This window comes from Scyliorhinus torazame, chromosome 2 (assembly GCF_047496885.1).
Source record: "Scyliorhinus torazame isolate Kashiwa2021f chromosome 2, sScyTor2.1, whole genome shotgun sequence".
NCBI classification, from domain to species: domain Eukaryota; kingdom Metazoa; phylum Chordata; class Chondrichthyes; order Carcharhiniformes; family Scyliorhinidae; genus Scyliorhinus; species Scyliorhinus torazame.
The window spans coordinates 191,561,811-191,705,989 of record NC_092708.1 but is presented as its reverse complement, the minus strand read 5'-3'; the positions used below and the strand labels follow the sequence as shown (position 1 = coordinate 191,705,989).

The following is a 144,179-nucleotide window of genomic DNA, read 5'->3' as shown; positions in this document are numbered from 1 at the left end:
ATTCAGTAAGTTTTAAAGTGCTGGTGGACAAGGATAAGAGTGGTCCGAGGATGAATGTGCTAAATTGGGGGAAGGCTAATTATAACAATATTAGGTGGGAACTGAAGAACATAGATTGGCTGCGGATGTTTGAGGGCAAATCAACATCTGACATGAGGGAGGCTTTCAAGTGTCAGTTGAAAGGAATTCAGGACCGGCATGTTCCTGTGAGGAAGAAGGATAAATACGGCAATTTTCGGGAACCTTGGATAACGAGAGATATTGTAGGCCTCGTCAAAAAGAAAAAGAAGGCATTTGTCAGGGCTAAAAGGCTGGGAACAGACGAAGCCTGTGTGGAATATAAGGAAAGTAGGAAGGAACTTAAGCAAGGAGTCAGGAGGGCTAGAAGGGGTCACGAAAAGTCATTGGCAAATAGGGTTAAGGAAAATCCCAAGGCTTTTTACACGTACATAAAAAGCAAGAGGGTAGCCAGGGAAAGGGTTGGCCCACTGAAGGATGGGCAAGGGAATCTATGTGTGGAGCCAGAGGAAATGGGCGAGGTACTAAATGAATACTTTGCATCAGTATTCGCCAAAGAGAAGGAATTGGTAGATGTTGAGTCTGGAGAAGGGTGTGTAGATAGCCTGGGTCACATTGAGATCCAAAAAGACGATGTGTTGGGTGTCTTAAAAAATATTAAGGTAGATAAGTCCCCAGGGCCTGATGGGATGTACCCCAGAATACTGAAGGAGGCTGGAGAGGAAATTGCTGAGGCCTTGACAGAGATCTTTGGATCCTCACTGTCTTCAGGTGATGTCCCGGAGGACTGGAGAATAGCCAATGTTGTTCCTCTGTTTAAGAAGGGTAGCAAGGATAATCCAGGGAACTACAGGCCAGTGAGCCTTACTTCGGTGGTAGGGAAATTACTGGAGAGAATTCTTCGAGACAGGATCTACTCCCATTTGGAAGCAAATGGACGTATTAGTGAGAGGCAGCATGGTTTTGTGAAGGGGAGGTCGTGTCTCACTAACTTGATAGAGTTTTTCGAGGAGGTCACTAAGATGATTGATTCAGGTAGGGCAGTGGATGTTGTCTATATGGACTTCAGTAAGGCCTTTGACAAGGTCCCTCATGGTAGACTAGTACAAAAGGTGAAGTCACACGGGATCAGGGGTGAGCTGGCAAGGTGGATACAGAACTGGCTAGGTCATAGAAGGCAGAGAGTAGCAATGGAAGGATGCTTTTCTAATTGGAGGGCTGTGACCAGTGGTGTTCCACAGGGATCAGTGCTGGGACCTTTGCTGTTTGTAGTATATATAAATGATTTGGAGGAAAATGTAATTGGTCTGATTAGTAAGTTTGCAGACGACACAAAGGTTGGTGGAATTGTGGATAGCGATGAGGACTGTCAGAGGATACAGCAGGATTTAGATTCTTTGGAGACTTGGGCGGAGAGATGGCAGATGGAGTTTAATCCGGACAAATGTGAGGTAATGCATTTTGGAAGGTCTAATGCAGGTAGGGAATATACAGTGAATGGTAGAACCCTCAAGAGTATTGAAAGTCAGAGAGATCTAGGAGTACAGGTCCACAGGTCACTGAAAGGGGCAACACAGGTGGAGAAGGTAGTCAAGAAGGCATACGGCATGCTTGCCTTCATTGGCCGGGGCCATATAAGAATTGAGTATAAGAATTGGCAAGTCATGTTGCAGCTGTATAGAACCTTAGTTAGGCCACACTTGGAGTGTAGTGTTCAATTCTGGTCGCCACACTACCAGAAGGATGTGGAAGCTTTAGAAAGGGTGCAAAAGAGATTTACCAGAATGTTGCCTGGTATGGAGGGCATTTGCTATGAGGAGCGGTTGAATAAACTCAGTTTGTTCTCACTGGAACGAAGGAGGTTGAGGGGCGACCTGATAGAGGTCTACAAAATTATGAGGGGCATAGACAGAGTGGATAGTCAGAGGCTTTTCCCCAGGGTAGAGGGGTCAATTACTAGGGGGGCATAGGTTTAAGGTGAGAGGGGCAAGGTTTAGAGTAGATGTACAAGGCAAGTTTTTTACACAGCGGGTAGTGGGTGCCTGGAACTCGCTGCCGGAGCGGGTGGTGGAAGCAGGGACAATAGTGACATTTAAGGGGCATCTTGACAAATACATGAATAGGATGGGAATAGAGGGATACGGACCCAGGAAGTGTAGAAGATTGTAGTTTAGTCGGGCAGCATGGTCGGCACGGGCTTGGAGGGCCGAAGGGCCTGTTCCTGTGCTGTACATTTCTTTGTTCTTTGTTCTTGTTCTATCATCCATGTTCACGAGAAAGGCTGAATGGGTGAACGCAGTTGCAAGAAATGGATCAAAGAAGTGTAAAGAAGTGTGGAATTTGAGAACAGGATGACTACGCAAAGAAGAAAGTTCCGGCAAGCGGGGTTCATCAGTGCTGCCTCAGCCACCCGTTTCCCACTGAAGCCCCGTATCTAACCAGAGTCGCGTTAGGTAGCGTTGTGTGCCTCGGTGCTGCGACCGCCGGGAATCACATGGCTAAACGCACTCGTTATGGGACATAGTCCCATTTGGTTAAATCGTGCCTATTATTTCTAAGATGCGAATATCGAATGCGCTTGATGGCACCTAGGCTTGCCAACCCTCCAGGGTTGGCCTGAAGCTCCGGGAAGTGAAGATTAATCTCAAGGACGCTGCTGTTTGCGGCCATAGGGGAAAATCATCGGGATGGGGGTTCTTCTCTGTCATTTTCTTTTAACTTTTTGCCAGATACAAAAATATTGAAAATAAGGAAAACAAAAAGATGCCATCCAATTGGATAAGGAGTCTTTTTGCTTTTCTTTGGCATAGGAAGGCCATATGTCACAAGAATGGATGTGTTGAGTGATTAGTGGCTGGAGCGTGGGAGGCGGGTCATGTGATGAAACCCCTAGGAATACAGTTAATCACAGTTAGTACAGTTATGGGGAGATGGGAAATGTATAAAATCTCATTGAAACCTGCAAGATTCTGATAGAGACGGACAGACTGGATGCAAGGATATTGTTTCCTCTGGCTGGGGGGGGTGGGGTCTAGATTGAGGGGGTCACCGTCTCAGGATACAGGGTAGGCCAATAAGGACTAGATGAGTGATTTAACGTAAAACAGAGTCCTGTTTTGGTTGTGTTTAGCGGGGCGTTTCACAGCACCAAGAGCCACCTCCACCAATCAAACGGCACTCTGTTTTCCTTTGGCCTCAAGCTCAGCTTGGCTGTACAGGAAGAGATCAGGGCGCCATTTTAAAATGATTCCCCAATCTCGGGACCCCCTACCGCAGCCTCCCGACTCCCCCAACGCCCCAACTTACCAGTTAGAGGGTCCTTGAGCCCACCCCCTCACTCCACCTTATAAGGGCAGGGCAACGCTGGGTCCAATCCATGGCAGTGCCAACATGGCACCCAGGCACCTTGGTACTATCAGCCTGGCAACCGGTCAGTGCCCCTCCCAGCCTGGAAGTGCCACCTGGGTACACTGCCAGGGTGCCAGGCTGGCAGTGCCAAGGTGCCCAGGTGGCAGAGGGTGCGCCAGGGTACAACCTTGCCCAAAGCCTGACCACCCTGGGGCTTCCAATGGCCTTTTAGACCCCCCCCCCAAGTGCCAATACGCCTTGTCCACGTTCGTGTTGACCATTGCTAAACAACACCATGGCGAGGTCTCCCAGGCATGGGAGTTCAACCTCGGGCCTTGGGAGAATCTGTCGACAACATATTTAACTGCTAACTTAAATATGCAAATCTGGATTCCGCAAAGCGAGATCCAGATCACGATGTCTCGCAAGATCCCGAGCATACACGTGAAACTGGACCCGGGCCCTCAGGGGGCCATATTCGGGGTGTCGGACCAGCCGGGGTTGGGAACGGGCGGGGAGGCAGATGTTGTAGCCTTTGCTTCGTTGATCGCCCGAAGGCAGATCCTGTTAGGGTGGAGATCAACCTCTCCACCCTGTGCCCTGGCGTGGCGGGGGGACCTGCAGGAATTCTTGACGCTGAACTGAGGGGAACGATGGAGGGGTTCTACAATTCATGGGCGTTATTCATTATGCACTTTCAAGAATTGGATTACATCGAACATTAGTGGTGGGGGTGGAGGGGTGGGGGGGTGTGCGTTGGAAGAGTTGGGGGGAGGAGGGACTGTCTGTGTTAATGGTGACTATGGGTGATTCTTGATTCCTTTTTGCCATTTGTTTATGTTAACATGCGGGCTAATGTTTGGGGTTTGGTGGGAGGATGGGATCGTTGTTATCGATATGGGGATTGACATTATATTCGTTACTGATTATTGTTCATTGTTGGGTGTAAATTTGGGAGAAAATGTGAAAAAGGAGAATAAAAAATATATTTTTTAAAAAGATCCCGAGCGTAGCAATTCCCACCCGAGGCCTCGTGAAAGATTTTTTTTTTTAAATTTAGAGTACCAATTTCATTTTTTCCAATTACGAGGCAATTTAGCGTGGCCAATTGACCTACCCTGCATATCTTTGGGTTGTGGAGGCGAAACCCACGCAAACACGGGGAGAATGCGCAAACTCCACACGGACAGAGACCCAGAGCCGGGATCGAACCTGGGACCTCGGCGCTGTGAGGCAGCAGTGCTAACCACTGTGCCACTGTGCTGTCCCACTCTTGAAAGATTTAACAGCCTCGCCGTGAGGCTGTTCGATCGTGCCGGGTATGGGGAGAGTACTGGAGCATGGTATTAAGTTAGAGGATCGGCCATGATCAAATTGAATGGTGGAGCAGGCTCAATGGGCTGCTCCTATCTTCTATGTTTCTATAGTTGTGTAATGGTCATGGCTTTGGACTAGTCATCCCAGGGCCAGGCTAAATCTTTGGGATTAATCCCCACGGCAGCTGGTGAAATTTTAATTCAATTAATAAACCTGGAATTGGAAAGCGAGTCTCAGTAATGATGACCATGACAACTAACATTGATTGTTGAACAAAGCCCATCTGGTTCACCAATGTCCTTTAGGGAAGGAAATCTGCTGTCCTTACCCGGTCTGGCCTACATGTGACTTCAGACCCACAGCAATGTGGTTGACTCTTAACTGCCCCACTGAAAGACACTCAGTTCAAAGGCAATTAGGGTTGGGCAGCAAATGCTGGGTTCGCCAGGGACACCTATGTCCTATAGAACGGAAACTATCAATCTCTCCTAGGGTTGCCAACTGTAATTAAATGTATTCCTGGAGGTTTCATCACATGATAGAGCAGAGGAGACTTAGGGAGGGACATGATCGAGATGTATAAAATTATGAGGGGCATAGTTAGACATTGGAGTAGAATTAGGCCACTCGACCCATCGAGTCTGCTCCACCATTCAATCATGGCTGATTCTCCTGCCTTCCCCCCATAACGCCTGATCCCCTTATTAATCAAGTGTGGTAAACCGCTGTTGTACTTATATTAGAGGATATACGGTAGAACCTGCACTACAGGTCCACCTGTGGCCCTTGCCTGCTGGCTCCGCCCAGGAGGCAGGGTGTAAATATGCATCTCCTCCAGCTTGCAGCCATTTTGCTAGCTGCTGTGGGAGGCCACACATCTGATACCAATAAAGCCTCAGTTTGGATTCAACTTTCGTCTTTAGTCAAATTGATCGTGCCTCAGTTTACTGGTATCAGATTGGAAGGATGGATCTCCGTATTAAACCATATCGCCTGCAGCTGGATGCACACTCAAGCGACGCCAGAAAGGACTTCCAGCACTGGCTAGCTTGCTTTGAAGCGAATATCAACACGGCGCCAACCCCTGTTCCGGAGGCTCAGAAGATCCAGATCTTATATTCCAGGCTCAGATCCAAATCTTCCCGCTGATCCAGGATGCGCCAAACTACGCCGAAGCCATGACTCGACTCAAGGACAATTACGAGCAAAAGACAAACATGCTCTTCGCCAGGCACGTGCTCGCAACTCGTTCTCAACTACCGGGTGAGTCCATAGAAGGCCTCTGGAGAGCCCTAATCCCACTAGTCCGGGACTGTGACTGCCAGGACGTTACAGCTAAGGAACACTCAAACCTCCTTATGAGGGACGCCTTTGTGACTGGAATTGGGTCAGATATCATATGTCAGCGGCTCCTAGAAGGGGCCACACGTGACCTCGCAGAGACTAAAACGCTAGCGCTCTCCATGACGGTCGCCCTGTGCAACGTCCAGTCCTACGCCCCCAACTGCGCGGCCCGCCCCTCCTACGCTTCATGGACCTCACAGACAGCCGCCCCAGCGGGGGCACTGCCCACCCAATACGCCTGCGCTACACGCCAGCCAGAAAACCCCGGGGGGCCCCGATGCTACTGTTGCGGCCAGCAAAAGCACCCCCGCCAACACTGCCCGGCCCGTGCTGCCCTTTGTAAAGCCTGCGGGAAGAAGGGCCACTTCGCTGCTGTGTTCCAGGCCCGCTCAGTGACCGCGAACGCTCCCACCCCCCCCAGTCATGGACAATGGACACCGCCATCTTCTCCCCCCCCCCCCCCGCCCCCCCCAGACCATGTGCGATCAGTGGGCGGCCCCATTTTCCCCTCAGTGATCTTCAGGCGCCACCATCTTGTCTACCCCTCAGCACATGGACACCACCACGTTCCAGGATCGGAACTTAACGGCCGCCACATTACCCGACGACCATCCAAGGCTCGCTTCCATGTCACTCGACCAGTCTCGCCCGCATAACCTGACCAATGCATTAACCTGCGTAAAAGTCGACGACCATGTGACCTCTTGCCTGCTGGACTCCGGGAGCACCGAGAGCTTTATACACCCGGATACAGTAAGGCGCTGCTCCCTCACGATACAATCCGCCAATCAAAAAATCTCCCTGGCCTCCGGATCTCATTGCGTAGCGATCCGGGGGTACTGTACGGTCACGCTCACAGTCCAGGGCGTAGAATTCCACAACGTCTGCCTCTACGTTTTCCCTAACCTCTGCGCTGCACTTATCCTCGGCCTGGATTTCCGGTGCAAACTCCAGAGCCTAACCCTTAAATTCGGCGGACCCTTACCACCCCTTACTGTGTGCGGTCTCGCGACCCTAAAGGTCGTCCCACCTTCCCTCTTTGCTAATCTAACTCCAGATTGCAATCCCGTCGCCACCAGGAGCAGACGGTACAGCACCCAGGATAAGACCTTCATCAGGTCCGAAGTCCAGTGGTTGCTTCGGGAAGGCATCGTCAAGGCCAGCAACAGCCCTTGGAGAGCTCAAGTGGCAGTAGTTAAATCTGGGGAGAAACACCGAATGGTGGTGGGCTACAGCCAGACCATCAACAGGTACACGCAGCTCGACGCGTATTCCCTCCCACGCATATCTGACATGGTTAACCAGATTGCGCAGTACCGGGTCTTCTCAACGGTGGACCTGAAATCCGCCTACCACCAGCTCCCCATCAGTAAATCGGACCGTCCATATACCGCCTTCGAAGCAGACGGCCGTCTATATCTCTTCCTTAGGGTCCCCTTCGGCGTCATCAATGGGGTCTCGGCCTTCCAAAGGGAGATGGACCGAATGGTTGACCGGTACGGTTTGCGGGCCACGTTTCCGTACCTAGACAATGTCACCATCTGCGGCCATGATCAGCAGGACCACGACGCCAACCTTGCTAAATTTCTCCACACCGCTACTCTCCTCAACCTCACTTACAACAAGGAGAAGTGTGTGTTCTTCACGAACCGCTTAGCCATCCTCGGCTATGTGGTCCAGAACGGAGTTCTGGGGCCCGATCCCGACTGCATGCGCCCCGCCATGGAGCTCCCCCTCCCCCACTGCCCCAATGCCCTCAAACGCTGCCTGGGGTTCTTCTTGTATTACGCTCAGTGGGTCCCAAACTATGCGGACAAGACCCGCCCACTCATTCAGTCCACCCAATTTCCCCTGGCGGCCGAGGCCCAACAGGCCTTCGCCCGGATCAGAGCTGATATTGCCAAGGCCACAATGCACGCTGTAGATGAAACGCTGCCCTTCCAAGTAGAAAGCGACGCATCAGACGTCGCCCTTGCCGCCACCCTCAATCCGGCAGGCAGGCCCGTGGCATTCTTTTCCCGCACCCTTCATGCCTCTGAAATTCGGCACTCATCCGTCAAAAAAGAGGCCCAAGCTATCGTTGAAGCTGTGCGACATTGGAGGCATTACCTGGCCGGCAAGAGATTCACTCTCCTCACAGACCAACGGTCCGTAGCCTTTATGTTCAACAACACACAGCGGGCCAAGATCAAAAATGATCAAATCTTGCGGTGGAGAATCGAGCTCTCCACCTATAATTACGAAATTAGGTATCGCCCTGGCAAACTCAACGAGCCCCCATACGCCCTATCCCGAGGTACATGTGCCAGCGCACAGGAAGACCGACTCTGGACCCTGCACGACAGCCTTTGTCACCCAGGGGTCACTCGGTTGTACCACTTCATTAAGGCACAAAATTTGCCCTACTCCGTCGAGGAAGTAAGGACAATCACCAGGGACTGCCAGGTCTGTGCCGAGTGCAAACCGCACTTCTACCGGCCGGACCGCGCACACCTGGTGAAGGCCTCCCGCCCCTTTGAACGCCTCAGCGTGGATTTCAAAGGCCCCCTCCCCTCCACCGATCGCCACACATATTTCCTCAGTGTGATTGACGAATACTCCCGGTTCCCTTTCGCCATCCCTTGTCCCGACATGACATCTGCCACCTTCATTAAAGCCCTCAATTCGATCTTCACTCTGTTCGGTTTCCCCGCCTACATCCACAGTGACAGGGGATCCTCATTCATGAGTGATGAGCTGCGTCAGTTCCTGCTCAGCAGGGGTATCACCTCCAGCAGAACGACAAGCTACAACCTCCGGGGAAACGGACAGGTAGAAAGGGAGAATGGGACGGTATGGAGGGCCGTCCAACTGGACCTATGGTCCAGAAATCTCCCGGCCTCCCGCTGGCAAGAGGTCCTCCCTGATGCACTACATTGCATTCGCTTGTTACTCTGCACTGCCACTAACAATACACCGCATGAACGTCTTTTAGCCTTCCCCAAGAAGTCCACATCCGGGGTGTCGCTCCCGACTTAGCTCACAGCTCCAGGAACCGTGCTTCTCCGTAAACATGTGCGACTCCACAAGGCGGACCCGTTGGTGGAGAGGGTACACTTGCTCCACGTAAACCCCCAGTACGCCTACGTGGCGTTCCCCGACGGCCGCCAGGATTCTGAGTCCCTCAGGGACCTGGCACCAGCAGGTTCCGCCCCAACACCACCCCTCCCCCCCAGGACCCAGCCCCCTGATTGCCGTCACCACTTTGTCGCTCTCAAAGGACCATCAAGGCCCCGGACCGGCTGAACCTCTGACCGGTCCACTGAACGTCAAGAGACATTGGTTTTGCTCTGTAAATATTAAATTCATTAAAAAAAATATATATATTTTTATTAAAGGTTTTTAACAACACAATTTTTTCCCCTTAAAAACAATAACTCCCCCCCCCCCCGCCGTAACAAAATAACGCAAAATCACCCTGAGCAAGATATATACATGGCAAGATGGTATATTTACATAGCTTTATACACTGGCTCCTGGCCGCATGTGCCACTTCTCCCCACCCTCCATGCCATCACCCGCTCGTCCATCCCCTCAAACAATCTCTCGTTCCCCCCTCCCTCCTCCCGCCCCCCCAGGGTTGCTGCTGCTGCTGATCGACCTTCCTCTAACGCTCCGTGAGATATTCTAGGAACGGTTGCCACCGCCTGTAAAACCCCTGCGCAGCCCCTCTCAAAGCAAACTGAATCCTCTCCAATTTTATGAACCCGCCATGTCATTAATCCAGGCCTCCAGGCTAGGGGGCTTCGCCTCCTTCCACAATAGCAAGACCCTTCGCCGGGCTACTAGGGATGCAAAGGCCAGAATGCCGGCCTCTTTCGCCTCCTGTACTCCTGGCTCATCCACTACTCCAAATATTGCTAGCCCCCAGCTTGGCTTGACCCGGACTTTCACCATCTGAGATATTGCTCCCGCCACTCCTCTCCAGTACCCCTCCAATGTCGGGCATGACCAAAACATATGGACATGGTTCGCCGGGCTCCCTGAACATCTTTCGCATCTATCCTCTACCCCAAAGAACCTACTCAGCCTCGCCCTCGTCAAATGCGCTCTGTGAACCACCTTAAATTGTATCAGACTGAGCCTGGCACACGCGGAAGAGGTATTAACCCTACCCAGGGCGTCGGCCCATAGCCCTTCCTCAATCTCCTCCCCCAGCTCCTCCTCCCATTTACCTTTCAGTTCTTCTACTAGCGCTTCCCCCTCTTCTTTCATCTCTTGGTATATTTCCGACACCTTGCCCTCCCCGACCCATACCCCCGAGATCACCCTATCTTGAACTTCTTGTGCCGGGAGTAACGGAAATTCCCTCACCTGTCGCCTCACAAAAGCCCTCACCTGCATATATCTGAATGCATTTCCCGGGGGTAACTCAAACTTCTCCTCCAGTGCCCCTAGGCTCTCAAATGTCCCGTCAATGAACAGGTCCCCCATTCTTCTAATCCCCGCCCGATGCCAGCCTTGGAACCCCCCATCCATCTTCCCCGGGACAAACCGGTGGTTACCCCTGATCGGGGACCACACCGATGCTCCCATTGCACCCCTGTGCCTTCTCCACTGGCCCCAGATCCTTAGTGTTGCCGCCACCACCGGGCTTGTGGTGTATTTTGTCGGCGAGAGCGGCAGCGGTGCCGTTACCAACGCCCCCAGACTCGTTCCTTTACAGGACGCCATCTCCATCCTCTTCCATGCCGCCCCCTCTCCCTCCATGACCCACTTGCGGATCATCGCCACGTTTGCTGCCCAGTAGTAGCTCCCTAGGTTTGGCAAAGCCAACCCTCCTCGGTCCCTATTGTGTTCCAGGAACCCTCTCCTAACCCTCGGGGTCTTATTTCCCCACACAAACCCCATAATACTCCTACCTACTCTCTTGAAAAAGCCCTTGGTGATCACGATGGGGAGGCACTGAAACACAAACAAAAACCTGGGAAGGACCACCATTTTGACCGACTGCACCCTACCCGCCAGCGAGAGCGGGAGCATGTCCCATCTTTTAAAATCCTCCTCTATTTGCTCCACCAACCTCGTCAAATTCAGTTTATGTAGGGCCCCCCAACTCCTGGCTATCTGGATCCCCAGTTACCGAAAACCCCTCTCCGCCCTCCTCAGCGGTAGGTCCCCTATCTCTCTTTCTTGGTCCCCTGCCTGTAATACAAAAAGCTCACTCTTCCCTACATTAAGCTTGTAGCCCGAGAACTCCCCAAACTCCTTCAGAGTCTGCATGACCTCCACCACCCCCTCCATTGGGTCCGCCACGTATAGCAGCAGGTCATCCGCGTAGAGCGATACCCGATGCTCTTCTCCCCCGCGGACTATCCCCCTCCATTTATTAGACTCCCTAAGTGATATGGCCAAGGGTTCGATCGCCAATGCAAATCCCACCTGCCTCGTCCCTCGGTACAGCCGAAAGTACTCCGACCTCCGCCGGTTCGTCACTACACTCGCCACCGGGGGTGCTGTAAAGGAGCTTAACCCATCTGATAAACCCTCCCCCGAACCCAAACCTGCGCAATACCTCCCAGAGGTACTCCCACTCCACTCGGTCAAAGGCTTTTTCCGCGTCCATAGCTGCCACTATCTCCGCCTCTCCCGCCTCCGATGTCATCATTATCACGTTTAAGAGCTGCCGCACATTGGTATTTAACTGCCTGCCCTTTACGAATCCCGTTTGGTCCTCATGAATCACCCCCGGGACACAGTCCTCAATCCTGGTGGCCAATACTTTTGCCAATAGCTTAGCATCCACATTGAAGAGCGAAATCGGCCTGTACGATCCACATTGCAATGGATCCTTGTCTCGCTTTAGAATCAAGGAGATTGTCGCCTCCGACATTGTCTGGGGCAGGGTTCCCTCCTCTCTTGCCTCGTTAAAGGTCCTCACTAGTAGCGGGTCCACATATTTTCTATAGAACTCCACCGGGAACCCGTCCGGCCCCGGGGCCTTCCCCGCCTGCATGCTCCCCAAACCCTTACTCAACTCCTCCAACCCAATTGGTGCCCCCAAACCAAACGCCTCTTGCTCCTCCACCCTCGGGAACCTCAGTTGGTCCAGGAATCGTCTCATCCCCCCTTCCCCCCCTGGGGGCTGGGATCTATACAGCTCTTCATAGAAGGCCTTAAATACTTTATTTATTTTCGTTGCACTTCGAACCGTGGCTCCCCTTCCATCTTTGATTCCCCCTATTTCCCTCGCTGCCGCCCTCTTACGGAGCTGGTGCGCCAGCATCCGACTAGCCTTTTCCCCGTACTCGTACGTCGCCCCCTGCGCCTTCCTCCACTGTGCCTCCGCCTTGCCCGTGGTCAGCAGGTCAAACTCCGTCTGGAGCCGTCACCTTTCCCCAAGTAATCTTTCCTCCGGAGCCTCTGCGTATCTCCTGTCCAGTCGCAAGATCTCCCCCACTAACCTCTCCCTTTCCATGCCCTCTGTATTCTCCCTATGAGCCCTGATGGAGATCAGCTCTCCCCTGATCACCGCCTTCAACGCCTCCCATACCACCCCCACTCGCACCTCCCCGTTGTCGTTGACCTCCAAGTACCTTTCAACACACCCCCTCACCTTCCCACACACCACCTCATCAGCCAGCAGTCCCACATCCAGCCGCCACAGCGGGCGTTGGTCCCTCTCCTCTCCCAGCTCCAGTTCCACCCAGTGCGGGGCATGGTCCGAAACAGCTATAGCCGAATACTCCGTCCCCTCTATCCTCGGGATGAGCACCCTACCCAGAACAAAGAAATCTATCCGGGAGTAGGCTTTGTGTACATGGGAAAAGAAAGAAAATTCCCTGGCCTGCGGCCTTGCAAACCTCCATGGGTCCACTCCCCCCATCTGGTCCATAAACCCCCTGAGCACCTTGGCCGCCGCCGGCCTCTTTCCAGTCCTTGATCTAGAGCGGTCCAGTGCTGGATCCAACACTGTATTAAAGTCCCCTCCCATTATCAGTCCTCCTACCTCCAGGTCCGGAATGCGCCCCAAAATGCACTTCATAAATCCAGCATCATCCCAGTTCGGGGCGTATACATTTACCAACACCACCCACGTCCCTTGCAACCTCCCACTCACCATCACATATCTCCCTCCATTATCCGCTACGATAATCTTGGCCTCAAATGACACACGCTTTCCCACCAGAATTGCCACCCCTCTATTTTTCGCGCCCAATCCCGAGTGAAATACCTGTCCTACCCATCCCTTTCTTAACCTGACCTGGTCCGCCACCCTGCCTTCAGTCCCTTCAGGTGCGCGAACACTTGAGCCCTCTTCACCGGCCCATTCAGGCCCCTCACGCTCCACGTTATCAGCCGGATTGGAGGGACTCTCCTCCCCCCCCCCCCCCGCCGACTAGCCATCTCCTTTTGGGCCAGTCCCTTGTCCGCGTCTCCCTCACTCTCCAGTCCCCCAACCGGGGGACCCCCGTCCCGACCACCTCTTCTGTGTCCCATTCTCTTTCAGCCAGTGCAGCAGCAACCCTTTTTCCCCCCCCCTTCCCTCCTCCCTCCTCTCCCCCCCCTTCCCCCCTCCCCTCCCCCCCCACTAGATCCCCGTCTAGCTTTTTTGCTCCCCCCATATCCCTCCCGTAAGTCAGCTGACACCTGCTGACCCCGGCTTCCCCCGCCATCCCTTTGACCCCCCTCCCATGTGGGAGTCTCCCAATCAATGTACATTCCTTCGTTCCCCTTCCCGCCTTTCTTGCCGCGCGCGGGAAAAAAAAAACGCGCTTTCCAGAGCCTGCCCCGCCCCCCCATGGTGCCTCCTGTCGTGGCCTTGTCTCCCTCCCCCAGCCCATATAGCATTTCCTACGTGTGGTTGACCCCCTATATACAACAACCATCATACTTCAACCCTCAAACACCCCCCACCCTCACAAAGCCTCAAATAGAGTCCAACGTTTCAGTTTGTATAAAGGTCCACGCCTCTTCGGGCGTTTCGAAGTAGTGGTGTTGGCCATTATGTGTAACCCACAGTCGCACTGGCTGCAACATTCCAAATTTCACTCCTTTCCGATGCAGCACCGCTTTGGCCCGGTTGAAACCCGCTCTCCGCTTAGCGACCTCTGTGCTCCAGTCCGGATATATTCTGATCTCTGCATTGTCCCACTTGCTGCTCCGCTCCTTCTTGGCCCATTTCAGGACCCTCTCTCTGTCCGTAAACCGGTGAAATCTCACCACCATCGCCCTTGGCGGCTCATTTGCCTTGGGCTTCCTCGCCAGCACTCGGTGCGCCCCATCCAGCTCCAGCAATCTCGGAGGGGCCTCCGCACCCATCAGCGTCCCGATCATTGTGCCCGCATATGCCGCGGCGTCGGCCCCCTCCACTCCTTCTGGGAGACCCAGGATCCTCAAATTGTTTCTCCTCGACCTGTTCTCCAGGTCTTCGTGTCTTCCCGCCCACGTCTTGTGTAGCGCCTCGTGCCGCTCCACTCTCTCCGCCAGGCCCACAAGCTCGTCGTCGTTCTCTCACTTTTTCCTGGATCTCCTGGATCTTCACCTCTTGGGCTTTCTGGGTTGCCCCAAGTCCTTCAATTATTGCCAGCATAGGCGCCACCATCTCCTTGCGCAGCTCCTCGAAGCAGCGCTTGATGAACTCCTGCATCTCCTCTTTGTCCGTGGGCACCGCCATTTTGCTTTTTATTTCTTTCTTCTCCCGCTGCTCCAGGGCCGCTTTTTTCACCGTTTCACTGCGGATCCGGTCCATGCAGGTTAGTAGGGGACCTCTCTCCTTCCTTCGCCATGGGTTGTCTATATCAAAGGTTCCGTTGGGGCTCCGTTAGCGAGCCCAAAAGTCCGTCTTCGCGGGAGCTGCCGAATCGTGCGGCTTAGCTCCGCATCGCCGCAACCGGAAGTCCTAAATATTAAATTCATGATTGTATATAATTATCCACCACCCCCGCCGGACTCAATTTTAACAGGGGGTGAATGTGGTAAACAACTGTTGTACTTATATTAGAGGTTGTACGGTAGAACCTGCACTACAGGTCCACCTGTGGCCCCTGCCTGCTGACTCCGCCCAGGAGGCGGGGTATAAATATGCCTGTCCTCCAGCTCGCAGCCATTTCGCCAGCTGCTGTGGGAGGCCACACATCTGATACTAATAAAGCCTCAGTTTGGATTCAACTTTCGCCTCCAGTCAAATTGATCGTGCCTCATCAAGAACCTATTTCTCTCTGTGTTAAAGACACCTGGAGGGTGGCCGAACCCAAATCACTCCTCACAGGACATAACTCCGGGAATTAGTCCAAGGAACAGTTTTTTTTTTTCTTTTTTAAAATAAATTTAGAGTACCCAATTATTTCTTTTTTCCAATTAAGGGGCAATTTAGCGTGGCCAATCCACCTACCCTGCACATCTTTTGGGTTGTGGGGGTGAAACCCACGCAAACACGGGGATAATGTGCAAACTCCACATGGACAGTGACCCAGGGCCGGGATTCGAACCCGGGTCCTCAGCGCCATAGGCAGCAATGCTAACCACTGTGCCACCGTGCTGCCCGTAAGGAACTGTTATAACCCGCATGGGCCTTACAGAGTAGATGAGGGGCAGTAGGTTTAGATCTGTAGTACCCTCAATAACGACACTTAGAGTGTGAACAGTAAAGAAGGCTTTAATAAACAAAGAACTAGACTAGTGCCGAGACGTGTGCTAACTGCTGCACTGCCCACAAGGCGGCCCCTTATATATGGCTCCCAGATGGGCGGAGCCGGAGGCGGAGTTCTCCAGGGTTCCAAGCCCGGTCTTAAAGGGGACATCACTTTACATGATGATGTTGCTCGTTTTAGCCTTAGTTTAATTGCTCTTGTTCTGTCACCTTTGCTCTTGAGTCACCAGGTATCTTTCTGATACCGCCACATGGTACAAGTCCGAGTAATGATTAATAATCCAACACACCGCTTAGTGAGAGTTAAATCAACGCTCATTTATTATATACAGCAACTAATACTTATACATTAATTCTACTTTTAAGCTACTTCCTACAACTAACAGGCCAATACTTAACTTTGGAAATGGCCCACCAGGTCAGGGAAACGAATGGCCTTTCGAATGGGTTCTGAGCCTGCGGGATTCAAAGCTGGTACAGGTCGATAGTCAGGAGTGTCTATCTGGTAGCGATCGTTGGAGTAAAACTTACGTTCTCTTGCAGAAGGGTCTCTAAGGGTGCGGAGAGGAGAAGAAGGGAAGAAGGGTCGATTTGAACTTGGACTCTATTCTTATAGTCCCCAGGGGCTTCCCGCCTCTCGGGGTGGACCTCGTACCTGGTTCCAAGTGATTGGACTTGGTCCCAATCACTTGGTTCGATATTCACCATGCTGGAGCGATTCCTTGATCGAGGGGTGGTCGTTTACCTCTCTTTGTGTAAGATCCTGCTGGCGCCGAATAGTCTGGGTCGTCTTTGTGTTACTAATTTGTAGCATATTGTTCCCGGTATTGCTACTTTATATGCAGATGGCTGGGGTGTTGTTATGTTGATGGCTGCAGGTATCGATTCGGTCTGGTTTCCCAAGAGGCGAATACACTGTTTTACCTGCAGCTGTCTGTTTGAGTCCTGTTGGCTGATTTTCCCATCAGCCTCTTCCATTCGCCATTTTAAATCGGGGTTTGGCCATTCTAATCGGGAGTTAGCCATTTTAAGCGGCTTCATCCCTCCTTGTGATCCTAACGCGAAGCGTGAAGGATCACATCATTTTTGTTACTTTCCATTCCCTGACCGGGGCGGACACCTCCTACATGGCCTCTGCACTGACCATAGCTATGCACAAAAATTTTTAACTAACAATTCTAAGGGCGCTATGTCAGACAAGGACATGCATTACAAAACAACAAACTTGGAACCTCTAATTTATCCTTAATATACTACCCTCGCTAAACATTCCATTATCCTACCTTCCTCAATCATACAACAAAAATCACAGCATTTCATACAGTCTTTCCTGGTTTGGCAGTCAAGCTCAGGATCATACAATTTTTATTTTTTTTCATGAAAAAGTTTTTAACATCTCTTTATTTACAACAACAACAATAAACGCAGGTGAATGCACTTTATTATTTTATTATAGATCGCGGGGGTCGGGGGTCTGGTCGTAACCAAATATAGGGGATCTGATCCTATATACCGGGGTTCGAGCGCGGTAGGCTCTCCTTCTCCATTTACGTAGGCGCATAGTCTGCACTACACAGCAGAGTATCGCCAATGCTAACAGTGTTTCAATCACATAGGACAGGGAGTACCAGGTTATGAACCTGGCACACCAGGAAGATGCAGTGTCACTGGTGACTGGGCTCTGGGTACTGCGGGGCAGTGAAACATTGACGGCTAGGGGGTTTGAAGTCATGGGGTTCGCAGTCACGCGCAACCAAATGTCCAAAAATAGTTTGTTGATCACGATGAAGGAAGTCCTCATAGCTGTCCTCTTTCCTTCCCTTTCTTCTCTTCTCTTTATTTTCTCCGATCCTGGAGCTTCTGGAGTTCTGTAGAAACAAACATAGTGTCTGTAACTATCTTTCCTTAATATCTGGAATGCTAGTGTGTCTGTCCTTTACTCCCGTTATAATTGGTCACTATGTTTGACTCCCTTATTTTTTTTTTCCAAAAACAAATTTTAGGACACGGCACACTTCCCAATCATGAACCAGTGCTGAGTTACCATCCAAATGTTCCAGGATGTAAATAGCAGATGGCGGGCAACCTAAAGGTTCCCTAAACAAACAAAACTTTTTGAAATGAAAAATGCCAAATGAGGTGCGTATGGGCTGCGACGGGTAAGATTTGGATGGAGTCCCCGGGTAGGACGGCTACCAATGCCGTATCTCCCCTACCCGAGCGTGATTGACCAATGGGGGGGTCCCCAGGCAGGGCGGGTCTCACGCCGTTTCTCCACTGCCTGAGCAACCGACAAGAACGGGCAAAAATGTAGTCATCGTGGTGGGGCTGCCGTAGTGGTTCTATCCCTCGAACCAGAAGGGCAGTTACGATCGGGCATCTGATACCCGAACAAGTATCAGCTGAAAAGCTAGTTCCTCTGAACAAGCGTGTGGTCTCGTCGGACATACAACATGTAACAAACGTACAAACAACATAAACATTCTGCAGGTTCCATCAGGAAGGACAACACTTTTCCCAAGCGGTTCCTTTCAAAACATCATCTGGAGGTAAGTCAACCTTTAAAAGCACTTCTCTTTGCAGGGGCAGGCCAGTCGATTTCGGTGGCGTGAGAGCAGCTGGTTAGTCAGTTTCAGCGGGAGCATTGCGGAAGGAGGTTGCTGGGAGGTAAGTCAACCTTTAAAAGCACTTCTCTTTGCAGGGGCAGGCCAGTCGATTTCGGCGGCGTGAGAGCAGCTGGTTAGTCAGTTTCAGCGGGAGCATTGCGGAAGGAGGTTGCTGGGAGGTAAGTCAACCTTTAAAAGCACTTCTCTTTGCAGGGGCAGGCCAGTCGATTTCGGCGGCGTGAGAGCAGCTGGTTAGTCAGTTTCAGCGGGAGCATTGCGGAAGGAGGTTGCTGGGAGGTAAGTCAACCTTTAAAAGCACTTCTCTTTGCAGGGGCAGGCCAGTCGATTTCGGCGGCGTGAGAGCAGCTGGTTAGTCAGTTTCAGCGGGAGCATTGCGGAAGGAGGTTGCTGGGAGGTAAGTCAACCTTTAAAAGCACTTCTCTTTGCAGGGGCAGGCCAGTCGATTTCGGCGGCGTGAGAGCAGCTGGTTAGTCAGTTTCAGCGGGAGCATTGCGGAAGGAGGTTGCTGGGAGGTAAGTCAACCTTTAAAAGCACTTCTCTTTGCAGGGGCAGGCCAGTCGATTTCGGCGGCGTGAGAGCAGCTGGTTAGTCAGTTTCAGCGGGAGCATTGCGGAAGGAGGTTGCTGGGAGGTAAGTCAACCTTTAAAAGCACTTCTCTTTGCAGGGGCAGGCCAGTCGATTTCGGCGGCGTGAGAGCAGCTGGTTAGTCAGTTTCAGCGGGAGCATTGCGGAAGGAGGTTGCTGGGAGGTAAGTCAACCTTTAAAAGCACTTCTCTTTGCAGGGGCAGGCCAGTCGATTTCGGCGGCGTGAGAGCAGCTGGTTAGTCAGTTTCAGCGGGAGCATTGCGGAAGGAGGTTGCTGGGAGGTAAGTCAACCTTTAAAAGCACTTCTCTTTGCAGGGGCAGGCCAGTCGATTTCGGCGGCGTGAGAGCAGCTGGTTAGTCAGTTTCAGCGGGAGCATTGCGGAAGGAGGTTGCTGGGAGGTAAGTCAACCTTTAAAAGCACTTCTCTTTGCAGGGGCAGGCCAGTCGATTTCGGCGGCGTGAGAGCAGCTGGTTAGTCAGTTTCAGCGGGAGCATTGCGGAAGGAGGTTGCTGGGAGGTAAGTCAACCTTTAAAAGCACTTCTCTTTGCAGGGGCAGGCCAGTCGATTTCGGCGGCGTGAGAGCAGCTGGTTAGTCAGTTTCAGCGGGAGCATTGCGGAAGGAGGTTGCTGGGAGGTAAGTCAACCTTTAAAAGCACTTCTCTTTGCAGGGGCAGGCCAGTCGATTTCGGCGGCGTGAGAGCAGCTGGTTAGTCAGTTTCAGCGGGAGCATTGCGGAAGGAGGTTGCTGGGAGGTAAGTCAACCTTTAAAAGCACTTCTCTTTGCAGGGGCAGGCCAGTCGATTTCGGCGGCGTGAGAGCAGCTGGTTAGTCAGTTTCAGCGGGAGCATTGCGGAAGGAGGTTGCTGGGAGGTAAGTCAACCTTTAAAAGCACTTCTCTTTGCAGGGGCAGGCCAGTCGATTTCGGCGGCGTGAGAGCAGCTGGTTAGTCAGTTTCAGCGGGAGCATTGTGGAAGGAGGTTGCTGGGAGGTAAGTCAACCTTTAAAAGCACTTCTCTTTGCAGGGGCAGGCCAGTCGATTTCGGCGGCGTGAGAGCAGCTGGTTAGTCAGTTTCAGCGGGAGCATTGCGGAAGGAGGTTGCTGGGAGGTAAGTCAACCTTTAAAAGCACTTCTCTTTGCAGGGGCAGGCCAGTCAATTTCGGCGGCGTGAGAGCAGCTGGTTAGTCAGTTTCAGCGGGAGCATTGCGGAAGGAGGTTGCTGGGAGGTAAGTCAACCTTTAAAAGCACTTCTCTTTGCAGGGGCAGGCCAGTCGATTTTGGCGGGAGCGGAGCTGGCTGGTTAGTCAGTTTCAGCAGGAGCTGAGAATTTTTCTTTTTTTTTTAAAATTAGTTTTTTAGGCGGGAACAGGAAATCGACCCGCGGACGTCTGGGAAGACCCTCACCAATAAATTCTGGTGGAGAGGAAACCCGAGACACTACACTTGTAGTGTCTCCCACCCGCCCTCCTCCTCTAACCTAATAATAAAACCCTTTGGTCTGAGGTAAGTACCATATTTTTATTATATTATTATTATTTTTTATAAAAATTTAATTTAGTTGTTAGCCAGATCTTGGTAGAAAGTTAGAGGAATGGCAGGGAAGGGAGTGCAATGTTCCTCCTGCAGGATGTTTGAGGTGAGGGATGCAGTTAGTGTCCCTGCTGATTTTACCTGCAGGAAGTGCTGCCATCTCCAGCTCCTCCAAGACCGAGTTAGGGAACTGGAGCTGGAGTTGGAAGAACTTCGGATCATTCGGGAGGCAGAAGGGGTCATAGATAGCAGCTTCAGGGAATTAGTTACACCAAAGATTGGAGATAGGTGGGTAACTGTAAGAGGGACTGGGAAAAAACAGTCAGTGCAGGGATCCCCTGCGGTCGTTCCCCTGAGAAACAAGTATACCGCTTTGGATACTTGTGGGGGGGACGACTTACCAGGGGTAAGCCATGGGGTACGGGCCTCTGGCACGGAGTCTGTCCCTGTTGCTCAGAAGGGAAGGGGGGAGAGGAGCAGAGCATTAGTAATTGGGGACTCTATAGTCAGGGGCACAGATAGGAGATTTTGTGGGAGCGTGAGAGACTCACGTTTGGTATGTTGCCTCCCAGGTGCAAGGGTACGTGATGTCTCGGATCGTGTTTTCCGGGTCCTTATGGGGGAGGGGGAGCAGCCCCAAGTCATGGTCCACATTGGCACCAACGACATAGGTAGGAAAGGGGACAAGGATGTCAGGCAGGCTTTCAGGGAGCTAGGATGGAAGCTCAGAACTAGTACAAACAGAGTTGTTATCTCTGGGTTGTTGCCCGTGCCACGTGATAGTGAGATGAGGAATAGGGAGAGAGAGCATTTAAACACGTGGCTACAGGGATGGTGCAGGCAGGAGGGTTTCAGATTTTTGGATAACTGGGGCTCTTTCTGGGGAAGGTGGGACCTCTACAGACAGGATGGTCTACATCTGAACCTGAGGGGCACAAATATCCTGGGGGGGAGATTTGTTAGTGCTCTTTGGGGGGGTTTAAACTAATGCAGCACGGGCATGGGAACCTGGATTGTAGTTTTAGGGTAAGGGAGAATGAGAGTATAGAGGTCAGGAGCACAGATTTGACGTCGCAGGAGGGGGCCAGCGTTCAGGTAGGTGGTTTGAAGTGTGTCTACTTCAATGCCAGGAGTATACGAAACAAGGTAGGGGAACTGGCAGCGTGGGTTGGTACCTGGGACTTCGATGTTGTGGCCATTTCGGAGACATGGATAGAGCAGGGACAGGAATGGATGTTGCAGGTTCCGGGGTTTAGGTGTTTTAGTAAGCTCAGAGAAGGAGGCAAAAGAGGGGGAGGTGTGGCGCTGCTAGTCAAGAGCAGTATTACGGTGGCGGAGAGGATGCTAGATGGGGACTCTTCCGAGGTAGTATTGGCTGAAGTTAGAAACAGGAAAGGAGAGGTCACCCTGTTGGGAGTTTTTTATAGGCCTCCTAATAGTTCTAGGGATGTAGAGGAAAGGATGGCGAAGATGATTCTGGATATGAGCGAAAGTAACAGGGTAGTTATTATGGGAGACTTTAACTTTCCAAATATTGACTGGAAAATATATAGTTTGAGTACAATAGATGGGTCGTTTTTTGTACAGTGTGTGCAGGAGGGTTTCCTGAAACAATATGTTGACAGGCCAACAAGAGGCGAGGCCACGTTGGATTTGGTTTTAGGTAATGAACCAGGCCAGGTGTTGGATTTGGAGGTAGGAGAGCACTTTGGGGACAGTGACCACAATTCGGTGACGTTTACGTTAATGATGGAAAGGGATAAGTATACACCGCAGGGCAAGAGTTATAGCTGGGGGAAGGGCAATTATGATGCCATTAGACGTGACTTGGGGGGGATAAGGTGGAGAAGTAGGCTGCAAGTGTTGGGCACACTGGATAAGTGGGGCTTGTTCAAGGATCAGCTACTGCGTGTTCTTGATAAGTATGTACCGGTCAGACAGGGAGGAAGGCGTCGAGCGAGGGAACCGTGGTTTACCAAGGAAGTGGAATCTCTTGTTAAGAGGAAGAAGGAGGCCTATGTGAAGATGAAGTGTGAAGTTTCGGTTGGGGCGATGGATAGTTACAAGGTAGCGAGGAAGGATCTAAAGAGAGAGCTAAGACGAGCAAGGAGGGGACATGAGAAGTATTTGGCAGGAAGGATCAAGGAAAACCCAAAAGCTTTCTATAGGTATGTCAGGAATAAGCGAATGACTAGGGAAAGAGTAGGACCAGTCAAGGACAGGGATGGGAAATTGTGTGTGGAGTCTGAAGAGATAGGCGAGATACTAAATGAATATTTTTCGTCAGTATTTACTCAGGAAAAAGATAATGTTGTGGAGGAGAATGCTGAGCCCCAGGCTAATAGAATAGATGGCATTGAGGTACGTAGGGAAGAGGTGTTGGCAATTCTGGACAGGCTGAAAATAGATAAGTCCCCGGGACCTGATGGGATTTATCCTAGGATTCTATGGGAGGCCAGGGAAGAGATTGCTGGACCTTTGGCTTTGATTTTTATGTCATCTTTGGCTACAGGAATAGTGCCAGAGGACTGGAGGACAGTAAATGTGGTCCCTTTGTTCAAAAAGGGGAGCAGAGACAACCCCGGCAACTATAGACCGGTGAGCCTCACGTCTGTAGTGGGTAAAGTCTTGGAGGGGATTATAAGGGACAAGATTTATAATCATCTAGATAGGAATAATATGATCAGGGATAGTCAGCATGGCTTTGTGAAGGGTAGGTCATGCCTCACAAACCTTATTGAGTTCTTTGAGAAGGTGACTGAACAGGTAGACGAGGGTAGAGCAGTTGATGTGGTGTATATGGATTTCAGCAAAGCGTTTGATAAGGTTCCCCACGGTAGGCTATTGCAAAAAATACGGAGGCTGGGGATTGAGGGTGATTTAGAGATGTGGATCAGAAATTGGCTAGCTGAAAGAAGACAGAGGGTGGTGGTTGATGGGAAATGTTCAGAATGGAGTACAGTCACAAGTGGAGTACCACAAGGATCTGTTCTGGGGCCGTTGCTGTTTGTCATTTTTATCAATGACCTAGAGGAAGGCGCAGAAGGGTGGGTGAGTAAATTTGCAGACGATACTAAAGTCGGTGGTGTTGTCGATAGTGTGGAAGGATGTAGCAGGTTACAGAGGGATATAGATAAGCTGCAGAGCTGGGCTGAGAGGTGGCAAATGGTGTTTAATGTAGAGAAGTGTGAGGTGATTCACTTTGGAAGGAATAACAGGAATGCGGAATATTTGGCTAATGGTAAAGTTCTTGAAAGTGTGGATGAGCAGAGGGATCTAGGTGTCCATGTACATAGATCCCTGAAAGTTGCCACCCAGGTTGATAGGGTTGTGAAGAAGGCCTATGGAGTGTTGGCCTTTATTGGTAGAGGGATTGAGTTCCGGAGTCGGGAGGTCATGTTGCAGCTGTACAGAACTCTGGTACGGCCGCATTTGGAGTATTGCGTACAGTTCTGGTCACCGCATTATAGGAAGGACGTGGAGGCTTTGGAGCGGGTGCAGAGGAGATTTACCAGGATGTTGCCTGGTATGGAGGGAAAATCTTATGAGGAAAGGCTGACGGACTTGAGGTTGTTTTCGTTGGAGAGAAGAAGGTTAAGAGGAGACTTAATAGAGGCATACAAAATGATCAGGGGGTTGGATAGGGTGGACAGTGAGAGCCTTCTCCCGCGGATGGATATGGCTGGCACGAGGGGACATAACTTTAAACTGAGGGGTAATAGATATCGGACAGAGGTCAGAGGTAGGTTCTTTACGCAAAGAGTAGTGAGGCCGTGGAATGCCCTACCTGCTACAGTAGTGAACTCGCCAACATTGAGGGCATTTAAAAGTTTATTGGATAAACATATGGATGATAATGGCATAGTGTAGGTTAGATGGCTTTTGTTTCGGTGCAACATCGTGGGCCGAAGGGCCTGTACTGCGCTGTATTGTTCTATGTTCTATGTTCTATGGACACCTCAGTTCTTAGTTGCGAACAGGGTCGCAAAGGGGTTGGCGGTTTGGGAGTCAGACCCAAGGTCGTCACCTTCTCCCGGGTGCCAAACTCTAGAGTGGATTAGGGCTGAAAGGGCTGCGTGGTGTGAGTTGGGGTTGTTCTCGTCGTTGCGGACGAGTCTGAACGAGTTATCTCGGTGCAAGTAATTGGTGTCTAGTTGTGTGGGGACAAAATCGGGGTCGTCAGTGTGGTTCGGTGGTCGGTGGTGGGGTTTGTTCAGAAAAGTGATCAGGAAGGGATCACTTGGATCGTAGTCGGAGTCGCTGGGTGTGGGTCCGGTTGCATGGGGATAGTAGGGAGGGGTGCTGTGGCTATCATCCGAGTCACAGTCGCTGTTTCTGCTGCGGCAGTCTGTGGGCGTTCCGGGGCGGAGTGTATATTTTGGTGGTGGAGTCGAGATCGAGTCCGTGACTGGGCTGGACGTGGTGGGGGTTCGTAGGGTTATGTTGGCTGTGGGCGGGGTGTGGGGTGCTGCGTCGAGCATGACGTGGTGTGTGTGGTTCGACTGTGTTCCATAAACTTTCAGCTGGTTTATATGAAACCACGCAGTCTTACCATTGGGGTACTTGATTTTGTAAATGGATGGGCTTACTTTGTCCGCAATGGAATACGGACCCGAGTATTTAGGTGACAGGAATGTGCTGGGGTTATATACGGAAAGCATCACTTGCTGGCCGATATCGTACTCAGTCGCATGCACTGTCTTGTCGAAACAAGCCTTGCTCTGTTTCTTTCTGGTGCCCAATTTTACTGTTGTAGTTAACTGAGCCGTTTTAACATTTGCAACTAATTGCTCCACGGCTTTCTCGTGTGTGAGGGCCGTCACTTTGGGGCTGGTCAGGTCTAAACCTAACAAGTATTCTGTCCCTTTCATGGGGCGTCCGGTCATGAGAGTGCGTGGGGTGTAACCTGTGGATGTAGAAATAGTGTTACTCAAAAACATCAGCGCAAAAGGGAGGACTGAGTCCCAAGTGGTGTTGTTCTGCTGGACCATTTTTCTGAGGGTGGTTTTTAGGGTCCGATTCGTGCACTCCACGATACCACTGGACTGTGGGTGGTATGCAATGTGGAATTTTTGGGTGATGCCAAATATCGTGAGGACGTTCTGCATGACACGTCCCGTAAAATGGGAACCTTGGTCCGATTCAATGCTGCGGGGGAGTCCCCATCTTGTAAAGATGTGGTGGGTTAGAATCTTGGCTGTGGTTTTTGCAGTGTTTGTGCGGGCTGGAAATGCTTCCAACCATTTTGTAAATGTGTCTCTGACCACAAGTACATATTTATAGGGGGCAATGGACCTATAAAATCAATCTGGAGGTTAGTCCAGGGGCCATTAACTGGTCGGGTGTGGCTGAGTTGGGCCTTTTTGGCATATCTGTCGGGGTTATTCTGCGCACAGATAAGACAATTTTCTATGTAATGGCTTACATCTTCCTTTAAATTTGGCCACCAACAAAGCTGTTTGAGATGGGCTGTAGTGGGATCGATTCCCTGATGTCCATGACCGTCATGGAACAAACAAATTAATTGGTTCCTGTCCTTTAACACCACACCGTCATGTGTGGTCAATGTGTTTCTGAACCTCTCGTAGGAGGTGGGATACTTTCCTTTTACAATCTCCGAGAGATTGCTGTCCTGCTTCAGGGCCTCTACTAGATCCTCGATTCTAGTCTGTGTGACCTGAACTGCACTCACTGGCGTGCTTTCGGGGGGGTTCCAAAAATACCCATGTCTGGAACCTGCCTTAGCCAGTGCGTCGGCTTTTACATTTCCAGGGGGGGAGGAACGATGGTGGCTGCAGACTTTTATGATCCCAAAAGTCCTGTTCTGGGCTTTTTCTAAAATATGGCAGAGTAATGGGGCTGAGGGGAGAGGTTCCCCATCTGCGGAAACAAATCCTCTTGCTTCCCACAGGGGCAGAAATTCCGTGAGGCTGTTACAGACATAGAGGCTGTCCGAGTATATGTCTGCTGGGCTGGGGAAGGAATCTTGGTGCTCAACTATGTATGCAATGGCCGCAAGCTCTGCTGCCTGCACGCCTAAGTGTCTGGGTAGTTTCAACGATATTTCCTCGAGGGCGCGTCCCTGCGCGTCCTCGACATAGAGCCCGCAACCTGTTATGCGCTTCCCATCTAAGACTGTGGAAGATCCATCCACATTAATCTTAATGGGCTCACACGTGTCCGTGTGCGGGGGGCTCTGAGATGAATTTCCTATCTTTCTGGGGGGTGTTTTAGCGATAAAGGGGCCTGTGTTGTGGTGTGGAGAGATAATCTCACATTCATGGGGGGTTCCGGGGTACTGTAAATTGTCGGCTAAGTAGGTGTGTGTCTTTGTCCTTTTTACTGTGATGTCCCGTCCCTGCAAGAGAAGGGTCCATCTGGCTGCTCTTATTTGGCTTACTGTACCGTCCTTGAGTCGTCCGTCCAGTAAAGGTTGGGTGGGGGTGTGTTCGGTCAGAATTGTGATGGGGTTCAGTCCGGTAATATATGAAAAGTACTGGACTGCCCAGAAAACTGCGAGCAGGTGCCTCTCACAGGCTGAAAATCCCTGCTCCACAGCATCTAAAAGTCGAGAGGCGTAAGCTACGGGTCTTAACTGGTCGTGCCGTCCCTGGAGGAGCACGGCTGAAAGGGTGCAGTCTGTGTCGCTACCTCTATGCCGTAAGGGGAAAGTGGGTCTGGAACTTGTAGTGCGGGGGCGGCTATGAGCGCCTGTTTTATTGATTCCACAGCATCCGTATGCTGCGGAAGCCATTCCCAGGGGGCTCCTTTCTTTAGGAGGTCTGAGAGGGGCGCTGCCTTGCTGGCGAAACCGTCAATGTGGTTTCGGCAGTAGCCAACCAGTCCTAAAAACGACCGGAGGGCTGAAACGTTCTGGGGAAGGGGCAATTTAGCGATCGAGTCAATCCTTTTATGCTTAATCTCGCGTTTACTGTGCGTGATAATTGTTCCCAAATATATCACTTTTTCTTCCAAATTCTGTGCCTTTTTGGGATTGACTTTACAACCAATTGAGTGTAAGAGTTCCAGGAGTTCGGACAGAAGCTCAATGTGCTCTTCCTTAGTGTCTGTCTGCAGTAGTAGGTCGTCTACATACTGTACCAGACATTCAGGGCGAGAAGATTTTGCTCATCCATTTGCCAGCTGTCGGTGGAAAATGGAGGGGGAGTTGTGGAATCCTTGTGGCAGGCATGTCCACGTGTACTGCTGTGCTTTAAAGGTGAAGGCAAATTTGTACTGGCACGCCTTTGCCAATGGAATGGACCAGAATCCATTACTGACGTCCAAAACCGTGAAGTAGCGGGAATTGAGTCCCTGCTTGAGCATGGTCTCAGGACTTGTTGCTACGGTGGGGGCTGCTGCGGGGGTGACTTTGTTGAGCTCCCGATAATCAATGGTCAGTTGCCATGATCCATCGGGCTTCCTCACTGGCCAAATCGGGGCATTATTAGTGGAGGCTACTGATCTAAGTACGCCCTGCTCTAATAAGCTCTCTATTACTTTTGAGATTTCTCCCTCTACTTCTTGGGGAAATCCGTACTGTTTCTGGGGTCTAAGGTCAGGTCCTGTTACTTGTACGGAGCCAGTCATCCGTCCACAGTCGTGCTTGTGGGTCGCGAATGCTGCCCTGTACTTTTGCAGGACTGCCCTAACCTGCTTGTCCGTGCTAAGGGTGGTCGGGTTGAACCAAAATTCGCCTACGGCGCTGATCTTGTTCACATATTCACCTATGTTGAGCGTTGCGGGGGCTCTAGCGGATTTTGCCATCTTCCAGACACACTGGTTGACTGGATCGAATGAAAGTGGTCAGAATTCATGAACATAAGAACATAAGAACATAAGAACTAGGAGCAGGAGTAGGCCATCTGGCCCCTCGGGCCTGCTCCACCATTCAATGAGATCATGGCTGATCTTTTGTGGACTCAGCTCCACTTTCCGGCCCGAACACCATAACCCTTAATCCCTTTATTCTTCAAAAAACTATCTATCTTTATCTTAAAAACATTTAATGAAGGAGCCTCTACTGCTTCACTGGGCAAGGAATTCCATAGATTCACAACCCTTTGGGTGAAGAAGTTCCTCCTAAACTCAGTCCTAAATCTATTTCCCCTTATTTTGAGGCTATGCCCCCTAGTTCTGCTTTCACCCGCCAGTGGAAACAACCTGCCCGCATCTATCTTATCTATTCCCTTCATAATCTTATATGTTTCTATAAGATCCCCCCTCATCCTTCTAAATTCCAACGAGTACAGTCCCAGTCTACTCAACCTCTCCTCGTAATCCAACCCCTTCAGCTCTGGGATTAACCTAGTGAATCTCCTCTGCACACCCTCCAGTGCCAGTACGTCCTTTCTCAAGTAAGGAGACCAAAACTGAACACAATACTCCAGGTGTGGCCTCACTAACACCTTATACAATTGCAGCATAACCTCCCTAGTCTTAAACTCCATCCCTCTAGCAATGAAGGACAAAATTCCATTTGCCTTCTTAATCACCTGTTGCACCTGAAAACCAACTTTCTGCGACTCATGCACTAGCACACCCAGGTCTCTCTGCACAGCAGCATGTTTTAATATTTTATCATTTAAATAATAATCCCTTTTGCTGTTATTCCTACCAAAATGGATAACCTCACATTTGTCAACATTGTATTCCATCTGCCAGACCCTAGCCCATTCACTTAGCCTATCCAAATCCCTCTGCAGACTTCCAGTATCCTCTGCACCTTTTGCTTTACCACTTATCTTAGTGTCGTCTGCAAACTTGGACACATTGCCCTTGGTCCCCAACTCCAAATCATCTATGTAAATTGTGAACAGTTGTGGGCCCAACACTGATCCCTGAGGGACACCACTAGCTACTGATTGCCAACCAGAGAAACACCCATTAATCCCCACTCTTTGCTTTCTATTAATTAACCAATCCTCTATCCATGCTACTACTTTCCCCTTAATGCCATGCATCTTTATCTTATGCAACAACCTTTTGTGTGGCACCTTGTCAAAGGCTGTCTGGAAATCCAGATATACCACATCCATTGGCTCCCCGTTATCTACCGCACTGTTAATGTGTGGTAGTATGCATTAGGGGTCATGTGGGACTGTGAAGCCGTGATGTCATTGGCTGACAGATCCCGGGTCCTGGTTGGCTGTTGACCTCTAGCTCCGCCCTGAAGGCGGAGTATAAGAACCAGGAGTTCTCCCCCGCAGGCCAGTCTGTTACTGAACTGCGGGGAACAAGTCACGCTTAATAAAGCCTCATCGACTTCATCTCTATTCGTCTCTCGTGAGTCTTTGTGCGCTACATAATGTCCTCAAAAAATTCCACTAAATTAGTTCGGCACGACCTGCCCTTTATGAACCCATGCTGCGTCTGTCCAATGGGACAATTTCCATCCAGATGCCTCGCTATTTCTTCCTTGATGACAGATTCCAGCATCTTCCCTACTACCGAAGTTAAGCTCACTGGCCTATAATTACCCACTTTCTGCCTACCTCCTTTTTTAAACAGTGGTGTCACGTTTGCTAATTTCCAATCCGCCGGGACCACCCCAGAGTCTAGTGAATTTTGGTAAATTATCACTAGTGCATTTGCAATTTCCCTAGCCATCTCTTTTAGCACTCTGGGATGCATTCCATCAGGGCCAGGAGACTTGTCTACCTTTAGCCCCATTAGCTTGCCCATCACTACCTCCTTGGTGATATCAATCCTCTCAAGGTCCTCACCTGTCATAGCCTCATTTCCATCAGTCACTAGCATGTTATTTGTGTCTTCCACTGTGAAGACCGACCCAAAAAACCTGTTCAGTTCCTCAGCCATTTCCTCATCTCCCATTATTAAATCTCCCTTCTCATCCTCTAAAGGACCAATATTTACCTTAGCCACTCTTTTTTGTTTTATGTATTTGTAGAAACTTTTACTATCTGTTTTTATATTCTGAGCAAGTTTACTCTCATAATCTATCTTACTCTTCTTTATAGCTTTTTTAGTAGCTTTCTGTTGCCCCCTAAAGATTTCCCAGTCCTCTAGTCTCCCACTGATCTTTGCTACTTTGTATGTTTTTTCCTTCAATTTGATACTCTCCCTTATTTCCTTAGATAGCCACGGTCGATTTTCCCTCTTTTTACCGTCCTTCCTTTTTGTTGGTATAAACCTTTGCTGGGCACTGTGAAAAATCACTTGGAAGGTTCTCCACTGTAGTCAATTCCCAGAATGTGTTCTGCTGCTTGGGGCAGGTCTACTAAAACTACGGGGTGTTTGGTGGTGATGGTTCCGATTTGAATGGGTACAGGGGCTGTGATGTGTCCCTGCTGTGAGTGGCCTGTAAAGATGCTGAGGGTGATAGTGGCTGTAGTGGGCCACGTGTCTTTTTGAAATAGGGTGGAGGAATTTATGGAGGTGCGGGACCCTCCTGTATCCCAAAGAAATTCAATAGGCTGTCCCCGAATTTTCGCTGTGACTACCGGTCGTCCTGACCTATCCCAAAGGGTGTCGCAGACCCAACTGGGGGAGCCTGTACACCGTCAGTCTGTTCCGGTCAAGTCCGTCTGATCCGAACGGGCGCTAACGCTATGAATGGGCTCTGTCTTTTTCTTACTCAGAGTGCCCGTCTGTTGCGCTCTCTGTGGCTTTTTAGGGGCATTGCACTCTTTTGTGAAATGTCCCAACTGTCCGCAGTTGTAACACTCTAGTGACTTGGGTGGGGGGCTGTTCTTTCTCTCATTTACCCAGGTGGGGTTGTGATGTGTTGCTTTTACTGCCTGCATGTCTGCGGCGGCTTGCTTTTTTTCGGTGTTTTTAGCTGTGGGTTTGCTCTGAACAGATTGCTCCCAAACGCGGGACAATCTTTTAACTACCCACTTCTCATTATGGGCCTCCTCTGAGGGATCATAACTCGTACAGGCTTTCTGTCCTGCATCTGTGGCATGGGAGATAAGGGTGCAGGTCCATTTGGCCATATTGTCTGGGGACAAATGGGCACGGTCTACGTCTCCAAAGACTGCTGCGAAGTGAATCCACAGGCGTCCAGCGAACGCTGTGGGGTGCTCGGATTTCTTCTGCCTACATTTATTGAGGCCATCTACGGGGTCACCCCGGTTATACCCGATCGCATCCAGGATCGCGGTATGCATTTCTGCAAGGGTGCCTCCTCCTACATTCTGTGGGTCGGGAAGGGCTGCTGCTACCGATGGGTCTAAACTTAAAACCATGAGCTTTACATGCTCTCGCTCATCCAGGCCGTACATGTTCGCCTGATGTCTAACTGTGGCAAAGAACTGGTGGGGGTCTGAGGTGGGGAGGAACGGTGTGATCTTCTCGCACACGTCCCGTAATTGGGTCACTGTTAAGGGGGTGGAATATAGATATTCTGCATCGTCCGGTGTGGCTGTGCGGTGGGTGGTTACAGGGTTCATTGGAGCCTGAACTATCTGCTGTGTGGGGGGTTGGGGTGCTGTTCTCTTTTGGGGCTTTCCCTGCGCACATGTTCCCTGAACATATCTCTGCGCTGTTTCTTGTAACTCTTCCCAATCAGGGCCGGCTTCCTGGTCTAACTTTTCCCCAAAGGTTTCCTGGAATCCTTTTTGAACAGAAAGCAGTGATTGCAGCTCTGCAATCTGCTTCCGGCACTTTGCATGATCTATGGTGCTCTGTCTTTGTTCTGTGGTGGCAGCATGGAGTGCTCTTAAGGCTGCCTTGAGATCACTACACTGTTTCTGTAGCGTCTCTGCCTGTTTCTCTGTCTCTTTTCTTACCAGGACTGCACGTTGCGTGTCCTGATGAGCCTTTTCATACTGCGACTGGAAACTGTTTAAATGCGCCAGACAAGACTGGTGACCCCGTTTGGCGTCAGCCACCTCTTCATCCTTTGCTGCCAATTTCCTCCTTAGTTCTAAATTCTCTTTCTCAACTTCGCTTACATCGACTTTACTCATCCGATGTATGCCGTCAACTTCTTTGCCGAGCGTCTTGACGATCTCCTCTGTGCCTCGCAATTGTGCCAAACAGGACACGATTGCCATCGGCTTGCGAGCTTTCCCTAAGCTCTTTTTGTGTATCTCGCTCAGGTTCTCCCACAAAGTATGCCCTATAGTTCCGGGAGCTGATTCTTCGTTATTACAGAATTCATTCCACAGGGGCCATCCTTTGCCCTTGAGGTATTTCCGGATTTCCTCCTCCCAAATGGGACACTGTCCCACTCTACTGCTGCTGGTCGCTGCGACCGCAAATTCCTCAGGGTTCATGAGGCGCTGCATTGCCTGCATGGCCATCTTTCCTATCCGACTGCTTCGTTTAAATTTGGAACAGGGGGCTAAGGCGGTGTTGTAGATGCGGGTATGGCTTTCGCTAATTTCCGAAAATACAGACTTCCGACAGTTTTGACGCAACAAAAATCAGTTTGACTTTATAGCCCTGTTAGTTACGCATGCATACACACACTTCCGAATTATGACTATTAATCAGAACCGCTTGAACACTTGTGGTTTTGTTTCCAATTGGGTTTCTAATTCAAATTTCTTGGGTTCTCCCGGAGTGGTTTTCCACTTCTAGATCGGGTCCCACCAGAGTCGCCAAAATGTTGCTCGTTTTAGCCTTAGTTTAATTGCTCTTGTTCTGTCACCTTTGCTCTTGAGTCGGCAGGTATCTTTATGATACCGCCACGTGGTTCAAGTCCGAGTAATGATTAATAATCCAACACACCCCTTAGTAAGAGTTAAATCAACGCTCATTTATTATATACAGCAATTAATACTTATACATTAATTCTACTTCTAAGCTACTTCCTACAACTAACAGGCCAATACTTAACTTTGGAAATGGCCCACCAGGTCAGGGAAACAAATGGCCTTTCGAATGGGTTCTGAGCCTGCGGGATTCAAAAGCTGGTACAGGTCGATAGTCAGGAGTGTCTATCTGGTAGCGATCGTTGGAGTAAAACTTACGTTCTCTTGCAGAAGGGTCTCTAAGGGTGCGGAGAGGAGAAGAAGGGAAGAAGGGTCGATTTGAATTTGGCCCCTATTCTTATAGTCCCCAGGGGCTTCCCGCCTCTCGGGGCGGACCTTGTACCTGGTTCCAAGTGATTGGAATTGGTCCCAATCACTTGGTTCGATATTCACCATGCTGGAGCGATTCCTTGATCGAGGGGTGGTCGTTTACCTCTCTTTGTGTAAGATCCTGCTGGCGCCGAAAGGTCTGGGTTGGCTTTGTGTTACTAATTTGTAGCATATTGTTCCTGGGATTGCTACTTTATGTGCAGATGGCTGGGGTGTTGTGATGTTGATGGCTGCAGGTATCAATTCGGTCTGGCTTCCCCAGAGGCGAATACACTGTTTTACCTGCAGCTGTCTGTTTGAGTCCTGTTGCTGATTTTCCCATCAGCCTCTTCCGTTCGCCATTTTAAATCGGGGTTTGGCCATTCTAATTGGGAGTTAGCCATTTTAAGCGGCTACAATGACAAGGGTACAGTGTTACAGTAACCGTTCATCACATTCAACCCTGTTTAAAAAGAGTCCGGCGGGGGTGAAGTGCCATCATAGGTCCATCCGTCTCAGTGGCCGGATCGTCCTCATCGACCTCCTCAGTTCGGGCGGTGGTGCGGCGGCCGGTGGTGCGGCGGACACGGACGTCCTGGTTGAGGGTACGTCCAGGAGCACGGCGGTCGGAGCTTCGGGTCGGGGAACAGGGCACAGGGAGAATAGGCGGGGCCGGGGGTAGCGGTGCCGGCACCGGCGGGGTGTGTAAAGGGGGGGGCGCGCGGTAGGTGCTCACCAACAGGGGGTGGGGCCGGGAGGGGGGGGTGTTGTAGGGGGTGCCGGGTCCTGCAGGGGAGCGGCACGGGAAGGGGCGTCTGTAGTGGGGTATCCAGCAGGTGCCAGATCCCGGAAGGAAACCGTATCTTGTCTGCCATCGGGGTACTCAACGTAGGCGTAACTGGGGTTGGCGTGGCGTAATCGGACCTTTTCGACCAGGGGGTTCGTTTTATGGCTCCTCGTGTGCCTCCGGAGAAGAACAGGTCCCGGAGCCATCAGCCAAGGTGGAAGCGAGACCCCGGAGGTAGACTTCCTGAGGAAGACAAACAATCGGTCTTGAGGGGTCTCATTAGTGGCCGTGCAGAGGAGTGACCTAATGGATTGTAGGGCGTCGGGCAGGACCTCCTGCCAGCGGGTAGTTGGGAGACTTCTCGACCGTAGGGCCAGAAGGACAGCCTTCCATACTGTTGCGTTCTCCCTCTCCACTTGCCCGTTTCCCCGCGGGTTATAACTGGTCGTTCTACTCGAGGCGATGCCTTTGCTGAGCAGATACTGACGCAGCTCATCGCTCATGAACTATGTGGTCGCTGTGGATATAAGCGGGGAAACCAAACAGAGTGAAGATGCTGGCAGTGCCTTAATCACGGTGGCTGACGTCATGTCGGGGCAGGGAATGGCGAACAGGAAACGGGAGAACTCATCGATAACGGTGAGGAAATAGGCATTACGATTGGTGGATGGGAGGGGCCCCTTGAAGTCCACGCTCAGTCGCTCAAAGGGTCCCGAGGTCTTCACGAGCCGAACCTTGTCTGGCCGATAGAAGTGCGGTTTGCACTCCGCACAGACCTGGCAGGCCCTGACCATGGCCTTGACCTCCTTGGTTGAGTAAGGTAGGTTGTGGGACTTGATAAAATGGACGAGCCGGGTAACCCCCGGGTGGCAGAGGTCATTGTGGATGGCTTGCAGGCGGTCGTCCTGCGCGTTGGCGCTTGTGCCGCGGGACAGGGCACCTGGGGGCTCGTTGAGCTCCCCTGGACGATACTTGATATCGTACGTGTAGGTGGAGAGTTCGATCCTCCACCTCAAAATTTTATCGTTTTTTATTTTGCCCCGTTGCGTGTTATCGAACATATAGCGACTGACCATTGGTCGGTGACGAGGGTGAACCTCCTACCGGCTAGGTAGTGCCTCCAGCGCCGCACAGCCTCCACAATGGCTTGTGCCTCCTTCTCGACTGCAGAGTGTCGAACCTCGGAGGCGGTGAGGGTCCGGGAGAAGAACGCTACTGGTCTGTCTGCCTGATTGAGGGTAGCAGCCAGGGCGATGTCTGATGCATCGCTCTCTACCTGGAAAAGGATAGTTTCGTCCACCGCGCGCATAGCGGCCTTGACGATATCGGCCTTGATGCGGTTGAAGGCCAATTGAGCCTCAGCCGAGAGGGGAAAAGTGGTGGTCTTTATGAGTGGGTGGGCTTTGTCCGCATACTTGGGGACCCACTGGGCGTAGTAGGAGAAGAGCCCCAAGCACCGTTTGAGGGCCTTGAGGCTGCGGGGGAGGGGGAGTTCCTTAAGGGGGCGCATGTGATCAGGGTCAGGACCTAGGACCCCGTCTTCCACGACATAGCTGAGGATGGCTAGCCGGGTTGTGTGGAAATCGCATTTTTCCTCATTATAGGTCAGGTTAAGGGCTCGGGCGGTCTGGAGGAACTTTGAGGTTAGCATCATGGCCGCAGATGGTGACATTGTCCAAGTACGGGTATGTAGCCCTCAAACCGTACTGGTCAACCATTTGGTCCATCGCCCTTTGAAAGACGGAGACCCCATTTGTGACGCCGAAGGGGACCCTGAGGAAGTGGAATTGCCGGCCGGCTGCTTCGAAGGCAGTATAGAGGCGGTCTTTTGGTCGGATGGGGAGCTGGTGGTAGGCAGATTTGAGGCCGACCGTGGAAAATACTCGGCATTGGGCGATTCGATTTACCATTTCCGCGATGCGAGGAAGGGGGTACGCATCAAGCTTCGTGAATAGGTTTATTGTCTGGCTATAATCCACGACAATCCGTTTCTTATCCCCGGACCGGACTACCACCACTTGTGCTCTCCAAGGGCTGTTGCTAGCCTCGATGATCCCCTCTCCCAGTAAATGCTGGACCTCTGACTTGATAAAAGTCATATCTTGGGCACTGTAGCGGCGGCTCCTGGTGGCGACGGGCTTACAGTCGGGAGTGAGGTTAGCGAATAGCGAGGGGGGTGCGACTTTCAGTGTCGCAAGGCAGCACACCGTGAGGGGGGGCAAGGGTCCGCCGAACTTCAGTGTCAGGCTTCGGTGGCTGCACTGGAAATCCAGTCCGAGCAGCAGGGGGGCACAGTGGTGGGGAAGGATATAAAATTTGGACCAGGTGTACTTGGCGCCCTGGATCGAGAGATCCGCGATACAGTACCCCTTTATTTGTACCGAGTGGGACCCGGATGCGAGGGCTATGGTTTAGGACGCGGGATGGGTGCGCAGGGAGCAGCGCCTTACCGTTTCAGGATGGATAAAGCTCTCCGTACTCCCGGAGTTCTGCAGGTGTTTTGGCCGAGTTTCGTCGAGGGTGAACGCTCCCACTCGCGGGTAGTCGGAGTCCTCAGCAGAGTCGGACTCGTAAAATGGCCACCGCCGGCTGCGTCTGTCGGGTCGAGAAGATGGTCGCCGACAAGATGGCCGCTCCCATGATTCGCACGAGGCTGATGATGCATCAGAAGGGGGTGTGTCGGGTCGGTGCGCAGCCGCATTGCGAGGCCTGCGGGCCTGAGAGCCTGATTTTTGGGCCGGCTGTTCTTTGTTCTTCTGGCCCCTGGGTCTGGCCAGGCAGGCCCTCGCAAAATGCCCCTTCTTCCCGCAGTCGCTGCAGATCGCGGAGCGGGCTGAGCAGCGTGGGCGTGGGTGCTGGCCCTGCCCGCAGAAGTAGCACGGTGTGCCCCCATGATGAGCGTGGCGCAGGCCTGTAATATGGCTGAGTCTGAGGAAGTCCGGGGGGGCTCGCAAAGTCCGCAGGGTACGTACCAAAGTTATGTCGGGCCACCTCCAGCGAGGAGGCGAGTGTTAGCGTGTCCTGGAGGTCTTTTGCCCCATTTTCGAGCAACCGCTGCCGGATGTAGGTCGAGCGGATGCCGGACACGAAAGCGTCTCTGATGTGCAGGTTCATATGGACTTCCCCTGTCACATCCTGGTGGTCACAGTCCCTGGCAAGCGCGGTGAGTTACTCGACAAATTCGTCTAGCGATTCTCCTGAGCGTTGCCGGCAGGTAGAGAGCAGATGCCTGGCGTGCACCTCGTTGATAGGCTTGACGAACTGCTTGCGGAGTAGCTCGACCGCCTCTTCATAAGTCGTCGCCTTTTCGAGCGTGGCGGAGATTCTGTGACTCACCCGGGCGTGGAGCTTGCTTGCGTGGCCCCAGGATTGGAGTCTCTGAGGAGTCCAGGTAGGCCTTGAAGCATCGGAGCCAGTATTTAAAAATTTCTTTTGCCTCTGGTGTCTGTGTGTAACGCAACAATTACTCACTCAAGTCGAGAAGAGATTAAATCAATCGAGGCTTTATTAAGCAAGACTTGTTCCCCAGCAGCTCAGTTACAGAATGCGGCTGCTGGGAGAACTCGAGCTCTTATACTCTGTCTTCAGGGCGGAGCCAGCAGGCAGCAGATCCAACCAGGACCTGGGACCTGTCAGCCAATAGCCTCTCGGCTTCACAGGTACCATACTACCCCTAATACATACCACCACATTCACCCCCTGTTAAAAAAGAACCCGGCGGGGTGGTGGTTCGCATTGTGGTAGGGGTTTACAAGGCTGGTCCTGGAATTGATTTCGCACAGTGGCTATACATTTAGCCCAACAGTTAATTATGTACAGGTTGTCCGAATTATTTACAAGTTTGTTTTCCTTTTCTTGTGGTGTCATGCGGATTCCACGAGTCGAGCAGGTGCCCTGGTCGTTCTTGTCGATCGCCTCAGCCCCGGTGGTGGTGCAGGTGCTGGCGCGGGCACTGTCGTCTCTGGGAGCGGTGCGCTGTTCGTCCCTGTTTCTTTACTCCTGGGCGGGCACGGGAGGAGGACCGATCCACCCGGGAAGGGAGCGCTCGCGGGGTGCGACGGTGGCAGGGAGGGGGTGCTCAGTATTGAGGGTGTGTGTGTGTTTCCGGCGGGCGCCAGTTCCCGCAGGGAGACCGTGTCTTGTCGGCCGTCGGGGTACGCCACGTAGGCGTACTGGGGGTTTGCGTGGAGAAGGTGAACCCTCTCGACCAACGGGTTCGATTTGTGCGCCCGCACATGTTTTCGGAGCAAGATGGGTCCTGGGGCTGCCAGCCAGGTCGGCAGCGACGTTCCGGAGGAGGACTTCCTGGGGAAGACAAGGAGGTGCTCGTGAGGCGTTTGGTTAGTGGTGGTACACAGCAGTGACCGGATGGAGTGGAGGGCGTCCGGGAGGACTTCCTGCCACCGGGAAACTGGGAGATCTCTGGACCGTAGGGCCAGTAGGACGGTCTTCCAGAACGTACCGTTCTCCCTCTCTACCTGCCCGTACCCCCGGGGGTTGTAGCTGGTCGTCCTGCTCGAGGCAATGCCCTTGCTGACCAGGAACTGACGCAGCTCGTCACTCATGAAGGAGGACCCCCTATCGCTATGGATGTACGTGGGGAAACCGAACAGTGTAAAGGTGGTGCTGAGGGCTTTAATGACTGTGGCCGCTGTCATGTTGGAGCAGGGGATGGCGAAGGGGAAACAGGAGTACTCATCCACCATGTTCAGGAAGTATACGTTGCGGTCAGTGGAGGGGAGGGGGCCTTTGAAATCCAAACTGAGGCGTCAAAGGGACGGGAAGCCTTTATCAGGTGCGCTCTATTTGGCCTGAAAAAGTGAGGCTTGCACTCTGCGCAGATTTGGCAGTTCCTGGTGGCTGTATGGACCTCCTCGACCAAGTAGGGGAGGTTGCGGGACTTCACGAAATGGTAGAATTGAGTGACCCCCGGGTGGCAGAGGTCCTCGTGGAGGGCTTGGAGGTGGTCTATTTGTGCGTTGGCATATGTGCCGCGGGATAGGGCATCGGACGGATCGTTCAGCTTTCCGGGACGGTACAAGATCTCATAGTTATAGGTGGAGAGCTCAATCCTCCACCTCAAGATCTTGTCATTCTTGATTTTGCCCTGCTGTGCATTATCGATCATAAAGGCTACTGACCATTGGTCAGTGAGGAGAGTGTATCTCCTGCCGGCCAGGTAATGCCTCCAATGTCGCACAGCTTCCACTATGGCTTGGGCTTCCTTTTCCACTGTGGAGTGGCGGATTTCTGAGGCGTGGAGGGTCCGGGAGAAAAAGGCCCCGGGTCTGCCCGCTTGATTGAGACTGGCCGCCAGAGCTACATCGGATGCGTCGCTCTCGACCCGGAAGGGGAGGGACTCGTCGATGGCGCGCATCGTGGCCTTTGCGATATCCGCTTTGATGCGGCTGAAGTCGTGGCGGGCCTCTGTCGACAGGGGGAAGGTAGTGGACTGAATTAACGGGCGGGCCTTGCCTGCGTACTGGGGAACCCACTGGGCGTAATACGCAAAGAAGCCCAGGCAGCGTTTCAGGGCTTTGGAGCAGTGGGAGAGGGGAAATTCCATGAGGGGGCGCATGCGCTCGGGGTCGGGGCCTATAACTCCATTGCACACTACGTATCCCACGATGGCCAAACGGTTGGTGCTAAAAATGCATTTTTCCTCATTATCGGTGAGGTTCAGGGCGTTAGCGGTCTGGAGGAATTTGCGTAGGTTGGCGTCGTGGTCCTGCTGGTCATGGCCGCAGATGGTTACATTGTTGAGGTATGGGAACGTGGCCTGCAACCTGTGCTGATCAACCATTCGGTCCATCTCCCGTTGGAAGATCGAGGCCCCGTTCGTGACGCCGAATGGGTCCCTTAAGAAGTGGTAGAGCCGCCCGTCTGCCTCGAAGGCCGTGTACTTGCGGTCACTCGGGCGGATGGGGCGCTGGTGGTATGCGGACTTGAGGTCCACGGTGGAAAAGACCTTGTACTGTGCAATCCGATTGACCATGTCGGATATGCGGGGGAGAGGGTACGCATCGAGCTGCGTGTACCTATTGATGGTCTGACTATAGCCTACGACCATCCTCTGCTTCTCCCCGGTCTTCACAACTACCACCTGGGCTCTCCAGGGACTATGCTGGCCTGGATTATGCCCTCCTTCAGCAGCCGCTGGACTTCAGACCGGATAAACGTTCGGTCCTGGGCGCTGTACCGTCTGCTCCTAGTGGCGACGGGTTTGCAATCCGGGGCGAGGTTCGCAAACAAGGAAGGCGGTTCAACCTTGAGGGTCGCGAGACTGCAGATAGTGAGTGGGGGTATTGGGCCGCCGAATTGGAACGTAAGGCTCTGGAGGTTACACTGGAAATCTAAACCCAAGAGAGTGGGAGCGCAGAGTTGGGGACGGGCATACAGCCTATAATTCTTAAACTCCCTCCCTTGCACCGTTAGGTTCACGATGCAGAAACCTTTGATCTCTACTGAATGGGACCCCGCAGCCAGGAAAATCTTTTGGGTACTCGGACGAATAGAGAGAAAATAGCGGCTTACCGTGTCCGGGTGGATAAAACTTTCCATGCTCCCAGAGTCGATTATGCATGGCGTCTCGTATCCGTTGACCAGCACCGTTGTCATTGCCGTTTGGAGCGTCCGGGGCCGCGATTTGTCCAGGGTCATCGAAGCCAGTCTAGGTTGCTGCACCGTGGTGTTTTCTTCCGGCCCCTTGGAGCCGTCTATGCTGGGGTCCTTGGCTATCAGCCAAGATGGCGGCGTCCATGGATTGCACCCGGTCGGTGGTGGACAAAATGGCCGCCCCCATGGATCGCACGTGCCCGGGGGGGTCACAAGATGGCGGCGTCCATCCTTCCTTCGTGGTGTCCGGGGCCCAAAATGGCGGCGCCCGCGGGCCGCACATGGAGCGCTGGGGGGGTTGAGTCTGCTGTCCCCGTTCTCCCCCGGAGATTGCGGCGACCCCCCGGGACTGGTACACCGCTGTGTAATGCCCCTTTTTGCCGCAGCTTTTACAAATAGCTGCACGGGCCGGGCAGCGCTGCCGGGGGTGTTTCGCCTGCCCGCAAAAATAGCAGGGGGCCCACCGGGATGGTCTGGTGCTCTAGCCGCGCAGGCTTGCGGGGGGGTGGGGGGTGCCGGGGAATCGGTCGCAATGGGTGTCCACGGATCCCAAGGGGCTGCCACGCGGTCGAGGCTGTGGGCACGGGCATTTTGTGAGGCCACGTCGAGGGAGGCCGCAAGGGCCCGTGCCTCTGTGAGTCCTAATGATTCTCTTTCCAAAAGTCTTTGGCGAATTTGAGAAGAAGTCATACCTGCCACAAAAGCATCCCTGATTAGGAGCTCCGTGTGCTCGTTTGCGCTCACCGACGGGCAGTTGCAGTTCCTTCCCAGAATCAAGAGCGCGCTGTAGAACTCGTCGAGCGATTCTCCGGGGATTTGCCGTCTCGTCGCGAGTTGGTGGCGTGCGTAGACCTGGTTTATGGGCCGAATGTAGACAGCTTTCAGCATGGCGAGCGCCGTCAGGAAATCCTCCGTGTCTTCGATGAGCATGTAGATCTCCGGGCTCACCCTGGAATGCAGGACCTGCATTTTCTGATCTTCCGTGATCTGGCCGGGGACCGTTCGAAGGTAACCTTCGAAGCATGCTAGCCAGTGTTTAAACACGGCTGCCGAGTCTGCTGCATGGGGGCTGATTCGCAGACACTCCGGGGCGATCCGGAGCTCCATAGTCTTTTAAGCTTGCTTAATAAATTGTAGCGCAACAATTACTCACTCAAGTCGAGAAGAGATTAAATCAATCAAGGCTTTATTAAGCAAGACTTGTTCCCCAGCAGCTCAGTTACAGAATGCGGCTGCTGGGAGAACTCGAGGTCTTATACTCCGCCTTCAGGGGGGAGCCAGCAGGCGGCAGATCCAACCAGGACCCGGGACCTGTCAGCCAATAGCCTCTCGGCTTCACAGGTACCATACTACCCCTAATACATACCACCACACTGTGCTTCCAGGTTGAGCTTCTCTGGTTTTAGGCCTGCGTCCATCCTGATGTAGTTTAGTTTATTAAATTGTGGTACCCTCAATAACGACGCTTGGAGGGTAAATGGTAAAGAAGGCTTTAATAAACAAAGAACTAGACTAGTGCCGAGACGTGTGCTAACTGCTGCACTGCCCACAAGGCGGCCCCTTATATACGGCTCCCAGATGGGCAGAGCCGGAGGCGGAGTTCCCCAGGGTTCCAAGCCCGGTCTTAAAGGGGACATCACCTTACATGATGACAAGGGTACAGTGTTACAGTAACCGTTCATCACAAGATCGTCATGGATCTTGAAGAATACGAGCTCCCCTGATAACGGGGTGGGGGACCCTTTAACAATACTTAGCTTTGTAGAAAAGGAGTCGGCCAGTAAGGCACCGACTAGTGAACTACTGGAGCTGTATATATTATTGTTAAATAAAGTAAGATTTTGTTTCCACCTACTTGGTGTGGACTCTTCATTGCCCTTTCAAAAGGAAGCCCTACCTTTTGTGTGTGAGATTTCCTCTCACTGGATGAGTCACTATTGGTGTACAAGTTCCTCTGTGAAGGATTATTTTGTGTGTGGCGAGGTCTGTGTGTGTGTGTCTGAATCGACTGTGTGTGTAGCACAAAGTGCCCTCCTATTTAAGTCTGTGTGTGTAAAAGAAGCTGCTCTCTTCAGTGTCCCTCTCATGTTAGTTTTCCCTCTATCCGCCGCCCGCCCCCTCTTGTTTTATTCATGTTCTGGCCTTTACAGGAAGAGAGAGAGCAGCCAATCAGTGAAAGGTTAAGGCTGGACGTTGAAGTTTTAGTTTCAGTTTCAATTTCCTGAATTGAGAAGAGAGAGAAAACATATTTTCCAGGTTGTATCAGACAAGGGCGATGGCTCTGGACAGGATCAGAGATGTTATCCTGAAGGAGCTGTGCTCCCATGGGGGATCCCTGGAGTACAGCTCTTTAAGGAGACAGATCTGCCAGTACTTCCCGATCTCCGACAGGGAGCTGGCTCGGCTGCTCTGCGGCAAAGGCGATTGTGTGGCGATTGTGCCGGGCAAGGGCTGGAAGCGGCCGGGCTCGGAGCTCACCGAGGACAGCCTGCTCATAGCCACCAGCTCGCTCAGACTCTGCAAGGACTTCCTGAAGAAGAATTGCAGCCAGGGCTGTGGCCAGCTCCACCTGTGCAAATTCTTCCTCCTGGGAAAGTGCAAATTCTCCAAGGGAAGGTGAGGAGCAAAAAAACTTCCCTCTATGGTGGCATATTATACCATTGAGGATGCACAAGAGACGGCGATTGGAGGAGCACAGCGATCTCAAGAGGGTTGTGTGTGTGTGTGTGGGGGGGGGGGGGACCAAGATCCTGGAGGGGATTTGAAAACTAGAATGGAAATTCTAAGATCATGGGGTTGCTGGACTGAGGCAATTCAGGTCAGCAGGAGCAAGGGCTGCGGGTGAATGGATCTTGGTGTGATTTACGATGCACTGTCTGAGAGATATTGGATCATCCCACCCGCACTATCCTCCACTCTCCATCAACTGGAACCCATTGAAAACTTTTCCACCACATCCGAAACCCCCCAGTCCCACCAATGCCAAAATGGATACCCCCCTCTTAACAAGCTCTGATTTCTCACCTCCCTAAATCTCACATGACCCCCAAACCTTCTTTTATTTATCCCCTTTGTGTCTGGTCATCTGACCCAATGGTGCAAGAGTGCAGAAACTCTGTCAGTTATAAAAACAATGCACAAGTGGACAGGAAATAGGAGCAGGAGTAGACCATTCGGCCCATCAAGCCTGTTCCACCATTCAGCACCATGATGGCTGATTTGGGCTTCAACTCCATTTTTTGCCCACTCCACATATCCCTTGATTCCCTGAAACATCTGTCTATCCCAGCCTTAAATGTATTCAATGATGGGGCATCCACAACCCACTGGGGTAGAGAATTCCAAAGATTCACAACCCTTTTGAGTGAAGACGTTTCTCACAACAAATCACGCGCAAATGTGGCTGAGAGAAGTTGGAGAGATACTGGGAGGGGGTGTTCGGGATGCTAGCAAAGATTGTGGGGGTCAGGGGCCAGGCCGGGTCTGATGGAGGGGAGGAGTGGTCGATGTTGTGGCCTTCGCCTCTGGTTGCCCGACAAAGGATTCTGTTGGAATGGCGGTCGGCAACGCTACTGGGGGTCAGGCTGAGGAACCTGTATGAATTTCTCCGGCTGGAAAAGATCAAGTTCGAATTGAGGGGATCAGTGGAGGACTTTGAGACACGGTGGGGATTGTTCATAGAATTTACAGTGCAGCCAGCCCATCAAGTCTGCACCGGCCCTTGGAAAGAGCACCCTACTTAAGCCCACCCCTCCACTCTATCCCTGTAACCCAGGAAGGCCACCTAACCTTTTGGGCATTAAGGGGAAATTTAGCATGGCCAATCTACCTAACCCGCACATCTTTGGACTGTGGGAGGAAACCGGAGCACCCGGAGGAAACCCACACAGACACGGGGAGAAAGTGCAAACTCCACACAGATAGTGACCCGAGGCCCGAATTGAACCCGGGTCCCTGGAGCTGTGAGGCAGCAGTGCTAACCACTATGCCACCCTTCCTCGTGACCATGTTTACGGAATTGTTCATCCCGGGGTGGAGGCGGGGCGGGGGGGGGGGGGGGGGGGTTGAAAAGGGGAAATACTTGCACAAATTGCGAAATGTGGGGTGTGTAGAATTTTGATTTATGTCTTTCTACTTTTGAATATGTTTGGAATAAAATACATTTATAAAAATAAAGAAGGAAGACAGACAGCAGCATCGATAGCAGCACTCCCTCCGTGCTGCACTGGAATATTACCTCTGTTTCTTTTTCAGAAAAAACTGCAACTTCTCACACTCGACCCATTCTCCCTACAACACCACTGTTCTGGTTGCTAACAAGCTTGACAAGCTGAACGAGGAGGAACTGCGTCAGCTACTGCTCCAGAATGATCCATCCCTGCTGCCTGAGGTAGGAGAGTTGAACCCTGAAACCACATGTCACTCCGGTTCTGTTCATTCTTGGCTGTTGCTTAATACACTCTCGCCTCAACTGAGAGCCGAGGAGAGGTAGGGGGACATGAGTTGTAATGAACATAGTGTGGTGTCTTAGCCCCTTTAAGGGGTGCCCTGAAAAGGTCATGTGACCAGCTGGTCCAATGGGGAGCGGAGTTGGAGACTTGCCTGGACACAATAATAATCTTTCTAATAATCTTTATTGTCACAAGTAGGCTTACATTAACACTGCAATGAAGTTACTGTGAAAAGTCCCTCGTCGCCACATTCTGGCGCCTGTTGGGGTACACTGAGGGAGAATTCAGAAATTACCAAACATGTTCAAGTAGTTGAAGTTTCGGGTCTGGGTGTTATGGCTTTTGTTTCCTCACTCTGTAACGTGCATAGTTGTTCTGTTAATAACTTTGTTAGATCACCAACCCGAGTTTGAGCCTTATCTCGTTACACTACACATAGACTGTCCTTGGGTTGGTCTTAGCTTAGTCCCCATTCCCTTGTCTGTCAATTCTCATCCTCACGTTCAAATTTCTCCCTGTCTTGGCCTCTGCCTATCTCTGTAACTTCCTCTGGCCGCACAACCCTCTAGGATCTTTACCTTTCTTCAGTTCTGGCCTTTTGTGCATTCCCATTCTCCTGGGCACCAAACATGGACGGCAATGCCGTCAGCTGCCAAGGCCCCAAGCTCTGGAATTTCCTCCCTCCCGAAATGGCTCCACCTCTCTTCCTTTCAGACGCATCTTGGAAATGACCTCGTTGGGAAAACTTTCCATCACTTATCCTCATTTCTCCTTGAGTAATTCGGCATCACATTCTGTCCGGTAACATTCCTGTGGAGATCCTTGAGTAATTAATCTACGTTAAAAGTGCTATATAAATATAAGTTGTTGTTGCAATTGATCTGTGCGAACGAGGCCTCCTCCTTCAGGCTTCACCCTCGCCTTTAAGTAGTGCCCGTGCGATTTACCACTGACGAAGGGAAGAGGTGATATCTAATCGGGGAGTGTTAATGTAGAAGTCAGATTTTCCCACAGGCCAGTCCTACTCAAGCTTGTGTTTGCTCAGCTGTGTGCATTGTTTTCAGTTGCTGTGGAGCTACCACTGAGTGCCACTTCTGATTGCTTGTTAACTTCTTTTTGCAAAATGGATCTGGATGAAAATTCCCAAAGTTTGTTGCATAAATCTTTGTGGTGGGATGCTCATCTAGAACATTCCCAGATCTAGTCCCAGTTATGACTCCGTGATAGCGGTCTCGTGCCTGAGTCAGGAGAACACAGGTTTAATTGTCACTCTAGGCTGACACTTCGTTGCAGCACTGAGGGAGTGCTACACTCCCAGAGGTACATAATCTTTGATGTGAGTGGGTTGTCCTGCGCCTGACCATCGTCCAGTGATAAGCCATGGTAATGTTGCCTATACTCTGCTCAAACAGAATCTTATTGCTGCTACATTGATTAAGTGAGGTAATTTTTATGAATTTAAAGTACCCAATTCATTTTTTTCCCAATTAAGGGGCAATTTAGCATGACCAATCCATCTACCCTACAGTTTGGGTTGTGGGGGTGAGACCTACACAGACACGGGGAGAATGTGCAAACTCCACATGGACAGTGACCTGGGGCCGAGACCGATCCCAGGTCCTCGGCGCCTTGAGGCAGCAGTGCTAACCACAGTGCCACAGTGCCGCCCATTAAGTGAGGTAACTGATTGGTTTGTGTTCTTCCTCACTGAAAGCAGGGCCTGAGAATGGTTCATTTGATAGTGCCCTTGGCTTTGAACCACAAGTTTGTGAGTTCAAGTCTCACTCCAGGACTTGAGTGCAAACATCAAAGCTGGTTCGCCAGTGTAGTGATCTATTTCAGATGAGATGTCTGGCTGCCCATTCAGGTGTGTGTACATAGATCCCTCTGAAAGCAGTTTGTTTGTAAGACAGAAAAACGTGCACCTTTCCTGACCTCAGGATATCCTTACTTTGTGGTCGATCAAATATTATGGAGGCTTAGCTGCTGTTATAATGTACGAATTTGTGCACAGCAAGCTCCTACAAACAGCATGTGGCAACAACCAGTCAGTATGTTTTGGCGATGTTGGTTGAGGGGTGAATGTTGGCCAGGACACCGGGGAGAACTCCCCTGCCCATCTGCAAATGGTGCTGTGGGAACAGTCACGTTCGCCCAAGAGCTTTCACGTCTCATCCAAAAGACAGCAGTGCAGCACTCCCTTGGCAGTATCCTGAGCCACTAAACATGCTGAAGGCCCGATGAATCTAGCTATCTTTTCAGTCTTCCAGGGAGGGAGTTGCTGCTGCTTTTCTGTCTTCCAGTTGAATGTTTTTGTGTGCCTTTCAGACTCAACTTGTGAATTTGTGCCACTGCAGATTTGCACGTTTTACAACAAGGGCCCCGGTCACTATGGTAGCTGCACCTACGAGAAGGCCTGCACCAAACTTCACATTTGCCTCCACTTTGCCCAGGGGACCTGCAAGTTTGGATCGAGCTGTAAGCGCTGCCATAATTTCCCTGACAACAACAGCTCTGTGGCCCTGGACAATATGGGCCCAGAGGTGTTCCAGTGCCTGCAGCAAATATACCAGAACATCTACAACATCAAAAACTACAAATCAGGCGATGACAAAGGTATACGGGGAAATTCACCCTTCTCCCTCTGCAGTTCAGACACTACATAAATCATTAAAACTAGTAGACAGGTAGGTAGAATAATGAAGTAATTAAGTGGGATCTTAGCCTTTATTTTAAGGGGTTCAAATATAATAAAAATGGAAATCGCTTATTGTCACAAGAATGCTTCAAATGAAGTTACTGTGAAAAGCCCCTAGTCGCCACATTCCGGCGCCTGGTACGGGAATTGAACTATGCTGCTGGCCTGCCTTGGTCTGCTTTCAAAGCCAGCAATTTAGCCCTGTGCTAAACAGCCCCAGTAAGTGGAAGTGGTTGGGAGGTGGTGGTACAGTAGTAACATCACTAGATTAGTAATCCCGAGGTTCGTTGCGGGATATGGGTTTAAATCCCAGCATAGGATATAAGAGCAGGGAGGTTATGATGGGGCTGTATAAAACACTGGTTAGGCCACAGCTAGTGTACGGTGTGCAGTTCTGGTTGCCATACTATAGGAAGGATGTGATTGCAGTAGGGAGAGGGTGCAGAGGAGATTCACCAGGATATTGCCTGGGCTGGAACATTTCAGCTTTGAAGAGAGGCTGGATAGGCTGGGGTTGTTTTTCCTTAGAGCAGAGAATCTGACAGAGGTGTATAAAATTATGAGGGACATAGATAGGAAGAAACATTCCCCCTGGGTAGAGTGGTCAATTCCAGGGGAACAGAGATTTAAGGTTAGGGGCAGGGGATTTGAGGAAAAACTTTTTGGAATCTGAAACTCTCTGCCTGAAAGGGTGGTAGAGGTGGGAACCCTCACAACATTTAAGAAGCATTTAGATGAGCACTTGAAAAGCCATAGTGGACAAGGCTGCGGACCAAGTTCTGGAAAATGGTGGCCGGACAGACGCACTGGGCCGAGGGGCCTCTTTCTGTGCTGTAAAATGCTATGACTCTTAAGTTATGCTGGAGTTGCATTAAGCTCCGATTGGGCCACATCTGGAGAGGGCACAGGGCAGATTCACCAGAATTATATTGGAGTAACAAATGTTAAAATTATGAAAACGGATTGCTGAGACTAACCTTGCATTCCCGTGAGTATAGAAGATTAAGGGATGACCAAATTGAATCTTTCAAGATGATTAATGGATTCAACAGGGTCGATAGAAAGAGAAATTATTTATTCTGGTGAAAGAGGCAGAACAAGAGGCAAGAACCTCAAAATTAGAACCACGCCGTTCAGGGGTGGTGTCAGGAGGTATCACCCCTGACAACTTTTTTGGTGGACAAGAATATATATATATTTTTTATTTTCATAATTCTTTATTAATTAAATACAAACGCAACAAGTACTACTTTGGGATTGTAGGACAATATAAAATTAATAGAGGCTTGTTTTTTCCGTGATTCCCCCAAAATTCTTGTTAATTTATCTCACCATCATGGTCAGCTTCATTAATCAATTCCTGTAATTCTTCATCAGTTAGATTTCACCCAGCTCTTTAACAACTCTCTTAAGGTTGTTGAATGATATCTTGTCAGCGCCATCATCGTCAAACAACCGAAAGGCTTTCAAAATTCCTTCCTTGAAGTCTTTCTCAGTCATTTTCTGAGTCATCATAGCTAGGAAGTCATTGAAATCGATGCTACCAGATGCTACCTTGACAATGTCTGAAATCATCTTTCTTATTTCTTTATGTTTTGGTTCAAACCCCAATGCACGCATGGCAACCTTGATTTCCTTTACGTCATTAGTTCCAGAACCACCAGTATCGAACAAATCAAAAGCCTCCCGGATTTCTTGCTTTTGTCCCTCTGTTAGATCAGGTCTTGGCCCGGATTTTTTGAGCATGATGATTCAATGCCCCATTTCCTGAAGCCTGATGCCATTGTCCGGAGTAAGCACTGAAACTGTGTCTACAAAACAAATTGCATTTTGTTTGATAAATATTTTTATTAGCTTTTTCAAAATTTTTCTTAGACATAAATTACATTACACATATTTAATTAACATTTTACAATCCTTCCCTCAGCGTGATAACAATTAATTAATTAATTAATTAATTAACTAACTAACCCTCTCCCATTTTAGTTGCTGACTGAAGTTAATTCCTTAAAGTGAGATAAGTGGACACCATCTTTTATGAAACTCATCATTCCCTCTTAAACTAAATTTAACCATCTCTAGGCTTAGAAACTCCATTAAATCCCCCAGCCATATTGAGTCACAGGGTGGAGAAACTGACCTCCACCCCAATAGGATCTGCCTCTTTGCCACCAGTGAGGCAAATACCCTGCTTTGCCACTGTCAGGAGCGCTGGCAAGTCCGACACTCAAATATGGCTCCCAGGGGACTGGGTTCTAGGTCCAACTATAACACTGACGACATGGTGCCAAAGAAGGTGTTCCAGAATTTCTTAAGTTTCATGTACATCCAAAACATGTGCACATGATTGGTTGGTCCCCTTGTGCACCTTTCACAAATGTCCTCAACCCCTTCAAACATGAGGCTCTTTCTCGACCTTGTCAAATGTGTTCTGTGAACTACCTTCAATTGTATTAGTGCTAACTCTTGCATTTATCCTCCGTAAAATTTCCTACCAAAGCGCTTCTTCCAACATCTCCCCTAATTCCACCTCCCATTTGGCCTTAACCCTATCCAAAGATTCTGACCTTGCTTCCATAATTTTTCTATCAATAGCAGAGGTAACTCTCCCTTCTATTCCCAAAACTATCAACACTTCCTCCATTAAAGAAGAAGGGGGTAACATTGGGAACATAGGGAAGATCTCCTTTACAAAAGCCCGTATCCACGTATATCTAAAGGCCTCCCTCCTTGGGAGTCTATATACAAACTGCAATATTGAGATCTTCTAGCAACTGCTTTATTTTTCCAACTAAAACAAACTCTCCCAGCATCCTGACTGATTTTCCCCAGGACAAACACACACTCCACTCCTTGGACAAGGACATTAACGGATATGGAAGGTAGCTAGAGTTAATGTACAGGTCAGCCATGATGGAATGGGATGGTGGCGCAGGTCTTGGGGGCCTACATTTCTAGCACCACAAAATGGGGATCTGTTTAGGCCACAGAAAACAATTTGACGATCAGATCATTTAAATTATAATGAACACCTTGGGAAGAGTGTCAAGGCCGGATGGAGGATGTAGAGTAGACTTCTTAGGATGATACAAGGGAGGAGAGGGACTTGAGATAATGTGGAGAGACTGGAGAAGCTGGGATTGCTCGCCTTACAGCAGAGAAGGTTAAGGGGGAGATTTAATGGAGCATTTCATGGAGCCAATAAGGAAAAACTGTTTCCATTGGCAGGAGGGTTGGTAACCAAAGGATACAGGTTCAAGATCATCGGAAAAAGAGCCAGTGGGAGGGTGAAGAGAATTTCTTTTACACATGATCAGAGCATGCTGAAAGAGTAGTGGAAGCAGATTCAATAAGAATTTTCGAAAGGGAATTACCATAAATCGTGACATATAAGTCTACCCAGCGTATAAATTAAAAAAAATATATATATTTTATTAAAGTTTTCAAACACAATTTTTTCCCTTACAAATCAAAAAAAAAGGTAACATGTTAACTGCAATATAACATTGTTTAACTAACATGGTAAACTAACCAAATAACACAAAGTAATACTCCCCCCGCCCCCTCTCCCCCTCCAAAAACCCAAACAATTTGCCCCCCCCCCCCCCCCCCGGGTTGCTGCTGCTGGCCATCTATCTTCCCCCTAACGTTCCGCTAGGTGGTCGAGGAACGGTTGCCACCGTCTGGTGAACCCTTGAGCCGATCCTCTCAGCGCAAACTTTATCTGCTCCAGTTTTATGAACCCCGCCATATCGTTTATCCAGGTCTCCAGTCCGGGGGGTTTTGCTTCCTTCCACATGAGTAAAATCCTACGCCGGGCTACTAGGGACGCAAAGGCCACAACATCAGCCTCTTTCGCCTCCTGCACTCCCGGCTCATCCGCTACTCCAAATATAGCTAACCCCCAGCCTAGCTTGACCCGGACCTTCACCACCTTCGAGATCACTCCCGTCACTCCCCTCTAATACCCCTCCAGTGCCGGACACAACCAAAACATATGTGTGTGGTTCGCCGGGCTTCCCCCGCACCTCCCACACTTGTCCTCCACTCCGAAGAACCTGCTCAACCTTGCTCCCGTTATGTGTGCTCTATGCAGCACCTTAAATTGGATCAGGCTAAGCCTGGCACACGAGGAAGAGGAATTTACCCTGCTTAGGGCATCAGCCCACAAACCCTCCTCAATCTCCTCCCCGAGCTCTTCTTCCCATTTTCCCTTCAGTTCGCCCACCAGCTCCTCCCCCTCTTTTCTCATCTCCCGGTATATCTCTGACACTTTGCCCTCCCTGACCCACACCCCCGAAAGCACCCTGTCCTGGATCCCTTGTGTCGGGAGCAGCGGAAATTCCCTCACCAGTTGTTTCGTGAACGCTCTCGCCTGCATATATCTAAAGAAATTTCCCCGGGGCAGCTCATACTTTTCCTCAAGCGCTCCCAAGCTAGCAAATGTCCCGTCTATAAATAAATCTCCCACTCTCCTGATTCCTACCCGGTGCCAGCTCTGGAATCCTCCGTCCAGCCTCCCTGGGGCAAACCTATGGTTGTTCCTGATTGGGGACCACACCGAGGCTCCCAGCACACCCCTCTGTCGCCTCCATTGCCCCCAGATACTTAATGTTGCCGCCACCACTGGGTTTGTGGTAAATTTTTTTGGGGAGAGCGGTAGTGGCGCCGTCACCAGCGCTTTTAAACTCGTCCCTTTGCAGGACTTCATCTCCAACCTCTTCCACGCCGCTCCCTCTCCCTCTATCATCCATTTACGAATCATTGCCATGTTGGCGGCCCAGTAGTAGTCGCCCAAATTCGGCAACGCCAGTCCCCCTCTGTCTCTGCTACGTTGTAGGAACCCCCTCCTTACCCTCGGGGCCTTCCCTGCCCACACGAAGCTCGTGATGCTCCTATCTATTTTTTCAAAGAAGGCCTTAGTGATCAGTATAGGGAGACATTGGAACACAAATAGGAACCTCGGGAGGACCATCATCTTAATTGCCTGCACTCTGCCCGCCAGTGACAGCGGCTGCATGTCCCACCTTTTAAAATCCTCTTCCATTTGTTCCACCAGCCGTGTCAGATTGAGTCTGTGTAAGGTTCCCCAGCTCCTGGCTATCTGAATCCCCAGATATCAGAAGTTTCTTTCCACTCTCCTTAGCGGTAGGCCATCTATCCCTCTACTCTGGTCCCCAGGGTGTATCACAAAAAGCTCACTCTTTCCCATGTTAAGCCTATATCCCGAGAAATCTCTAAACTCCCTCAATATCTGCATGACCTCTGTCATCCCCCCCACTGGGTCCACCACATACAGCAGTAGATCATCCGCGTAGAGTGACACTCGGTGTTCCTCTCCCCCTCTAATCACCCCTCTCCATTTTCTGGAGTCTCTCAGCGCTATGGCCAGTGGTTCAATTGCCAGCGCGAACAGTAATGGGGACAACGGGCATCCCTGTCTTGTTCCCCTGTTTAGTCGAAAATGCTCCGACCTTTGCCGACCTGTGACCACACTTGCCGTTGGGGCCCCATAGAGGAGTTTAACCCAGCTGACAAACCCGTCCCCGAACCCGAACCTCCTCAGCACCTCCCATAGATACTCCCACTCCACCCTATCAAATGCCTTCTCTGCATCCATTGCCGCCACTATCTCTGCCTCCCCCTCTGCTGGGGGCATCATTATCACCCCTAATAGCCGTCGCACGTTGACATTTAGTTGTCTCCCCTTTACGAACCCTGTCTGGTCTTCGTGCACCACCCCCGGGACACAATCCTCTATCCTCGTTGCCAGCACCTTTGCTAGCAACTTGGCATCCACATTTAGCAGTGAGATAGGCCTATAGGACCCGCACTGCAGCGGATCTTTATCCCGCTTCAAGATTAGCGATATCGTCGCCTCTGACATTGTCGGGGGTAGGGTCCCCCCTTCTCTGGCCTCGTTAAAGGTCCTTACCAGCAGCGGGGCCAACAAGTCCACATGTTTTCTATAGAATTCCACCGGGAACCCATCTGGTCCCGGGGCCTTCGCTGCCTGCATGTTCCCCAGCCCCTTGGTAACCTCGTCCACCCCAATCGGCGCCCCCAAGCCTTCCACCTCCTGCTCCTCCACCCTCGGGAACCTTAATTGGTCCAAAAACTGCCGCATCCCCTCTTTTCCCTCCGGGGGTTGGGACCTATATAGTCTCTCATAGAAGGTCTTAAACACCTCGTTTATCTCCGCACCGTGGCTCCCATTTCATCCCTAATTCCCCCTATCTCCCTCGCCGCTGTCCTCTTTTGCAGCTGATGGGCCAACAGGCGACTCGCCTTTTCCCCATATTCATATCTCATCCCCTGTGCCTTCCTCCACTGTGCCTCCGCCCTCCTTGTGGTCAACAGGTCGAACTCCGTCTGGAGTCGTCGCCTCTCCCTGTATAGTCCTTCATCCGGGGCCTCCGCATATTTTTTATCTACCCTCAAGATCTCCCCCAGTAGTCTTTCCCTTTCCTTGGCCTCTATTTTCCCCTTGTGGGCCCAGATGGAGATCAGCTCTCCTCTGACCACCGCCTTTAGTGCTTCCCATACTACTCCCACTCGGACCTCCCCGTCGTCATTGGCCTCCAGGTACCTTTCGATACATCCCCGCACCCTTCCGCAGACTCCCTCATCCGCCAGTAATCCCACATCCAGTCGCCAGAGTGAATGCTGCTCCCTCTCCTCTCCTAGTTCCAGGTCCACCCAGTGTGGGGCATGATCTGAAACAGCTATGGCTGAGTACTCAGTTCCTTCCACCCTCGAGGTCAGTGACCTTCCCAAAACAAAGAAATCTATCCGGGAGTACACCTTGTGAACATGGGAGAAGAAGGAGAACTCTTTGGCCATCGGCCTAACAAATCGCCACGGATCCACTCCCCCCATTTGGTCCATAAACCCCCTAAGCACCTTGGCCGCTGCCGGCCTTCTTCCGGTCCTAGATCTAGATCTATCTAACCCTGGGTCCAACACGGTGTTGAAGTCCCCCCCCATTATCAGGTTTCCTACCTCCAGGTCCGGGATACGTCCCAGCATCCGCTTCATAAATCCGCATCATCCCAATTCGGGGCATATACGTTAACCAACACGACCTCCATTCCCTGCAGTCTGCCACTCACCATCACATATCTGCCTCCGCTGTCTGCTACAATGTTCCTAGCCTCGAATGACACCCGTTTCCCCACCAGTATGGCCACCCCTCTGTTCTTTGCATCCAGCCCTGAGTGGAACACCTGTCCCACCCATCCTTTCCTTCACCTAACTTGGTCCGCCACCTTCAGGTGCATCTCCTGAAGAATGGCCACGTCTGCCCTCAGTCCTTTCAAGTGCTCGAACACTCGGGCCCTCTTAATCGGCCCATTTAGGCCTCTCACGTTCCACGTGATCAGCCAAACTGGGGGGCTGCCTGCCCCCCTCCCCTGTCGACTAGCCATCACCCTCTCTGGGCCAGTCCCACGTCCCGGTTCCGCGCACCCACCCGTTCCCCAGGCGGCGCATTCCCGCCCCGACCACCTTTTATTTTACCAGTTCCTCTTCGATCTCTGCAGCAGCAACCCAGTTATCCCCCCCCCCCCCCCCCCGCCAGATCCCCATCTAGCATGATTACTCCCCCCGTATTGCTTCCGAAAGTCAGCTGACTTCAACTGACCCCGGCTTCTCCCGCTTTCTCCTTGACCCCCCCGTGTGGGGAACTCCCATCTACCTTGTGCCTATCTTCCCGCCATCATCTTTCTGGCGCGGGAACAAGAACAATAAGCCCCGTGTTCTCTAGAGCCGTCCCGCCCCTCGTGGCGCAGCTCCCTCTGCCGCCCCACTCCCATTCCCCATCCCCCGTCTATGTCTTCTTCCCCTCCACCGGCGCCCACATTTCTCAGTATCCCCCCCTCCCCAATTTACATCTCTATATACATCAGCATTGTCGTTTCCCCTCCAACATCAGTCCCTCAGTTCTGATCCAGTTTCTCGTTTTTAATGAAGGTCCATGCTTCTTCCGCCATTTCGAAGTAGTGATGCCTCTCCTGGTGCGTGACCCACAGTCGCGCTGGCTGCAACATACCGAACTTCACCTTCTTGTGTAGCACCTCCTTGGCTCGATTAAAACTCGCCCTCCTTCTCGCCACCTCCGCACTCCAATCCTGGTACACCCGTACCACCGCATTTTCCCATCTACTACTTCGTACCTTTTTGGCCCATCTCAGAACCACCTCTCTGTCATTGAAGCGATGAAATCGCACAATCGTCGCCCTAGGTGGTTCTCCCGCCTTTGGTCTCCTCGCAGGGACCCGATGGGCCCCTTCCACTTCCAAGGGGCCCGAGGGGGCCTCAGCTCCCATTAGCGAGCGTAGCATCGTGCTCACGTAAGCCCCGCCGTCTGCTCCTTCCACTCCCTCGGGGAGACCCAGGGAAAGGTTCTTTCTCCGTGATCTGTTTTCTAGGACTTCAATCCTTTCAATGCACTTTTTGTGGAGCGCCTCGTGCGTCTGCGTTTTGACCGCCAGGCCCAGGATCTCGTCCTCGTTGTCCGTCACCTTCTGCTCCACCACACGGAGCTCCATCTCCTGGGTCTTTTGTGTCTCCTTAAGCCCCTCAATTGCTTGTAGCATCGGGGCCAGCACCTCCTTCTTAAGCAGCTCCACACACTGTCTCAAAAATTCGTCTTGGTCCGGCCCCCATGTCGCCTGGGCTCCCTCCGCCGCCATCTTGCTCCTTTTTCCTTCTGCCCCTGTCCTCGAGGATTCTTCGCGATCTGGCCGCCGCCGCCGATATTTTTCTTTTTCGTTGGGGGGGGACTCCCTGTTGTCTCACCCCACACCGGGTTTCGTCCCGAAAAAATTCCCCGTTGGGGCTCTTAAAAGAGCCCGAAGGTCCGTTCAAGCTGGAGCCGCCGAAACGTGCGGCTTAGCTGGTCATCGCCGCAACCGGAAGTCCCGCGTATAAATTTTTAAGGCACAGTAAATCATGTTTTTTGCATGTACTCAGCGTGTATGTCATTCCTGCTATTCAGCCTGTTTTACTCGTATTAGTGAACTTAAATGAACTTAGAACAGGGCAGAAGGGATCAAGCCGGCGTCACGGGTTGTGTTGTGAAGATATGTGGGAGTTTAAGACATGCCCACTCTTTGCGTCGGGTGCCAATGGCATTTCAAAATGGCGACCACCCACACTGTACACTTTATGCTGGGCATATAAGTCACCTCGATATTTGGAGGGACGTTTTGAGGCTTCCAAGGTCGACTTACATGCTGGCATCTATAGTAGATTAACATTTGAAAAGGAAGTATTTGACAGACTATGAAGAAAGAATTGTGGGTATGTGTTTGGGACTGATTGGATAATTCTTTCAAAGAGCTGGAAGATGCACGATTTGCCGAATGGACTCCTATGCAGTAAGTTAGTAAACAATGGTCTTCCCGATCTGTTTTGAATTTTGTGAATGGGCTAATTCGGGATTTCTTGCAGTGACCAGAAGATGAGCGGGGAAGTTCCCCTCAGTAAATGACACAAGAATTTGACTTTGTCCTTTCATCTGCCACCCACAGAGAAGACAACTCGATCCCGTCAATCTTCCAGTAGCTCTAGTGGTGACATGGACAACGATGAGATCTGCCTCTACTTCGTCAGGAAGAACTGTAGCTTTAAAGGTAAAGAAAATCCCCCTTTCAAAGGGGGGGAGAATATAAACCTCACTGCATAAAATACAGTTGTGGATAAAGCTGCAATAACGCAGTCTTGAAGGAAGAGGCTGCAATGCCGAAACAAAGGGTTGTTGATGCCCTTGCCTGTGAGGGCATGCTGTTTCTTTCTTCCAAGATGGCAGACTTCGTCCCTGCCTGTGCCACTTTTACACCTCCACCAGAGGCTCAAACAGTCCTTTATATCCAGGCCATTGGTGAAATTCCAACTTCTCAATAACCTTCCATCTCCTCTCTCTCTCTTTCTCTGATGCAGAAACAATTTTCTAATGTTTGAGTTTCCCAGGCTCTCAAGGTCTGTCTGACCAGCTGTCTTCTTGAACTTTGTCCCTTATCTCAGTGAAAGTGCATTGTCTCAGATAGCATTCAGAGCGTTACATCAACAATTCCGCGCTCTGTGCCTTGTTATAGATACTTTGAATCAGTGTCTGCTTTTCTGACCAACCCAGCATTTCTTTCTCGTTTCAGGAAATGCTACCTGAGACAATTAAAACGTCCATAATTGATTGGGTGTCATGTTAAGAAGGCTGCTGTTAATGTATCAATCATTTGCCCAAGCCCAGCTGAAGCTCCTTTATGCCCAGAAGGCCCACCCTCTTCGAGGGAAGGGGCTGGCTGCAGAGTTGGTAGGGCTGGAAGAGGAATGAAATTGGCGAGATTTTCAAAAGCAGAAAATGTAAACTAATCTCTTGGTTTCTTGTTGACTCCCCCGCCAGATCTGTGTAACCGGGTTCACTGCAGACTCCCTTATCAATGGCAGGTTTATGACGAAGCGTGGAAAGATCTCCCGAACATGGAGCAGATTGAAAAGGATTACTGCGATCCCAATAAGACCAGGTGCACTCTGATGTTTCAACCAGGGTGGCTTAACAATAGCAGCGCACTATAAATCTTTGAGCATAGCCAGTTGCACTCTAGATGCACATGTATTTGTCACATCAGTTCAATAGCAACACCCTGGATTCTTTCATTTTACATTACTACCTGACTGTGCCTGGGTAATAAGTGACTGTACCACAAAGAAACACATTGATTTTAAGTGTTCTGAGATGGCCTGAGGCTGGGGACAGGCACTGTACAAATGCATATCATTTCTTAATCACAGAATTGTTACGGTGCAGAAGGAGGCCATTTGGCCCATCGTGTCTGCACTGACTCCCCAAACCAGCATCATGACTTAGTGCCATTCCGCTGTCTTTTCCCCGTACTCCTGCACATTGTTTCCATTCAAATAATCATCTAACGCCCTCTTGAATGCCTCGATTGAACCTGCCTCCACCACACTTCCAGGTAGTGCTTTCCAGACCCAAACCACTGGCTGTGTAAAAAAGATTTTTCTCACATCACATTTACTTGTTTTGCAAATCCCCTTAAGTCCGTACCCTCTAGAACGGGAACAGTTTCTCCCCATCTACTCTCTCCAGCCCCCTCATGATTTTGAACATGTCTATCAAATCTCCTCTTAGTCTTCTTCTGTCCAAGGAGAACAGTCCCAACCTCTCCAATCTATCCTCATAACTGAAGTTCCTCATCTCTGGAACCACTTTTGTGAAAGAGGAGTAACTCTTGATTAGCGATCCGGGTACAGAAGCCACGAAAGACTAGTCCGCAGGTAGAAAAAAAGTCAGAAAGCCTTTAATATCGGGAGAACTCGAATATAAAGCAGTTGACTTTATGCTGCAGTTAGCCAACGTTCTGGTTAGACCACATTTACAGCATTGTGTTCAGCTCTGGGCACAGCACCTCAGCATATATTGGTCTTGTTGTGGAGCTAGGCAGATAGCCAGGATTATTTTGGGGTTAAAAGGGTTAATTTATGAGGACGGGTTGCATAAACTAGGCTTGCATTCCCTGGAGAGAAGGTTAAAGGATGATGTAATTGATGTATTTAAGATGTGGGTGGATATACAGAAACTACTTCCCCTTGTGGGTAGGCGCAGAATGATTATCTATTACCATAGAATTAGAGCACTGTCAATTAGGGTGAGGTTGGCAAGCAATTCTTCAAACTGGGCGACGTAAAAAGCTGCCGAGGATGGGTCGATTGAAAATTGTAAAACTGAGATTGATAGATTCTTGTTGGGTAAGGGTATTAAGGGATATGGGACATGGTTGGGTAGATGGGCCTCAGGTACAGATCAGCCATGATCTAATTGAATGGTGGAACAGGCCTGAGGATTCTGAATGGTCCATTCTTGTTCCTATGATTAAGTAGAGAAAATAATTCTTAATTCGGTCCCTCCATATGATTTAAAATCTGATTGAATTCTATTTTGAATAATTGGAATGGGAAGACTGGAACAGATCCATTTGAGCTGGTGACAGCATCTTATTACACATTCCACAATACAAGGTGACCTCCATTTAAAAAAAAAAACATTTTATTAGGGTATTTATAGTTTTTATAATAATAACAATAACAGCAACATAAACATAGTATATAAAACATTTCCATCCCTGACACGTTCCTCACACCCCCAACAACGAAAAAATAGCCTAACCCCCCCCCCCCTAGATTTCTGCTGACATTTTAATTTTCTCCGAGAAAGTCGACGAACGGCTGCCACCTCCGGGTGAACCCGACCATTGACCCTCTTCGGGCGAACTTTATTTTCTCAAGACTGAGAAACCCAGCCATGTCGCTAACCCAGGTCTCTGATTTTGGGGGCTTTGAGTCCCTCCACATTAACAGTATCCGTCTCCGGGCTACCAGGGAGGCAAAGGCCAAAACATCAGCCTCTCTCGCCCCCTGGACTCCCAGATCTTCCGACACTCCAAAGATAGCCACCTCTGGACTCTGCACCACTCTTGTTTTAAATACCGTGGACATGACATCAGCGAAACCTTGCCAAAATCCTCTAAGCTTCGGGCATGCCCAAAACATGTGGACATGATTTGCTGGCCTTCCCGCGCACCTTGCACACCTGTCCTCTATCCCAAAAAAACTCATCCGGGCCACCGTCATGTGTGCCCCGTCGACCACCTTAAATTGTATCAGGCTAAGCCTAGCACATGATGAGGATGTGTTAACTCTACCTAAGGCATCTGCCCACAAACCCGCCTCTATCTCTCCCCCGAGCTCAGCTTCACACTTGCTCTTTAGCTCCTCTATCTGAGTTTCCTCCAACTCCATAACCTCTTTGTAGATATCCGATACCTTCCCCTCTCCCACCCCCGTTCTGGAAACTACCCTGTCCTGTAACCCCCGTGGTGGCAGGAGCGGAATGGTCGGAACCTGCCTTCTCAAAATATCCCGTACCTGCAGATACCGAAACCCATTTCTTGCTGGCAGTTCAAATTTCTCCTCCAAATCCTTCAAACAGGGGAAGCTCCCAACTATAAATAAATCTCCCATCCTCTTGATCCTTGCTCTCTGCCATCTCCGAAACCCTCCATCCAGCCTTCCCGGTACGAACCGATGGTTATTGTAAATCGGGGCCCAGACCGATGCTCCCTCCGCTCTCCTATATTTCCTCCACTGCCCCCAGACTCTCAGAGACGCCACAACCACCAGGTTGCCGTTACTTGTGTCCTTGCGTGATGCCGCCTCTACACGCTCCCACAACGACTCTCTTCCCCCCCTCCCCCCACTACCCACTTCCTAATCATGGCTATATTTGCCGCCCAGTAGTAGTTACAAAAGCTCGGCAGCGCCAACCCATCCTCCCCCTGGCTACGCTCCAGCAACACTTGTGACCTCCATTGTTTAGTCCAGTCGGTGGCATTGTCCTCTCAGGGACAATTTTCCGGATGCGATGCCCCCGGCGCAAATCTCGCTATGTCGGGAAAATCCTGAGAGAGGCCTGAAATGGGATTTGTGCCAGGCGCCAAACAGTTTGCGATGATCCTGGGCCCTCCCAGAAAATTTAATCGGGCGTGAACCTGATTACCACTCATTTAAATATATTTTCATGTTCAAAATCGGCTTAATGCCGAATCTTGCTGCAATGTGCTATGTTCCTACCCGCCAGCATGATGTAGCACCAGGCCTCCACAAATTGAGCCCAGGCATGATGACCACACCAGGAGGGCTTGGAGGCCATTGTAGCCCCAGGGTGGTTGGAGACATGGCAGGGCCCCTGGCACCCTTGCAGCGCCTGGGCAGGGCCTGAAGGGGTGATGCATTTAGGGTGGCCCATTGGGAGTGCCCCGATGCCGGTGATCTATCTCGGGGAGGGGGGATGTGTGGTGTTCATGCGGAGACGACTCCGGTGCCATACTAGCCCCCTGGAAAGGGGTGGATAGCTGCCAGGTGAGGCCCATTGACGCCGGAGTGGCTTGCGCCACTTTTCTTATTCAAAAAATATATATTTATTAAAGTTTTTAAACACAATTTTTCTCCCTTACAAACAATAACCCCCCCCCGTAACAAAATAACAAGAAATCGCACAGAGCAAGATATATACATGACAAAATGATATGCTTACATAGCTTTGCACACTGGCTCTCTCCCGTACGTGCCAGTTTCACCAACCCATCATGTTATCTCTTGCTCATCCACCCTCCCAGGCAGTCCCCCCTCCCAAGGCCCCCCCCCCCCGGGTCCCCCCCAGGTTGCTGCTGCTGCTGACCGACCTTCCTCTAACGCTCCGCGAGATAGTCTAGGAACGGTTGCCACCGCCTGTAGAACCCCTGCGCAGACCCTCTCAAGGCAAACTTAATCCTCTCCAGCTTTATGAACCCAGCCATATCGTTTATCCAGGCCTCCACGCTGGGGGGCTTTGCCTCCTTCCACATTAGCAAGATCCTTCGCCGGGCTACTAGGGACGCCGAATGCCGGCCACTTTTGCCTCCTTCGCTCCTGGCTCGTCCACTACTCCAAATATTGCTAGCCCCCAGCTTGGCTTGACCCGGACTTTCACCACCTGAGATATTGCTCCCACCACTCCTCTCCAGAACCCCTCCAGTGCCATGCATGACCAAAACATATGGACATGGTTCGCCGGGCTCCCTGAGCACCTTCCACATCTGTCCTCTACCCCAAAGAACCTGCTCAACCTCGCCCCCGTCAAGTGAGCTCTGTGAACCACCTTAAATTGTATCAGGCTGAGCCTGGCACACGAGGAGGAGGAATTAACCCTACCTAGGGCATCAGCCCACAGACCTTCCTCGATCTCTTCCCCCAGCTCCTCCTCCCATTTACCCTTCAGCTCCTCTACCAGCGCTTCCCCCTCTTCTTTCATCTCCTGGTATATGGCCGACACCTTGCCCTCCCCGACCCATACATCCGAGATCACCCTGTCTTGAATTTCTTGTGCCGGGAGCAACGGGAATTCCCTCACCTGTCGCCTCACAAACGCCCTCACCTGCATATATCTAAAGGCATTTCCCGGGGGTAACTCGAACCTCTCCTCCAGTGCCCCTAGGCTCGCAAACGTCCCGTCAATGAACCGGTCCCCCATTCTTCTAATCCCCGCCCGATGCCAGCTCTGGAACCCCCCGTCCATCTTCCCCGGGACAAACCGGTGGTTACCCCTGATCGGGGACCACACCGAGGCTCCCATTGCACCCCTGTGCCGTCTCCACTGGCCCCAGATCCTTAGTGTTGCCGCCACCACCGGACTCGTGGTATACTTTGACGGCGAGAGCGGCAGCGGTGCCGTCACCAACGCCCCCAGGCTCGTTCCTTTACAGGACGCCATCTCCATCCTCTTCCATGACGCCCCCTCTCCCTCCATAACCCACTTGCGGATCATCGCCACATTTGCTGCCCAGTAGTAGCTCCCTAGGTTTGGCAGCGCCAACCCTCCTAGTTCCCTACTGCGTTCCAGGAACCCTCTCCTTACCCCCGGGGTCTTATTCGCCCACACAAACCCCATAATACTCCTACCTACTCTCTTAAAAAAGTCCTTGGTGATCACGATGGGAAGGCACTGAAACTCAAACAGAAACCTCGGAAGGACCACCATTTTGACCGACTGCACTCTACCCGCCAGCGAGAGTGGTAACATGTCCCATCTTTTGAAGTCCTCCTCCATTTGCTCCACCAACCTCGTCAGATACAGTTTATGTCGGGCCCCCCAACTCCTGGCTATCTGGATCCCCAGATACCAAAAGCTCCCCTCCGCCCTCCTCAGCGGTAGGTCCCCTATCCCTCTTTCTTGCTCCCCTGCCTGTAATACAAAGAGCTCACTCTTCCCTACACTGTGCTTATAGCCCGAAAACTCCCCAAACTCCCTTAGAGTCTGCATGACCTCCACCATCCCCTCCATTGGATCCGCCACATACAGCAACAGGTCATTCGCATATAGCTACACCCGATGCTCTTCTCCCCCTCGGACCACCCCCCTCCATTTATTAGACTCCCTCAATGACATGGCCAAGGGTTTGATCGCCAATGCAGACAACAGGGGGGACAGGGGGCACCCCTGCCTCGTTCCTCGGTACAGCCGAAAGTACTCCGACCTCCACTGGTTCGTCACTACACTCGCCACCGGGGCTCTGTAAAGGAGCTTAACCCAACTGATAAACCCTCCCCCGAAACCAAACCTACGCAGCACCTCCCAGAGGTACTCCCACTCTACTCGGTCAAAGGCCTTCTCCGCGTCCATAGCAGCCACAATCTCCGCCTCGCCTCCGATGGCATCATCATCACGTTTAAGAGCCGCCGCACATTAGTGTTTAATTGCCTGCCCTTTACGAATCCCGTCTGGTTCTCGTGGATCACCCCCGGGAGACAGCCCTCGATCCTCGTGGCCAGCACTTTTGCCAGCAACTTAGCATCCACATTGAGGAGTGAGATCGGCCTGTACGATCCACATTGCAGTGGGTCCTTGTCCCGCTTTAGGATCAAAGAAATCGTTGCCTCCGACATTGTCGGGGGCAGGGTCCCTTCCTCCCTTGCCTCATTAAAGGTCCTCACTAGTAGCGGGGCCAACAGGTCTACGTACTTCCTGTAGAACTCCACCGGGAACCCGTCTGGTCCCGGGGCCTTCCCCGCCTGCATACTCCCCAAACCCTTACTCAGCTCCTCCAACCCAATTGGTGCCCCCAAACCAGCCACCTCTTGCACCTCCACCCTCGGGAATCTCAGTTGGTCTAGGAATCGTCTCGTCCCCTCTTCCCCCGCTGGGGGCTGGGATCTGTACAGCTCTTCATAGAAGGCCTTAAATACCTCGTTTATTTTCGTCGCACTCCAAACCGTGGCTCCCCTTCCATCTTTGACTCCCCCTATTTCCCTCGCTGCCATCCTCTTACGGAGCTCGTGTGCCAGCATCCGACTAGCCTTTTCCCCATACTCGTAGGCCGCCTCCTGCGCCTTCCTCCACTGTGCCTCCGCCTTCCCTGTGGTCAACAGGTCAAACTCCGTCTGGAGCCGTCGTCTTTCCCCAAGTAATCTTCTGTCCGGGGCCTCTGCGTATCTCCTGTCCACTCTCAAAATCTGCCCCACTAACCTCTCCCTTTCCATGCCCTCTGCCTTCTCCCTATGAGCCCTGATGGAGATTAGCTCTCCCCTGACCACCGCCTTCAACTCCTCCCATACCACACCTCCCCGTTGTCGTTGGCCTCCCAGAAAAAAGAAAATTCCCTGGCTTGCGGCCTTGCAAACCACCATGGGTCCACTCCCCCCATCTGATCTATAAACCCCTAAGCACCTTGGCCGCCGCCGGCCTCTTTCCAGTCCTTGATTTGGAGCGGTCCAGTGCTGGATCCAACACTGCATTGAAGTCCCCTCCCATTATCAGGCCTCCTATCTCCAGGTCCGGAATGCGCCCCAACATGCGCTTCATGAATCCAGCATCATCCCAGTTCGGGGCGTATACGTTTACCAACACCACCCACGTCCCTTGCAACCTACCACTCACCATCACATATCGCCCTCCATTGTCCACTACGATAGTCTTGGCCTCAAATGACACCCGCTTTCCCACCACTATTGCCACTCCTCTATTCTTCGCGTCCAGTCCCGAGTGGAATACCTGTCCTACCCATCCCTTTCTTAACCTGACCTGGTCTGCCACCTTCAGGTGTGTCTCTTGGAGCATGACCATTTTTTTGCTCCCCCCATGTCACTCCCGGAAGTCAGCTGACACCTGCTGACCCCGGCTTTCCCCGCCATCCCATTGACCTCCCCGTGTGGGAGTCTCCCAATCAATATGCGTTCCTTCGTTCCCCTTCCCGCCTTTCTTCCCACGCGCGGGAAAAACCCCGCGCTTTCCAAAGCCCGCTCCGCCCCTTCTGGCGCAGCTCCTGTCGCGGCCTTGTCTCTCTCCCCCAGCCCATGTAACATTTCCTGCGCGTGATTGACCCCCTATGTACAACAACCATCACACATCAAACCTCAAACATCCCCCCCACCCTCACAAACCCTCAGTTAGAGTCCAACTTTTCGGTTTGTATGAAGGTCCACGCCTCTTCAGGCGTTTCGAAGTAATAGTGTTGGCCCTTGTATGTGACCCACAGTCGCGCTGGCTGCAGCATTCCGAATTTCACTCCTTTCCGGTGCAGCACCGCTTTGGCCCGGTTGAAACCCGCTCTCCGCTTTACAACCTCCGTGCTCCAGTCCGGGTATATTCGGATCTCTGCATTGTCCCACTTACTGCTCCGCTCCTTCTTGGCCCATTTCAGGACCCTCTCTCTGTCCGTGAACCGGTGAAATCTCACCACCATCGCCCTTGGCGGCTCATTTGCCTTGGGCTTCCTCGTCAGCACCCGGTGTTCCCTGTGCAAGCTCCAGCGCCCTCGAAGGGGCCTCCGCGCCCATCATCGCCCCGAGCATCGTGCTCGCGTATGCCCCGGCATCGGCCACCTCCACTCCTTCTGGGAGACCCAGGATCCGCAGATTCTTTCTCCTCGACCTGTTCTCCAGGTCTTCGAGTCTTCCCGCCCACCTCTTGTGTAGCGCCTCGTGCTGCTCCACTCTCACCGCCAGGCCCAAGAGCTCGTCCTCATTCTCACTGACTCTTTTCTGTACCTCCTGGATCTTTACCTCGTGAGCCTTCTGGGTCATCCCTAGTCCTTCAATTGCCGAAAGCATAGGCGCCAGCATCTCCTTGCGCAGCTCCTCGAAGCAGCGCTTGATGAACTCCTGCAGCTCCGGCCCGCACTCCGCTTTGTCCCCGGCCGCCGCCATTTTGTTTTTTCCCCTCTCTCCTCCCGCTGCTCCAATGCCGCTTTTTTGGCCGTTGCACTTCTGGTCCGGTCCATAAAAGTTGGAGGGGGACCTCACTCTTCCCTTCCCCACGGGTTGTCTTCGAAAAAATTCCGTTGGGGCTCCTCTAGCGAGCCCGAAAGTCCGTAATAGCGGGAGCTGCCGAATCGTGCGGCCTAGCTCCGCATAGCCGCAACCGGAAGTCCTTGCGCCATTTTCACGCTGGCGTCAGAACTTGGCCGCAGGATTGGAGAATCCCGGCCATAAGATCCTTAGAGGGTTATACAGGGTAAATGTTGGGAGGATGTTTCCACTCATTGGAGAGTGTAGGACCAGAGGACATAGTTGCATAATAAGGGGGAGTTCATTTAAGACGGATTTGAAGAAGGATTTCTTCTTTCAAAGAGCTGTTAATCTTTGGAACTCTTTACCCCAGTAAGCTGGGGAGGCCATGTCCTTTAACATTTTTAAGGCCAAAATTGATTTCCCCAGCAGACACTATGGCGATAACACCATCACTACAGTGATGACGGGGGGTAGTAGCTTGGTGGTATTGTCACTCGTCTAGTAATTTAGAGGCCCAGAGTCATGCTCTGGGAACCCAGGTTCGAATCCCACCACGGCAGATGGTGAAATTTGAATTCAATAACAATCTGGAATTAAAAGTCCAATGATGACCATGAAACCATTGTTGATTGTCGTAAAAACCCATCTGGTTCACTAATGCCCTTCAGGTAAGGAAATCTTTCATCCTTCAATGGTCTGGCCTACATGTGACTCCAGATCCACAGCAATGTGGTTGCCCCCAGCCAGCGACGTCCACATCCCATGAACGAATAAAACAAAAGTTCTGTGAGAATGTCCACCACCAGCATCATCTTCTCAGAAATGTGGCATTCCCAGGTTGTAGGCATCCTGGGAACAACCACACAAAAAACAAAATGAGGGTGATGTCGCAATAAGATTTTGTGCTGTGAAGCTCTTGGTGGATAATGGAGAACATATTGAAAGGCAGCCAGTGGAGTCAGACCTGCCTGATGACTGGCTCATGAACAACTCAATGTCCCTTAATTTTCCTTGAATCTCATCCACCAATTTTCCTCCTCTTTTATTCACAATAGGGCTGTCGATTGTGATCCATCCCTACAGCTAGCCATTGACATTGAAAAAACATGAAAAGACAATCTCCTTGTGACGGAGTTGCAGTTGGGCAGCATTTACTGAGCAAGCCTGAGTGTGCTAATAGATATGCTAAAAACCAATTTAAGGAGCAGCACGGTGGCGTAGTGGTTAACACTGCTGCCTTACGGCACGAGGATCCGGGTTCGATCCTGGCCCGGGTCACTGTCTATGTGGAGTTTGCACATTCTCCCCATGCCTGCGTGAGTCTTATCCCCACAACCCAAAGGTGTGCAGGGGAGGTGAATTGGCAACACAAAAATTGCCCCTTATTAGAAAAAAAAGAAGAATTGGGCACCTTAAATTGAAAAAAAATAATTTAAAATTACCCCCATTTACATTCCTTTTATCTTCTGTCCTCGACATCTTTGTTTATATCCACCTATCGCTGGCCCCCTATCCAGCCCCACTGCTACACCCCTCACTACAGTATAAATCTGACCCCATTCGCAGTTCTCTCTGCTTTGACAAAGAGTCATCCAGACTCGAAACGTTAGCTCCCTTCTCTCTCCACAGTTGGTGTCAGACCTGCTGAGATTGTCCAGTATTTTCTGTTTTTGTTTCAGATTCCAGCACCCACAGTAATTTACTTTTATTAATCAATTCAACTGTGGGCAGCACGGTAGCATAGTGGTTAGCACTACAACTTCACAGAGTCAGGATCCCAGGTTCGATTCCCGGCTTGGGTCACTGTCTGTGCAGAGTCTGCACGTTCTCCCCGTGTCTGCGTGGGTTTCCTCTGGGTGCTCCGGTTTCCTTCCACAAGTCCCGAAAGATGTGCTATTAGGTGAATTGGGTATTCTGAATTCTCCCTCCGTGTATCTGAACAGGCACTGGACTGTGGCGACTAGGGGATTTTCACAGTAACTTCATTGCAGTGTTAATGTAAGCCTACTTGCAAAAATAATAAAGATTTTTATTATTATTAAGATAATCAGTCACACTCAAAAAGTGGCTCACTTACACTTGCATACATTCACTTTTTTTTTAATTTAGAGAACCCAATTCTTTTTTTCAAATTAAGGGGCAATTTAGGGTGGCCAATCCACCTACCCTGCACATTTTTATGTTGTGGGGATGAGACCCATGCAGACACGGAGAGAAAGTACAAACTCCACACGGACAGTGACCCAGGGCTGGGATCGAACCCGGGTCCTTGACACTGTAAGGCAGCAGTGCTAACCACTGCGCCACCATGCCAGCCTCACTTGCATACATTCACTCGAGGAACTCGTTCTCTGTAAACAATAGAATTATATTGCTACATTTGTTGCGACATAAATATATTCGTACATTTGTTATGTTCCTACCACAGATATCTCCAGGTTGATTTTACTACCATGGGAAGTGGCTTCAGCCAGGTTAGACGCTTGTCTACAGCCTCCTCAGTAACAAAACCTCCTCACTACATCCTCACCACCGAATGGCTTTGGTACTGGAAAGACGAGTATGGAAAATGGATTGAATATGGGAAGCAGGTAAGTCCACAGTCTCCCTGATGATCTTTTATATCAGATTCCTCACGGGTTAACTTAGCTGTTTTGACTTGGACTGCCGGGCTAGAAGGACCACAAAGGATTGGAAGTTACATTGCAGTTGTGTGAAACTCTGGCTTACAAAACAGCCGCTTGACAGAACTTGAAAATGGCGAAAATGGAGACAAGCTGCCAAAGCGTCTCATCTTGCAGTCATTGAAACAAACCCAAGGATCCCAAATTTCAAATAATACAATTTATACTATGGGATAAAAACGGTTGGCTAGTCGACTCTGATTGACAGCGGCGTTGCCATGGAAAAAGCACTGAAGCAACATGGGCTCCCAAAGCTCCCGGGTAATTCAAAAAAGGCGCACTGCTTGAACATGTTCCTTTTGTTTGCAGAGAATGGGTCTCTACACATGTAGCTTCTAACAAGCACATGTGAGACATGTTACAAACTCCACTGATTACCTTAATTTGGTTGTTACTGTCGTGTTTTGATTTTGGACCAGACCCCAAAGTGGTTGGTAAGATCGGGTCAGGGACCAGTAACATTTTGTTTAAAGCAGACAAAGAGATTCAAGATACTTACTAAGTGAAAAGAACCACAAGTTCCACGGGTTTGTAACAAACAAAAATTAACTTTCCGAGGTCAGAAAGATAAAACAATTTACAATATCTATCCTTTACTTGAATATTCAGGATTAATATGTGGCAGATGGGAATTAACAGGCAAACTGTGGTCTGACATCCACACTACACATTAAATTGCAAGTGTGACCAAGACAGATCCCACAGATTTCTCAGCAATTCACCCAGATATCAGTATACACTGGGCGAAATTCTCTGGAAAAAGTGTTGTAGTGAGCAGGAACTGGCTCGAGCTTCCCGGTACTTGGCCCAGCGAGGCCGGCAACGCTATTCAACATTAATTGGTCCACTTAACAAGGTCTCATGGGCTTCTCGCCGCAAATTAAGGCTTGCCAGCTGATTCGTCAGGACTATGCTCGCCAGCTCCCCCCGCTAACAAGATCGAGTAGCACTTAAGCAGCACTTCCTCAGCCAACTCTCAACAATGGCGCCCCGGCGTCTGGCCCAAGGTTCGGGGATGCTGACCTGGGGAGGCTGCTAGATGCTGTGGAGGCCAGGAGGGATGTCCTGTTCCCCCGAGGGTACCGGAGGATCATCAATCGGGCAGCCAGTGCTGCCTGGGAAGAGGTGGTGGCAGCTGGGAGTGTGACCAGGAGCATTAGTCTCCTGTGCAGGAAAAAGGTCAATGACCTACAGCAGGCAACACGAGTAAGTAGACACCAACAATTCCCCTCTTCCCCGAGACCTTTCCGCCCCCATGAGACCGTCCACCCCCCAACTCTCCTTGCAATCCCCCACCTCTCCCTGCAACCCTCGACCTCTCCCTCCACCTCCAACTCCTTCAATCCACCAACCCTTCCTTCACACCCCCCTCCCACCACTATGAACCACGTGTGTGGCTAAGGATGCCCTCTCTGTGACTCCTTAAGAAAAGCTGTCCCACAATCGGCGGGAGAGGGCCCATACTGGTGGCGGTGTGCCGGACATAAAAACCCTCACCACCTTCGAGGGGAGTGTCCTGGAGGTCACTGGTGTGGCCAACGGCAGGGTGGTCGCCAACATGGAGGCTGGCAGACGCCGCAGATTGGAGGAGAGCTCCGAGGATGTCACCGTAATAGTCATGTCACAGCTGTCATCCCCACCCTCCACCAGCGCAGATACACACACCTCGGTGGGAAATGTTAGTGGTCAGGCTTCTGGGGCACAATCTGGTGAGCACCACACAGCTGCTGATGCACATCAGGTGGAGGCAGGAACCCCCAGGCGAGACAGCAGTCGGAGGTCTGCTGGATCCCAGAACCCAGCTGGGTCCCAGTGTTGCTAACCTTTGGTTGGCTCTTAATTTGGCTCTATTTAATCACGCTTGCACAAGAGTCGCCAGGTATCTTTCAACACCGCCACAAGGTTCAGAACCAAATACTGATCAAAGACTCAATACACCAGTTAGTAAGTTCAAAAGCAATGCTCATTTATTTACACACAGTCAAATCTACTCATGCATAAACTCTACAAACTAAACTACCACTATTACTAAGGCCTATACTTAGCTTCGGGTGCCCACTCAGTCAGAGGAACAATGGCCGTTGCTCGGTTCTGAGGCTGCTGGGTTGAGCTGTTTACAGGGTAGGAACTAGGAGCGTCTATCTCGTAGCTTGCGTTGACTTGGAACTTACTTGGTCTGCTGTAGCTGCTAGGCTGGTCTCTCTCTTCGCTGAGAGCCAAAGCCAAAGGAGAAAGATTCGCCCTTGGGTGATACCTCTTATACTGCAAAGGATTTCGCGCTCTTTTGGGCGGGCTTTGAACTTAGCCTCAACTAATTGGGTCTTTCCCAATCATCGGTATCGATTTTCCTCCAATAGAGGGGTGGTTCCCTGAGCGCTGGGTTTGTCCTGGTGACTGTCAGTCTGCTTTGTCTTAGCTTCTTCTGGCGCCGGGGAGTCTGTCCTAACATTGTGTATCTAAATGTTTCCCTTTTGTCCCCGGAGATGGCTCATTAGTATGTAAATCGTATGGTAGTTTCTGTCCTGTCTGAGCATTTAAGGTTCTAATCAACAGACATAGTTTGCACCTGCTTGTTTCTTAGCATTGTCCAATTTTCCCTGCAGTTTTTGCAAGTGTCCATTTTGTAATCGGGACGTGGCCATCCCAGATGGCTACACTACCTCCTTGTGATCCTCAACGCGAAGCGTGAAGGATCACATTACCATGGCGTCTTCATCCTCTGATCACTGGGGCACCCATACTTAGGCGCTACACTGCACTATCCTATGCAACACAATTTTACCTAAACCATTTTAAATACATTCATTATCAAAAAATTCTACAGGGCACTATGACATTAATACATGCATTACAGAAAAATAAAAAAACTGGAACCTCTAACTATTCTCAATAAACTATCCTCATTTAAACAGTCCAAAAATACAGACAATCCAAAAATAATCTATACATCTTGAACTGTACAAAATAGCAGCGCACAAATTTCTCTGGCCTGGCAGTCAGACACACAGGTTCACATCTCTCTATTCCACAGAATACCTTAAACAAAATGGATGCTCTTTAATCCGTCCCAATGGGTTCGGGGGTCTGGTGAAATCCCAAAATGGGGGGCCTAAATCTGTATACTGGGGTGCAAGAGCGATATGCTCTGTTTTGCCATTTCCTGACTCTAAACGTTTGCACGACACTGCAAAGTATCGCCAGCACTAAGAGTGCTTCGACTACATATGAGAGCGAGTACCAGGTGATAAACTGATCACACCAGGTCGGGGTATTGCTAGCTGTCGCTGGGCTAGTTATCTCGGGTTTTCCGTGTATTGCAGGGGTGAGAGTCATTTACGGTTTGTGTGGTAGGGGTCAGGGGGGTAGCGTCTGCGCGCAACTGAAGGGATCCCGCTAAGATTCATGTGAACACGAAGGCTGTCTTCATCTTTGTCAGACTTCTTTGTCTTCCTCTGTGGTTCCTGGGTTTCTGGAGTTCTGTGAACACAAACATAATTTCTGTTATTTTCTTGCTTAAGATCTCGTATGTCCGTCTGTCTGTCCTTTATTGCCAATTACCCTTTATAATTGGTCACCATCTGTGACTCCCTCATTTATAAAAAAACAAATATTTGGACAAGACATCTAAGAAAATACTGCCGTACTGCGAGCCGTCTCGCAGCCTGTGTGATTTACCATCCCAGTGTTTGAGGATGTAAATAGCAGAGGGAAGCAACCTAAGGGTTGCCAAAACCAAACAAAAGAATTTCGAACGTAACAAGCCAAAATGGGGTGCGTATGGGTCGCGGCAGGTAAGGAATGGGTGGAATCCCCGGGTAGGACGGTGATCAATGCCGTATGTGCTCTACCTGAGCGTAGCTGACCAGAGGGGGGTCCTCAGGCAGGGCGGGGACCAATGCCGTTTCTCCACTGCCTGAGCAACCGGCAAGAACGGGTAAGAACGTGGTCGTCGTGGGGGGCTACCTCTCGAATTAGGAGAGCAACTATGAGTCGGATTCTGTCGACAAACTAGTTCCTCTGAACTATTGTCTGGGACAAACTTGTACCTTTAACAAGGTTCTGCTGACAAACTAGTTCCTCTGAACTATTGTCTGGGACAAACTTGTTCCATTAACAAGTTTCTGGGGACAAACTAGATCCTCTAACAGCCATTGGGCGTCAAAGGGAGTGGTGACGTGGGGCCGTGAAAAAACTTTCCGAGTTTACACACAACACTTAACGATAACAATAACGAACAAACATTCAACAAACATGGTGCAGGTTCCATCAGAAAGGCACCGTATCTCTCCATCGGTTCCTTTTTTCTCCATCATCTGGACACCTCACTGCTCAATAGCGAACAGGGTCGCAAAGGGATTCGTTTGGTGGGAGTCAGACTCTAAGTCATCATCTTCTCCCGGCTGCCAAACTCTTGTCTGTAGTAACCGTGCTAAAGCTACTTGGGGCGAATTGGGGTCCATCTTATCATTCCGGATGAGCCTGAACGAATTGTCTCGGTGCCAGAATCGTGTGTCGAGGTTGGAGCTACTATGCTTCAATCTATAATCGTCGGGCGGTGGGTCTGGGTCAGGGGCTTTGATATAAGTGATCTCAAATGAGTCGGTAGAATCATGCTCAGATTCACTGGGAGTGGGGCCTGGTGCAGAGGTGTAGTCGTAACGTGGTGTGCTGTGGCTGTCGTCATTGTGATCGCTATCACTGTCGCTGTCGCTGCTGGTTGAGGGAAGGGAGAGGCGGAGTCGTGCCTCTGGGGGCGGAGTTGAAGTCGTGTCTGAGAACGGGCTGGAGTGGTTGGGGGAGGGTAGGAATATATCATCTGTGGGCGGGGCGTGATCGTCTGCTGCTGCGAGCAGGATGTGGTGTGTGTGGTTATTCTGCGAGCCATAAGCTTTGATCTGGTTTATATGAAACCACGCAAACTTACCATTGGGATAGGTTATTTTGTATACTGAGGGGCTGACTTTGTCCGAAATGGAGTACGGTCTGGAAAATTTGGGGGAGAGGAATAAACTGGGGTTGGAAAGGGAAAGCATAACTTGTTGCCCTACTGTAAACTCAGTGGCGTGTACTGTTTTGTCAAAACAGGCCTTGCTCTGTTTCTTCCTGGTTCCAAGTCTCACTGCTGCGGCGAGTTGGGCTGCCTTTATGTTCTGTACTAGTTGTGTGACCGCGTTTTCATGTGTGAGGGCTGTAACTGCGGGGCTGGCCAAATCCAGTCCTAATAAATACTCAGTGCCTTTCATGGGGTGTCTGGTCATGAGGGTGTGTGGGGGTGTAACCTGTGGATGTAGATACTGTGTTTCTTAAAAACATCAAAGCAAATAGGAGTACTGAATCCCAGGTGCTATTATTTTGCTGGACCATTTTCCTGAGGGTGGCTTTCAATGTCCTATTCATTGGTTCTACAATACCACTTGACTGGGGGTGGTATGCGATATGGAACTTTTGTCTAATGCCGAAAATCGTGAGGACATTTTTCATTACACGTCCGGTGAAATGGGAGCCTTGGTCGGACTCTATACTGAGTGGGAGGCCCCATCTTGTAAAGATATGGTGTGTTAATATTTTAGCCGTTGTCTTGGCCGTATTAGTTCTTGACGGAAATGCTTCCACCCATTTTGTGAAGGTGTCTATGACCACCAACACATACTTGTAACCGTTTCTGCATGGGGGTAGGGGTCCTTTATAATCTATCTGGAGATTTGTCCAGGGTCCATTAACGGGGCGGGTATGACTAAGTTAAGCCTTTTTAGCATATCTGTCCGGATTGTTCTGGGCACAGATTAAACAATTCTCTACGTAGTGTGTGACATCGGTTTTTAAATCAGGCCACCAGCAAAGCGGTCTGAGGTGGGCTAGGGTGGGTTCAATTCCTTGGTGTCCATGATTGTCATGGAACTGACAAATGATCTGGTTCCTGTCCTGGCTGGGAACTATATAAATGCCATCCTTTAAAATCACACCATCATGTGTGGTGATTGCGTTTCTGTATTTATCATATGGGGCTGGGAAGGTTCCCGTTAAAACTTCCCAGAGTTTCTCGTCGTCTTTCTGTGCCTTCGCTAAATCCTGAATGTTGGCCTGTGAGAACTGAACTGCGTGTACTGGGGTGCTTTCAGAGAGGTTCCAAAAATAACCATGCCTGGAGCCTGCCTTCGCTAGGGCGGCTGCTTTAATGTTACCGGGGGGAAGAACGGTGATGACTGCAAACCTTAATTATGCCGTATTTCCTATCCTTCGCTGTCTCTATGATATGGCGGAGTAATGGGGCTGAGGGTAGGGGTTTACCGTCCGCAGAAACAAATCCTCTTGTCTCCCAGAGTGGTAGGAACTCTGTCAAACTATTACAGACATACAAGCTGTCTGAGTAGATGTCTGTTGGTGTCGGGAACGAGTCTGGGTGGTCTACAATATACGCAATTGCTGCCAGCTCTGCTGCCTGCGAGCCTAAGTGTCCTGGCAACTTCAAGGAAATTTCATCTAGGGCGCGTCCCTGCGCGTCCTCTACATATATACCACAACTGGTAATTCTCTTTCTGTTTAACACTGTGGATGAGCCATCCACATAAATCCTCAGAGGTGCGCACGTGTCTGTGGGCTGGGGTCTCTGGGATGTACTACCTGTTTTCCTGGGGGGTGTTTTGGCAATAAATGGGCCTGTGTTCTGTTTCGGGGTGATGATCTCACATTCATGAGGGGTGCCTGCATACTGCAGATTATCGGCAAGAAAAGTGTGGGTTTTGGTTCTCTTTACCGTGATGTCCCGTCCCTGTAAAAGAAGGGTCCAACGGGCTGCGTGGATTTGGCTGACTGTGCCATCTTTAAGTCGGCCGTCTAACAATAGCTGTGTCGGGGTGTGTTCTGTGAGGATGGTGATGGGGTTGAGTCCTGTAATGTAGGCGAAGTATTGTACTGCCCAAAGAACTTCCAACCGGTGCCTTTCACAGGCAGAAAATCCATGCTCTACGGGGTCTAACATGCATGAGGCGTATGCTACGGGACGTAATTGGTCATGGCGTTCCTGGAGGAGCACGGCCGAAAGGGTTCGGTCGGTGCTTGCTACCTCGTTAGCGTACGGGGAATGTGGATTTGGGACATGTAGTGCGGGGGCTGTGCGAGTGCTCTTTTTAAAGCGTCCACGGCATCTGTATGCTGTGGAAGCCATTCCCAAGGTGCCTGCTTCTTGAGAAGTTCGGAAAGGGGCGCTGTTTTAGTGGCGAAACCGTCAATATGGTTTCGGCAGTAACCAACTAGTCCTAAAAATGACCGGAGGGCTGAGACATTGTGGGGAAGGGGCAATTTGACGATCGAGTCAATTCTCTTGTGCTCGATCTCGCGTTTACCATGAATGATCACTGTTCCCAAGTAAATCACTTTTTCTTTCAGAATCTGGGCCTTCTTGGGGTTGAATTTACAACCAATTTCTTTTAGGAGTGTTAGGAGTTCGGCGAGAAGCGAAATGTGCTCTCCCTTTGTGTCTGCCTGTAGTAACAAGTCGTCTACATACTGGACCAGACAATCGGGGCGGGACAATCTTGCTAATCCATTTGCCAGCTGTCGGTGGAAAATGGAGGGGGAGTTGTGGAAGCCTTGTGGCAGGCATGTCCACGTGTATTGTTGCCCTTGGAATGTAACAGCGAATTTGTACTGGCATGCTTTAGCCAATGGAATGGACCAAAAGCCGTTACTAATGTCCAAAACCCAAAAAGATTTGGTGCGTTGTTTGTGGAGGCTATTGATCTGAGTACGCCTTGATCCAACAAACTCTATTACTTTGGAGATTTCTCCCTCTGCTTCCTGGGGAAATCCGTAATGATTCTGGGATTTAGGGTCGGGACCTGTAATGTTCACAAAGCCAGTCAAACTGCCACAGTCGTGCTTGTGTTGCGCAAATGCTGCTTTGTGTTCCTGCAGGACTGCCCTAACCTGTTTGTCTGCACTAATGGCTCGTGGGTCGAACCAGAAGTCTCCTACTGAGCTAATCCTGTTTACGTACTCTCCTACTGTGAGCGTGGCGGGGGCTCGTGCTGCCTTTGCCATTTTCCATACACACTTGTTCACTGGGTCGAAAGAAAGGTCGATGTCAATCATGAAGTCGATCCCAAGGATATGTTCTGCTGTCTGGGGCAGATCAACTAAAACTACGGGGTGCTTGGTTGCGATGGTCCCTATCTGTATTGCTGTAGGGGCTGTGATGTGTCCCTGTTGTAAATGACCTGTAAAGCCTCTGAGTGTAATGGTGTCTGTTGTGGGTCACATGTCTCACTGGAACATCGTGGAGGAATTGAGTGTGGTGTGGGACCCTCCTGTGTCCCACAGAAATTCTACGGGTTGTCCCCGGACTTCGCCTGCTACTACCGGTCTACTGGACCTGTCCCAAAGGGTGTCGCAGACCCAAGTTGGGGAGCCCGAACACAGTCAGTCGGTGCCGTTCATGTCTGTACTCTCTGAATGGGCGCTAACGCTATGGATCGGTTTTGCCCTATTCTTGTTTAGGGTGCCTGTCAGCTGGTTTCTCTGCTGCTTCTGGGGCGCATTGCACTCTCGTGCAAAGTGTCCTAGCTGTCCACAATTATAACATTCTTGAAGTTTTGGCTGGGGTTGGCTGTTCCTTCCCTCATTTACCCATGCGGGGTTCTGCTGTGCCTTAACTGGGTTCATTTCTACCTGCTCTTCATCGGGGGTTATAAATGCGGTTTTGCCTGCAATTGATTGCTCCCAAGCGCGGGACAATCTCTTCAAAACCCATTTTTCATTGTGGGCCTCATCTGAGGGGTCCTAATTTGCGCAAGCTTTTCTTCCTGCATCTGTGGCGTGGGAGATTAGAATTCGGGTCCATTTGGCCATATTATCTGGGGACAAATGGGCACGGGCTAACTCTCCAAAAACTGCTGTGAAGTGAATCCACAAGCATCGAGCAAACGCCGTGGGGTGTTCTGTCTTCTTTTGCCTACACTTATTTAGGCCTTCTACGGGGTATCCTCTGTTAAAGTCGATCGCATCAAGGATCGCTGTGTGCATCTCTTGAGTGTGCCACCTCCTACATTCTGTGGGTCGGGAAGGCCTGCTATGACTGAAGGGTCAAGGCTTAAAACTGTGAGCTTCATTTGCTCCTTTTCGTCCAGGCCGTACATGATAGCCTGTTGTTTGACTTTCGCGAAAAATTGGTGGGGGTCGGATGTGGGAAGGGACGGTGTAATTTTTCCACACGCATCCCGTAATTGGGTCACGGTTAACGGGGTTGTGTAAAGGAAATCTGCTTCTCCGTCTCCTGCGGCCCTGCGGTGTGTGGTCACAGGATTCATGGGGGTGTGTTCTGCCTGTTCGGTTGGGGATTGGGGCGCTTTCCTTTTCTGGGGTTTTTCCTGCGTACATGTCCCATGTACGTATCTATGGGCAGTCTCGTTCAAATACTGCCAATCGGGGCCGTTTTGTTGATCTAATTGGGGTCCGGATGTACTCTGAAAGCCATTTTGCACGGACAGCAGAGATTGCAATTCTGCAATTTGCTTCCGGCACTTTGCACGGTCTACGGAGCTCTGTCTTTGTTCCGTTGTGGAAGTATGGAGTGCTCGTAGGGCTGCTTTTGTACTACTTCTGCAATTTATCAACTTGCTGTTCTGTTTCTTGTCATACCAAGACCGCACGTTGCGTGTCCTGGTAGGCCTTATCGTATTATGTCTGAAAGCTGTTCAAATGCGCGAGACAAGACTGATGTGCCCTCTTGGCATCATCCACCTCTCTGTCCTTTGCTGCTAACTGCTCTTTCAGATCTCGATTCTCTTTCTCTACCTCACTCACGTCTACCTCACTGGTTCTGTCTCTCTCTATCTTTCTACGGAGTGTCCTAACGACCTCCTCTGTGCCTTGCAATTGTGCCAAACAGGACACGATTGCCATCAGCTTGCGAGCTTTTCCCAAGCTCTTCTCGTGGATCTCTGACAGGTTCTCCCACCAAGTATGTCCTATACACCCGGGTCATGTTTCCTCATTATCACAGAATTCACTCTAATGGGGCCATCCTTTCCCTTTGAGATATTTTCTGATCTCTTCTTCCCAAACGGGACACTGTCCTATTCTACTGCTGGTCGCTGCGACCTCGAATTCCTGGGGGTTCATAAGGCATTCATTGCCTTCATTGCCATTCTCTCTACTAGGATCTCTAACGAATTTGGAACGGGATGATAAAGTGGTGATGTAAACACGGGTATGGGTTATGCTAATTTCTGGCCTACAAAACTCCCGACAGTTTTTCGCAACAAAATCTCTCAGGTTTACCTTATATCCCTGTTAGTACGCATGCATTAACACACTTCTGAATCTCAGAGGCTTGATCAGTACTGTTTTGACACTTGTGGTTTTTCTTTCTGTTCCCAATTGGATTCTCAATTCAAATTTTGGGTTCTCTCGGAGTGGTTAGGCCACTTCTAAATCGAGTCCCGTCAGATGTTGCCAGTAAATGTTGCTAACTTTTGGTTGGCTCTTAATTTGGCTCTATTTAATCACGTTTGCTCAAGAGTCGGCAGGTACCTTTCGACACCGCCACAAGGTTCAGAACCGAATACTGATCAAAGACTTGATACACCAGTTAGTAAGTTCAAAAGCAATGCTCATTTATTTACACACAGTCAAATCTACTCATGCATAAACTCTACAAATTAAACTACCACTATTACTAAGGCCTATACTTAGCTTTGGGTGCCCACTCAGTCAGAGGAACAATGGCCGTTGCTCGGTTCTGAGGCTGCTGGGTTGAGCTGTTTACAGGGCAGCAACTAGGAGCGTCTATCTCGTAGCGTGCGTTGACTTGGAACTTACTTGGTCTGCTGTAGCTGCTAGGCTGGTCTCTCTCTTCACTGAGAGCCAAAGCCAAAGGAGAAAGATTCTCCCTTGGGTGACACCTCTTACACTGCAAAGGGCGTTGCGCTCTTTTGGGCGGGCCTTGAACTTGGCCTCAACTAATTGGGTCTTTCCCAATCATCGGTATCGATTTTCCTCCAATAGAGGGGTGGTTCCCTGATCGCTGGCGTGTCCTGGTGACTGTCAGTCAGCTTTGTCTTAGCTTCTTCTGGCACCGGGGAATCTGTCCTAACATTGTGTATCTAAATGTTTCCCTTTTGTCCCCGGAGATGGCTCATTAGTATGTAAATCGTTTGGTAGTTTCTGCCCTGTCTGAGCGTTTAAGGTTCTAATCAACAGGCATAGCTTGCACCAGCTTGTTTCTTAGCATTGTCCAATTTTCCCTGCAGTCTTTGCAAGTGTCCATTTTGTAATCGGAAAGTGGCCATCTCAGATGGCTACACAGCCTGATGCTGAGCCTGTAGAATAGGGTTACCCGGAGCTGAAGGAGACGATAGGGAGCGGCCGGGACATTCAGAGGGAGATGTCAGCGACACTCCAACAGATCCATAGCCAAATGGAGGAACCCCAGAGGCAATGGGCGCTGGAGATGTCGGCGGCAATATGTGGCGACTGCAGTGGAGAGCCTGGTGCAGGACGACGACACCATGAATGAAGATGTCCAAGGCTTCACATAGTCGGTGACAGCCATAGCTGATGGTCTCGACAGAATGTCCAACTCGTTGTGGGATGTGACCCAGTACCAGGCTGACCTTGATGAGGTTCTGCGGGACATGTCCTGCTTTCAGATGCGAATGGCCGAGGCACTGTGGAGTTTGTCCCAGTCGCAGGTTGGCATGGCTGATGCACTTCAGAGCATGTCCCAGTCACTCAGGAGCATCGCTGCTGCGCAACACAATGATGCAGACCAAAAAGGGCGACACGTTAGCACAGTTGTTAGCACTGTTGCTTTAAAGCACCAGGGACCCGCATTTGATTCCTAGCTTGAGTCACTGTCTGTGCGGTGTCTGCAGCGTCATCGGGAGGGTGGGGAGGGGGCAGCGTCATCGGGAGGGTGGGGAGGGGGCAGCGTCATCGGGAGGGTGGGGAGGGTGCAGCGTCATCGGGAGGGTGGGGAGGGGGCAGCGTCATCGGGAGGGTGGGGAGGGGGCAGCGTCATCGGGAGGGTGGAGAGGGGGCAGCGTCATCGGGAGGGTGGGGAGGGGGCAGCGTCATCGGGAGGGTGGGGAGGGGGCAGCGTCATCGGGAGGGTGGGGAGGGGGCAGCGTCATCGGGAGGGTGGGGAATTGTAAAACAGAATAAACCCCCTTGTGCACAACCAGCATGACGCCTCTGTCATTTTCTTCTGCAATGCGCGCCGACCTCTGAACCCGTAGCCCATTACACCAGGCATCTCCCCCCGCCCCCCCCCTCGCTGTGACAATCACCCACCCCACGGCCGTGGACATGTCCCCAGAGCCGTGGCCCATCCCCTGGGTGTTCGTGTGTGGTGTTGCCTCCCGCAGTGTTCAGGCACAGTGTCCAGGCATCGCGGTGTGATTGGGATGCTGGCAATGACTCCCACATGTTACATGGTCCCCCTACCCACGGGAATGCACTAGGGTTGTGTGAAGTGCTCACTTAACCACAGTTGCCAATTCCCTATTCGCCAGAGGCTTCGGCAGTCGATGGGGGTAATGGGTGGTCGTTGGGGCAGACGGGCAGGTACAGTGGTTGCCCCAAAAACGGTACACATGATCCAGCGGTTGGCATGGTCGTGCTGTGAGCAGTTGCCCCTCCGGTGCCCCCAGCCGAGGGTCCCCCATCCCCCACCGAGCACTGTAGCTGGGGCCTCTGATCCCCTTGGAGATCCCAAAGACTGCCATTCTGTCGAGGCGAAGGGATTGAATCCCAAGGCCTTAAATACCTCAGTATCTGCAAATTAGAGTCAGGCTTACTACCTCGCTTGAATATGCAGATTTGCCAAAAGATGATCCCGCCCATTGTGGGTGGGATTCCCCTCACAATGTTTCGCGAGATTGCGTTGAATCCGTGAGGTGTTGCGAGCTGGATAGATCCCGGGAGCACAGATTCCCGACTTTCAACGGCCACGCTGCACCGCGACGAGCTGTTTCTCAGGCACACCATGGCCAGAGAATCATGGAATTATCGAATTTAGAGTGCAGAAGGCCACCAGGCCCATCGACTCTGCACCAGCCCTTGGAAAGAGCACCCTACCCAAGCCCACAACTCCACCCTAACCCCGTAACCCCATGAAACCTTTTGGACACTAAGGGGTAATTCAGCATGGCCAATCCACCTAACCTGCACATCTTTGGACTGTGCGAGGAAATCGGAACATCCGGAGGAAACCCACGCAGACAAGGGGAGAAAGTGCAGACTCCGCACAGACAGTCACCCAAGGCCGGAATTTAACCCGGATCCATGGAACTGTGAGGCAGCAGTGCTAACCACTGTGCCACCGTGCCGCCTCTAAGGATCCTGCCCTTAGAATTTCTTTTCGCACTGGGGAGCTGAGCTCAGAGATCGGACCGGCATTTTGAATTCACAGAATTCATAGAATTTACAGTGCAGAAGGAGGCCATTTGGCTCATCGAGTCTGCACCGGCCCTTGGAAAGAGCACCCTACCCAGCCGCACACCTCCACCCTATCCCAGTAACCCCACCCAACTATAAGGGCAATTCTGGACACTAAGGGCAATTTATCGTGGCCAATCCACCTAACCTGCACATCTTTGGACTGTGGGAGGAAACCGGAGCACCCGGAGGAAACCCACACACAAACGGGGAGAACGTGCAGACGCCGCACAGACAGTGACCCAAGCTGAAATCGAACCTGGGATGCTGGAGCTGGGAAGCTATTATGCTAACCACAATGCTACTGTGCTGCCAAAGCGTGCCTCGATCTCTAAGTGAGCTTGTGGGTGCCCCACACATCCACCCATGGGCAATGCCACCCCCCAAACACATGGGCACTACGTCACCCCCCCCCCATCCAAGTGAGGACATCCCGCTATAGGGTCCCTGGGGGCCTCCCTCTTCACGCCCCCTTACAGCACCCCCTCCCTTCCAGGACCTCCACCCATTACCCCTCCCAACTTTCCGGAGACCGCTACTTACCTGCCCTGCACACCCCCATGCTTCAAACTCCCTGTCCACCCTCTTTTCATGGGCATGGCCCTCCTTGGCCCCTAAACCTTGGCAGTGCCACCCTGGCACCCGGGGATCCTTGCAGTGGCAACCAGGCATGGCAGTGCCATCTGGGCACCTTGGCAGTGCCAGGATGGCAGCTGGGCAGTGCCACTGTGCCCATGTTCCAGGGGAAGGGAGCCACCCTGCACTACCTTGACCACCCAGGGATCTCCGATGGCCAGTGGATCTTGGGCAGGTAGGTTTTAAGTAGGTCTAAGACCTACTTCCGAGAGCACCGTTTGGTCCCACCCCTTTTGGGCGGAGTTCCGACTACGACGTCTCAGTCTAAAATATTGTTAAGACCAATGAACTAGAGGCTCGAACGAGGAGCTTGAGCGAAACAAGGCTGGTGAATAGCGGGAGAGGCCGAAAACAAGAACCGCGTCACGCACAAAGACAGTTTGCGATGCAACCGGCTTGCTTCTATAGTTGAAATCAAGATCTCGCCGTAATGTGACGAGAAACCAATTATCACCACTGAAGCCTTATTTCTATACAATTAAAGGGAGTGACCCCATATCCAACGGCCTCCTGATTCAGCGGCCTCCCCAGCAAGTGGTCACGCTGGTGCTGATTAGAACTCCTTTTCAAAATCATGAACCTGGCGGAAGGGCTTCTGTGGGGAGCCGAGGAGGTGAGTAGCCATCTTTGCTCGCAGGCAAAGAGCTGGGACTGGGCTTGCTGCCCCAGTGCTCGGTGGGGGGGACCCTCGGCTGGGAACGGGGGACACTCTGTAGGAGTGGGCCGCCATGGAAGGGTGGGGGGATGTGTTGGGGGAGGGGGGGGGGCAACCGCGCGAGGCAACACCATGCCAACCCCTGGACCACGTGTACCCGTTCCGGGGCAACCCTTGTCCCTGCCTGTCTCCCTACCGACCACCCATTACCCCCATCGACTGCCGAGGCCTCTGGCTAACAGGGAATTGGCAACCGTGGTTAAGTGAGCACTTCACACATCCCAAGTGGATTCCCGTGGGTGGGTGGGCCATGTAGAATGTGGGAGTCATTGCCTAGCATCCCAATCACAACTTGATGCATTGACACTGTGCCTGAACACTGCAGGAGGCAACACCACACACGCAGCAGCCAACATCTGAACACCCAGGGGATGGGACACAGCTCTGGGGACATGTCCATGGCTGGAGGGTGGGTGAGTGCCATGGGGAGGGGGGCCAAGGATTCAGAGGTCAGCCCGCACTGCGGAAGAAAGTAACAAAAGCATCACACTGGTTGTGCACAAGGGTGTTTATTGTGTGTAACAAACAAAGAACAAAGAACAAAGAAATGTACAGCACAGGAACAGGCCCTTCGGCCCTCCAAGCCCGTGCCGACCATGCTGCCCGACTAAACTACAATCTTCTACACTTCCTGGGTCCGTATCCCTCTATTCCCATCCTATTCATGTATTTGTCAAGATGCCCCTTAAATGTCACTATCGTCCCTGCTTCCACCACCTCCTCCGGTAGCGAGTTCCAGAGTTCCAGGCACCCACTACCCTCTGCGTAAAAAACTTGCCTCGTACATCTACTCTAAACCTTGCCCCTCTCATCTTAAACCTATGCCCCCTAGTAATTGACCCCTCTACCCTGGGGAAAAGCCTCTGACTATCCACTCTGTCTATGCCCCTCAGAATTTTGTAGACCTCTATCAGGTCTCCCCTCAACCTCCTTCATTCCAGTGAGAACAAACCGAGTTTATTCAACCGCTCCTCATAGCTAATGCCCTCCATACCAGGCAACATTCTGGTAAATCTCTTCTGCACCCTCTCTAAAGCCTCCACATCCTTCTGGTAGTGTGGCGACCAGAATTGAACACTATACTCCAAGTGTGGCCTAACTAAGGTTCTATACAGCTGCAACATGACTTGCCAATTCTTATACTCAATGCCCCGACCAATGAAGGCAAGCATGCCGTATGCCTTCTTGACTACCTTCTCCACCTGTGTTGCCCCTTTCAATGACCTGTGGACCTGTACTCCTAGATCTCTTTGACTTTCAATACTCTTGAGGGTTCTACCATTCACTGTATGAATGCATTAGACCTGCATTAGACCTTCCAAAATGCATTACCACACATTTGTCCGGATTAAACTCCATCTGCCATCTCTCCGCCCAAGTCTCCAAACAATCTAAATCCTGCTGTATCCTCCGACAGTCCTCATCGCTATCCGCAATTCCACCAACCTTTGTGTCATCTGCAAACTTACTAATCAGACCAGTTACATTTTCCTCCAAATCATTTATATATACTACAAAGAGCAAAGGTCCCAGCACTGATCCCTGTGGAACACCACTGGTCACAGCCCTCCAATTAGAAATGCATCCTTCCATTGCTACTCTCTGCCTTCTATGGCCTAGCCAGTTCTGTATCCACCTTGCCAGCCCACCCCTGATCCCGTGTGACTTCACCTTTTGTACTAGTCTACCATGAGGGACCTTGTCAAAGGCCTTACTGAAGTCCATATAGACAACATCCACTGCCCTACCTGCATCAATCATCTTAGTGACCTCCTCGAAAAACTCTATCAAGTTAGTGAGACACGACCTTCCCTTCACAAAACCGTGCTCCCTCTCACTAATACGTCCATTTGCTTTCAAATGGGAGTAGATCCTGTCTCGAAGAATTCTCTCCAGTAATTTCCCTACCACTGAAGTAAAGCTCACCGGCCTGTAGTTCCCGGGATTATCCTTGCTACCCTTCTTAAACAGAGGAACAACATTGGCTATTCTCCAGTCCTCCGGGACATCCCCTGAAGACAGCGAGGATCCAAAGATTTCTGTCAAGGCCTCAGCAATTTCCTCTCCAGCCTCCTTCAGTATTCTGGGGTAGATCCCATCAGGCCCTGGGGACTTATCTATCTTAATATTTTTTAAGACACCCAACACCTCGTCTTTTTGGATCTCAATGTGACCCAGGCTATCTACACACCCTTCTCCAGACTCAACATCTACCAATTTCTTCTCTTTGGTGAATACTGATGCAAAGTATTCATTTAGTACCTCGCCCATTTCCTCTGGCTCCACACATAGATTCCCTTGCCTATCCTTCAGTGGGCCAACCCTTTCCCTGGCTACCCTCTTGCTTTTTATGTACGTGTAAAAAGCCTTGGGATTTTCCTTAACCCTATTTGCCAATGACTTTTCGTGACCCCTTCTAGCCCTCCTGACTCCTTGCTTAAGTTCCTTCCTACTTTCCTTATATTCCACGCAGGCTTTGTCTGTTCCCAGCCTTTTAGCCCTGACAAATGCCTCCTTTTTCTTTTTGACGAGGCCTACAATATCTCTCGTCATCCAAGATTCCCGAAAATTCCCGTATTTATCCTTCTTCCTCACAGGAACATGCCGGTCCTGAATTCCTTTCAACTGCTACTTGAAAGCCTCCCACATGTCAGATGTTGATTTGCCCTCAAACATCCGCCCCCAATCTATGTTCTTCAGTTCCCGCCTAATATTGTTATAATTAGCCTTCCCCCAATTTAGCACATTCATCCTAGGACCACTCTTATCCTTGTCCACCAGTACTTTAAAACTTACTGAATTGTGGTCACTGTTACCGAAATGCTCCCCTACTGAAACATCTACCACCTGGCCGGGCTCATTCCCCAATACCAGGTCCAGTACCGCCCCTTCCCTAGTTGGACTGTCTACATATTGTTTTAAGAAGCCCTCCTGGATGCTCCTTACAAACTCCGCCCCGTCTAAGCCCCTGGCACTAAGTGAGTCCCAGTCAATATTGGGGAAGTTGAAGTCTCCCATCACCACAACCCTGTTGTTTTTACTCTTTTCCAAAATCTGTCTACCTATCTGCTCCTCTATCTCCCGCTGGCTGTTGGGAGGCCTGTAGTAAACCCCCAACATTGTGACTGCACCCTTCTTATTCCTGATCTCTACCCATATAGCCTCACTGCCCTCTGAGGTGTCCTCCCGCAGTACAGCTGTGATATTCTCCCGAACCAGTAGCGCAACTCCGCCTCCCCTTTTACATCCCCCTCTATCCCGCCTGAAACATCTAAATCCTGGAACGTTTAGCTGCCAATCCTGCCCTTCCCTCAACCAGGTCTCTGTAATGGCAACAACATCATAGTTCCAAGTACTAATCCAAGCTCTAAGTTCATCTGCCTTACCCGTAATACTTCTTGCATTAAAACATATGCACTTCAGGCCACCAGACCCGCTGTGTTCAGCAACTTCTCCCTGTCTGCTCTGCCTCAGAGCCACACTGTCCCTATTCCCTAGTTCTCCCTCAATGCTCTCACCTTCTGACCTATTGCTCCCGTGCCCACCCCCCTGCCACACTAGTTTAAACCCTCCCGTGTGACACTAGCAAACCTCGCGGCCAGGATATTTATGCCTCTCCGGTTTAGATGCAACCCGTCCTTCTTATAAAGGTCACACCTGCCCCGGAAGAGCTCCCAGTGGTCCAGATAATGGAAACCCTCCCTCCTACACCAGCTGTTTAGCCACGTGTTTAGCTGCTCTATCTTCCTATTTCTAGCCTCACTGGCACGTGGCACAGGGAGTAATCCCGAGATTACAACCCTCGAGGTCCTGTCTTTTAACTTTCTGCCTAGCTCCCTGAACTCCTGCTGCAGGACCTCATGCCCCTTCCTGCCTATGTCGTTAGTACCAATATGTACAACGACCTCTGCCTGTTTGCCCTCCCCCTTCAGGATGCCCTCTACCCGTTCGGAGACATCCTGGACCCTGGCACCAGGGAGGCAACATACCATCCTGGAGTCTCTTTCACGTCCACAGAAGCGCCTATCTGTGCCCCTGACTATAGAGTCCCCTATTACTATTACTGTTCTGCGCTTTGACCCTCCCTTCTGAACATCAGAGCCAGCCGTGGTGCCACTGCTCTGGCTGCTGCTGTTTTCCCCTGATAGGCTATCCCCCCCCGACAGTATCCAAAGGGGTATACCTGTTCGAGAGGGGGACAACCACAGGGGATTCCTGCACTGACTGCCTGCCCTTTCTGGTGATCACCCATTTCTCTGCCTGCACCTTGGGTGTGACCACATTTACATAACTGCGATCTATGACGCTTTCCACCACCTGCATGCTCCTAAGTGCATCCAACTGCTGCTCCAACCGAACCATGCGGTCTGTGAGGAGCTCCAGTTGGGTGCACTTTCTGCAGATGAAGCCATCCGGGACGCTGGAAGCCTCCCGCACCTGCCACATCTCACAGTCAGAGCACTGCACCCTTCTAACTGACATTGCGTCAATTAATTAAAATTAAAATTTAATTTTTTAAAAAATATATATTTTTTTAAATTTCAAAGTTACTGTTAACTATCTGTTTCCTAGCACTAGATTTCTAATAGAAATGCGAAAGCTAAATATAGTACTCTCCGATCTCTGGCTTAGATATCCCTCTAAATTATAATTAAGTAATTATGTTTAATTAGTTACCAATGCTTAATTTTTTAAATTTAGTGTAGATTCCCAACCAGCCACTCTGGCCACAGCTTTTCTGTGATGTCACTTCAGTTTCCCCCCACACACACAATTTGAAAAAGGTATAAAATTAAAAATGAGTAAAAATCACTTACTTACCTTCTTACCCTCTGAGTGTCTTAGATGTTCTCAGGTTCTCTCGCTGACAGAGACTGCTCCTCCTCCTCCGAACGGCTCTCCACTCTTCCAATGGTGCCGCACCCTCCACCCCACCCATTCACCCACTACCTATCCTCCCCCGGTGCCCTCAGTGTCCCAGATGTGCTTTGCCTTCTTACCTCTACCGCTACATCTAGCTGTGTCCCCAGGATGCACACAAAGGTGGAGGCAGCTAGCTGGTTACGTTGTCCCATGGCCTTCGATGCCATAGACGGCGTCCTCTGGAGGCTGTGGGGCCGGAGGGCCCTGCCTCACTTGTCGGCGGCATATGCACAGCCGGGCCGCCGGGTCCCATGTGCTGGCTGTGAGACACGGCTTCGTCAAGTGGTGGAACTCGGGGGAGCTGGTGGCCACTATCGGCACTCCATGGGACGGTTCCTGGTTGGCACCCAGTGCCCCCTCCACCTTGTTGGACCCCTTAGGGCCTGGGGTTCACCTTGGGAGGGAGGGGCAGCTGGTTCGAGCCTCGGCTGCCCCGGTATCATCTGGCTCTGCCAGCCCTGACGGATCCCTATGGCCTGCACCACCATGTCAACGCCCTCAGCGACGGTCCTCAGTGATTGGGCCATGCTCTGCGGTGCCTCGGCAAAGCCCACCTGCGACTGAGACCTGCTCCACAGTGCCTCGGCCATTCCCATCTGAGAAGGGACATGTGCCGCAGAACCTCATCAAGGTCAGCCTGGTACTGGGTGACATCCCCCAGCGAGGCGGACATTCTGTCTCGACCCTCAGCAATGGCCGTCACTGACTGCACAACACCTTGGACACCTTCACTAATGGTGCCAACATCGTGCACCAGGCTTTCCACTGCGGTCACCACCCTCGCAGTGTTGGCCTCGGTGTGTCGATATCTCGACTCCGAGTAAGACCATCAGATTGTTAGTTTATTTTTTACTTGTGCACAAGGGAAGCGTGTCTGGACAAAGGCGAGGCCAGCAACTCTGCGAATCACCAGTAATTACAACATATTTATATGTAAACAGGTTCTGTAGCTTCATGTGTAATGGTTCCTCTTTCATATGATTTTGCAGAGTTCACTGTGTGTTCCACATTTCCTCTTAAAACCGTTATTCTCATCTGATTAGCTTATTGTTTGGTATTGATTATCACATTCCCATTCTGGTTAAACCTGAAGCGAAGAATACCGATGGCCTCAGTTGCTGCAAGATTGTTTGTGAAGTAAGTTTTAATCCTAAATTGACCGTATACAATGTCCCACCAAACTTTGCAATCTATAGTTGTTCTTTTCATATATTTCCACAGATGCCATGCATTGCCGGCAACATTTACTACGCCCGTAGCCTCTGGGCCTTCTCCAATCGGCTATGAACCTGCTGGAGTGCCGTTGACATCTTCCTCTGAATGTCATGGCCATACCCTAATGTCTCCACCTGCTCCGGGTATACCTCTTTTGCAGGCACAGCATCAGGCTGGGACCCAGCTGGGTCCTGGGATCCACCAGACCTCCGACTGCTGTCTCGCCTGTGGGTTCCTGCCTCCACCTGATGTGCAGCGTTGTGTCTTCCTCGGAGCTCTCCTCCGAGGTGTTCTCCTGGGAGGCTGGAAAGGGGGCCACCCGGGATGGGCCATCGCCGTCGGCTGGAAGTCCTGCAGGAGAATGGGCATGTGGTCAGTGGGAGGGATAGGTCAGTCAGTAAGGCAATAACAACTCATGTTTGACATGTCCTTTGGCTCTGGCCCAGTGGTTCCTCACCTCTGCGGCGTCCGCCAGCCTCCACATGGGTGGTTGCTCTGTCCTCGGCCACCTCCTGGACCCGCTCCTCGAAGGTGGTGAGGATTCTTACGTCCGGCACCCCACCGCCAGTCTGGTGTCTCCCGGCGCTTGTGGGAGAGCTTTTCCTGAGGAGGCACAGAGAGGGCATCATTAGCCACATTTGTGGTTCACAGTGATGAGAGCAGGTATATGAAGGAAGGGCTGGGGGGGGGCGTTGAAGGGAGAGGGGGTGGAGGGAGGGTTGGGGGTTGCATGGAGAGTTGGAGGGGGTGGATGCTCTCGCATGGGGGTGGAAAGGTCTCGGGGGTGGGTGCACATTTGTGTCTACTCATTCAGCTGCCCGGAGTAGATCATTGACTTTTTTCCGGTATTGGAGGCCAGTTCTCCTGGTCACAGCCGCCGTCACCAGCAGCACTGGCTGCCCTATGGCTGACCCTCCGGGACACCCAGGGAAACAGGACATCCCTCCTGGCCTCCACTGCGTCTAGGAGCCTGGCCAGATCTGCATCCCCGAATCTTGGGGCCGATCTCCTGGGAGCCATTTTTGTGAGCTGGCTGGGGTTGGCTGAGCAAGTGCTGCTTTAGTGCTGTTCGACCTTGTTGGCTGGGGGTTGGTAAGCGCGGAGCCGGCGAGTCAGCTGATGAGCCTTCATTTGTGGTTAGAAGCCCGTGAAGCCTCGTTAAGTGTTGAATTAATGTTGAAAAGTGTTGCCGGCCACACTGGGCTGAGCCCCGGGAGTCCCATGGCAGATCCCGTTTGTTGCCACACTTAGAAATCTTTCCGGAGAATCCTGTCCTAGGTATTTAAAGCAGTAGCTGTTACCACACTCAATATTGTTCATCAAGTGCTGCCCAATCCAGAATCGCATCTAACATTTTGCAAATGTTTTGCTAGGGTTTTACTAGCGTGGGCTGTAAACTCTGGTTAGATCCCCATCTCGGGTATTGCATTTAGTTCTGGCCATGACAACTCAGGAAGGATATATTGGCCTCAGCTTGGAGTATGGCACAGATTCACTAGATTGATTCCAGGGCATCCAGGGCGTATGCGTCGCACAGCAAAGTCATTTCCGCGCCAGCTGGTGGGGCGCCAAAGGCCTTTCCCGCCAGCTGGCGGGGCGGAAATCACTCCGCCGTGGGCCTATCCCCTCAAGGTGAGGGCTCGGCCCCTCAAGTTGCGGAGAATTCCGCACCTTTGGGGCGGCGTGATGCCGGACTGATTCGTGCCGTTTTTGGCGCCGGTCGGCGGACATCGCGCCGATAGCGGAGAATCCCGCCCCAGGTTTGTATTCCCTTGATTTTAGAAGACTAGTGGAGATCTAATTGGGGGAGTAAGATGTTTCAAGGGTTGGTCACGGTAGGTAGAGGGAAGCTCTCCGCAGCTGTAGAAATCCAGAACAAGGGGAGTGTAGCCTTAAAATTAAAGCTGGGCTATTCAGGAGCGATGTCAGGAAACACTTCCTCACACAAAGGGGACTGGACCCCCTCTCCCCCAAAAGGCCCAGGAATCAGTTGAAAATGTAAAAATTGGGACCTATTTTTTTTCTTGGGTAAGGATATAAGGGGTTACAGGACTAAGTAATATAAATGGAGTTAAGGGATGAATCAGCCATGATCTAACTGAATGGTGGAGCACTCGATGGGCCAAATGTCTTTTTTCTGGTACTATGCTTCAGTGACGTAATTTAGAAGGGCTTAGAAGAATGAGGGGATATCAAATTGAGGTATACAAGATGATAAAAGGTATGGATAAAGTAGACATGGAGCTGATGCTTCCGCTTGTGGGGAATTCTAAAGAGAGGTCACAGTCTTAGCATAAAAGGTAGCAAATTTAAAACGGAGTTGAGGAGAAACGTCTCCCAAAGGGTTGTGAATCTGTGGAATTCGATACCCCAGAGTGTGGTTGGTGCTTATACAGTGAGTAAATTTAAGGCGGCGTTAGACAGATATTTTTAATTGGTATGGGTTGAAGGGTTATGGATAGATGAGATCAGCCATGATCGAATGGCGGAGCAGACTCGATGGGCCAAATGGCCTAATTCTTCTCCTTGAACTTATAAATTTACAGAATAATGGAGCCAGTATAGGTGGCTCCATTAAATATAAATTTAAAGAGAAGCACAGCACTCCTTTATCATCTCAACCAGATTGGGGTTTAATACATCACAAAATAAATAAATAAAATTACATCTTAAAAGGTTATCTTCTAAATGGAAGCAAGCATCTAGCGGAAGGAATAATAAACATTTCATTAATACGGAAAGTTGTCTGATTTTGCAGCACTTCATAGTACAAAGAACAAAGAAATGTACAGCACAGGAACAGGCCCTTCGGCCCTCCAAGCCCGTGCCGACCATGCTGCCCGACTAAACTACAATCTTCTACACTTCCTGGGTCCGTATCCTTCTATTCCCATCCTATTCATATATTTGTCAAGATGCCCCTTAAATGTCCCTATCGTCCCTGCTTCCACTACCTCCTCCGGTAGCGAGTTCCAGGCACCCACTACCCTCTGCGTAAAAAACTTGCCTCGTACATCTACTCTAAACCTTGCCCCTCTCACCTTAAACCTATGCCCCCTAGTAATTGACCCCTCTACCCTGGGGAAAAGCCTCTGACTATCCACTCTGTCTATGCCCCTCATAATTTTGTATACCTCTATCAGGTCTCCCCTCAACCTCCTTCGTTCCAGTGAGAACAAACCGAGTTTATTCAATCGCTCCTCATAGCTAATGCCCTCCATACCAGGCAACATTCTGGTAAATCTCTTCTGCACCCTCTCTAAAGCCTCCACATCCTTCTGGTAGTGTGGCGACCAGAATTGAACACTATACTCCAAGTGTGGCCTAACTAAGGTTCTATACAGCTGCAACATGACTTGCCAATTCTTATACTCAATGCCCCGGCCAATGAAGGCAAGCATGCCGTATGCCTTCTTGACTACCTTCTCCACCTGTGTTGCCCCTTTCAATGACCTGTGGACCTGTACTCCTAGATCTCTTTGTCTTTCAATACTCTTGAGGGTTCAATGAATAGTAGAAGCCGAGGTGCTGGTTCATCAGGTGAAAGTTATCCAGGCCAAGGAATTTGCGAGCTTGATATCTGGTTTGTCTTTAGAATTCAATTGGGGACTAAAATTATGAATAGTTGAGGACAAATTCAGTTATAACCAAGATGCTTTAATTTTGCTTCAAACTCTGTACATAACCAGTTGGATGGCCTTATCACACTCACTGTGGTGCCAAATCATAGACAAGTATCAGCGGTTTGCAGGATGCGGAGAGAGAAATGGGGAGTGGGGAGATGCTCTCTGGAGATCTCTTGACATGCCAGCCGTAAGCAGTCGTAAGCAGTACCATGTTGTTGTCGTCAGGCGACCCACATATTATTTGCCCAATATTCGATGTCAAAAATGACAGTGAGGCTATTGGCACTCAACATTTCTTCTGCTTCAATGCTACAGCCACTTCAGCTGATGGCAGATGCCTAGTCAAATACACCAGACTCAAATCTCCCAAGTTGTGCTGCCCATCCGATAAGCTTTGTGAAATCGACATCCCCCTCTCCGGCTCACCACTGAAATATATAGAGTGGCATAAAGTTGTTGTTTTAGTATCGCAGAAATGCATTGAACTAGCCACAGGGATTGAGATACCTATGTAGTGTCATTATTACGTAAGGATATTCACAGTGTCATCTTATTGAGTATAAATCGGTTTGATATGTTACTTCATCCTGGAACCCTGCCCAGTAGTATACTGTTACCTATTTCATATCGATAGTCATTCTCACATCTACTGTTAGATGTGATTCAGCGATAGGGCAGCACTTGCTGATCAATCATGAGTGCATTAATAACAACAAATAATCAGTCAAGCTCATAAGTAGCTCATTTATACTTGCTGGTCACACATCCATAAACAGCCTCCCATTCCGTGCGAATGAAAGGAATATGTTCAAGCCTTGCGCCTTTTTTGAATTATCCGGGAGCTTGGGCAGTCTCTAGTTCCTTTGTTGCTTTGTCCATGGCAACGCGTCGGCTCATCAGAGTCGACTTGCTAACCAATCAACACTCTTTTCTCCTGTAGTATAAATTGTTGTGATGATTTAAAATTTGGTGGGCGGGATTCTCCGATCCTGAGTGTTGACACCGTCGTAAACTCCGGGGCGTCTTACGACGGCGTCATCTGGTCCTCACGAGCAGCGATCCTGCGCCGCACAGGGGGGGCCAGCATGACACTGGAGTGCTTCACGCAGCTCCAGCTGCCGATACGGGTGCCAGCACGGCCGGCGCGGGTCCGCGCATGCGCTTGGGTTGCCTTCTCCACGCCGGCCCCCGGGCAACATGGCGGAGCCCTACAGGGGCCCGGCGCGGATAACATAATCCCCTGGGATTAGCCTGCCCGCCAATCGGTAGGTCCCGATCATGGGCCTGGCCACCGTGGAGGCCCCTCCCCCTAGAGTCGGATCCCCCTCCCCACACCAGGACGGCCCGTGCAGCATGAACGTCGAGGTCCCGCCGGGTAGGACCACACGTGAACGACGCTGGCGGAAATCGGTGGGCACTCGGCCCGTCGAGCGCAGAGAATCGTCGGGGGAACCGTGTTGACCAGTGCCGCGGCGACCGCCCCGGTGCCATTGGCGCCGATTCTCCGGTTACAGCGGGGTCGGAGAATCCCGCCCGGTATTCTTGCATTTGTCCTGATGAGTGGAAGACGCAAAGCTTCGGTAACCCGTCTTCCCCTTCAGCAATATTTTGTTTCATATTCTGATCTATTGCTATCAGAGGGAAGGCAGCAGAATTTTCTTTTTTTTTTTTTTTTTTTTTTTTTTATAAATGTTTTATTGAAAATTTTTTCCCAAACAACAATTTTTCCCCTCTTACAAAGCAAACGCAACAATAACAATACAGAAATTTTAAACAATACACAAGTAACAAAACCCCTTTATCTTTGACCTAAACTAAACCCCCCCTCCCCCTGGGTTGCTGCTGCTGGTCATCTGTCTTCCCTCTAACGTTCCCCTAGGTAGTCGAGAAATGGCTGCCACCGCCTGGTGAACCCTTGAGCCGATCCTCTCAGGGCAAACTTTATCTGCTCCAGTTTAATGAACCCCGCCATATCATTTACCCAGGCCTCCAGTCCGGGGGGTTTCGCCTCCTTCCACATGAGTAGGATCCTGCGCCGGGCTACTAGGGACGCAAAGGCCACAACGTCGGCCTCTTTCGCCTCCTGCACTCCCGACTCTTCCGCAACTCCAAATAGAGCTAACCCCCAGCCTGGTTTGACCCGGGCCCTCACCACCCGCGAAATCACTCCCGTCACTCCCTTCCAATACCCTTCCAGTGCCGGGCATGCCCAAAACATATGTGCGTGGTTTGCCGGGCTCCTGCCACACCTCCCACATTTGTCCTCCACTCCAAAGAACCTGCTCAATCTTGCTCCCGTTATGTGTGCTCTATGTAGCACCTTAAATTGAATCAGGCTAAGCCTGGCGCATGAGGAAGAGGAATTTACCCTGCTTAGGGCATCAGCCCACATACCCTCCTCTATCTCCTCCCCTAGTTCTTCTTCCCACTTTCCTTTTAGTTCGCCCACCGACTCCTCCCCCTCTTCCCTCATCTCTCGGTAAATCTCTGACACCTTGCCCTCTCCGACCCACACCCCTGAAAGCACCCTGTCCTGTATCCCCTGTGTCGGGAGCAATGGAAATTCCCTCACCTGTTGTCTAGTAAATGCCCTCACCTGCATATATCTCAAGAAATTTCCCCGGGGCAACTTATACTTTTCCTCCAATGCTCCCAAGCTCGCAAAAGTCCCATCTATAAATAAATCTCCCACCCTCCTAATTCCCAACTGGAACCAGCTCTGAAATCCTCCATCCATTCTTCCTGGGGCGAACCTATGGTTGTTCCTGATTGGGGACCCCACCAGGGCTCCCCGCACCCCTCTCTGTCGCCTCCACTGTCCCCAGATATTCAATGTTGCCGCCACTACCGGGTTCGTGGTAAACTTTTTAGGTGAGATCGGTAGCGGCGCCGTCACCAGCGCCTCTAAACTCGTCCCTTTACAGGACTTTCTCTCCAGTCTTTCCCACGCCGCTCCCTCACCCTCCATCATCCATTTACGTATCATTGCCACATTGGCGGCCCAATAGTAATCGCCCAAGTTCGGTAGTGCCAATCCTCCTCTGTCCCTACTACGCTGAAGGAACCCCCTCCTTACTCTCGGAACTTTCCCTGCCCACACGAAGCTCGTGATGCTCCTGTCTATTTTATTAAAAAAGGTCTTAGTGATTAGTATAGGGAGACATTGAAATACAAATAAGAACCTCGGGAGGACCATCATCTTAATTGCTTGCACCCTGCCCGCCAGCGATAGAGGCTGCATGTCCCACCTCTTGAAGTCCTCCTCCATTTGTTCTACCAACCGTGTCAGATTAAGTCTGTGCAAGGTTCCCCAGCTCCTAGCGATCTGAATCCCCAGGTATCGGAAGTTTCTTTCCACTTTCCTTAGAGGCAAGCCTTCTATCTCTCTACTCTGGTCCCCTGGATGTATCACAAATAATTCACTCTTCCCCATGTTTAGCCTATACCCCGAGAAATCCCCGAACCCCCTCAAAATTCGCATAACCTCTATCATTCCCCCCGCTGGGTCCGACACGTATAACAATAGGTCATCCGCATATAACGAGACTCGGTGTTCTTCTCCCCCTCTAATCACCCCTCTCCATTTCCTGGAGTCTCTCAACGCCATGGCCAGAGGTTCAATTGCCAACGCGAACAACAATGGAGACAGCGGGCATCCCTGTCTTGTTCCCCTATATAGTCGGAAATACTCCGATCTATGTCGACCTGTAACTACGCTTGCCGTTGGAGCCCCATAAAGAAGTCTAACCCAGCTAATAAACCCGTTCCCAAACCCAAACCTCCTTAACACTTCCCATAAATACTCCCACTCCACCCTATCAAATGCCTTCTCTGCGTCCATTGCCGCCACTATCTCTGCCTCCCCCTCCACTGAGGGCATCATTATCACCCCTAATAGTCGTCGCACGTTAACATTCAGTTGTCTCCCTTTTACGAACCCTGTCTGGTCTTCGTGCACCACCCCCGGGACACAGTCCTCTATCCTCGATGCCAGTACCTTTGCCAACAATTTGGCGTCCACGTTCAACAATGAAATGGGTCTATAGGACCCGCACTGCAACGGATCTTTATCCCTCTTCAAAATTAACGATATCGTCGCCTCCGACATCGTCGGGGGTAGAGTCCCCCCTTTCCTGGCCTCATTGAACGTCCTCACCATCAACGGGGCCAACAAGTCCACATATTTTCTGTAATACTCCACCGGGAACCCGTCTGGTCCTGGGGCCTTCCCTGCTTGCATGCTTCCCAGTCCCTTAATAACCTCGTCCACCCCAATCGGTGCCCCCAGGCCTACCACCCCCCGCTCCTCCACTTTCGGGAACCTCAATTGGTCCAGGAACTGCCGCATCCCCTCCTCTCCCTCTGGGGGTTGAGACCTATACAGTTCCTCATAGAAGGTCTTGAACACCTCATTTATCTTTCCTGCCCTTCGCACCGTGTCTCCCCTTTCGTCTCTAATTCCTCCTATTTCCCTCGCTGCTGCCCTCTTTCGCAATTGATGAGCCAACAGGCGACTCGCCTTTTCCCCATATTCATACCTCCTCCCCTGTGCCTTCCTCCACAGTACCTCCGCCTTTCTGGTGGTCAGAAGGTCAAATTCCGTCTGGAGTCGTCTCCTCTCCCTGTACAATTCCTCCTCCGGGGTCTCTGCAAATTCCCTATCCACCCTTAAAATCTCCCCCAGTAATCTTTCCCTTTCCTTGGCCTCTGTTTTCCTTTTGTGGGCCCCAATGGAGATCAGCTCTCCTCTGACCACCGCTTTTAGTGCTTCCCATACCACTCCCACCGGGACCTCGCCGTCGTCATTGACCTCCAGGTATCTCTCAATACACCCCCGCACTCTTGCACACACTCCCTCATCCGCCATCAGTCCCACATCTAATCGCCAGAGTGTTCTCTGCTCCCTTTCCTCTCCTAATTCCAGGTCCACCCAATGTGGGGCATGATCCGAAACCGCTATGGCTGAGTACTCAGCTTCTTCCACCCTAGAGATCAACGACCTTCCCAAAACAAAAAAATCTATCCGGGAGTACACTTTATGGACATGGGAGAAGAAGGAATACTCCCTAGCCCTAGGTCTAAGAAATCGCCATGGATCCACTCCCCCCATTTGGTCCATAAACCCCTTAAGTACCTTGGCCGCTGCCGGCCTTCTTCCGGTCCTTGAGCTGGATCTATCTAGCCCCGGGTCCAGCACCGTATTAAAGTCCCCTCCTAAAATCAAGTTTCCTACCTCCAGGTCCGGTATACGCCCCAGCATCCGTCTCATAAATCCCGCATCGTCCCAGTTTGGGGCATACACGTTAACCAACACGACCTCCATTCCCTCCAGCCTGCCACTCACCATTACATATCTACCTCCGCTATCTGCTACGATGTTCTTTGCTTCAAATGCGACCTGTTTCCCCACCAAAATGGCCACCCCTCTATTCTTTGCGTCCAGTCCTGAGTGGAACACCTGTCCCACCCATCCTTTCCTTAGCCTAACTTGGTCCGCCACCTTTAGGTGCGTCTCTTGGAGCATAACCACGTCTGCCCTTAGTCCTTTCAAATGCGCGAGCACTCGGGCCCTTTTTATCGGTCCGTTCAGGCCTCTCACGTTCCACGTGATCAGCCTCACTAGGGGGCTACCTGCCCCCCTCCCGTGTCGACTAGCCATTACCTTCTCTAGGCCAGTCCCATATCCCGCCTCCACGCTCCCGCTCGCTCCCCCAGCGTCGCACACCATCCCCGCCCACCCACTCTTTAGCCATTTCCTTTTGGATTTCCGCAGCAGCAACCCAGTTGTCCCCCCCCCCTTCTCCCTCCCTCCTCCCCTCCCCGCTAGATCTCTTTCTAGCTTGATTGCTCCCCCCATATTACTTCCGTAAGTCAGCTGACTTCAACTGACCCCGGCTACTCCTGCTCACTCCTCGACCCCCCCCATGTGGGGAACTCCCATCCGCCTTGCGCCTGTCTTCCCGCCTTATTCTTTCTGGTGCGGGAACATCCCTTTACCTGACCCGCCTCTTATGGCGCAGCTCCCTTTCCCCTCCCCCTCCCCTTCCCCATTCTCCAACTATGTCCCGTCTTTCCCCCCCTCACCGGCGCCCACATTTCCCCAATGTCTCCCCCCTTCCCTGTTTACTTCTCAATTAACTTCCACCGTAACATTAACAATAACATTTCCTGCAGCATCAGTCCCTCAGTTCCGATCCAATTTCTCTTCTTTGATGAAGGTCCATGCTTCCTCCGCCGTCTCGAAATAATGGTGTCTCTCCTGATACGTGACCCATAGTCTTGCCGGCTGCAGCATCCCGAACTTCACCTTCCTTTTATGCAACACCTCTTTGGCTCGGTTGAAGCTCGCCCTCCTTCTCGCCACCTCCGCACTCCAATCCTGGTATACCCGTACCACTGCATTCTCCCATCTGCTACTCCGCACCTTTTTAGCCCATCTCAGGACCTCTTCTCTATCCTTAAGGCGGTAAAATCGCACGATTATCGCCCTGGGTGGTTCTCCCGCTTTTGGTCTTCTCGCCGGAATCCGATTTGCCCACTCCACCTCCAAGGGGCCCGTAGGGGCCTCAGCACCCATCAGTGAGCTCAGCATCGTACTTGCGTACGCTCCACAGTCCACTCCTTCCACACCCTCAGGGAGACCCAGTATCCGAAGGTTCTTCCTTCGCGCTCCATTTTCTAGGGCTTTGATCCTTTCAGTACACTTTTTATGAAGTGCCTCGTGCGTCTGTGTCTTAACCGCCAGGCCCAGGATCTCGTCCTCAATATCTGTCACCTTCTGCTCCACCACACGGAGCTCTGTCTCCTGGGTCTTTAATGTCTCCTTGAGCCCCTCAATTGCCTGTAGCAACGGGGTCAGCACCTCCCTCTTCAGCAGCTCCACGCACCGTCTCACAATTTCATGCTCAGGCCCCCATGTCGCCTGCGCTTTCTCCGCCGCCATCTTGTACTTCTCTCTTTCTGACCCTTTGGTCGACGATTCCTCGCGCTGCAGCCGCCGCCGCCGGTTTTTTCCTCCTTCGTTTGGGGGGGACTCCCTTCTCACACACCCCACACCGGGTTGCGTCGTCGAAAAATTCCCCGTTGAGGCTCTTAAAAGAGCCCGAAGGTCCGTCGGAGCTGGAGCCGCCGAAGCGTGCGGCTAGCTAGGCATCACCGCAACCGGAAGTCCCTTCAGTGGCCTTGATGAGGTCTTTTCACAGTTGTTCCCTCTGCTGCTAGAATTCACCTTTGATACAGGCCCTCAGGTCAGCTTGCAGCTTTAAGCTTGCCCTTCCCCCGCCTGCATGCTGGAAGAGGCCCTGTTTATCCTGTAGTTGCAGCCAAATCTTTCACTGTTTCTGCGTGTGTCTGGCAACCAAGAGACATACCCTTCCTGGGGGACACTGTCGGGGGAATATTGCCGCCTTCTTCCCACACCGGGAAATGTCAAACAAATGCCGTGGGGGCCCTGTAAAAGAGCCCAAAAGTCCGTTCCAAGCAGGAGCTGCCGAATATGCGACCTAGCTCTGCATAGCCGCACCCGGAAGTCATCGCAGCAGAATTTTCTTGAAGGTACAAGGCTGAATTTTCAGAAGTTGTTCCTTCAGCATGGAGACCCGTGAGAGAGGAGCAGAGTTTGGCAATTGGGCTATGAGGAGATAGTATCAATCTCTGAACTCCTGACTGACTGGTCAAATTCTGTACAACAGGAAGGACTGCACATTGCTGCCACCACAACATCCATTGACCTGGAGAAGGCATATTTGGCGGATAACAGCGGAAAAATGGAATTTACAGCTGGAAAGCACCAGTATGTGCTGGATTTTAAAGGTACAGTCAGTTTAGACAAGCTGCTTTCAATAGTCGTGATGTATAGAAAATGTGGCTAAGAAATCTCTGAAGATTACAACCTTCCCCCCCTCCCGCTCTGAATAAAAGACCCATCATTCAATTCTGTCTCTCCTTCTCCCTCCTCCCAATTCCTCCCACCTTCCATTCAGAAATGTCTCAGAGAAACACACGTATTGGGACTCAGAGGGATGTCCGAAGAAGGCCCAAGTTCGTCTCTGAACAGGATGTGGAGGATCAGATACAAAAGTACGTAACAGCATGCTGCGGTTTAGCTAAGGAGCCTTCGGAGTACAGTCGCTGTCACCTGAGTGATATGTACAGACAAGGAATGTCATATCTTAGCTTTTCCTGAGAAAGCTACAGCATCTGAGTGATATTGCCTTCATTGATGTGAATGGGAATCAATTCTAATGGTTGAGGAATCACTCTTTATGTAAACAAAACATTGGTCAGTTTTCCACCGGTTTGAACTAACCTTCTAGCTTTGTTGTTGAGGTACAACTTAAAACAATATTTCTCTAGTTTTTATTCAGATTTCTGCTCAGACCTTGTTCAGCGACCTCATTTCGAGGTGGAATAGTCCAACTCTTTCTTCACAATTCAGTGCACTGGCACCAGGGGCCAGCCTTATCTTCTCTGCATTGTCTTCAGAGTTTGAAAGTCCTTCGGTGATTTGTCCCATTGTCTGAAACATTCTGGAGAGGCTGTACCGTCCCTGTCACTCAAATTGCCGAACTTTAAATCAAATAAGCTCTTACAATGTCCCGTTGTTGTGGATTGCAGATCCGTCCCATTCAGCAGGGGCTCCCAAACTGAGGGTTGCTGGCCTGAGTGAGGTCGCGGGACAAGCTATCGGGGTGCTGAGCCCCGAGACCCACAATGGCAGCTGTGGAGCAGAAACACCGATTTGAGTCCTGGCATTGGCTGGGAGGCCTCTTTAAATGTGCGCCATTTTTCTTTTGCTTGTGGGCGAGGCCTAATCTAATGAGCTCTGTGACCCCGATCGCTGACACCAATCGAGTCTGCAAAATGGTCGGTGTGAGAGTAGTTTTGCCTTTATCCATGCTTTGAACCTCCAACCCACTCAAGAATTCTCCCCCAGCCCCCCAATATTCACGCTGGGGTTGAAAGCAAGTTTGAAGCATTAAAATGGGGTGACAGTAGAAAAAGATGTGGGAAGCACTGCGTTAGAGTGTTACCTAGCTTAGGTGGAAAGAAGCATTCAGTGACTAGGCCTCGTTAACATTAACACCTTGTTGAGCTCGTCAGTCGAGCGATTAATTAAATTGCATTAGTCATGGTTCTGTAGGCGGCTCTCCACCCCCTCAGTCAGCCATGGGTTCAAATCTCACTCCAGAAACCTGAGCATAAAATTCAGGCTGGCACTCACAGTGCAGAACTGAGGCCGTGCTGCACTATCGGAGATGCCATGTTTCAACTGAGATGTTAATCTGAGGCTCCATTTGTCCTCTTAGGTGGGAGTAAAAGATTCCATGGCACTGTTTATATATATATTTTTAATTTAGAGTACCTATTTGCCCCAATTAGCGTGGCCAATTCACCTACCAGGCACATCTTTGGGTTGTGGGGGTGAGACCCATGCAGACACGGGGAGAATGGGCAAACTCCCCATGGACAGTGACCCGGGGCCGGGATCGAACCCGGATACTCGGCGGGGCGAGGCAGCAGTGCTAACCACTGTGCCACCGGGTTGCACCCATGGCAATGTTGAGAAAAGAACAGGGGATTTCTCCACCGTGTCCTGTGCTGATTTATCCTTCAACAACATCTTCAGAACAGAGATAGATAGGTTCTTGATTAATAAGGGGATCAGGGGTTATGGGAGAAGGCAGGAGAATGGGGATGAGAAAATATCAGCCATGATTGAATGGCGGAGCAGACTCGAAGGCCAAGTGGTCTAATTCTGCTCCTATGTCTTATTGGTCTTATGGTCTGATAGAAACATAGAAAATAGGTGCAGGAGTAGGCCATTCGGCCCTTTGAGCCTGCATCACCATTCAATATTGTGGTGTTGGGTGCTCTGAGGTACAGACGAACCAACACGGTTGCGATTGGTGCAACACAGTTTTATTCCAACTAGTTATTTACACATCTGTCTTGGTACTCAGCACGTGGTGACTGTGTGAGTGTCTTGTTAATGAGGTCCTGGCTTTGTCCTGTCTCCAGATGGACTGGCCAGCAGGTGTCATGTTTCTTGTCTTATACTGTGTCTGCTCTTGTCTGTGATTGGCTGTCGTGTTATGTGTGCTAATTGGTCTGTTGGTCTGTCTATCATGATGTGTGTATTGTGATGTGTGTTTGAATATCATGACATCCCCCCCTTTTTAAAAAAAAATATTTTATTGAAAATTTTTGGTCAACCAACAATATTATAACAACACAAATAACAATGACCTATTTTATAAACAGAAAATGAATAAATAATAAATAACAAAAATGAAAACTATCCCTAATAACTGCCTTATCACAAGTAACACTCTCCAAAAATATAATTTAACAGTCCAATATATAATTATCTGTAGCAACGACCTATACATATTATACCGTATATATTAACAATATATGGTTGTTTCTTATCGGGGACCCCCCCCAAGGCTCCAGTCTTTCCCCTATGCCGTCTCCACTGTCCCCAAATCTTCAGTGTAGCCACCACCACCGGGCTTGTCGTGTAGTTCCTCGGTGAGAACGGCAATGGGGCTGTCACCATAGCCTGTAGGCTAGTCCCCCTACAGGACGCCCTCTCTAATCTCTTCCACGCCGCTCCCTCCTCCTCTCCCATCCACTTACTCACCATTGAAATATTAGCGGCCCAATAATACTCACTTAGGCTCGGTAGTGCCAGCCCCCCCCTATCCCTGCTACGCTGTAAGAATCCCTTCCTCACTCTCGGGGTCTTCCCGGCCCACACAAAACCCATGATGCTCTTTTCAATCCTTTTAAAAAAAGCCTTCGTGATCACCACCGGGAGGCACTGAAACACAAAGAGGAATCTCGGGAGGACCACCATCTTAACCGCCTGCACCCTCCCTGCCAGTGACAGGGATACTATATCCCATCTCTTGAAATCCTCCTCCATTTGTTCCACCAACCACGTTAAATTTAACCTATGCAATGTGCCCCAATTCTTGGCTATCTGGATCCCCAGGTAACGAAAGTCCCTTGTTACCTTCCTCAACGGTAGGTCCTCTATTTCTCTACTCTGCTCCCCTGGATGCACCACAAACAACTCACTTTTCCCCATGTTCAATTTATACCCTGAAAAATCCCCAAACTCCCCAAGTATCCGCATTATTTCTGGCATCCCCTCCGCCGGGTCTGCCACATATAATAACAAATCGTCCGCATACAAAGATACCCGGTGTTCTTCTCCTCCTCTAAGTACTCCCCTCCACTTCTTGGAACCCCTCAACGCTATCGCCAGGGGCTCAATCGCCAGTGCAAACAATAATGGGGACAGAGGGCATCCCTGCCTTGTCCCTCTATGGAGCCGAAAATATGCAGATCCCCGTCCATTCGTGACCACGCTCGCCATCGGGGCCCTATACAACAGCTGCACCCATCTAACATACCCCTCTCCAAAACCAAATCTCCTCAACACCTCCCACAAATAATCCCACTCCACTCTATCAAATGCTTTCTCGGCATCCATCGCCACTACTATCTCCGTTTCCCCCTCTGGTGGGGGCATCATCATTACCCCTAACAGCCTCCGTATATTCGTGTTCAGCTGTCTCCCCTTCAGAAACCCAGTTTGCTCCTCGTGGACCACCCCCGGGACACATTCCTCTATTCTCATTGCCATTACCTTGGCCAGGATCTTGGCATCTACATTTAGGAGGGAAATAGGTCTATAGGACCCGCATTGTAGCGGGTCCTTTTCCTTCTTTAAGAGAAGCGATATCGTTGCTTCAGACATAGTCGGGGGCAGTTGTCCCCTTTCCTTTGCCTCATTAAAGGTCCTCGTCAATACCGGGGCGAGCAAGTCCGCATATTTTCTATAGAATTCGACTGGGAATCCATCCGGTCCCGTGCCTTTCCCGCCTGCATGCTCCTAATTCCTTTCACCACTTCTTCTACCTCGATCTGTGCTCCCAGTCCCACCCTTTCCTGCTCTTCCACCTTGGGAAATTCCAGCCGATCCAAAAAGCCCATCATTCTCTCCCTCCCATCCGGGGGTTGAGCTTCATATAATTTTTTATAAAATGTCTTGAACACTCCATTCACTCTCTCCGCTCCCCGCTCCATCTCTCCTTCCTCATCCCTCACTCCCCCTATTTCCCTCGCTGCTCCCCTTTTCCTCAATTGGTGTGCCAGCAACCTGCTCGCCTTCTCCCCATATTCGTACTGTACACCCTGTGCCTTCCTCCATTGTGCCTCTGCAGTGCCCGTAGTCAGCAAGTCAAATTCTACATGTAGCCTTTGCCTTTCCCTGTACAGTCCCTCCTCCGGTGCTTCCGCATATTGTCTGTCCACCCTCAAAAGTTCTTGCAGCAACCGCTCCCATTCCTTACTCTCCTGCTTCCCTTTATGTGCCCTTATTGATATCAGCTCCCCTCTAACCACCGCCTTCAGCGCCTCCCAGACCACTCCCACCTGGACCTCCCCATTATCATTGAGTTCCAAGTACTTTTCAATGCACCCCCTCACCCTTAGACACACACCCTCATCTGCCATTAGTCCCATGTCCATTCTCCAGGGTGGGCGCCCTCCTGTTTCCTCCCCTATCTACAAGTCTACCCAGTGTGGAGCATGATCCGAAATGGCTATAGCCGTATACTCCGTTCCCCTCACCTTCGGGATCAACGCCCTTCCCAGCACAAAAAAGTCTATTCGCGAGTAGACTTTATGGACATAGGAGAAAAACGAGAACTCCTTACTCCTAGGTCTGCTAAATCTCCACGGGTCTACACCTCCCATCTGCTCCATAAAATCTTTAAGTACCTTGGCTGCTGCCGGCCTCCTTCCAGTCCTGGACTTCGACCTATCCAGCCCTGGTTCCAACACCGTATTAAAATCTCCCCCCATTATCAGCTTTCCCATCTCTAGGTCCGGAATGCGTCCTAGCATCCGCCTCATAAAATTGGCATCATCCCAGTTCGGGGCATATACGTTTACCAAAACCACCGTCTCCCCCTGTAGTTTGCCACTCACCATCACGTATCTGCCCCCGTTATCTGCTACTATAGTCTTTGCCTCGAACATTATCCGCTTCCCCGCTAATATAGCCACCCCCCTGTTTTTCGCATCTAGCCCCGAATGGAACACCTGCCCCACCCATTCTTTGCGTAGCCTAACCTGGTCTATCAGTTTCAGGTGCGTTTCCTGTAACATAACCACATCTGCCTTAAGTTTCTTTAGGTGTACGAGTACCCGTGCCCTCTTTATCGGCCCGTTCAGCCCTCTCACGTTCCACGTGGTCAGCCGGGTTGGGGGGGCTTCCTACCCCCCCCCCCTTGTCGATTAGCCATCCCCTTTTTCCAGCTCCTCACCCGGTTCCCACGCAGCTGTATCGCCCCCAGGCGGTGCCCCCCCGCCCATCCCCTCCCATACCAGCTCCCCCCTCTCCCCAGCAGCAGCAACCCAGTAATTCCCCCCTCCCACCCCCCCCGCTAGATCCCCCGCTAGCGTAATTACTCCCCCCATGTTGCTCCCAGAAGTCAGCAAACTCTGGCCGACCTCGGCTTCCCCCCGTGACCTCGGCTCGCACCGTGCGACGCCCCCTCCTTCCTGCTTCTCTATTCCCGCCATGATTATCATAGCGCGGGAACCAAGCCCGCGCTTCTCCCTTGGCCCCGCCCCCAATGGCCAACGCCCCATCTCCTCCACCTCCCCTCCTCCCCCCATCACCACCTGTGGAAGAGAGAAAAGGTACCACATCGCAGGATTAGTACATAAAACTCCTCTTTCCCCCCTTTTTAACCCCCCTCTTCGCCCCCCACATTCGCCCCACCACTTTGTTCAAACGTTCTTTTTAATAACCCGCTCATTCCAGTTTTTCTTCCACAATAAAAGTCCACGCTTCATCCGCCGTCTCAAAGTAGTGGTGCCTCCCTCGATATGTGACCCACAGTCTTGCCGGTTGCAGCATTCCAAATTTTATCTTCTTTTTATGAAGCACCGCCTTGGCCCGATTAAAGCTCGCCCTCCTTCTCGCCACCTCCGCACTCCAGTCTTGATAAACGCGGATCACCGCGTTCTCCCATTTACTGCTCCGAGTTTTCTTTGCCCATCTAAGGACCATTTCTTTATCCTTAAAACGGAGGAATCTCACCACTATGGCTCTGGGAATTTCTCCTGCTCTCGGTCCTCGCGCCATCACTCGGATGCTCCCTCCACCTCCCAACGGACCCGCCGGGGCCTCCGCTCCCATTAACGAGTGCAGCATCGTGCTCACATATGCCCCGACGTCCGCTCCCTCCGCACCTTCAGGAAGACCAAGAATCCTCAGGTTGTTCCTCCTTGCGTTGTTCTCCAGTGCCTCCAACCTTTCCACACATCGTTTCTGATGTGCCTCATGCATCTCCGTCTTCACCACCAGGCCCTGTATGTCGTCCTCATTCTCGGCTGCCTTTGCCTTCACGACCCGAAGCTCCCGCTCCTGGGTCTTTTGTTCCTCCTTTAGCCCTTCGATCGCCTGTAGTATCGGGGCCAACAGCTCTTTCTTCATTTCCTTTTTGAGCTCTTCCACACAGCATTTCAAGAACAATTGTTGTTCAGGGCCCCATGTTAAACTGCCACCTTCCGACGCCATCTTGGTTTTTGCTTGCCTTCCTTGCCGCTGTTCTAAAGGATCCACTGCAATCCGGCCACTTTCTCCTCCTTTTTCCATCCGTATCCAGGGGGGAATTCCCTTCTGGTTTACCGCACAGTGTTTTTAGCCGTCAAAATTGCCGTTGGGGCTCCTACCAAGAGCCCAAAAGTCCGTTTCACCGGGAGCTGCCGAAACGTGCGACTCAGCTGGTCATCGCCGCACCCGGAAGTCCATCCCCCCTTTTTTACAAGATTATGTGCCTACGTGGTTATAAAGATGAATGTGTCCTGAGTGCAGCTAAAGGTGTGTGTGCGTGATATTTACAGCATGTACATGTGGCGTAACTATATACGAGGGGCGATGTCAGGTGTGGCATGCTAACGAGGTTGTACCATAACAAAAGAAGAAGAACGTTGAAATGTGGTCCGATCAAACGAGACCTGGAACGATAAACCAGTGACATGTTACAATACAGTAGTTGCTAAAACTTGACGTGTGAACAGTCTCATAAGTCCAGTCTAGTAGGTAGGCGACGAATTCGGGTTGACCGACTCAAGGGTGGGTCGAGAACCACCGGCTGAGGTGCGAGCCTGGCCAGGGGCGGCGACAGAAGGGGCATGGTATATGGCAGCTCCACGAAGAAGCTATCAGGAACTAGTGGAGGACACGGCGTCTGTGTATGGTTCCATTGCGAGCGTGGAAGTAGGCGAAGGGTCTACGCACGGATCCATCCGGCATGCATACCAGGAACGAGCGGGGAGCCACGCGTCGGAGAACTTCGGCAGGTGCTGACCAGCCACCGTCTTGTAGATGAATGCGGACATTGTCTCCCGGGGCCAGGGAGGGAAGATCAGTTGCCCTTGTGTCGTACGATCTCTTCTGGCGACCGCGCTGCAGTTGCATCCTATGCAGTACCGGAGCAAGGTCTATTGTTGGTGCCAGGATGGAAGGCACAGTGGTTCTGAGGGCGCGACCCATCAGCAGCTGTGCTGGCGAGAGACCCGTGGCTAGTGGGGCCAAGCGATAGGCCAGCAGGGCGAAGTGAAAGTCCGATCCGGCAGCAGCAGCCTTGCAGAGGAGCCGCTGGGCAATGTGAATGCCCTTCTCCGCCTTTCCATTGGACTGGGGGTGCAGAGGGCTGGACGTCACGTGTGTGAAGCCATACGAGGCTGCAAAGGACGACCATTCATGGCTGGCAAAACAGGGCCCATTGTCCGACATGACAGTCATCGGAATGCCATGGCGAGCAAAGGTGTCTTTGCAGGCCCTGATGACAGCAGACGACGTCAGATCGTGTAGGCGTATGACTTCTGGGTAATTGGAGAAGTAGTCCATGATGATAACATAGTTCATGCCAAGCGCGTGAAATAGGTCGACACCCACCTTCGCCCCGGGGGACGTCACAGCTCATGGGGCAGAAGCGTCTCAGGAGGTTGCGCCGGCTGAAACCTTAGGCAGGTTGTACAGTTGATCACCATGTTGGCAATATCGTCACTGATGCCCGGCCAGTATACCGCCTCTCGGGCCCTCCGTCTGCACTTTTCGACCCCCAAGTGGCCTTTGTGTATTTGATCGAGAACCAGCTGGCGCATACTGTGCAGAATGACAATCCTGTCCAGCTTCAGAAGGATCCCATCAATGATGGCTAGATCGTCTCGTACATTATAGAACTGTGGGCACTGCCCTTTGAGCCATCCTCCCGTCATGTGGCGCATCACTCGCTGTAAAAGGGGGTCAGCCGCAGTCTCTCGGCGTATGCGGGCCAGACTGGAGTCGTCAGCCGGCAGATTTGCCGCTGTCAAGGCCACCTGTGCCTCGACCTGACATACGAACCCCTCCGCATCTGGCGGCGTGCTCACTGCTCTGGATAGGGCATCCGCCACGATGAGGTCCTTCCCTGGAGTGTAGACCAGTTGGAAGTCATACCTCCTGAGTTTAAGTAGGATGCGCTGGAGGCGAGGGGTCATCTCGTTCAGGTCCTTGTTTATTATGCTGACCAGGGGGCGGTGGTCAGTTTTGACCGTGAACCGTGGAAGACCATAGACGGTTGTCAAGCCCAGGCATTCTTTTTCGATTTGCGCGTAGCGCTGCTCTGTGGGGGTCATATCCCGCGATGCATAGGCAACCGGGGCCCATGACGACGTGTCATCCCTCTGCAGGAGCACTGCTCCAATGCCGGATTGGCTGGCATTAGTTGAGATTTTGGTGGGACGAGACGTGTCGAAGAACGCCAACACTGGTGTCGTGGTGAGTTTGCGTTTGAGCTCCTCCCATTCCAGCTGGTGAGTGTGTTGCCACTGGAACTCTGTAGATTTTTTGACGAGGTGGCGCAGAGTCATTGTGTGGGAGGCAAGGTTGGGAATTAATTTCCCTAGGAAGTTGACCATGCCAAGGAATCGTAGGACAGCCTTCTTGTCGGCCGGCTGCGGCATGGCTGTGATGGCGCTCACCTTGTCTGCATCCGGACCGACCCCTGACCGGGAGATGTGGTCCCCCAGGAACTTCAATTCGGTCTGGCCAAAGGCGTACTTGGCTCGGTTGAGGCGCAGGCCGTTTTCCCGTATGCGGGCAAAAACGCGTTGGAGACGATGTATGTGATCCTACGGTGTGGTGGACCAGATGATGACATCGTCCACAAATACGCGCACCCCTTCGATGCCTTCCATCATCTGCTCCATGATTCTGTGGAAGACCTCGGATGCCGAGATGATGCCAAATGGCATCCGGTTGTAGCAGAATCTGCCGAAAGGGGTGTTGAAGGTACATAGCTTTCGGCTGGACGGGTCCAGTTGGATCTGTCAAAATCCTTGAGAAGCATCCAGTTTTGTGAATATCTTCGCTTGGGCCATTTCACTGGTGATCTCCTCCCGTTTGGGTATGGGATAATGTTCCCGCATAATGTTATTATTGAGGTCTTTGGGGTCTATACAGATGCGGAGCTCGCCAGAGGGCTTCTTGACACACACCATGGAGCTGACCCATGGCGTGGGCTCCGTGACCCTGGATAGGGCCCCTTGGTCCTGGAGATCCTGCAGCTGCAGCTTGAGGCGGTCTTTAAGTGGCGCAGGAACCCTGCGAGGTGCGTGAACGACCGGGATGGCGTCCAGTTTGAGGCGAATTCGGTAGGTGTATGGCAGTGTTCCCATGCCTTCGAATGCCTCCTGGTTGTGGGCGAGGAGCGATTGGAGCTGTGCGTTGAACTCAGCATCCGGGAAGTCAGACGTGCCGTCTGGAGAGAGAGAAAGTATTTGTTGCACAAGGTGGAGAGCCTTACATGCCTGTGCGCCCAGCAGGGAGTCCTTCGATGAGCCAACTATCTCGAACGAGAGTGTGGCCGTGTGTGTTTTGTGTGTCACCTGGAGCTGGCAGGGTCCCATGGCCGGGATAACGTTCCCGTTGTAGTCGACCATCTTGCACCGGGATGGCTGGATTGGTGGTCTGACCTTCATGGCGTAGAAGGCTGACCATGCTATGAGGTTGGCGGATGCGCCAGTGTCCAGGCGGAAAGTGATCGGCGATCGGTTGACCGTCAGGGTGGCACTCCATTCATCGGCCGGATTGATGGTGTTGACCTGGTTCGCATCAATGACCGCAACCCGGGAGGCGTCTTGGTCATCTGTGTCGTCGGTTTGGATGTCGTGATGTGGAGGCTGGATGGTCCGCGCGTGTCTGCGAGGTTGCCGGAGATGTGGAAGATCCACAGGTTGAGCCGCTCGACAGTAGGCAGCGTAGTGGCCCACCTTGCCACAGCGTAGGCATTGTCGGGTTTTTGCAGGACATTGCCCGTTTAAATGTGCAGCTCCACAGTTGCCGCACGTCATGACGTCATGGCGTTCGTTACGCCACTGCGCATGTGCAGTTCGGTCTTGCGTCGAGCGCGCCTGCGCAGTGCGTCCCTCAATGTTGCCGTTGGTTTTGGCGCGCCCAAACGCGGGAGGCCTCAAAAAGCGCGCGAAACGGCCGCCCTCGTCCGGGCCGCGGGCCGGGAGAAACTCGATTGCCTGATGCGTTTGGCCTCGTGGGCGGCCTGGCTTGCCGATTCGATCGCTTGGGACCCCCTGTGTGCCGATTCGGTCGCCTGAAATTGGGCATAGCGGCTGGTCGCATTTTCATGCAGGACACAGGCTTCCACTGCAGATGCCTTTAATTTTTAGAAGCTGCTGGCGTAGGCCACTGGAGGCAACGCCAAAAACGATCTGGGCCCGGATCATGGACTCTGAGGTGGTACCGTAACCGCAGGACTGCGCGAGTATGTGGAGGTGTGTCAGGAAAGACTGAAAGAGCTCATCCATACCTTGTAGGCGCTGCTGAAAGATATACCTCTCAAAGCTTTCTTGACCTCAATGTTGAAGTGCTGGTCGAGCTTGAGGATGACCATGTCATATTTAGATTTGTTCTCGCCTTCTGCGAACACCAAGGAGTTGTATACATCGATGGCGTGCTGACCTGCGGTAGTGAGGAGCATGGCAATCTTTGTTTCGTCCGAGGCGCCCTGTTTTTCGTTGGCTCGCATGAACAGTTCAAATCGCTGCTTGAAGAGCTTCCAGTTGGTGCCCAGGTTCCCAGCGACTTGCAACGGCTGCGGTTTGTTGTGGGTGTCCATGGCTCAGGATGGCAGATATGCCGGTAAGTATAGATTTACTCACTGGTACCATGTGGTGTTGGGTGCTCTGAGGTACAGACAAACCAACACGGTTGCGATTGGTACAACGCAGTTTTATTCCAACTAGTTATTTACACATCTGTCTTGGTACTCAGCACGTGGTGACTGTGTGAGTGTCTTGTTAATGAGGTCCTGGCCCTGTGCTGTCTCCAGATGGACTGGCCAGCAGGTGTTGTGTTTCTTGTCTTATACTGTGTCTGCTCTTGTCTGTGATTGGCTGTCGTGTTATGTGTGCTAATTGGTCTGTTGGTCTGTCTATCATGATGTGTGTGTTGTGATGTGTGTTTGAATATCATGACAAATATGACCATGCAAATTCAGTATCACACTCCCGCTTTCCCTCCATACCCCTTGATCCATTTAGCCACCAGGGCCATGTCAAGCTATCTCTTGACAACTCACCTCACCAACCTTGAGGAGAACTCCCCCGCCCCCCCGGCCAACCAGGCACCCGGACAATATAGCACTGGCACCCTGGCAGTACCCCTGACAGTGACACCGGGCCACCCTGACAGGTGCCAGGGTGGCAATTGCCATGCCCAGGTACCAATGGGAGTGTCAAGGTACCACCTAGTCCATGGCCACCCGAGGGTCTCCAATGGCCTGGTAAACCTCCCCCCCCCCCCCCCCCCCCCCCCCCAGGTGCCGTTAAATGTGGACCAGTACAAAGTGGCGCCCTTGCGAGGTCCCTCGGGCGCGGCCGTTGAGTCCCGGGTGCTGGCTGAATCTGGAGAACGTATATTTAAATGAGCTGTACACCAAGTTGGGCGTAACTAGGCTGCTGAATCGCATCCGTTAAATCATTAAAACAGAAAATGCTGGACAAACTCAGCAGGTCTGGCAGCATCTGTGGAGAGAGAAACAGTTTTTAAAAAAATCTTTTTATTCTCCACATTTTCTACAATTTCACCAAATAAACAACAAAAGAAAAACAAACATGATAACTATCCCCCAGAAACAACACCCCCCTCAATGTACAATCCAATACATCCATTTGTGCATTCCAGGTAAAAGTTAACAATAAAACAGTGAAACAGTAACCCCCCCCCCTTCACCCCCCCAATGTTCAATGGCAACCAGTTCCCAAAAGTGCATAACAAACAGTCCCCACGAATTGTAGAACCCTTCCTTCGTCCCCTTCAGCTCAAAATTCACCTTCTCAAGAGTCAAAAATTCATGTACGTCCCACCACCAAGCCGAGGCACAGAGCGATGAAGCTGACCGCCACCCCAATAGGACCTGCCTCCGGGCAATCAGCGAGGCGAAGGCTAAAACTTCTGCCCCCGCACCAGCCTGCAGCCTTGGCCGGTCCAACACCCCGAAAATGGCCACAGGTAGTACTCCCGAGATGATGCTTAGGACCTCCCTCCAATACCTCTCCAGCTTCGGACAGAACCAAAACATATGAACATGGTATGCGGGGCCCCTCACACATTGCTCACAGACATCCTCCACTCCCTCGAAGAGTCAGCTCATTATCGCCCTTGTGAGGTGCGCACTAAATATGACCTTCAGTTGTATCAGCCCCAACCTCGCGCATGAGGTTGAAACGTTCAACAGGATCTACTCCCATTTGGAAGCAAGTGGACGTATTAGTGAGAGGCAGCACGGTTTTGTGAAGGGGAGGTCGTATCTCACTAACTTGATAGAGTTTTTCGAGGTGGTCACAAAAATTATTGATGCAGGTAGGACAGTGGATGTTGTCTGTATGGACTTCAGTAAGGCCTTTGACAAGGTCCCCCATGGCAGACTGCTACAAAAGGTGAAGTCACATGGGATCAGGGGTGAGCTGGCAAGATGGATACAGAACTGGCTAGGTCATAGAAGGCAGAAAGTAGCAATAGAAGGGTGCTTTTCTAATTGGAGTGCTGTGACTAGTGTGTTCCGCAGGGATCAGTGCTGGGACCTTTGCTGTTCGTAGTATATATAAATGATTTGGAGGAAAATGTAACTGGTCTGATTAGTAAGTTTGCGGTCCTCACAAAGATTGGTGGAATTATAGATAGCGATGAGGACTGTCAGAGGATACAGCAGGATTTAGATTGTTTGGAGGCTTGGGCGGAGAGATGGCAGATGGAGTTTAATCCGGACAAATGTGAGGTAATGCATTTTGGAAGGTCTAATACAGGTAGGGAATATACAGTGAATGATAGAACCGTCAAGAGTATTGACAGTCAGAGAGATCTAGGTGTACAGGTCCACAGGTCACTGAAAGGGGCAACACAGGTGGAGAAGGTAGTCAAGAAGGCATACGGTATGCTTGCTTTCATTGGCCGGGGCATTTAGTATAAAAGTTGGCAAGTCATGTTGCAGCTGTACAGAACTTTAGTTAGGCCACACGGAGTATAGTGTTCAATTCTGGTCGCCACACTACCAGAAGGATGTGGAGGCTTTAAAGAGACTGCAGAAGAGATTTACCAGGATGTTGCCTCCTACGGAGGGCATTAGCTATGAGGAAAGTTGAATAAACTTGGTTTGTTCTCACTGGAACGACGGAGGTTGAGGGGCGACCTGATAGAGGTCTACAACATTATGAGGGGCATAGACAGAGTGGATATTCAGAGGCTTTTTCCCAGGGTAGAGGGGTCAATTACTAGGGGGCATAGGTTTAAGGTGCGAGGGGCAAGGTTTAGAGGAGGTGCACGAGGCAAGTTTTTTTACACAGAGGGTAGTGGGTGCCTGGAACTCGCTGCCGGAGGAGGTGGTGGAAGCAGGGACAATAGTGACGTTTAAGGGGCATCTTGCCAAATACATGAATAGGATGGGAATAGAGGGATACGGACCCCGGAAGTGTAGAAAATTTTAGTTTAGACGGACAGCATGGTCGGCGCAGGCTTGGAGGGCCGAAGGGCCTGTTCCTGTGCTGTACTTTACTTTGTTCATGTTCTTTGTTCACTCTTCATAGCACTTCATACCACAAACCTTCTTCCATTACCTCCCCCAACCCTTCATCTCACTTGGCCTTAATCCCTTCCATAGACACCCTATCCTCTTCCAGAATCTTCCCATAAATCGTCGACATCACCCCCTTCTCCAACCCTCCTGCCGACAGTACCTCTTCCAAAAATGAGGGGGCGATGCTATCGGAAAGCTCGGAACCTCCTTCCTTGCGAAGTCTCAGAGCTGCAGGAACCAAAACCCTTCCCCTTGCCCCAGTCCATACTTCTCCCCCAACACTTCCAATCTCGCAAAACGTCCCCCCAGGAACAGGGCTTTCAATACCATGACCCTCTCCCTCCTCCCATCTCCGAAACTGCCCATCCAGCCTTCCTGGCTCAAACCTATGATTCCTCCTGATTGGCATCTCCCCTGACCCAACCCCTCAGCTGTCTCCAAATCTTCAGTGTTGCCACCATCACCGGACTCCCAGAGTACTTACCCAGGGCCACCGGAAGCGGTGCCGTTACCAGTGCCCTCAACCCCGACCCCCGACTCAGACCTTCCTCCATCCTAACCCACTTCCTTGAAGAATGTCTTCGGTAAAAAGACCGGCAGGCACTGGAACAAAAACAAAAATTGTGGCAACACATTCATTTTAATCACCTGCATCCGACCTCCAGTGACACAGGGGGGTTGTCCCACCTTGTCAAGTCCGCTTTCACCCTCCCCACCAAGCTAGTAAAATTGTACCTGCGGAGCCCCCACCCCTCCCCAGTTCCATGCCACCTGCACCCCCAAATACCTGAAGTGGATTGCTGCCCTGCGAAATGGCAGCCCCCCCCCCCCCGACCCCCGTCTGGGACAGTACAAAATACTCACTCCTCTCCAAATTTATTTTATATCCTGAAAACGAACCAAAAATTTGGAGAAGCCCCATTATGTTCCCCACCGACGTACGCGGCTTAGAAACATACAACAACAAATCGCCGCGGACAAGGATATCTCATGTTCCCCACCCCCACCATCCCCTTGCAATCCTGAACTCCTTAAAGCGATGGCCAATGGCTCTATTGCTAATGCAACTAACAGGGGGGCACATAGGACACCCCTCCCTGCCTGACACCCTGGTGCAGAGCAAAGTACCCCGAGCTCATATTATTTGTGCGGACACTTGCCATCGCTTTCCTATATAATAGCTGTATACATTCCGTAAATCATGGCCCAAACCCGAATCTCTCTAGGACCGTCATCGAGTACCCCCACTCTGCCCGATCGAACGCCTTTTCCACATCTAGCGCCACCACCACCTCCGTCTCCTTTACCTCGGCCGGTGTCATGATTACATTTACTGATCTCCTGATATTCAAAAACAGTTGCCTTCCTTTCACAAACTCTATCTGATCTTCTCCTATTACCTTCGGGAGGCTTCCCCCCCAGCCTAGCCACCAGCACCTTCGCCAGTATCTTGGCATCTACATTCAGTAGCGTTATAGGCCTATACAACCCATACTCGGTCGGGTCCTTGTCTTTCTTGAACAGCAGGGAGATCAAAGCCTGTCCCAATATTTGTGGTAGCACTCCCTTCCCTATTGCCTCCTCAAACATCCCCAACATCAGCGGCGCCAATTTGTCTTTGGACTTCTTGTAATACTCCACAGGGAACCATTCCGGCCCTGCCGTCTTCCCCGATCGCATCTTTCCAATTGCCTCCTTTACCTCTTGTTCCCCCACCGACCCCTCCAACCTGGCCCTATCTTCCTCATCCAGCCTCAAATACTGCAACCCGTCCAGGAACTCCCTCATCTCTCGTATCTCTCTCGGTGGCTCATCCGATAAAGCTTTTCATAAAACTCCTCAAACACCCTGGGCTGGATTCTGTGATTTGCAGACGCCAGCATGGGAGCAGTGGCGTTTAATGCCAGAAAAAACAGCGCAATAGCTGCACTGCTTCCGGGACCGTTGCGGGGTGGGGGCTCGCAGCTGCGCCGGGGAAACTCCCATGCCAAAAACGCCTAGAGAATGGCCATGTCCGTGGCCGCGCATGCGCACGGCGGTGGCCTGTGGCAGCTGCGGCATGCAACGTGACGCCGGTCGTGGGCAGACCCGGCCTGGCAAATAATGTCCCCCAGTAACCCCCCTCGCCACCCCCGGACCAACCCCACCAGTTGGCCCTCGCCGAAGCTACACCTGGCCAGTGGCATGGCTCCCCCCCCCCCCGACTGTGGCGGCGCTGGACACATGCTGCAGCCGCCACGCGGGGTCCATGAAAGAAAATACGATAAGTATGCTGCGCCGTCGGGAACTTGGCCCATTGGGGGCGGAGCATCGGGGGAGGGCCTCAGGTGGTGTCCTGAGGCCGTCCATACGGTGTGTGGCATACTCCTCGAATTTGCCGTTTTTGAGGGGACGGAGAACATAGAACATAGAACATAGAAAATACAGCACAGAACAGGCCCTTCGGCCCACGATGTTGTGCCGAACCTTTGTCCTAGATTAATCATAGATTATCATTGAATTTACAGTGCAGAAGGAGGCCATTCGGCCCTTTGAGTCTGCACCAGCTCTTGGAAAGAGCACCCTACCCAAGGTCAACACCTCCACCCAACACCAAGGGCAATTAGGACATTAAGGGCAATTTATCATTGGCCAATTCACCTAACCCGCACATCTTTGGATTGTGGGAGGAAACCGGAGCACCCGGAGGAAACCCACGCGGACACGGGGAGGACGTGCAGGCTCCGCACAGACAGTGACCCAAGCCGGAATCGAACCTGGGACCCTGGAGCTGTGAAGCAATTGTGCTATCCACAATGCTACCGTGCTGCCCTTGAGAACAAATAAATCTACACTATATCATTTAACCGTAATCCATGTACCTATCCAATAGCTGCTTGAAGGTCCCTAATGTTTCCGACTCAACTACTTCCACAGGCAGTGCATTCCATGCCCCCACTACTCTCTGGGTAAAGAACCTACCTCTGATATCCCTCCTATATCTTCCACCTTTCACCTTAAATTTATGTCCCCTTGTAATGGTTTGTTCCACCCGGGGAAAAAGTCTCTGACTGTCTACTCTATCTATTCCCCTGGTCATCTTATAAACCTCTATCAAGTCGCCCCTCATTCTTCTCCGTTCTAATGAGAAAAGGCCTAGCACCCTCAACCTTTCCTCGTAAGACCTACTCTCCATTCCAGGCAACATCCTGGTAAATCTTCTTTGCACCTTTTCCAAAGCTTCCACATCCTTCCTAAAATGAGGCGACCAGAACTGTACACAGTACTCCAAATGTGGCCTTACCAAAGTTTTGTACAGCTGCATCATCACCTCACGGCTCTTAAATTCAATCCCTCTGTTAATGAACGCGAGCACACCATAGGCCTTCTTCACAGCTCTATCCACTTGAGTGGCAACTTTCAAAGATGTATGAACATAGACCCCAAGATCTCTCTGCTCCTCCACATTGCCAAGAACTCTACCGTTAACCCTGTATTCCGCATTCATATTTGTCCTTCCAAAATGGACAACCTCACACTTTTCAGGGTTAAACTCCATCTGCCACTTCTCAGCCCAGCTCTGCATCCTATCTATGTCTCTTTGCAGCCGACAACAGCCCTCCTTACTATCCACAACTCCACCAATCTTCGTATCGTCTGCAAATTTACTGACCCACCCTTCAACTCCCTCATCCAAGTCATTAATGAAAATCACAAACAGCAGAGGACCCAGAACTGATCCCTGCGGTACGCCACTGGTAACTGGGATCCAGGCTGAATATTTGCCATCCACCACCACTCTCTGACTTCTATCGGTTAGCCAGTTCGTTATCCAACTGGTCAAATTTCCCACTATCCCATGCCTCCTTACTTTCTGCATAAGCCTACCATGGGGAACTTTATCAAATGCCTTACTAAAATCCATGTACACTACATCCACTGCTCTACCTTCATCCACATGCTTGGTCACCTCCTCAAAGAATTCAATAAGATTTGTAAGGCAAGACCTACCCCTCACAAATCCGTGCTGACTATCCCTAATCAAGCAGTGTCTTTCCAGATGCTCAGAAATCCTATCCTTCAGTACCCTTTCCATTACTTTGCCTACCACCGAAGTAAGACTAACTGGCCTGTAATTCCCAGGGTTATCCCTAGTCCCTTTTTTGAACAGGGGCACGACATTCGCCACTCTCTAATCCCCTGGTACCACCCCTGTTGACAGTGAGGACGAAAAGATCATTGCCAACGGCTCTGCAATTTCATCTCTTGCTTCCCATAGAATCCTTGGATATATCCCGTCAGGCCCGGGGGACTTGACTATCCTCAAGTTTTTCAAAATGCCCAACACATCTTCCTTCCTAACAAATATTTCCTCGAGCTTACCAATCTGTTTCACACTGTCCTCTCCAACAATATCGCCCCTCTCATTTGTAAATACAGAAGAAAAGTACTCGTTCAAGACCTCTCCTATCTCTTCAGACTCAATACACAATCTCCCGCTACTGTCCTTGATCGGACCTACCCTCGCTCTAGTCATTCTCATATTTCGCACATATGTGTAAAAGGCCTTGGGGTTTTCCTTGATCCTACCCGCCAAAGATTGTTCATGCCCTCTCTTAGCTCTCCTAATCCCTTTCTTCAGTTCCCTCCTGGCTATCTTGTATCCCTTCAATGCCCTGTCTGAACCTTGTTTCCTCAGCCTTACATAAGTCACCTTTTTCCTCTTAACAAGACATTCAACCTCTCTTGTCAACCATGGTTCCCTCACTCGACCATCTCTTCCCTGCCTGACAGGGACATACATATCAAGGACACGTAGCACCTGTTCCTTGAACAAGTTCCACATTTCACTTGTGTCCTTCCCTGCCAGCCTATGTTCCCAACTTATGCACTTCAATTCTTGTCTGACAACATCGTATTTACCCTTCCCCCAATTGTAAACCTTGCCCTGTTGCACGTACCTATCCCTCTCCATTACGAAAGTGAAAGTCACAGAATTGTGGTCACTATCTCCAAAATGCTCCCCCACTAACAAATCTATCACTTGCCCTGGCTCATTACCCAGTACTAAATCCAATATTGCCCCTCCTCTGGTCGGACAATCTACATACTGCGTTAGAAAAGCTTCCTGGACACACTGCACAAACACCACCCCATCCAAACTATTTGATCTAAAGAGTTTCCACTCAATATTTGGGAAGTTAAAGTCGCCCATGACTACTACCCTATGACTTCTGCACCTTTCCAAAATCTGTTTCCCAATCTGTTCCTCCACATCTCTGCTACTATTGGGGGGCCTATAGAAAACTCCTAACAAGGTGACTGCTCCTTTCCTATTTCGGACTTCAACCCATACTACCTCAGTAGGCTGATACTCCTCGAACTGCCTTTCTGCAGCTGTTATACTATCTCTAATTAATAATGCCACCCCCCCACCTCTTTTACCACCCTCCCTAATCTTATTGAAACATCTATAACCAGGGACCTCCAACAACCATTTCTGCCCCTCTTCTATCCAAGTTTCCGTGATGGCCACCACATCGTAGTCCCAAGTACCGATCCATGCTTTAAGTTCACCCACCTTATTCCTGATGCTTCTTGCGTTGAAGTATACACACTTCAACCCCTCTCCGTGCCTGCAAGTACTCTCCTTTGTCAGTGTTCCCTTCCCCACTGCCTCATTACACGCTTTGGCGTCCTGAATATCGGCTACCTTAGTTGCTGGACTACAAATCCGGTTCCCATTCCCCTGCCAAATTAGTTTAAACCCTCCCGAAGAGTACTAGAAAACCTCCCTCCCAGGATATTGGTGCCCCTCTGGTTCAGATGCAACCCGTCCTGCTTGTACAGGTCCCACCTTCCCCAGAATGCGCTCCAATTATCCAAATACCTGAAGCCCTCCCTCCTACACCATTCCTGCAGCCACGTGTTCAACTGCACTCTCTCCCTATTCCTAGCCTCGCTATCACGTGGCACCGGCAACAAACCAGAGATGACAACTCTGTCTGTCCTGGCTTTTAACTTCCAGCCTAACTCCCTAAACTTGTTTATTACCTCCACACCCCTTCTCCTACCTATGTCGTTGGTACCAATGTGCACCACGACTTCTGGCTGCTCCCCCTCCCCCTTAAGGATCCTGAAGACACGATCCGAGACATCCCTGGCCCTGGCACCCGGGAGGCAACATACCTTTCGGGAGTCTCGCTCGCGACCACAGAATCTCCTATCTATTCCCCTAACCATTGAATCTCCTACAACTATTGCTTTTCTATTCTCCCCCCTTCCCTTCTGAGCCCCAGAGCCAGACTCAGTGCCAGAGACCTGGCCGCTAGGGCCTTCCCCCGGTAGGTCATCCCCCCCCAACAGCATCCAAAACGGTATACTTGTTTTGAAGGGGAACGGCCACGAGGGATCCCTGCACTTTCTGCCTGTTTGTTTTTTTCCCCCTGACTGTAACCCAGCTATTCTTGTCCTGTACCTTGGGTGTGGTTACCTCCTTGTAACTCTTCTCAATCACCCCCTCTGCCTCACGGATGATCCGAAGTTCATCCAGCTTCAGCTCCAGTTCCCTAACACGGTCTTTGAGGAGCTGAAGTTGGGTGCACTTCCCGCAGGTATAGTCAGTGGGGACACCGGTGGTATCCCTCACCACCCACATCCTACAGGAGGAGCATGTAACTGGCCTAGCCTCCATCCCCTCTTACCTGACAGAATATAGCTGCCCTGTGGACTAACTAGATCTCCGCCCTCCGACCCTGCTCTCAGTCAGCTACACTTTCTGTAAACTCCTGGCTCTCTTCGCACTCTTTGCGGAAATGTCGGAAACAAAATGAAAGGAGCGCCTTGCTCCCTCCTCACCTAACTCCCTCGGTCACCAAACTCTCACTATCGCACTCAAATGCACCAAATTCAGCACTCCCTCAGTCACCAAACTCTCACTATAGCACTCAAATGCACCAAATTCAGCACTCCCTCGGTCACCAAACTCTCACTATCGCACTCAAATGCACCAAATTCAGCACTCCCTCAGTCACCAAACTCTCACTATAGCACTCAAATGCACCAAATTCAGCACTCCCTCAGTCACCAAACTCTCACTATAGCACTCAAATGCACCAAATTCAGCACTCAGTGCAAACAAAGTCTGCACTGTAGGGGATCACTTTTATACTGTGAATCTCGCCTCTGAAAACTGGCCTAATCCAATTAACTAATTAACAAGCTCCAGCTGCAAGTGCCTACAAGTAGAAGCCGGTTTAAAGCTTATTGAACATTCACCTTCTTCTAAACCAAACAGCAACTTTTAAGTTAATTAACTAAATAAAAGAAAGACTAAACTTTAGATAAAAATGAAGCCTTATACTCCCTCGGTCACCAAACTCTCACTATCGTACTCAAATGCACCAAATTCAGCACTCAGAGCATTGCAAAAGCGACGCCGCCCCCGATTTTGGTGCAAACTGGGATTTTCCGGCCGATTGTGATTTTGCCATCGGTGACCGGAGAATCTCCCCCCCCCCTATTAATCTGCTCCGGAGCCACCACCAATTTCCCCATCCTATCCCACACCTGGACTATCTCCCTCACCACCGCCTCCCTCCTAAGTTGGCCTGCCAACATGCGTCCCATCTTCTCCCCGTATTCATAAACCGCTCTCCTCGCCCGTCTCAATTGGCTCACCGTCTTCCCTGTAGACAACTGGTCAAACCTAGCCTGGAGCACTCCTTCCTCCTGTCCTGAAGAGCTGAATCTGCATCCCCGCATACCTCTTAACCACCCCCAACTTCTCCTCCACCAGCTTTTGACACTCCGCCCACCTCTTTATCCACCTGGAGGACTCCGCTGTGCGCATGCACATTCTCTGACCTGGAAGTGCAGGGGCCCGTATCTGCAGCAAAAGCTGTGAGCTTCCCAATGGTTCACTGCTGGCCCCCTGCAGGGCTATGGATATGTGGCCCTTGCACGCCAGTTTTTCTGTCGATGAAAGGCCACAGTTTTTACGACAGCGTGGGGACATAGTCCCAATATCGGAGAATCCAGCCCCCAGTTATTTGAGTTGTAGGTCACCCTCAACTTAGCTGGGTACACTGCACCAAACCTCACACCACTGCTGCAGAGTACCGCCTTAGCTCGACCGAAGGCTGCCCGCCTTCTCAACAGCTCCACGGTTAAGTCCTGGTATATGCATATACCAACTCCTGCCCACTGCACCGCCTGCTTCTGCTTCACCCAACTCAGGACCTTCTCCTTCACATGAAGAAGCAAATTATTACTGCCTTTGGTGGTTCATTCGCCTTTGGTTTAGGGCGCAACGGCCGATGAGCCCGATCCAGCTCATGCCAGGAGGGATATTCCCCCTCCCCAGCAGCTCTGCCAACATCTTGGCAAAGTACTCAGTCGGCCTCGGGCCCTCCACCCCTTCGGGCAGACCCACAATTCTTAAGTTCTGCCACAGCACAATATTAATGTGGGGCGGGCTGGTGTGGAACAAGTCAGCTCCTTATCTACTTTGCATTTGGGGCAGGAGGTGGGGGAGGCGATCTCTCTCGTCCCCTCGATATTATGCTGCTCATTAACTCTGTTTCGCTCTTTGCAGATGCTACCTGGCCTGCTGAGATTTTCCAGCACTTTTTTGTTCTTATTTCCAATTTCCAGCATCTAATGTATTCTGCTTGTGTATTCGTAGCCTAATATCTCCTCATGTGCTCAGTGTCTTGGGCCATTTTACAATGTTCAGGGCACTATCGGGGGCCTGTTTGACTCAGTTGGCTAAATGGCTAACTCGTGGATCAGATCAACGTCAACAGCATGGGATTTGGTGTCATAGAGGTTTACAGCACAGAAAGCGACCATTTGGCCCATTGTATCTGTGCCGGCCGTCAAGCATCTATTCTAAGCCCATTTTCCAGCACTTGGTTCATCGCCTTGTATGCTGTGGTGCTACAAGTGCTCATCTAAATGCTTCATAAAAGTTGTGAGGGTTCCCACCTCTACCATCCTTTCAGACAGTCCAGATTCCCACCATCCTCTGGGTGAAAACGCTTTCCCCCAAATCCGCTCTGAATCGCCAGCCCCTGACGTTAAATCTATGTCCCCTGGTTATTCATCCTTCCACTAAAGCGGAAAGGTTTCTCCCTATCTACGTCTCTCACAATTTTGCACACCTCTATCAGGTCCCCCGTCAAGTTTGATCCCTGTTCTGGCTGAGGCAGACTTGGGGCCTGCGTCCTCACCCCATCTCATGCTAAAAAAATCAAAACACTCATTCAGGGTTCAGCGAATGATTGCCAAGGCCTCCTTTTGGGCAGAGAACTGAAGAAGAAAAGGGCACTATATAAATGCAAGCTGTTGTTCGTAGTGTTAATAACAAAGAAGGACTTGCACTTACATAGCGCCTTTTGCAACTTCAAGTCACATCCTCTCTCCCCCCCCCGCCCGGCCCCCAAGTGCTTTGCAGCCACTAAAGAAGGATTTTATGTGTAGTCTCTCGCTTGTAATGTAGGAAACGATGTAACCAATTTGTGGACAACAGGGTCTGACAAACAGCAACTTCAGAACGATCAGATAAACCCATTTTTCAGTCACGTGGGTTGGGGGGAAATATACTGCCTGGAAATCAGAAGGAACTGCCTGCTCTTTCAGAATAGTGGTCCCAGGAACAGTGATGTCCAACTGAGGGGGTAGTCTCGGTTTGATATCTCATCTGAAAGATGGCTTAGTTTTTGAGTTTAGCTCAGTGGAAGGAAACTTCACTACCTTCTCGCATTCGCTGCTTATAGTCATAGAATTAACAGAATTTACAGTGCAGAAGGAGGCCATTCGGCCCATCGAGTCTGCACCGGCTCTTGGAAAGAGCACCCTACCCAAGGTCAACACCTCCACCTTATCTCCATAACCCAGTAACCCCACCCAGCACTAAGGGCAATTTTGGACACTAAGGGCAATTTATCATGGCCATTCCACCTAGCCTGCACATCTTTGGACTGTGGGAGGAGACAGGAGCACCCGGAGGAAACCCACACACACATGGGGAGGATATGCAGACTCCGCACAGACAGTGACCCAAGCCGGAATCGAACCAGGGACCCAGGAGCTGTGAAGCAATTGTGCTATCCACAATGCTACCGTGCTGTCGTGGCATTATTTAGAAGTTTGATTGCAGTTTTGGGCCCTGTATCTAAGGAAGGATGTTCTGGCCTTAGAAAGAGTCTAGAGCAGTTTCACAGGAATGATCCCTGGAATGAAGAGCTTGTCATATGAGGAACGGTTAGGACTCTGGGTCTGTACTCGTAGTTTAGAAGGATGAGGGGGGATCTTATTGAAGCTTACAGGATACTGAGAGGCCTGGATAGAGCGGACGTGAAGAGGATGTTTCCACTAGTAAGAGAAACTGGAACCCGAGGACACAATCTCAGACTAAAGGGACGATCCTTGAAAACAGAGATAAGGAGGAATTCCTTTCGCCAGAGGGTGGTGAATCTGGAACTCTTTTCTGCAGAAGGCTGTGGAGGCCAAATCACTGAGTTTGTTTAAGACAGAAATAGATACGTTCTTAATAGGAGAGCATGGGTTATAAGGAGAGGGCAGGAGAATGGGGATGCAAAACATATCAGCAATGATTGAATGCCGGAGTAGACTCGATGGGCCAAATGGCCCAATGCTGCTCCTATGTCTTATGGTCTTATGGCATATAATTTTCAAAACTGAATATTTTTCTTTTTAATAATTGTATACTTGACCTTTTGTTGATGTTCCATTCATGTCAGTAAGGTTAATGACTCTGTTACTTGTAGCCAAGGAAAACCTGGACAAGAACAGTCCAAGACCAGCAAAGGAAAATGCATTCCGGAACACTGGGATAAATCAGTTCCTACAGACACGGACTATAAGGTAGAATAATTTGCTGGTAGAGTTGTTATGAGGGAAGAATTGTGTGTTGCGGAGGTATACATTCAGCCCATCATCTCTCCAAAGGAGCAAATTACCTATTGCCTCTCCCCCACCTTCTCCAAATAACTCTGTACATTCCTCCTTTTCAGATCATAATTCAGTTCCTTTAAACTGCCTCCATCACACTCTCAGACAGTGTATTCCAGATCCTAACCACTCGCTGTGTGAATCTGTCTCCACCACACTCTCAGACAGTACATTCCAGATCCTAACCACTCGCTGTGTGAATCTGTCTCCAGCACATTCTCAGACAATACATTCCAGATCCTAACCACTCGCTGTGTGAATCTGTTTCCACCACACTCACAGACAGTACATTCCAGATCCTAACCACTTGCTGTGTGAATGTGCCTCCACCACACTCTCAGACAGTGTATTCCAGATCCTAACCACTTGCTGTATGAATCTGCCTCCACCACACTCACAGACAGTGCATTCCAGATCCTAACCACTCGCTGTGTGAATCTGACTTCACCACACTCTCAGACAGTATATTCCAGATCCTAACCACTCACTGTGTGAATCTGCCTCCACCACACTCTCAGACAGTACATTCCAGATCCTAACCACTCGCTGTGTGAATCTGCCTCCACCACACTCACAGACAGTGCATTCCAGATCCTAACCACTCGCTGTATGAATCTGCCTCCACCACACTCACAGACAGTGCATTCCAGATCCTAACCACTCGCTGTGTGAATCTGACTTCACCACACTCTCAGACTGTATATTCCAGATCCTAACCACTCACTGTGTGAATCTGCCTCCACCACACTCTCAGACAGTACATTCCAGATCCTAACCACTCACTGTGTGAATCTGCCTCCACCACACTCTCAGACAGTGCATTCCAGATCCTAACCACTCGCTGTATGAACCTGCCTCCACCACACTCACAGATAGTGCATTCCAGATCCTAACCACTCGCTGTGTGAATCTGACTTCACCACACTCTCAGACAGTACATTCCAGATCCTAACCACTCACTGTGAATCTGTCTCCACCACACTCACAGACAGTACATTCCAGATCCTAACCACTCGGTGTGTGAATCTGACTTCACCACACTCTCAGACAGTATATTCCAGATCCTAACCACTCACTGTGTGAATCTGCCTCCACCACACTCTCAGACAGTACATTCCAGATCCTAACCACTCGCTGTGTGAATCTGCCTCCACCACACTCACAGACAGTGCATTCCAGATCCTAACCACTCGCTGTATGAATCTGCCTCCACCACACTCACAGACAGTGCATTCCAGATCCTAACCACTCGCTGTGTGAATCTGACTTCACCACACTCTCAGACTGTATATTCCAGATCCTAACCACTCACTGTGTGAATCTGCCTCCACCACACTCTCAGACAGTACATTCCAGATCCTAACCACTCACTGTGTGAATCTGCCTCCACCACACTCTCAGACAGTGCATTCCAGATCCTAACCACTCGCTGTATGAATCTGCCTCCACCACACTCACAGACAGTGCATTCCAGATCCTGACCACTCGCTGTGTGAATCTGACTTCACCACACTCTCAGACAGTACATTCCAGATCCTAACCACTCACTGTGAATCTGTCTCCACCACACTCACAGACAGTACATTCCAGATCCTAACCACTCGCTGTGTGAAAATGTTTTTCCTCATGTTACCATTCCTTCTTTTGCCAATGACCTTAAATCTGTGTCCTCGTTATTCTTCCACGAGCGGGAACAGTTTATCCATCTTTACTCTGTCCACATGGTTCATGATTTTGAACATCCTCTCTCCAATCTCCCCTTAACCTTCTCTTCAAGAAAAACAATCCCAACTTCTCTAGACTTTGTAACTGAAGTTCCTCATCTCTTGAATCATTTTTGTGAGTCTTTTCCCCGCCCTCCCTAAAGCTTTCACATTTTTCCTAAAATGTGACACCCAGAACTGGACACTAACTCCAGTTGAGGCCGACTCAGTGTTTTATACACATTTAACATAACCACTTTACTCTATGCCCCTATTAATAAAGCCCAGAATACTATCTGCTTTATTAACTGCTCTCTCCACCTGCCCTGCCATTTTCACTGACTTATGCACATATACACTCAGGTCCCTTTGCTCCTGCACACCCTTAGTGGTCCCCTTTATTTTATATTTTCTCTCCATGTTCTTTCAACCTAAATAAATCACTTCATATTTCCCAGCATTGAATTTCATCTGCCACATCTCCACCCATTCACCATCCTCTTTATGTGAAGTTCTACACTATCCTCTTCATAGTTCACAATGCTTCCAAGGTTCATATCATCTGCACATTGTGAAATCATGCCCTGTACAACCTTGGTCTAGGCTATTTATATATATATATCAGAAAGAGCAGGTGTCCCATAAATAGCCTCTGTGGAACTTCACTATAAACCATCATCTAGCTAGAAAAAAATCCGTTAACCATTACACTGTTTCCTGTCACTCAGCCAATTTCATATCCATGTTGCTATGTCACTTTTATTCCATGAGCTCATAAGCCTGTTGTGACGCATGGTACCAAATGCCTTTTGAAAGTCCATGTGCACCACATTACCCTTATCAACCCTCTCTGTCACCTCCTCAAAACTCCAGCAAGTTAGTTAAACACGATTTAAAAAATCCATGCTGGCTTTCCTTAATTAACCCACATTTGCCGACTATTTATTTCAGCCCAGAATTATCGTATCGAGAAGTTTCCCCACCACCTTGTTTAAACTGGCTGGTCTGTATTTGTTGGGCTTATCTTTTACACCCTTTTTGGAACAAGGGTGTAACATTTGCAATTCCCAGTCCTCTGGCAACATTCTTGAATCTAAGGAAGACTGAAAAAATGACAGTCAGTCCCTCTGTAATTTCTACCCTAACTTCCCTCAGCATCCTTTGATGAATCTCAGCAGGGTCCTGGTTCAATATCCACTTCAAATACAGATAACCCATCCAGTACCATCTCTTCATCAATTTTAAATTCTCTTGGCTCAACTATTTTAATGGAGATTCTTGATAAACGTAATTGAGTTGTTCCCTCTGTTAGAATGGCTAAGCATTTGTGCAATAATATTAAAGCTAGTGATTCAAAACAAACCTGCTGGACTTTACCCTGGTGCTGTAAGACTTCTTACTAGCCCACCCCAGTCCAACGCCAGCATCTCCACATCAATAATATTGGCAGAGATTTGTCCCCGTGATCTTCGAAAAACCTGGGCCAGAATATTACGTTGGTTGAGCAGGCAAACACCCAACCAGACAGTGCATAAAATCGAGCGAGAAGATATCGGCAAGCGTTCCAACATTATTGTGCACAATATTTTGTTCGGTGAGCGTACGCGGAAGTCGGAAGCGCGCCTGCTAACAATGAAGCTGGAAATTGAGCCCATTAAGGAGTCATTTGAAAGTTGTTTTACATGGCCTGCCCATGTTTAAAGCTGGCGGATGGACCAATCAGCCTTCACGTTTTCGCTACAACTTCAATCCAGAGCGGGATGAAATATAATGAAAAAAAGATGCCGGGAATGGGTAGGTTTTATTTGACCCCTCAAAACCCACATCGTCCCAGTTTGGTGCATACACATTTATCAACACCACCAGTGCCCCGTCCAATGCCCCACTCACACTCACAATCTTCCACCCGGATCCCTTACTTCTTTCGCACTCACAAATCCCATTTTTTTGCTCATTAAAATTGTCACTCCCTTCGATTTCGAATCATACCCCGAGTGGAAAACCTGCCCAACCCACCCCTTCCTTAACCTAACATAGTCCTTCACGCGGAGGTGCTCAAACACCCGTGATCTTTTAACCTGCCCATTCAGTCCCCGGATGTTCCATGTTACCAGCCTTACCGGAGGCGTACGCCTCGATTCCCCTCTACCGTCGGGCTAAATTATTCTTTGTCCACTTGAGAGACCTGTGCAGGCCTCAGATTAGCGTCTCGTCTTACAGACAGCATCAGTGCAGGTGAGTGCACAAGACGCCGCAATGGGTGGAGCGCAGAGATCTTGGAGGGTTGTCCAGTTCGAGTGGAATTCTACAGCATGGTCACCTGACTGAGGGAGACGACAGCCACACAACCGCCTGATAAACTTTACATTGCAAAGAATCAAATGTTTATACTGGAGTAGATTGTGATGGAATCAAGCAGAGGCTAACTTTTGATATTGTTTTAAGCCCATTGTGTTTAAACGTGTTTACATTAGCAGCCCTCTGTGATTTGACTGTTAACCTTCTCTCTGCAGCTCATTCGCTTGCTGGAAACTTCAGAGGAATATAAACAGGTGCAGTCCCTCTTTCAGCGGACGATGAGGAATAGCGTGATTAGGAAAATCGAACGGATCCAAAACCTGGCCCTTTGGGAAGTTTTTCAATGGTTTGTAAAAGTTGCACCAGCTTTGCTTTTTAAATAAGGGTGGAGGGTAAACAGATTCCTGGGTGCCTGACCTTTCTAACAATTCAGCTGAGGAACTATTCTTCCTCTGAGTCTCAGCAGGATGGGATATGTATCACCCCTGGCCCCTCGCCTATCCCCCAAACCCTTCCTCTCCCCCAAACCCTTCCCAACCCTTTCCTACCTGACTCTGCCCAATAGGGTTTACCATCCTGGAACCAGCAGCAGTGGAACCTTGTGTTTCTCTCTCCCTCAGCAGTGGTAACGAGGCAAATTCTAGAACCCTTTTCAACGCTAAATAGGAACCCGAGACCTTCCTTGATGGTACAACTCGTCTCCAGAATATAAGGATTCCAGTAGTTGTTTATAAAAGGGATTGCCCCTGAAGTACAGAGAGAGTGTAGTGTGCTTGTCCTTCGGGCTCCCCTGTCAGTGCAATGCTGCTCACGTCCGTCCTGTTTGTATTTCTGAGACAGGCAGAAGGAACAGATGAAGAAGACCAGCAGTGGCACAGATGTGGCTGAGAAGCAGCTTTTCCATGGCACTGATCCCCAATATATCGAGGCCATCTGCCAGCAGAACTTTGACTGGAGGATCTGCGGTGTGCATGGAACCACCTATGGAAGAGGTACCTGCGAGTTTTCAAGATAGCTGCTTCCCTGACTTGGTGGCAGTGCTGTTTGATCCAAGTATGTTGCTGTGAGTGACCATGGCCCAGTGGATAGCCCCGCTCACCTCAGAGTCGGGAGGTGGTGAATTCAAGTCCTTGGAGACTTGAGCTTCAAAATCTCTGCCGACACTCTGGTACAGCAGTGAGGGGGAGTGCTATGCTGTCAGCCAGCGCCGTCTTTGGAGTGAAATATTAAAGTGGGGCCTCATCTGCTCTCGCGGGTGGACGTAAAAGATCCCTGATCAAAAAGAGCAAGCAGTGTTTTCCCTGGTGTAGCTAATATTTGTACCCAAACCAACATCACAATAACAGGCTATCTGACCTCTATCACATTCTTGCTTGTGTGCAAAGTGGCTACACTTGAGAAAGATACTAGACTGGCTGTACAGAATTTTGGGACGTTCTTTAGACCCTGAAAGATTCTATATAAATGCAAGTTCTTTCTTTCTTCAGGAAGCTATTTTGCCAGGGATGCGTCCTACTCCCACAATTACTGCCAACGTGGACGAACCACGATGACCATGTTTGTTGCCCGAGTTTTGGTGGGGCAGTTTGTGAAAGGATGCTCTTCTTACCTCCGACCACCCGAGAGAGATGGCACGAAGACCAGGTGTTATGACAGTTGCGTTAACGATGTCTCCAACCCATCCATATTCGTCATCTTCGAGAAACACCAGATCTATCCAGAGTACGTTATTGAATACAACAGTTAAGGAAAATTAAACCTGCTGAGGCAGGATATGGCCGTTCCACAGCTGCACCTTGAGGGAACCTGATCATTCGTCATCTCGATGTCTCCCTGTAGAACACACAAACGAATGATCTATTAGAAATTTATCCCATCTGGTTCACTTAAGTTGGCCTCTGCCTTCCTGTTTTGGCAAGACTGCCCAGACACTCCAAATTATAGTTTCTTTGTAGCATACTACCGAGAGGGTGGTTAAGAGTCAACCACATTGCTGTGGGTCTGGAGTCACATGTAGGCCAGGCGAGGCATTGATGGCAGATTTCCTTCCCTAAGCGAAGCAGATGGGTTATTAGATAATTTTGTAGTCATCACTGATACTAGTTTTTTAGTCCACATTTATTTAGTTAGCGGTGTTTAAATTTCTCAGTTGCCTAGGGTGGGATTCAAATCTAGGTCTTAATTGATTGATATTCCAGGCCTCTATATTACTAGCCCAGTAATAGAACTACTGTACTACATCAGCAGCTAACATAATTCACTTGGGATAATTAAGCTAACTCTGCTTTCTAACAAAAACCTTTCTTTGAGAGTGTCTCTTGCACTAACCCTCATTAAAATGATGCATATGAAATAGAGATTCGAAAAAGTGAAAATCTGCGGATGCTGGAAATCCAAAGCAAAAGTAGAAAATTTTGGGAAGTGCTTAGCTTCAGTGGCGAGAGAAACAGAATTTTATGTGGCAGTTGGAGCCCAGACCCAGTAGCTGGATAGTCAGGAGCAACTGCACCTCGGCCGTTTCCAACAGCCCTGGACAGGATTTTATGTATAATTGATTGCCTGACTTTTGCGCTCTTGCGCATCATGGCGCTTCAGTCCCAGTAGCGCCTACGAGAGCAGTGGTCATTTCTGGTACTGCAACAAAGTCCCAGAACAGATGTGAGTAGGGTTTGGCCCAATGGGTGCTTTACTTTTGCCAGGGCGGCCCTTGCCCTCTGAGGGGCTGGCCATAAGCCACAGGGTGCCTGATCAGGAAACGAAAATTTAACTCTAAATAAATGAATTCTCCAAGTGGGCAGTGCTGTTGAATTGGATGGGAGTTTCCAAGTGCCTGGCTCCCTTTGCCAACAGGGTGACATTTATAGCTGATAGGCTGTAGTGGGAGGTTTGGCACCGATATTCTTATTGTTCCTTTCCACCCCTTCGATTATAGCCAGTTATCGTTGCAGTACCAGAAATGACCACTGCTCTCGTAGGCGCTACTGGGACTGAAGCGCCATGATGCGCAAGAGCGCAAAAGTCAGGCAATCAATTATACATAAAATCCTGTCCAGGGCTGTTGGAAACGGCCGAGGTGCAGTTGCTCCTGACTATCCCCACCTCCCTGGAACTTAGGTGCCACCAGAGTGTGCCTGGCATTCTGCCCACAGAGGGTCCCCTTCTCCCCTCACCACTGGTTAAAATATTGGCAGTTTCAGCAAGAGTCCTTAAGATGCCCAAAATTGACCACAAAAACACCTCCATTGGCCTCCTTGCATGAAGTCCGTCCGTCCTCCCATCCTATTTCTCATCCCCACTCCCACTTCCCAGAACAATCCCTGAGGAGGCCCGTAACGCATCCCAGCCAACAATTAAGGTCAATGAGAACTGGAAGAGGTTAGAAATGAACATAGATTTCAAACAAATACAAAGCCAGGAAAATGTGGTGGTGGGAGAGAAAACATAACAAAAGGGAAGATCTGGGACAGGGTGGAGGGAGGGAGAGATTAAACCACAAAGGGGGTGGTAGTGGGACAAGAAAAGAAATGGAAAATGGTTCTAGGAAGGATGGAAATTGTTACAGAAAAATAGGAGGGAGGGAAGGAAGCATAGAAAACCTGATAGAACAAAGAGGAGATGGCTCCTCTGAAAAAATGTAATCCTGGACGGCACAGTGGCACAATGGTTAGCACTGCTGCCTCACAGCATTGACGACCCGGGTTTGATCCCGGCCCCGGGTCACTGTCCTTGTGGAGTTTGCACATTCTCCCCGTGTCTGCGTGGGTCTCATCCCCGCAAACCCAAAGATGTGCAGGGTAGGTGGATTGGCCACACTAAATTGTCCCTTATTTGAAAAAAAAATGAATTGGGTACTTAAAAATTTAACAAAGGAAAAAAACGAAAATTTAACTCTAAATAAATGAATTCTCCAAGTGGGCAGTGCTGTTGAATTGGATGGGAGTTTCCAAGTGCCTGGCTCCCTTTGCCAACAGGGTGACATTTATAGCTGATAGGCTGTAGTGGGAGGTTTGGCACCGATATTCTTATTGTTCCTTTCCACCCCTTCGATTATAGCCAGTTATCGATTGAGCTTTTCAGAAAGGGAAGGTCCAACAACCAAAGTCTGCATATCTCCAGTAGCACAGCGCAATGCCCCCAAGGTTCACCACAGGAGTTGTTTTAAAAAAAAGACTGGGCCATTTAAGGAGGTATTGGAACAGGTGACCAATGTCTTGATCAAAGAGGGAGGTTTTAAGGAGGAGAGAGGGGTAAGAGGTTTGAGGAGGAAATTCCAGAATTTTGGCCAAGGCAGCGGAAGCACCACCGTCAGGCTTGCACAGGAAGCTAGAATTGAGATTATGAGCTAGAACAGACAGGAGAGGAGAAAACATTTAAATATAAAACCAACGTGACTGCTGTATAACACTTAAAAGGAAGAGCGAGAATGAGGTGAGAGAGTGAGGGAGGGGGAGAGTGAGGGAGGGGGAGAGTGAGGGAGGGGGAGAGTGAGGGGGTGAGGGAGGGGGATGCGGATAGTGAGGGAGGTGAGGGGGTGAGTGAGGGAGGGGGATAGTGAGGGAGGGGGGTGGTGAGGGAGGGGGGTGGTGAGGGAGGGGGATGGTGAGGGGGGATGGTGAGGGGGGGATGGTGAGGGAGGGGGATGGTGAGGGAGGGGGATGGTGAGGGAGGGGGATGGTGAGGGAGGGGGATAGTGAGGGAGGGGGATAGTGAGGGAGGGGGATAGTGAGGGGGGGATAGTGAGGGGGGGATGGTGAGGGAGGGGGATGGTGAGGGAGGGGGAGAGTGAGGGGGGGATAGTGAGGGGGGGATGGTGAGGGAGGGGGATGGTGAGGGAGGGGGATGGTGAGGGAGGGGGATGGTGAGGGAGGGGGATAGTGAGGGAGGGGGATAGTGAGGGAGGGGGATAGTGAGGGGGGGATAGTGAGGGGGGATGGTGAGGGAGGGGGATGGTGAGGGAGGGGGAGAGTGAGGGGGTGAGGGAGGGGGATAGAATCATAGAAGTTTACAGCATGGAAACAGGCCCTTCGGCCCAACCAGTCCATGCCGCCCAGTTTTTACCATTAAGCTAGTCCCAGTTGCCCGCACTTGGCCCATAACCCTCTCTACCCATCTTACCCATGTAACTATCTAAATGTTTTTTAAAAGACACAATTGTACCCGCCTCTACTACTACCTCTGGCAGCCCATTCCAGACACTCACTACCCTCTGAGTGAAGAAATTGTCCCTCTGGGCCCTTCTGAATCTCTCCCCTCTCACCTTAAACCTATGCCCTCTAGTTTTAGACTCCCCTACCTTTGGGAAAAGATGTTGACTATCTACCTTATCTATGCCCCTCATTATTTTATAGACCTCTATAAGATCACCCCTAAGCCTCCTACGCTACAGGGAAAAAAGTCCCAGTCTATCCAGCCTCTCCTTATAACTCAAACCATCAAGTCCCGGCTACATCCTAGTAAATCTTTTCTGCACTCTTTCTAGTTTAATAATATCCTTTCTATAATAGGGTGACCAGAACTGCACACAGTATTCCAAGTGTGGCCGTACCAATGTCTTGTACAACTTCAACAAGACGTCCCAACTCCTGTATTCAATGTTCTGACCAATGAAACCAAGCATGCCGAATGCCTTCTTCACCACCCTGTCCACCTGCGACTCCACCTTCAAGGAGCTATGAACCTGTACTCCTAGATCTTTTTGTTCTATAACTCTCCCCAACGCCATACCATTAACTGAGTAGGTCCTGGCCTGATTCGATCTGCCAAAATGCATCACCTCACATTTATCTAAATTAAACTCCATCTGCCATTCGTCGGCCCACTGGCCTAATTGGTCAAGATCCCGTTGCAATCCTAGATAACCTTCTTCACTATCCACTGTGCCACCAATCTTGGTGTCATCTGCAAACTTACTAACCATGCCTCCTAAATTCTCATCCAAATCATTAATATAAATCACAAATAACAGTGGACCCAGCACCGATCCCTGAGGCACACCACTGGTCACAGGCCTCCAGTTTGAAAAACAACCCTCTACAGCCACCCTCTGTCTTCTGTCGTCCAGCCAATTTTGAATCCAATTGGCAACCTCACCCTGGATCCCGTGAGCTTTAACCTTTTGCAACAACCTACCATGCGGTACCTTGTCAAAGGCTTTGCTAAAGTCCATGTAGACAACGTCTACTGCACTGCCCTCATCTACCTTCTTGGTCACCCCCTCAAAAAACTCAATCAGATTTGTGAGACATAATTTTCCACGCACAAAGCCATGCTGACTGCCCCGAATCAGTCCTTGTCTCTCTAAATGCTTGTAGATCCTGTCTCTCAGAATACCTTCTAGCAACTTACCTACTACAGACGTTAGGCTCACCGGTCTGTAGTTCCCAGGCTTTTCCCTGCTGCTCTTCTTAAACAAGGGCACAACATTCGCCACTCTCCAATCTTCAGGCACCTCACCTGTGGCTGCCGATGATTCAAATATCTCTGTTAGGGGACCCGCAATTTCCTCCCTAGCTTCCCACAACATCCTGGGATACATTTCATCAGGTCCCGGGGATTTATCTACCTTGATGCGCTTTAAGACTTCTAGCACCTCCTCCTCTGTAATATGCACACTTCTCAAGACATCACTATTTATTTCCCTTAGTTTCCTAACATCCATGCCTTTCTCCACCGTAAATACCGATGAGAAATATTCATTCAGGATCTCACCCAACTCTTGTGGCTCTGCACATAGATGTCCTTGTTGATCCTTAAGAGGCCCTACTCTGTCCCTAGTTACTCTTTTTCCCTTTATGTATCTGTAGAATCTCTTTGGATTCTCCTTTGCATTATTTGCCAAAGCAATTTCATGTCCCCTTAAAAAAAAAACACTTAAAAGGAAAGTTAATGCTTTTTTTCTGGATTTTAATGTGTTTAGCTATCAGAGGGGGCAGAAACTTCAGATTGAACTTTTGTGCTTTAATTGTAAATCCATTTAACTGTTGAAAAAGAAAAAGAAAGAAAAATAAATGGTTAGTTTAAAAACTTCTAACAGTGTTTCTCCTTACTGGATGTGCTTAATGTCTGCCATCTTTACACACCCAGTCGCGAGTCCTGCAAATACAAACCATGTTGTGTACAAATATTACCAATCATTATGTGCAGCGCACTGTGGGCAAATGGTGCAGAAATTTCCCACAAGTTTTAAATAGGCCTCTCCTTTCTACAATTTACAGAAATTATTCACGGACAATTAGGAATGCTGGCCTTCCCAGTGACACCCACATCCTGTGAAATAATTCACACAGTGACTAGTTGGGATCTGGAATGCATTGTCTGAGAGTGTGGTGGAGACAGACTCACACAGCGAGTGGTTAGGATCTGGAATGTACTGTGAGAGTGTGGTGGAGACAGGTTCACACAGCGAGTGGTTAGGATCTGGAATGTACTGTCTGAGAGTGTGGTGGAGACAGATTCACACAGCGAGTGGTTAGGATCGGGAATGTACTGTCTGAGAGTCTGATGGGGACAGATTCACACAGCGAGTGGTTAGGGTCTGGAATGAACTGTCTGGGAATGTGATGGAGACAGGTTCACACAGCGAGTGGTTAGGATCTGGAATGTACTGTCTGAGAGTGTGGTGGAGACAGATTCACACAGTGAGTGGGTAGGATCTGGAATGTACTGTCTGAGAGTCTGATGGGGACAGATTCACACAGCGAGTGGTTAGGATCGGGAATGTACTGTCTGAGAGTCTGATGGGGACAGATTCACACAGCGAGTGGTTAGGATCTGGAATGTACTGTCTGAGAGTGTGGTGGTGACAGATTCACACAGCGAGTGGTTAGGATCGGGAATGTACTGTCTGAGAGTCTGATGGGGACAGATTCACACAGCGAGTGGTTAGGATCTGGAATGTATTGTCTGAGCGTGTGGTGGAGGCAGGTTCACACAGCGGGTGGTTAGGAGCTGGAATGTACTGTCTGAGAGTGTGGTGTAGACAGATTCACACAGCGAGTGGTTAGGATCTGGAATGTACTGTGAGAGTGTGGTGGAGAGAGATTCACACAGCGCGTGGTTAGGATCTGGAATGTACTGTCTGAGCATGTGGTGGAGGCAGGTTCACACAGCGAGTGGTTAGGATCTGGAATGTACTGTGAGAGTGTAATGGTGACAGATTCACACAGCGCGTGGTTAAGATCTGGAATGTACTGTCTGAGAGTGTGGTGGAGGCAGATTCACACAGCGAGTGGTTAGGATCTGGAATGTACTGTCTGTGAGTGTGGTGGAAGCAAATTCACACAATGAGTGGTTAGGACCTGGAATGTACTGTCTGAGATTGTGGTGGAGACAGATTCACACAGCGAGTGTTTAAGATCTGAAATGTACTGTCTGAGAGTGATGGAGACAGATTCACACAGCGAGGGTTTAAGAACTGAAATGTGCTGTCTGAGAGTGTGGTGGAGACAGATTCACACAGTGAGTGTTTAGGATCTGAAATGTACTGTCTGAGAGTGGTGGAGACAGATTCACACAGTGAGTGGTTAGGATCTGGGGAATGTACTGTCTGTGAGTGTGGTGGAGACAGATTCACACAGCGAGTGGTTAGGATCTGGAATGTACTGTCTGTGAGTGTGGTGGAGACAGATTCACACAGCGAGTGTTTAAGATCTGAAATGTACTGTCTGAGAGTGATGGAGACAGATTCACACAGCGAGGGTTTAAGAACTGAAATGTACTGTCTGAGAGTGTGGTGGAGACAGATTCACACAGTGCGTGGTTAAGGTCTGGAATGTACTGTGAGAGTGTGGTGGAGAGAGATTCACACAGCGCGTGGTTAGGATCTGGAATGTACTGTCTGAGCATGTGGTGGAGGCAGGTTCACACAGCGAGTGGTCAGGATCTGGAATGTACTGTCTGAGAGTGTGGTGGAGGCAGATTCACACAGCGAGTGGTTAGGATCTGGAATGTACTGTCTGTGAGTGTGGTGGAGGCAGATTCACACAGTGAGTGGTTAGGACCTGGAATGTACTGTCTGTGAGTGTGGTGGAGGCAGATTCACACAGTGAGTGGTTAGGACCTGGAATGTACTGTCTGAGATTGTGGTGGAGACAGATTCACACAGCGAGTGTTTAAGATCTGAAATGAACTGTCTGAGAGTGATGGAGACAGATTCACACAGCGAGGGTTTAAGAACTGAAATGTACTGTCTGAGAGTGTGGTGGAGACAGATTCACACAGTTAGTGGTTAAGGTCTGGAATGTACTGTCTGAGAGAATGTGGTTGAGACAGATTCACACAGTGAGTGTTTAGGATCTGGAATGTACTGTCTGAGAGTGTGGTGGAGACAGATTCACCCAGCGAGTGGTTAGGATCTGGAATGTACTGTCTGTGAGTGTGGTGGAGGCAGATTCACACAGTGAGTGTTTAGGATCTGGAATGTACTGTCTGAGAGTGTGGTGCAGACAGATTCACCCAGCGAGTGGTTAGGATCTGGAATGTACTGTCTGAGAGTGTGGTGGAGACAGATTCACCAAGCGAGTGGTTAGGGTCTGGAATGTACTCTCTGAGAGTCTGGTGGTGACAGATTCACACAGCGAGTGGTTAGGGTCTGGAATGTACTGTCTGAGAGTCTGGTGGTGACAGATTCACATGGCGAGTGGTTAGGGTCTGGAATGCACTGTCTGAGAGTGTGGTGGAGACAGATTCACACAGCGAGTGGTTAGGATCTGGAATGTACTATCTGAGCGTGTGGTGGAGGCAGGTTCACACAGCGGGGGGTTAGGGTCTGGAATGTACTGTCTGAGAGTGTGGTGTAGACAGATTCACACAGCGAGTGGTTAGGATCTGGAATGTACTGTGAGAGTGTGGTGGAGAGAGATTCACACAGCGCGTGGTTAGGATCTGGAATGTACTGTCTGAGAGTGTGGTGTAGACAGATTCACACAGCGAGTGGTTAGGATCTGGAATGTACTGTGAGAGTGTGGTGGAGAGAGATTCACACAGCGCGTGGTTAGGGTCTGGAATGTACTGTCTGAGAGTCTGGTGGTGACAGATTCACATGGCGAGTGGTTAGGGTCTGGAATGCACTGTCTGAGAGTGTGGTGGAGACAGATTCACACAGCGAGTGGTTAGGATCTGGAATGTACTGTCTGTGAGTGTGGTGGAGGCAGGTTCACACAGCGAGTGGTTAGGATCTGGAATGTACTGTGAGAGTGTAATGGTGACAGATTCACACAGCGCGTGGTTAGGATCTGGAATGTACTGTGAGAGTGTAATGGTGACAGATTCACACAGCGCGTGGTTAAGATCTGGAATGTACTGTCTGAGAGTGTGGTGGAGGCAGATTCACACAGCGAGTGGTTAGGATCTGGAATGTACTGTCTGTGAGTGTGGTGGAGGCAGATTCACACAGTGAGTGGTTAGGACCTGGAATATACTGTCTGAGATTGTGGTGGAGACAGATTCACACAGCGAGTGTTTAAGATCTGAAATGTACTGTCTGAGAGTGATGGAGACAGATTCACACAGCGAGGGTTTAAGAACTGAAATGTGCTGTCTGAGAGTGTGGTGGAGACAGATTCACACAGTGAGTGTTTAGGATCTGAAATGTACTGTCTGAGAGTGGTGGAGACAGATTCACACAGTGAGTGGTTAGGATCTGGGGAATGTACTGTCTGTGAGTGTGGTGGAGACAGATTCACACAGCGAGTGTTTAAGTTCTGAAATGTACTGTCTGTGAGTGATGGAGACAGATTCACACAGCGAGGGTTTAAGAACTGAAATGTACTGTCTGAGAGTGTGGTGGAGACAGGTTCACACAGTTAGTGGTTAAGGTCTGGAATGTACTGTCTGAGAGAATGTGGTGGAGACAGATTCACACAGTGAGTGTTTAGGATCTGGAATGTACTGACTGAGAGTGTGGTGGAGACAGAATCACTCAGCGAGTGGTTAGGATCTGGAATGTACTGTCTGTGAGTGTGGTGGAAGCAGATTCACACAGTGAGTGTTTAGGATCTAGAATGTACTGTCTGAGAGTGTGGTGGAGACAGATTCACCAAGCGAGTGGTTAGGGTCTGGAATGTACTGTCTGAGCGTGTGGTGGAGACAGATTCACCAAGCGAATGATTAGGATCTGAAATGTACTGTCTGAGAGTGTGGTGGAGACAGATTCACACAGTGAGTGGTTAGGATCTGAAATGTACTGTCAGTGAGTGTGGTGGAGGCAGATTCACACAGCGAGTGTTTAGGATCTGAAATGTACTCAGAAACAAAGAACAAAGAAATGTACAGCACAGGAACAGGCCCTTCGGCCCTCCAAGCCCGTGCCGACCATACTGCCCGACTAAACTACAATCTTCTACACTTCCTGGGTCCGTATCCTTCTATTCCCATCCTATTCATATATTTGTCAAGATGCCCCTTAAATGTCCCTATCGTCCCTGCTTCCACTACCTCCTCCGGTAGTGAGTTCCAGGCACCCACTACCCTCTGCGTAAAAAACTTGCCTCGTACATCTACTCTAAACCTTGCCCCTCTCACCTTAAACCTATGCCCCCTAGTAATTGACCCCTCTACCCTGGGGAAAAGCCTCTGACTATCCACTCTGTCTATGCCCCTCATAATTTTGTATACCTCTATCAGGTCGCCCCTCAACCTCCTTTGTTCCAGAGAGAACAAACCGAGTTTATTCAATCGCTCCTCATAGCTTATGCCCTCCATACCAGGCAACATTCTGGTAAATCTCTTCTGCACCCTCTCTAAAGCCTCCACATCCTTCTGGTAGTGTGGCGACCAGAATTGAACACTATACTCCAAGTGTGGCCTAACTAAGGTTCTATACAGCTGCAACATGACTTGCCAATTCTTATACTCAATGCCCCGGCCAATGAAGGCAAGCATGCCGTATGCCTTCTTGACTACCTTCTCCACCTGTGTTGCCCCTTTCAATGACCTGTGGACCTGTACTCCTAGATCTCTTTGACTTTCAATACTCTTGAGGGTTCTACCATTCACTGTATATTCCCTACCTGCATTAGCCCTTCCAAAATGCATTACCTCACATTTGTCCGGATTAAACTCCATCTGCCATCTCTCCGCCCAAGTCTCCAGACAATCTAAATCCTGCTGTATCCTCAGACAGTCCTCATCGCTATCCGCAATTCCACCAACCTTTGTGTCGTCTGCAAACTTACTAATCAGACCAGTTACATTTTCCTCCAAATCATTTATATATACTACAAAGAGCAAAGGTCCCAGCACTGATCCCTGTGGAACACCACTGGTCACAGCCCTCCAATTAGAAAAGCATCCCTCCATTGCTACCCTCTGCCTTCTATGGCCTAGCCAGTTCTGTATCCACCTTGCCAGTTCACCCCTGATCCCGTGTGACTTCACCTTTTGTACTAGTCTACCATGAGGGACCTTGTCAAAGGCCTTACTGAAGTCCATATAGACAACATCTACTGCCCTACCTGCATCAATCATCTTAGTGACCTCCTCGAAAAACTCTATCAAGTTAGTGAGACACGACCTCCCCTTCACAAAACCGTGCTGCCTCTCACTAATACGTCCATTTGCTTCCAAATGGGAGTAGATCCTGTCTCGAAGAATTCTCTCCAGTAATTTCCCTACCACTGAAGTAAGGCTCACCGGCCTGTAGTTCCCGGGATTATCCTTGCTACCCTTCTTAAACAGAGGCACAACATTGGCTATTCTCCAGTCCTCCGGGACATCCCCTGAAGACAGCGAGGATCCAAAGATTTCTGTCAAGGCCTCAGCAATTTCCTCTCCAGCCTCCTTCAGTATTCTGGGGTAGATCCCATCAGGCCCTGGGGACTTATCTACCTTAATATTTTTTAAGACACCCAACACCTCGTCTTTTTGGATCACAATGTGACCCAGGCTATCTACACCCCCTTCTCCAGACTCAACATCTACCAATTCCTTCTCTTTGGTGAATACTGATGCAAAGTATTCATTTAGTACCTCGCCCATTTCCTCTGGCTCCACACATAGATT

General features: G+C 50.5%; 1 protein-coding gene and 1 pseudogene across 1 annotated transcript; one reads left to right on the top strand and one right to left on the bottom strand.

Moving 5' to 3' along the window:
• Positions 1 to 43,043: 43,043 nt before the first annotated feature.
• LOC140394463 (protein mono-ADP-ribosyltransferase PARP12-like) lies at positions 43,044 to 134,180 on the top strand. The gene is made up of 12 exons (XM_072481759.1): positions 43,044 to 43,448; positions 45,087 to 45,222; positions 47,641 to 47,899; positions 57,515 to 57,616; positions 58,384 to 58,504; positions 69,253 to 69,415; positions 101,752 to 101,872; positions 102,043 to 102,139; positions 126,996 to 127,092; positions 131,396 to 131,526; positions 132,021 to 132,172; positions 132,668 to 134,180. The coding sequence occupies exons 1-12, from the start codon at positions 43,108 to 43,110 to the stop codon at positions 132,925 to 132,927; spliced, it is 1,980 nt and encodes a 659-aa protein (XP_072337860.1). The 5' UTR covers positions 43,044 to 43,107; the 3' UTR covers positions 132,928 to 134,180.
• Positions 49,257 to 49,765, bottom strand: LOC140394472 (uncharacterized; annotated as a pseudogene).
• Positions 134,181 to 144,179: the final 9,999 nt, after the last annotated feature.

Bases quoted from the DNA above. Each gene is read 5' to 3' on its own strand.
- LOC140394463 (XM_072481759.1), top strand. From the start codon at position 43,108: ATGGCTCTGGACAGGATCAGAGATGTTATCCTGAAGGAGCTGTGCTCC. The intron at 102,140-126,995 runs GTACGTAACAGC...TGTTACTTGTAG, and splicing joins GTGGAGGATCAGATACAAAA to CCAAGGAAAACCTGGACAAG. The intron at 127,093-131,395 runs GTAGAATAATTT...TTCTCTCTGCAG, and splicing joins CTACAGACACGGACTATAAG to CTCATTCGCTTGCTGGAAAC.